Consider the following 114,170-nt stretch of genomic DNA (forward strand, 5'->3'; position numbering starts at 1 on the left):
TTGGAGATAGGAGACAAGAGTTCCCATGCAGGGTACAGCCTCTCTTCTACACCATCCTCCCTGGGTAAACTCTCTTCTGGTGGTTGCTGTATGGGACAGTCTCCCCTGAGTGTTTATCTGGACAGCTAGAGTCACGATGTGAGGTCAAGGGTTTCAAAAGGGCTCAAGCTACAGAGTTGTGAATAAGTGGGTGTGAGCTTTGAGAGCTGAGAAGAGGCTCATCAAACCAGATACATTTGTTTTAGTCATCAACACTAATAATGTGTCACGACAGCATAATGACAAAAAAGTACAAATTTGAAGCTTATAAGAATGTTTTCAATGCAATAGAGCACATTATGTACGAAAACCTACTTTGTGAATTCTAAAAAAAATGTTATTGCATCAATTACACTTATTGACCTAGACCTGTGAATGACTATTGAATTATTACTTCTTGATTTCCTTTTTTGTAACTCACCAATTGTGTGTACCCTCAAGTAAAGTGATGCACGATACTGATGTCACTTCACAATTCTGAAATGTCTGCTGTTTGCGCAGAGAGCTGAGAAGCTGGCTGGGACATTTGAGATACAGATCTGTTTTTGCCAAACATGGCTGGTGCTCTGTACATTAGCCACTGCACCAATCAGTTGTTTAAACTGCTTATGAAGATTTTTATTGGCTTCAGTGAGACAACCCATAACTAAACATAAGGTTGGCTTTTAGCAGTTTGTTGGCTTGCTTTAATGTTAAATAAACATTTTAAGGGAGCAACAGACACACATTAGAAAATATCCATCAATTGATTTTACATGACTGGGATTTAGATAAATGCTCTCATCAGACTGCAGTATTTGTTTATAGTGTAAATGGAGCTCTTATGTGTTGAAGCATCTTGTCATAGTCAAAGGCTGCAATCAGTCTCCAATTATCGCTCTTTACATCTCAATGAGGGAATCCAGCTGCACTGTGGGATGATGATACAGAAGGAGTATGTGAGGAGGAGGACGTAACATGAATGAAATTACAAGGGGGTTTCTAATCATCTGAACAAATGAAGCAAGGATTGCACGAAGTACCCACTCCATGTCTCCACCTGCTTCTGTCGTCCGTTTATTGGAAATATAGGACATTTTCATCACTGCCATGTCCCTTGTAGTGGTTAGGGTCCTTGAAAGTGAATATCATGAAAGGAAATCACAGAGCCCATTTCATGCGAGTTAGATTGAATTATCATAATTAAATTTGATAATTTAAGTCAGTTTTGCACCTCTAGTGTTTAAAAAACTAAAATGGACAATGACATGTATGGGTTTACTGAAAAGAAACACAAAAACAAACGTATCACAGTTTCAGATATGAAAAGAGTTACATATTACATAAACTAATATTTGGTCTGCTCAGAGGACTGCTGTGATTATTCTGCCCGTCCTCAATCACCATTAAACCATTATTTCAGTTTTTTATCTACACATTCTCCCTCTCTCTCTCTGGCTGTGTCTCTTGCTTTGTCTTTTTCATTTTCTCTTTTCGCCGCAGACAGTATTGAGCAGTCCACAGCATTTGGATGCAAGATGAACTTTGATAAGATTTAATGAGAACGCAGCATTGTACGGGCAAAGAATGGATCACGCTGCACTCAAGAGCCTCCTCACCAGGAAATGGACCGTAAAGAGCGTCAGACTCGCTCAGCGTTTGGAGGAGGAGGCGAAGAGAGTCAGATGAAGACAAAAGAAGAAGCCAATGAAGACAAAGGAAATAAATCACAAAAGAAAATGAGGAAAATAAATGAACAAATTATGTACACGGCACGGGGATGTAGGGTAAAGTATGTCATAATAAAATATAATTATTGTAATTTATGGAACATAACATTTCCTGTGCTTAGCAACTCTATGTCTTGCTATGTAGATCGGGCATGCCTTGAACCTTCTTTTTACTTCTCCTGCTGCTTTAAAAAAAAAAAATCAACTGAACTGAGGCTGAAAAACATGCAATAGAACTCATAGAATGAAAAGTATTTTCTCAGTTGTATAGTTTTACAAAAAATTTGGGTTGCGTTGGCGGTGGTTCCAGAGGTTGTTCAGTCTAGAACCATTGCCTTAAACAACCCTATCTTCAAAAAATCTAAACTATCCCTTTAACTAAAATCAATGAAGTTAATGAGAAGATGACAGAATTACAGATGCAGAATTACATCCCATTGTCTCCTGAAAAGTGTATGTGCTTATAAGTTTGGTCACGCTTTTCTTGTTTATGCTAACAAAATGGTTCTCTTTGCATCCTGTCTGCCTACAGCAACACCTCTGAATTTAATTCCTGCTGAAAGATTTTATGAGCAATATTTAAAGCTCCTAATTTGTGATTATAAAATCATAGCCGCTGAAACAGCTGGCTGTTTCAATACTTCAAATTATGTATATGAATTTGCTGAAAATCAAATTTTAAAAAAAAGTGTAAAATATTTTCAATTAGAATTCACAAAGACATTCTCTATTTCAAGCTTATAAACTAAAATGACTGTGCCCAGAAAAAATCCTACCATAATGGAGCTGTCTTTGCACATGTTTCATAAAGAATTTCCTCTATTTATTCCCTGAGTTACTTACCATGTTTTTTTCTACAGAGCACTAAGAAAGCATTTTTTACAAATAGGCACTTAGATGGCTCATCATTAGATTATTTAATTTATATGGGGTACTGCAATGCAGTTTTTGTACAAGGTGTGATAAGGTTACAAATTTCCCGTTATAACGTGGCAGTGTAGACAGTGCAAAACAGAAAAAGTGGATATTCGACTTTTTCTTCAAAACTTGCCTGTGGCCAAAACATTTGAACAACTCTCCTCCAGAAAAGCCCCTTTGGAGGAGGGCCTCTGGGAGATGACTGAGTTATTGCAAATTTTATTAGGCATTTTAAACTGATTTGCATTGCTAGTCTCTCATCGCTTATCTGATGTTATTTAGCATTTGGAGCTAAATTGTAAGAAACTGCAGCCAAACAAATTTCCTTACATATTTTGACTTATCTACAATAGGACCATTGGACTTTAATGTAGACAATTGTGTAACATAGTGGCAGGAGAATGTAAAGAGATGAGGACTGAAGAGCATCCAACAAAAGGAAATATCTTAGAGCATTATAGGAATGGCCCGAAGGCATTGTAGTATATACACATAAGACATGTACAGACTACATGTAAAGCAGCTGACGTGTTGAATGAAATGAGAAGGGCGTCCAACAGCAAAAGAGGAGAAAAATGAGTGTACAGAAACATCTTGAGAACACTGCTAATAAATGAATAAATAAAAAAGGGGAGAGAGGAGAGGGCTGCTCAAGGATGTCATATCTTAATTGAAAATGACAGCTTCAATTAAAAATGTAATCATTTTGTCCCTTTTCTAATTAAAAGCGAAACGACTGATAGTTTGAGTCATTAACTTCAAAGAGTGATGCAGCCTGACAGAGTGGGGGAAGTGTTTCATTTGCTGAGTGGAGAAGACGCAGGCAGATGAGAATAGGCACAGATCTCTTGGTCAGTGAAAGAGTTGTTAAATGATAATAACCAGGAAGCAGCAGGTTATTCAGCATTGTATTAAAGGTTGTTAAGCTTGACAAAAAGAAAAAAAAAACATTTTCAGCAGTAAGTGAAAGTAAGCAGCCTTATTTGATCATTAGGCTACGTCTATTCTGATCTAACCAAACCCACAGTGACACAAAATGTCCCCACTGCTTCGATGCTTATTACCCGAGTCAAACATTTTATTTTGACACAAGGCCATTTAAGTTCAAGCCCATAGTTTAAGTTGGTTACTATTTTATAATTGCTTAATACTTTCAAGACAGCATGTTATCCAACATGAAATACTTTAACCACAGCTCTTTTATAAGAGGAACATTTTGAGAAAGTCTTTTTTAGAAGTCCTGGAAAGCCTTGAGCATTATACAGTATACACAAAGAGGAAAATGCAACAATCCTTACAATCCCACAAATGACTGTTGGCAAGCAGTAAAAAGTAAAATAATGAAATTACTTTCATGAGGAAAATTTTCCTTGTCTGTAAAAAGCCCACAACTAGATGTGAGTAAGCTGGCTTTTTTTGCCTACAGGAGACAAATCCAAAAGTTTTAAATTCGTCAACTGACTCCTTTTTTGTCTCAGAAATATGTTATATCTGGCCTTGTCCTTCAAAGTTGGCTGTGGCTGTGACTAATGAAGTTACTGCAAGTAAGAAAAAATGCTTGGCTGACATTAGCTTACGTGACTTTTAAATGGTATGCTAGCACTAGAACACTTACAGGCTATACTTATGTTGGCTTCCATAAAAATCCTGTGCTATGAAGGATAAAAGTTGCTGTTTAATCCTTTTCATAAATGTTGTTAATAGAAATCTGACTCATCTAAATAATTACCTCAAATCTCTGTGCATTCTTTTGATGGGATGAGAGGAATGACTGAAGATGTCTCTTTCAGGTTAACAGACTTTATTAACCCGATGAATCAAGAATACAAGTTACAGAGTCTCTGGGTTCAACACTACGTGTCCCTGACGACAGACAGATACCTGATCAGTTCGTGAAGTCTGAGCCCCGACTATCTTTACCTGAACCCTTTTATTCACTAGATAGAGAATATCTAACCAAATTATGCATTTGAGAATGTGCGGTTTCCTTCCTCCAATTGGGCAGCTTTCCAAATTATGCACCTCCTGATGTTTGGTTCCGCTTCTCTCATTGGTGCATCATTCTCCCGAATCCTTTGTCCAATTTGTAGGGGAAGACACGTCCTACCTGTTTCTTATCACAACCTGACATCTAGTCTAGTAACTAATTCCTTTTAAGCAGAAAACCATTTAAGTAATTAACTATCAAGGCTCATTGAACCTATATAAAAGTGGGTAAGCGATTAACTGTTCAGTGCTTTAAACTAAACCTATGTTTGAATTGGTGAGTGATTGGCAGTGAAGGGCCACATCAAACACATGTTGGAATGTGCACTCACTCTTGCAAGCCCTCTTCACACAAAACACCTTTATATGCTGAAAAGTCTGACAATTTTATCAAGACACACAAACCTAGAATAAAACATGATAAAATAACTGAGATGATGTAAATGTAAACAAACATCATTCAAACTGTAGATATCAAACCATTCCTTTGGACTGGGTGATGAAACTTTATTGCAGTGAACACATTGATTGTAAGTAGAAAAAGGCCTAATATTCTATCAGCTACCAACCTGTTACTTGCTGATACATAGGCTACTGTTACCTTTCCTCGTCAGCTTCGTCGTCCCTAACCATAGTACAGGACAGCTGCTTGGCTCATTTTGGGCTGGTAACAAACAGTCTATTTATTCCAGCAACCCCTGAGAAGGGAAAGCTCCTTATTTGTTGTCTGAAAAGGAGCCTCCCATGATACAAAAATCTTAATTTTGCTTCATCAGAGGCTGCTTTGGTTAGCAAGGGTGACACTACATCACAAGTTCCTCATATTTTGGAACACTAAAGCTACAGACCTATTACTGATCATTGGGCAGGACCTGTCTCCCAGAATCAAAACTTAACATCCTCCATCTAGCATGGAAGCTATGCTTGACTGTCAGGCTTTATGGAGAAAGCTGATACTCCAGAATGGTTAAAAAGTATTTTTCAACTTCAAGCTTATATGGATGAAGTGGATTTTGAAGGTATTGTGCGTGAATGTTGAACCATTTTCTGCCAGGATTTTTCAAGATCCCATTTCCTTCTGGAAGACATCTCAGAATCAGTTGAGGAAACCATTAGACCATTAGCTTACAAAATGTTGCTATGAGGTGAAAGGGGAAAAAAGACTGACTGACCTTTTTCTAAGCAGCTTGTGCTGGAATCACTTTTTAATACAATAAAATAAAAACTACAGTGCATTATGTATGTTCTGAACCAAAGAGTAAACGGATTTCAGTTGGAAATTAAACCTGATGGACATGTAGCTAAAAAAGGGACACATGTCCTCACAAGATAAAAGAGGCCATTGAAATGCTTGATAATGTTGTTTGATATTGGCTGAAATGTTTCACAGAAAACTGTTACCAAGTTTGGCCAATCCAAATGCTTGGGTAAATGAAACGTCATTTGTGTTAGTATATGAGTACTTCTAGTCACTTTAATGACTTAAATTGTCTAGTTTATAGTTACTAGTTTGTATTCAATTTTTTTTTAAATTCCTTTCAGATAATCTAGCAGACTTCAATATTCGGACTTTCCCTCAAAATGATAATATACATATTAAATATTCAGCATTTCGAGTCAGGAGCTGTATCTTTAAAATAGTATATTGCATATGTATAATGACACTATTCTTTGCAAAATAAGTGCAACTTAATCAGTGCCAATTAATACATTTTGGCTAAGTATTTATATAGATGATGATTTGGCTGTGAAATTTTATTAAACTCTCTCTCTCTATCTATATATATATGAACAATTATTATTGAATATCTTTAATCATCCGACTCATTTTCTTGTTCTTTGTAGAGTTTGATTCTTTGAGGTATTCTTTTGTGTTTGCTTCGCTTCGGATTTCTGTTGGATGAAAAAGAAACGACTGGTTAGTTATTGGGTTTTTTCCGTCTCAGCTGGGCAGTCTGAGTGAACAAGGCTGTCCCTGACACGGAGAGATAGGGCTGTGGGGGATGATGAATGGGGCTGTTTGAGAATGCTACTCAGATCAGCCGCTCTCTCTATTGTGTCTGTCTCATTGCATGAAGCAGGGAAAGAGGTGTTAATACAAAGTTAACTGAGTTCTACACTCAATCTATCAGCATAATTGAATCTTTATAATTGCTGTTCAGAGGTTGGCCAATTATAAATTGGATTATCCTCTGAGGAACCTGCTCTGTACCTTGTCAAGTCGTCTTTGTTCGATACCACAGAAGTTTGAAAAGGACATACAGGTGGCCTAAGTGAGTTTTGTATCCTAATACTCGATAAAGACAGATACATGTCTAAAAGCCAGTTCAAACTGGACGAGGCACAGTTCACAACTTCAAATTTTATCTTTTCATTATTAAGCATTCTCCATTTTTAAGAAAAAGAATTGATAAAGAAATACATTGAACAGAAGTTTGCGCAAAATTAAAAACCACAGACAGTCTCCATTATTTAAAGAACGTTTATTAAATATGAGGCGTTTTTGACTGCATGGGAACCAAAAGCCAAGCATAGTGAATGAGGGGCTGTGTCGCTGGCCACAGGCCTCTTATCATCAGATATGCCAAATCACGCTGCTGCTAAAGTTACCTGATGCTCAAAAATGGTGGAAACTCTCACTGCCTGGGCACTCTTACACTGAAGGAGCACTAACTGATTTTCACCACTGATCACACATCCAAGTACCAACACACACACACACACACACACACACAAGCAAGGATGTACAAGCATCAAAACACATGCGGGAACACAAAACATGCACACACTGGATCAGATCTGGACTGTAGCCTGCTGTCCAATTGAGTTTGCAGGTCCAGTAGCAGAACATAATGAGGTTTTCACACTGAGACACTCCAGCCAGAGAGTGGTGGTTAAGGGCGGGTAAGGGGGAGTTAGTGGGTGTGACAGCGAGAGAGAAGTGGAAGGAAAGAGAAAAGGCACTCGATGATAATGTATGAGCTGTCTGCAGTGCTCTATGTTGGGGGAAAAGAGTGCAGTGTAGCATTAAAAAAGAAGATTATCATGTCAAGATACAGTAATACCTCGGTGAACACTGATTTTCATCGTTACTGGTGCTTTGCCCAACCTGTCTGGGTGTGAACACAAAGAAGGGATAACCAGGAGAGGAGGGATTTAGGGGAATGTAATTGCTTCACGTCATGTCATAATAATTGACACATTAACTCAAATCAAGAATCAACAGCTAAAGGTTCTCTTTGTGTTTCACAGTCATCTTTTATAATTTACATTCCCATAGTTATCAATAAAAAAGTTCAATAAACCTAGCAGTGTCTTCGGATTGATACTTAAGGCAACTAGCCTTCCCCAAAGTTCCATAATCTTGGAAGGATCGGTTCCTATTAAAAAGTTGAAACTGAAAATGAAAACTGCAATTTTATGTGTGCACACATTTTAGATAGATAGATAGATAGATAGATAGATAGATAGATAGATAGATAGATAGATAGATAGATAGATAGATAGATACTTTATTGATCCCGAGGGAAATTCCGAGGGAAATTCAGGTTGTCTGACTTTCGACTTTCGACTTCCGACTTTCGAAGATCCATCATGTAACCAATAAAAAAAGAGAACCTTTATATTACAATTCAGTTTCCATGTAGGAAACTGAAGTGTAAAATTGGAAGATCATACACCATACAACAAGTATTGTTTTAGTCATTACTTGCTGACTGCTGAACCTCAACATGGCTGCCTGCCTCCTCATGAGAGTTCATCATCAGCACATAGCCCATAGCCAACATACTCAGCTACAGTACGTGCTCAATTTGTCAGTTGGATAAGCACAGCTTGGGTACGTCAGCTAAAAACAAACCTTTCTGCAGACCTAAAGCAAAGTTATAAGTGAAATGCAGACTGTTTATAACAGGGACATTTCTTTACTAACCACATGTACAGTATATATAAAATCAGTAATTTGTTCCGAAGTAGCAAACAAGCAATGTTTTTGTGAACCTCTTGTCAACATGGATACCTTTCCTCAACCTTATTTGTTTTCATCCATGTCCAGTTTATTCAAACTTGCTAGAATATCCTTTGTGTGATTTTGCTCCGAATTAAGCTCTTCTACAGTATATCCTAACTCCAAGTGTCCTGGTTCCTTTTACCCACTCATTATTTCCCAGTTTCATAATGGCTATTCTTTTGTAGCCTGTACTTATTAGAATCATATCCTCTGCATGCTGGCAGTTGTCTTTCTTTTTCACCCACCTCTCTTAGCTTTTGCCCTCCTCCTCAGCCTTTCCTGTGTAGGTGAGCCAGTCAGTTGTTCTGCATCGGGCCAGATTCTGCTCCAGTACTTCTTGCTCTCTCTCTCTTTTCAATTTATTTGATAGCTGACTTTGACCCAGAATGCACCTTGTCCAGAATGTCACACACTACGGTCTACAGTTATTTATAGTAAGTAAACTTTTTTTGTTTCTATGTAAACAGAGAGAATTGTCTGTACATGTTCCTGATTTCCTCTGTGACTAACAAGCCTCCTGGAGCAGCTCTGGCAGTGCTGCAATTTTAGCACAGTGCAGAGATGCTCTCATGCAACAAAGAGTTGGATTTGTAATAATTATTTTGAGTGCCCCATTATGCACACATTAGAGAATGTAGCTAATGATTACAACTGAGAAAATAAGTAGATAAATGTTTACAGCCTACCTGCCTAGCTTACAGAACATTAGTTATATATAGATCCTGTCTGATAGGCATACATGGATCGCTGATGAGAATATCCAACGTGTCTTTCTGGTTGTTTCTGATGTTGTGGGAATAATTCAACAAATTATAACTCCAATCCTCCATCAACACATTTCGTACAGAATCCTGTGTGTTCAGGGGTACAATGAAAGGAGAGAAGCTAAATGAGATGGCTGGAGTTGGGTTTATTTAACTGTAAAGATTGAACTCTGACACTGATTGGTCTAATTCATGTTATGCATAAAAGCTGTTATTTAGAGTTGTCCATTAATCATTAGATATTAAGCTTTAGCTTTGTTCTTCTGTCCCCATAAGCTGAGGGACATGATGGAGCAAATAAGGCAGTGACAGTGATTATTGTTTGGTTATTGAGCCATTTCTTAGACGCAATACACTATTGGAGTTTGTCTTGTCAACTCTCAATATTGCCTCTTTATAGTTTGTAATTTTATTTACACTGAAGGGTCCAAGGATAATTAGCTTGTCCTCGATGGGGACTTTAGAAAAGAGGATGTTCAGGTTTGTATTGAAGGCCTACTTAATTGTATCCTGTGCATCAAGTGTTGGAGCAAATGCAATGATAATATAATCCTTTTGACTGCTAGCAAGCAGACATAAGGTTTAACTGCTGTAAATTGATGCCCACAGTGGGGCCATAGAGGTGACTAACAAGAGTGTTTTTTTATGACAAAGCCCAAACTATGGATCCTTGGCTAACCAGATTTCCCTTCCAGAAGAAGGTATATCCACCTTTTTTTCAGCATTATCATCATCTGGAGAAGATGATGCACCTGCAGCCACCACGTGGTGATTGACAGAGGATGGCCAGGTTCCAGTGTCATGAGCCCATGACAATTAGCGACCACTCATTGGAGCAGCCTTCAGCCACCTTGGCTTCTGTTGTGATTACGTTCATTCTCGGCCAGTTGCTGTTGAAGAGTTGGTTGGATCAGGTTCCTTGAGTGGTTTGGTTCCACTCAAACTTCTCAACCACAGCAAAGTGATAACGCAATGAAGAACAATGTTTTGGAGGAATCATAACAATATGCATACCTAGGTAATTTGTAATAATTATTTTGAGGTAATATATATGTATATATTGAATATATATATATATATATATATATATATATATATATATATATACATACATATACATATAAAACTCTAGCTGAGTTTAAATATTGAAACACCCATCTACATTACCACTCTTCTCACAAACTCAAGATCAATGGCTCAGGGCTAATTTGTCTTCTTGTCAAATGACTGAACACACAGTTATCCAAGGGTTAACAACTCAATAATGAAATTGTGCCTGTGTTAAGTGTAGTGTGAAAAGAGGTAATAATCATTTTAGAGCTGACTAAGATAAAAGTTGGCTAACAGCCAGTCTTGCTCTGTGTTGGTTGTTAAAGAAGCTAATTAAACTCACACGAAAGCCTCTTCTCAGGTGCCAGAAGAGATTGAACACCCTTCGGTGTATTCCCTCTTTACCTACAACATACATAAAACAAAGATAGACTCCATGCACAGTTTGTAAAAAATGTAAGGAAAGGATTTAGTTGGGTGAGTTTTCTAATAGGGGCATATATTATAATCAAGGTTTCAGTGATGGATGTCGTGCAATAATAAGGATCCTGCTGGGGATTATTAGAGGCTTCGATCTCTTTACATGCAGCCCATTATTGTCCCAGCTTAGCGAAGATATTGAGCCCTTGTTTGTCTGAGCATTTTTTTGTGATATTCTGCAACCTCAGGACAACTATGATTAACAGGATCGTCCAGTTAATGTTGAAAAACATTAGCTCTACCTTTTAAGAGGAAAAACAGATGTCAGGAACTCCCAGGACTGGGAGAAACTGATAACAGGATGTTGATTGACAATCTTTCCTACTTTCAGTCAAAGACCAAACCAAGTTATTTATGCTTTGAAAGCTCTCCACATTCCGAACTTTGGACAACGTCAACCAATCTTCAAAGAAGCAACCAGATACGCTTTGGTCCAACAGACTGACTGTCTCTGTCTTTCTTTATGACAGTTCGGAGTTCGAGAGTTCCACCTAAACCTGTTGATGTCTTCAGGACTTCCCGGAAAACAGAATAGTTAAACCATTATCTGTCTATATGATAAATGTGTATGGCTCTCATCGGGTCAAGATGACCATCTGGGAGTAATTAAGAAGAACCTACAGTCACTGTTCAAGACTTTGAGAAACACAATGTTGAAATCTCTATTAATGAAACGCAGATGTATCTTTTCATATAGATATTTCAAAATGTCACCTTGAAGGTATTAACATGATTCTTTCCAGATGTAAATCCGATGTTAAATAAAGGAATTACGCGTAATTAAATTTTAATAGGAATTGGACGTGGAACAACATTGCCATCAAGTGGACAAAAACCATTGTGGGATGTGTAAGCTGTGTAATGATGTAGTTGTACTCTCATAATTATAGGTTGTGTTACTTAGTTACAGAAGACGTTATTTAAAGACACTAAGTCTTCACATGTGATTAATCTGCGTTGTTAAAGGTTTTCTTATATAAATATTATTTTTCCAAACTTCAGGATGAAATGTCTCGACCGATGGTAACCACTCCTTTAAACCTGATATATTAACCTAAAATATATGATGTAACCTACATTGATGTGAATCTGAAAACAACTGATATCAAATTGAATGTATGGTAATTTATATATGTTTAGTCTTTTTCTTAAACTTAGTGAGGAATTTAAACTCTTTAAGTTAAGACAACACCTATACATTCAGGAGGAGGGCCTGAAACTCCCCCTTTTCTTGCCCTGATAAAAACCCTGAACAGAAGTGATACCAGGGTTGGTGCTGTGCTTTTGGCTTGCTTGCTTGCAGGCTTGTTGAGCTTTTTAGCTCTTAAAGGGGCTGACTCTGTTCCATCGAGTCTAGCCAGGCCCAGCAGTTAGATCCCCTGCTGCAATTTTTTCTGGAAGACGAACTCGTCTTGTCTTCATCTAATTTTTAACTTTTCCTACAAGGCAAAGTTCACTTTAATTTTTAAGATTTTCGCGGTAGGACCGATTCCTACTGAATTAATTTTAATTACAACTTTTTACGCATACATCTTTGGATTTTAATCTTTCTTGCACAAGCAAGGCCTTTCAAACTTTTCTTTTGGCTCATCACGTGTTTGGACATTTTCCAGATCTGGATTAAAATCGAGATGGCCATGAGATTAATCTAAGAAGGTAATTGAACTTCCAAAGACTATCAAAAGAACTTATTTTTGTTTTGGATTCACTTGGGAAGCTGAGACGACGCGAGCCAAATCACCATCCAGAATTCTCACTTTAAGCTTCAGACTCAACCTTCTATCCGGTTTACTACGGTGGCTGATGGATTTGCTGAAAACGGTTTATTGATCCAGCAAAGAGAATAAGAGTACCTGTGCAAGATCCCTGAAGGAGGTTGGGAAAGTCTTCAAAAGTAAGATTTGCTGAGAGTGTTGTGTTGAGAGAAATATTGGCCGTGTCTTCTTAAGTAATCCAAGTCCAAATTAAATCCCAGATTCTTTAATCCAGTTTATTCTTTATTTGTTTGCCGTCTAAAATACTTCAACCAATATTGCGTTGTATCTCGTTACTAAACAACGATACAACGATAATTTCACCATACGAGTCAAGTTATATATATAGTGTTCGAGGTATAACATTCCATGCTCACAATGTCATTATTGCATTTCTCTGCCGTAAAAATACATTATTTTTATTTTGTTTTATATTTGTTTTGTTTTATTTCATTATTATCATTTATTAAACTTAACTCTCTCTTGACAAGAAACTGCTCTAGAATTGACACTTATGATATGAGATTGATTTAATTAATAACTAATAACTACCGTAGTTAATTATTCATAATTAATATAGTTATTCCTGGAAAGCCAGGTGGTGCCCTATCAACGAGGAACGTATTAGACGTATGTTTAATACACTTATTAGACTTTTGCATATTTCTGGAGCATCCTATGTAAGGCTAGGAAATATTGTTTAATTCAATTAAATACCCAACATTTTCAAACTTAGAATTGTTTGTTTGTAAATCAAATGTGAAATTTTCAGACAGTAAATGTAGTACTTGGATTTATGTGTTAGAAAATCAATATGCAATAATGAAATACCGAACTATTTAACAACAACAACAAAGACTGGACAGTGTGTGTGACTCAATTCCACCCTTTTGTAATAAGGATAAATAATGACCAGAATGAATGTTCTGACCCAGTGAAACCCCTCATGAGTGTGTCCATGTACTATTTATTTATTTATTTTTTTTATGTTTGAGTCCAAAGTCTGTTGGTCGCAATTTTTTAAATGTTAAGCGAAGCAAGAGCACTGCTGTGCCTTCAGGTTCCTGCACTATGACATGCATATTTACACACAAACACATGTGCACACACACACATGCACACAAACATACACATTTGCATGCTCTCGCAGATTCCTCTTTGCCTTACTGGAATTTGTAAGCCTTGTGCTCCTGTTGCTGAGGGGAAACCAGCTGCACACTCATCTAATCCTCCTGCCTCCTCTCCTCCTAATGGAACAGACTGGTGCACCCCTATCCACCCCTGCCAAAGGAAAACATTTGGTACATCCCATCAATGCTTCTCTAGCTGTTTTGTTACTGACTCAGTAGTACCATCAGTAGTCAGTCTAATAGCAGCTTCAACGCATTTATAAACACACACACACACACACACACATACACACAGATAGTGAGGACGTAAAAGGAGATAGTTGCAAGAAGGAAGCATAGAGATTCTTGGTCAGTCTCTCTTCTTTTTGTCTCCTGTTTTTTTGCATTCCTGATATGACCCTGTTCAGCCCAAGATGTGAGTATACCGGGGATTGTTTTGTGTGTGTGTGCATGTGGAAGAGGATGCTTGCATGCAGACCTGGGATTCTGGAAGACAATATTTCCCCCTGTGCCTCTCTTTTTTCTCACATCCTCTGCCATTCTTTGGACAAGCTTTTATTAATAACAGAATCAGTCACTCTGCTTCACTGATTTAAAATCAGTCATTCCTTTGTAGTTAGTATCCAGTTTTTGTTGTCTGATTTTCTTTATACTTCCATATTGATCCAAATGATGTTATAGAAAACGATCATTGAGATGTGTGAGCTTAATATGTAAACCCTGTGATACAGGAGGTGTTTAGGGGAAGAATCCTGCACATAATCAAAGCTCAACCTGTCTTTTACACTGACAAGGTCAGCACTTGCTATCGAGTCATGATGACTTTAGTTGTAGCAATCTTTCTGAGCTTAATCAAGTATTTTGTTTTCTTTGAATTAAACTTTGGAATTGTAAGTTTATCTTTACAGAGAACACTTCCACACATGAAGGTGCAGCAATACCTCGTGAAAACTTTCACACCAGTTAAGAATCAGGAACTCTAAAAGTCAAAATGCTTCATCTCTGCTGGGGGAGTAATGAGTCAAATGACTTTAACTTAAAATAGCAAAAACAGCTATGCTTTCTGGTTTGTTTGTCACTTTAACTCAGGTGATAATAACCCTTATTGCACCTACTTTATTGTCTTTAGTCTGCTCATTTTCCATACTGATCGCTACCCTCCTCTTGTCGCTTCTGTGCTTTCTTTATCTGTTAGGGTTAAATATCGTTTTATGTTGACAGTAATGTTTATGGTTAATCTGCAGTGAGCTTCAGGGTTGCTTTAAGTCTGATCTAAGGTCAGTTGTAGTTCAGGATGAGAAGGAAATGCTGTGTGACAGAGTACAGAGCCTGTCAGTCACAAGCATGCCCGCTGCTCTTTGAAAAATATGAAAATATATGTAAACTACCTCCTCTTTACACACAGTTTGACTGATTGTGCCTGTATATAACACTATGTAGAATCATCAGTCAATCATTGTGTACTGTATAGTGCCAATTCATTACAACTGTTCTCTTGAGACGCTTAACAAAAGCAGTAAAGAAAGAAAAGAAATCCTAAGAAAATGCAGGATGCACACAATAAGTGTGTAATTCAACAGCTGTGCATTACAGAAAACAAATGATTAAAATAATTGGAAGTGCTTTTAAATGTTTTTAAATTTCTATCGTAAAAGCAGCAATAATGATTTCTTATGAAAATATATAGCTAATTTTATTAAAGTTGTTTATTTATGAAAGTTTTTTGTGATGTATCTTATCTTGTTTTACTGCAAAAAGCATTTATCTTCTGAACTTTATTCCAATCTTTAATAATCAAACGTGTGATCTTAAGGAATGACATAAACAGAATAAGTCAAAGACCGATAGCATTAACAGGGAATGTACTACACAGATGAGAAGAACTGCAATGTAACTTATTGACTCATAGAAAGGTATGAAGTCAGTTCTGAAATCTGCCAAAGCCAGCCAGAATGGAATCAATATTTCAGTCCCAGTTGTCTCAGTGTAAATGATTGTTTCACAGGCGTGCAGTTCAAACTTGCTTTGTTTCTTGTTTTGGCTTTTTGATTAGATGTGTGTGGAAAATTATGATTTGTCAACAGGATTACAGAAGATTGTGCGGAATTTTAGATTGAAATTTCCCCTAAAATATTTCAGTCTTCAGCTCAAACATTTGAGTTCTCTTTTTGAAATAAGCTCTCAGATTTTACTTTCATTGAAATATAAAGATAACTTACAAAAGACAAATTTCAGGAAGACAAAAAATGCTGCAATATTTTAATCTGATCATGATCTGATAATGATATTATCCCATCAGTGACCAGAGTCACATATTAATAGAACACAAACGAGCAAATTACATGTCCTTACACACATTTCAAGGCACATTGTGTTGGCCATTTTCCCAAAAAAAATAAAAAATGTAGGAATTCAGGGGAGGTGTCGTGGAAATTCTCCTTTGTGAGGTGGGCAGTTGCTAAGTCTCAGAAGAACTTCATACTTCGGCGTTTGAATCAGATCTCTTTAATAACACGCAACGTGGAGAGGAGGCCGCAGTCTGCAGCGTTCTCTCTCGAACCTTCACATTACAAATCCTTATATGCAATCCAGAGAGGAGGTTACCTTACAGTTAACAAATGGTGATCTTTACATTTCTTTGAAGTTACTGTATCCTGTCCTTCTGGAGACAGTGACTCTGTGATGATACTGAAATGACATCTGTATTTACATTTGTATGGTACTGTCTGAGAAGGAGGATGCCCTCCTGTAGCTCTGTTCTTTCAGACCATTTGGTGGCTCCTGGAAGTCTATGTAATTTATCACAGAGGAACAGAAGAAGTGACAATGTGTCTATCTGTGTTACACAGGTGATGAGGGGACTTCCTAAAAAAGGTTGTTCACAGAATTGTATGCTCTGCACATATTCTTCCAATTTGTGTGTTTTTGCTGAATTCATATGGCTTTTGTAGTCTTTCAGTCTTGAATTTTACAGTTGCAAAAATGTCATGTAGATAGTGAGCTCACAGAACAGGATCATACATAGCTGGTTTTAGAATTGAAGTAAACTGCAGCAGATGTGATTCTGATTGACAGATTAAAAAAGAGAGCCAGTCCAGAGTCTCTTTTGGAAGAAAAACTGATCCATAACATCATGGTTTAATGTTTTTTAAGAAGAAGCGTGATTAAGACAGCTCTCATTTTTACTCTGACGCCTTTTGATACAAAATGCTTTGACAGTCTGTGAAAAGAGGCTGAGCTTTATAACAGATATTTGATAAGCATGTGACCTTGACTTGTCCTTTCGATGCCCTCTGCTACTTTTTTACAAACCGTTTGCTTCATGTCTGTATGATGAGTCTGTCCTCTTTTAGCTGGAGTCTCTTAGACGTGTCCCTGATTGAGCAGTGTGTTGTGGGATTTGTCAAACCAAACGTCCATGGTAATTATAATCAACATACAAAGCTTTCAACTTTCAATATTATGAACAGTATTTGTTCTTGAGGTAGCAATAATAAAAAAATAAGAAAACATACCACCAGACTGGTAAATATAAACAACCTTTCAGAAATAGGGATTTTTTTTTTTTTTATTCCACACCATTTTACCTTACTAGAGATGATATAAAGATTGTATTCTTTGCTTTTCTGTTAGAGGGACTTTACTTTGTCTATCTATGCACTCTGTGAACTCTAAGCCTGAGCTTAGGTGTCATAGAAAAAGCTGTTGTTTTTGCAGATAAGAAACAAAAATATGTTAGAAAACAATAATTTATTTTTTTCTATAATGATGACTTGAAATGAGAGTTTCAAAAAAACTATCAAACATATGAATACTGAAAATCCTGGAGGTTAAATTACATGTTACAGATCTATCAAATATCTTTGTAATTACACCTAAATAAAGCCCCATCCCACAATATCAGTGTTTTCATCATCTGACAAAGAGCCAACGCAAAAAGTCCGCAATATGTGGCTTATGTCTGAAAAGATTTGATGGAAATGAAATACATGTAATCATCTGATTAGCCTAAAAATTAAATTAATAATTATCCAGCCAGACAGCCTGGCTGTTATGTTGTGCTTTAGTCCTCTTAACAATGGTCGTGGATTCCAATCTAACTTCAGCCCTTTGCTGCAGGTCATCCCCCATTTCCTCCATCCAATATTTCCAGGTCATTTCAGCTGTCCTGGCAAAAAAAGGACCAAAATAGCCAAAAATGATAGCTATAAAAAAATAACTGTATTCCAAAGATTTCACCACAATCTATAGATTGTTGTATTTTTTAAGGTAAGGTTATGTTTTTGTGTTGCATCAACATCAGAGAAGCTAATGGCTCGGAGGGTTGTGTTCCCCGATTAGCTGTCTGATTACCTCCTGAGGTTTTGTTCCTGCAAAGCGAGACAACTGTGCTCAGTGGCTTCCTCCGCTCTCTTCCTGTGTAATGGTTTCCTCATGCAGTCAATCATACAGCCGTCATGCTGTTCAGCAGACACATCATAAAACTCTGTTATGTTTCTTTCTGCCACACAATCACATCAGCCAGAAACGAATGACGAACTGTTTTTTGATTATTATATTTTTAAGATTTGTTCCTGAAACACGTCAGACTTTAATTGTCATTTCTTTTCATGTTAAAGTTGGAAGATGCTGTCAGATGAAAATAATACTCTGTGGAATTGAATGAAAAAAGGGTCCTATCAAGGTAGACACACTGCTGAAAAAGCCATAGCCATGGTAGACATCTGCTGGCAGAACAAAGAGGCGACCAGGAAATGGGTGCCGACAAAGGGGAGACCCCTGGATCTAATCACCCAGAAGTTGTTTGAGCGCGGGTACAGGTAGCAGAGGCAAGGACACATCAGACATGTTGCTCGCAGGATCTGGGGATCGAACCCTCAACCTTCTGATTGAGGGATGACGACTATACCAACTGAGCCACAGCCACCCACAGTGAAGAGAGTGAACAAAGATACAAGGAGTCATGGAAGGTCATAAACGAGATGAGGGCGAGAGAGGGACAGCTGGCAGGCTGCAGCCCAGAAGAGAGAGTGACCGCCTGGTTCGCCTACTTCCAGGATCTTCTTGGCACCCAACCAACAGTGGACAGAGCAGAGGAAGAGGTACCTGCAGTCATCACAAATCTTGGAATTGACGATGGCCCCTTTACAGCTTCTGAGTTTGCCGCTGTGAAGTCCACCCTGAGGAAAGGAAAAAGTGCTGGGCCGGATGGTATCCCCCCAGAGGTCCCTAAAAACTGCGACGTCGACAACATCGTACTGGAGATCTGCAACCAGGCTCTGATGGACAACATCAAGCCCGATATATGGCCCTTAGCAAACATCATTCCTAAATCTGGAGATCTGTCTAAGCCAGACAATTATTGTGGCATTAGCCTGACCTGTGTCATAGTGAAGATGTACAACAGCATGATACGAGACCAGATTAGGGACGCCATTGAGAGACAACCAAAATGGCTTCAGTAAGGGAAGGACCACCGTAGGCCAGATCCTGGCCTTAAGGACAATCATTGAGGAGGTGAAGAGGAACAACTTGACAGCAGTGCTATGTTTCATTGACTTCAAAAAGGCATTTGATTCAATAGACAGAGGCATAATGCTAAAAATCCTCAAGGCCTACGGGGTCCCCCCGAATTTACTTGGCCATGTACAAAGACACAAGAGCAAAGGTAACCCCAGATGGCATCAGCGAGGAATTCAACATCTTTGCAGGGGTGCAAAAGGGGGACACTCTATCCCCTTTCCTCTTTATCATTGCTCTGGACTCAGGAAAGCCATCAACGGGCAGGTGCAGGAGCTTGGCTTCACAATTACACCAAGGAAGTCTAGTAGAAACCCTGCTGTAGCCCTGGCAGACCTAGACTACGCAGATGACATCTGCCTGGTGTCTGACTGGGTGGAGCAAGCACAGGAGCTAGTGAACAGAGTGGAGGTGGAATGTGCTAAGGTTGGCCTCAGACTGAATGCAAAGAAGACTGAAGTTATGATCTATAACATCCACACAGCCCATCCGCCGATGACAACATCAGATGGCAACGCTCTGCGAGACGTCAATGACTTCAAATACTTTCCTGGGTTCCCGGATGAACTCCACAGAACAGAACGTTAAGGTCAGGAAGGCACTGGCATGGAGAGCCCTGAACGGTATGTCAAGAGTGTGGTGCTCAAATCTCCCCCGAAACATAAAGCTGAGCCTATTCCACGCCACTGTGGAGTCTGTCCTCCTGTATGGCTGCGAAAGCATGGAGAGCCTGACACCCACCCTGCAGAAGTCCCTGGATTGGTGCTACACCAGAATGCTAAGAGCTGTTTTGAATGTGGACCAGAACATCCACATTACCAACAAGGACCTGTACAGGCAACTGCCGAGGCTCAGCAAAAAGGTAGCAGCTCGGAGGATGAAGCTGGCCGGCCACTGCCACAGACATCGGAAGCTCCCGGCCAGCAGGCTGGTCTTGTGGGAACCAACGCGTGGGCATCGATCGCGAGGGCGTTCTGCATTAACGTATGTGGATGTCTTGAAGAAGGAAGAGGGAGCTGAAAGCTCTTCGAAGCTGGCCGGATGTATGGAGAACCGGAATGATTGAGACTCCAATGGAAGCTTGTCTCAGGACGACCAAGAGAGAGATTGAAGTGGTTTCATTTTGAGTTAAAACAACAAAGCATGCTCTGGGCTATAGGGCCTTATATTTTTCCTGATTTCATTTTACATAAAACATTTTTAAAAAATGTGAGTTTTTCATTTAATCAGTTTGCTGATCTTTCCTATTGGCAGTGTTGTCTTGAATGATGTTAGAGGCGTTAAAAATATCTGAACATGGAAATAGTCCTACATAGACTTAAGTAAAATAAAAATCAATCTCCTCGTTGATGGTCTAGTTTGCGTTAAGGAAACATACATCTTTTATTTCAGCCTGTTTCATAACCATGTAAAAACAGATCACAGACACTTTAAAATATGATGTATTCTAGAAAAATACACCGTTTTAGTTTCTGTGCATGCATGCATGAATAGCTTAGGCATGTAACAGTTAAAGCGTCAGCTGCAGGGGTCAGTTCCTGACCAGCAGAGACACTATTGGCTGCAAAGAAGCAATCAAACTGATCTCTGTTTGAGTCTAAACTGTCAGAAAATTATCTCTGCTGCAGGAGGTAAAAGCACATACACGTGTCTGAATTTCGTTTCACACATTCAGAGCTATACTAAATTAATTGTGGCTTCTAGCTATTTGACAGTCACGCTGTGCGGGTGTATGTGCAGCTGGCCCAGTCACACTCCATTCACCACCCATCTGTCCATGTCAGACCGGCCTCCTCTTCCCCTCTTCTCCTTTTTCACTCCTGCGCTTTTTCCTCTTTTTTACATTCACCTTTGGTAAATCGCTGCCAAGCTGTTGGCATATCCTGTAATCAAGTTGGCTAACGCTTAATTTTTCCTGATTTGAGTGTGGTTATAGGTGTTTTCTGAAAAGACACACAAAGAAACAGAGAGACAGGGTTTGGCTTTGAGAGATGTCTGATGTTTGAGACATGTCTAAGGCTGCGCCCGTTTCTTAATGTATGCTTGCAGATGTAAGCCAAAAATGGAGGCGTACAGTTACTGTCAATGGCAGAGGCAATCGGAGCAGAGCCATTTAAGATGCACTAGAAAAAAAACAGACAATGTCAGACTCAGCTGGCCCTTTAAGTCATTTTCCTGTCAAAGGATGTCAACAACTACAAGAGAAGGTTTAAACAAGACTTATTAAAACAGGTGACAAAACAGGTGAGAAAGGTAGTGCTGAATCTAGCCTTGTTGACTAAATGTGACCCATTAAATGTGCACACTTCATTGTGTAAGATTAAAAAAAGGTACACTTGAATAGCTAAGATGCTAAATGCAACATTGTGTTCATATAGAGTGCAATCTTTGGATTGTTTAGAAGTAGATCATCAAGGATATTAAACCAATTCATCCATACACAGTTTGCATGCAGAAATAAATGTAGAAAAGTTGAATAGCTTAAAAAAATATGTTCACTTAACATTTTGTTTATCTAAATGACCCAACTGTTTTCTTAAATAGTCAAAAGTACATTGTTACATGTGTCACATCTTCCTTCCTGTACATGTCCAATTTCTAAAAACATCCACCCTGTTGACAATTAAGAGCTCTTGCAACTACTGCCAACTTCAGGTGTAGCATTTCCTGATTAGCAACAACTAGGTGTTGAAAAGTTTGCTTAAGAGTTGGGCTGCAATTATGTGCACTATTTATAGAGATGAATCAAAACTGAATCTTATTTAGATGAAGGCGATTGGGTTCCAGTGGCATTACAACAGGTTGCATACTTCCGTCTTGCTCTCACATAGATTGTTTTCCTGCGCATACCCAACAGAGCTGAAAACCTGTAAACATATATTAACAAAGGTACCCTATAAATCTCTTCTTTTATCTATTTTAATTATTTTGCACTGTGTGATTCTCTTCTGCTATCCTACTTTGCTGCTGTAACACTGTAAATTTCTCCGCTTGCGAGATGAATAAAGGATTATCTTATCTTATCTTATCTTACATTGCGCTTTGCCTCTTCAGCATCCTGTAAGTTTGGAATCTAAAAGTTTGTATCTGGGCTGAAGTTTATTTTCTTCCAAATATCAAAAAAACGTGCAAGCTGCAGCTGATGTATAGCAATGCATGCTATTGTGACAGATTATAATCGGTTTAGCTTTAGAAATGGTCTTTCTGCTTTCAGGATGAGATCTATTGATTGAAGAAGCATTCACACACCTAGCTACAAGAATTGGAGTCAGCCATTAGAACAGTCGTTAAAAATTGGCAGGAGAAATGTTTTACTTTGATTTGGAGTTTGGGGACTCTTGCAGATGCAGCAGGAACACTGTAGTTGTAGTCTTTATAGTTTTATGTCCAAAAACATATAGTGAAACTTCAAATGATGAGTTAATATGCAGTTATTTGTGGCTACTTGTTTGTTCTTGGTCTGACAGATTCGTAGATTGTAGCTGCTGTGTTTGTTAGACATTAAAATGGTTTACATGGCCATTATATTTGAAATCATAGCTTTCAAACAATGCACAGCATGAGTTATGCTATACTTCGATGTTGTATATTCATGCGTTTTAAGAACACACATTGTGCACCGCATGTGTCCTGCAGTGGGATCTCTTAATTTATTTGTCACTTTTTATTTGAACAGACATCAGATCTTGATCTTGAACATCTTTCTTTTCTGTTTTGTTTATCTCTTTGCTCTGTTGTGCTGTGATTTTCTGAAATGTATCCATAAAAAGCTAACTGGCTGTTTTTCATGCAGACATGAGCATGAGTGGAGAGTTGAAGTCCAGCCGCTCCAGGGCAGCGAGCAAGAGGGCAAGCAACACCACTTATGGGTGAGTACAGAACACACAAACACACACGCGCGCGCACACACACACAAATAGACAAAAAATAAATAAGTATGCACTCTATTATACTTTGCTACAGCCCTTTATCTATAACTCAATAGCTACACCTCAGAGTTGCAATCAATGTAACATTATTGGCTTCATCGCATCTGTGTATGTAAGCTGTTATTGATTTTCGTAAGAAGTGCTGTCGGCATCTGTCAATGTTTTAATCAATCTGTTGATGTAGTGCACACATATGATTGGAGCTGACTACTGTTTTATTGCTAGCGGCTCAATAGAGGGCTGTGGATCTACACTTACATTAACCTAACATTAACTGTGTGCTTAGATAGCTGGTGAACGGAGAGGTAGAGGGTGAGGGGAAGGCAAGACAGGGTGTGGGCTTGTTTAAACTAATTCACTCTTACCTCCAAGACTCTGCTTTAAATACATCTCTTACCCTGGCTGCTGCTCTGTGGGCTTGAGGCTCTCTAATGAGCATAAACTATTGAAAGAACTTTGTGTGCATGCGTGTGAGCATGAGTGTGTGTGCATGGGTGTTTGCGTGTGTGCATATGTGTACTGAGTGTGAGTAGGTTGTCAATTCTTAGCTCTTTCCACAATGACTATGCTTTTGTATTTTTTACTAGCTCTGGAAGCTCATATTATTCTTTATACACAAAAAATAAATTATTCTTTAGTAGAAGGCTACTTATTCTCAAAGAGATGGAAGAATATTTTGGAAAAATATTGGTATTATTTATTTCAGGAAAGAAGCTGAAATTCAAACAAAATATAATAATGTTATTTCTGTGAAAGCACCTACTGTACAATACCTGTTTTACTTTTGCTGATAGTAGCAATAGTAGAATTACTTACATTAAAGTAGGTTAGACATGATAATTAAATATGTTAACACCAAAACACACAAAAGGTCATGAACAGAAACTATAACAGGAAATGTAGGTTAACAGGTAAAATAATATCATTGCTAACGTGTTTGTCCTAATTAAGCAAAGCTCATTATTTCTCTATATTCTCTGTAACTACAACTCCACATGTTTCAAGCTCCAGGATGTAAACAGAATTTTTTTTCCCATTCCTGCCAGCTTAATTTTCTGTCCATCTGTTATTTTCATCATATTCATGCAGTTGTGAGTGAAGGAAAACGTTTCAGTTTGTCCTTCAAAACAGTCGATCCAGCTCTCTACATGCTCCCTCCTCCACTCCCTCTGCTCCGACCATTTCTGGCTACACCTTAAACCCTCACACGTTGTTTATTTGTCCATTCCAAATGCTGCATGCTGTTGTTATTCAGCAGCATGCAGCCATGCATTAATGAGGTTAGTCATACAACACACACACATGCACACGCATAATGACTAACGACAAATGGAACACACCTGAGGTATCAGACCTGATATAGCTCGGGCCAACATGACTTTTCACAGAGATGACATTGGACAATTTGGCTCCCTGTGGCCATTTCAGGTTTGCGGACACATCCAGGAATTAAACTAAGCTGAAAACCTGTCCAGTCTGTTAACATTTAAAGAAATTTATTACACAGCCAACCTATACTGTATGTACAAATTACTTCAAGATTAGTGCAAAATGTAAACTGAGGCTGTTTAAAATATCACCCCCCCCCCCCACACACACACACACACACACACACAAAAAAAACCCACAAAACAATAGTGCTTAATACAACAGAAATGTATAGTTTCATATTCGAAATTCCTGTGGGAATAATGATTTGTAACAAGAACATAGCAATCCATCCATAAATCTTAAGCAATTTAAAAAACAACCTCATGTTTGCACTGGAAGGTAAACACCAAAGTTATATCATTCGTCCTCTGGATATGGATTTAAGGAATTGCATGGAGCCCAGAGTGAGACATGTTTATTTCAGTTTGTACAAAAGTGGACAAACATATAACCATCCCAAGAAGCACTTAGCAGGAAGGGCTAAAATCCTCAATGCATCTGACATGAACTGCCATAAAAAAAGTGATTGCAATGGTTTTTCAGCCTCTAAATGTTTGAGACTTCAGTGTTGGATATTGGATTCTGGACAAGCCAATCAGCATGACAGAAAGATTAACTATAACTACAATAACAGTAAATAGTGAGACTGAAACCAAACATCTCTCAGTCCAGACTCCAGTAATCCCACTCTGTGCTGTTGGCAGCAGTCTAAACTGTCTCCTCTCTTCCCACTGTTCCCACACAGCCAGCCAATAAACACTACAGTGTCCTAGATTTGTTTGCGAGCAAATTTTCCAACTAGCATGTAAGAACTAAAACATTGCACATGCGCAGTTTGGGTTTTCTGCAATTCTGAATCATTTCAACTGATCTAGCTAAAAATAAACCTTCCATTTCTACCTTCAATCAAACTCATTCAAGCGTTTTATTTACGTTTTTTTTTTTTTATTTATTGTCTAAGGAAAGCTGGCCTTATTTCAGTTGCAACTTATGTCTTTCCCCAGGTCCTTTGACTGACCCTTAAAACATGCTTTTTTTTGTTTGTTTTGTTTTGTTTGTATCATTTATGGTCTGTGCGTTTGTAACTGCAACAGGTTTTCCCAAATGTAGTTAGCCCCAGCTGTAAAAGGGGGACAGGTTGCAGAGAACAGCAGCATTTCACAGCCCAGATGCTGCAGCTGATGGAGCAGTGGCCTCTGTATGCTCCAATGCTCGACAACAAAAGCTCACTGTATTGTGTGGCATGTATTAGGAGGCTCAGGTGTCAGAAGAAGGACCCCAGAGGACTATACGTGTGTGAGATGAGTGTGCATGTGTGTATTTGTTGTGTGTATAAACGGTTGTTTAGCGATTATAGTTGGTTAAACAAGTCAAACGTCTTCATAATAATTATACATTCTTACTATTATTATTAAGTGGACAGTTTTGTATGGGCATGTCGGATGTAAAGAGGCTATAGTCCTTATTGCAGCAGCTGTGCACATCTGCCCCTCCCATACCAACATATCCAGTTTCACATCAGCAAAAGAATAACTTTGTTTGTATGTTATTAATTGCTTTCAATGTTGTATCACTTGACCCAGGACATTGAATTCATTCCAGAGACAATTTGCTTTAACATTAGCGACAGCTTTCAAACAACTGCAGCAAAATTTGATGCTGACATTTTGATTGTCTTGGCTAACGTCTCCCTTGTTCGTTGTCACTCTTAAAATGTAGCTTTTCGTGGAAGCCATTGTATCGTCATAAGCTAAAAGTATTTTGTTAACAGTTTTAATTTGGTTCCTCTCAGTGCATTGAGTTGTGTGCCCTCAGATACCCCATACTGCATGTGGGCAGTATTTTAATGCATTTCATGTGTCATACTTTGTTTGACAAATCCATTACAAAAGATACAGTAAGACTTCATCATAGTATTAACAAACGCTGAAGTTTCAGACTGAAAGAAAACAAAATCCTTTGCTTAATTGTCCGTTTCCTTCTTGAAGTTTTGACTACAGGGTTTTTCAGGGGTCTGAAAAAACAAGACTGTTTCCCAAAAAAAAAAACGTCAACATCTTCTTTAAATGTTTTTCATTCCTTTGGCTTTGTTTTTGGCTGCTCGGTCAAAGCTTTCATAAATGTCCAGCCTGTGTTCAGGTTGAAACAATGCACATTTCGTTGTCTGCTCTTTTTGCTTTCAAAGAAGTGGGGTGCAGGGGTCTGAATACGGAGTGGCACTGAGCAGCTGGAGTGTGGTATTTTGGTCTGGTTTATCCATGTGCTTCATTCCTTTTAATATTCTCTCCTCTGTTTGATTTAGGCTGGGAACGGTGCAGCAGCCCAATCTCTCATATAGGCTCAAAGAGGCAAATAGGGACAGGATAGATGTGTTGGTGTGCACTGTTCAGTTGCCAGAGCAGTTGGTGAATATGTCCAATCTGTTCTATGAGATCTGATATAAGATTTCTACAAAGATGGAAAGGAGGTTGACACTAAATGGGTCTCGTAAGTAGGCTGTGCAAAAAAAAAAAAACCTTTACAAAAACACTTTTCGTTGGTTATGGAAACTTTCAGCATGTAGTTCTGAGACCTGGGAATGTTTTAACACCACTAAAAGGAAATTTAATGAAATACAATGAATAATACGTTTGAAGTGTCAAGTTGTTAAAATCATAATCCAAACTGTGTGGTGCATCAAAAGGATTTAATTTCCCTTTTTCAATTTTGACTCATTCAAACACCAGCCACCATCGCTCAAACAGATATAGTGTTTTGTATTACTTCAAAAGGCTATGTGATGGGATCATAGTATCCTAGAGACTTTCCATTGGCATTGTTTCCATAGTGCTGGCATGTAATGTTAGCACATTCAGTGCCACCTCCATGTAATGGAGGTGGCACTGAATGAATGCGCATGAATGCGTTTGGAGGTTGGAGCCATTTACAACATTTTGCAAGGCCACATTCTCTCAGCTGCTACATATGTAACCAACCAGTATGAGGAAAAATATGATTGAAGTAAAGACAATGTGTAGTAAAACTGAGGTATTCTTTCAGGTTTTATAGAGGCAGTACAGTTGTAGTGTGACTGGATCTAATAAGCTTCAGTATGCTTTGGTTTTTACTGCCAGTGTTATTCCAGTCACATCATCCTCCATCTCATTTGTTCCCATGTAGCACTTGTCACTTACTTTGTCAGATTGTATATTTGTATCTAGCCTGAGGCTCCACTGGCTGACATCTGTAATACCACCACAAGCTGTGAAAAAAAGCAAAGGGCAAACAGCCAAGTAAGCAATGTTGAAGTTCACTCTATCCCATCTTATGAATGACCTCTTTCTGCTGGTCATATTTCCTCAACATCACTATTGTTGTCAAAACACAGCTGATTCCCAATGGTTCTGACAACCAGCCACAGCTTAACCTGGACACACAACATCCTGAACACGTCTTAAAAAAAGCCATAACGAACATCTTTCGAAGATAATTTTGAGTGATGCATATGATCGCAGTTCATGTGTTCATGATTTGAAGAGGTCAAAACACAGTTAAAAGTATGAAAAAGGTTTAAATATAAATTATGTTCTCCTGTGCACTACTTACTGACTTGGATAGAAGTCATAGTAGCACAATTTGTTTTGTTTTTTTATATAAAGAAAATCAGCTTATAAAAGAAAATAGGTCTAAATAATAACACAAAAACAAATCACTTACTGCAGCATACATTTGGTTTGGCTTTTTTTTTATTTGTGTTGCACAGAAAAGTACTCAACTCCATTTCACAGTGACAAATAGGGAGAGCCTGAGAGAGGTGAAATGAAGTGTGAAGAGAGTTTCAAGCCTGTTTGCAGTGTTTTCATTAGGAGAAGCAATACTGTTTAGCCCATGTCAGACACTGCTAACAGGCAAAGCATGAAACATTTTCACACTTGATGGATGTTGTAGACTCACATGTTTAAAAGTCTGACTTGTGTGTAATATTTTTGGCTGGATGAAAAAAAAAACTCTTGAAAATAGATCACCATCCGGTTAACACTAAGAATAATGGAGAACTCAAGACATTTTAAATTGATAAAGATTAGATCAATGAAACAGCCTTTTATTTAATAGAAAGAGCAAAACAGCCAGTTTAACTAGCACATGAAATACACAGTGGCTTACGAGCTAACCTCCCTCTGCAAAAAAAATTTGAGCAGCCAGTGAGCAAAGGGGAACTCCTATCTTTCCTTGATTGTGAAATTGTTTATAAAAAGTAAGGACATCAGCTTAATGACATTAGTAACAGGATGGCTCGCAGCTTCTCCTAACACCTGAGGAGGTTTTAAGAGCACATGAGTGACCCTGTTCTACACGGGGAACCAGTTCTACTTTGGTTTGTTTGTTTGTTTTAAAAAGAAACTGATCGATAGGGACAATTTTTGATTGTGATTAAAACCATGAAAACAAAAATAATTCTAATGAAAAAAACAAACAAACAAGTTGAACTAAATAGCGACTCTCAGCTCCGGCTTATACACTGTTTGTCTGAATTAGAAAGACACATTTTTTCAACATGAACCTTTTTGGAGTTTTATTTCTTTTAACCTTAACACATACAAAATGAAGCTTTCAGAACATGTGATTATATATTCCACTGTTTTGCTTGGACTGTCTAACCCTTTTGCTATTATTTGAAGCTCATACATCACTGTGAATAAGACCACCTGAACAGTGATAGCCAAGAGTGGTTAAAAACTGGGGTCATTCAATGTCATGACCAGTTGTGTTCTATGGTCTTATTAGTTAGAGGTGTATACTAGTGTAGTGTACTCCTACCACATGGAATATTCTTAACCTGGCATCTAAACACATTGTCCTTCGTGAGTCAGCAAGTGCCCGCCCTTTACACTTGATAACTGCCTCTGCCTTTTTCGTTTCTCTGTCCAGCCTCTCTCTGCATGGACGCACCAGTAATGTGCAGTCTGCAGTCCGTGCTGGCAGAGATGACGGGAGTTGTACTGTAGGTAAAGGTCAGTGCAGTCAGAGGTGGATGTACTGCTGTGGAAAAGGTCACTGTGTGCAGAGAAGGGAGGAGAGTACATCAGCTGGATATCAGGGCTGTCGCCAAGGCTTTAGAGACAGCAGCGAACAAGTGAAGATAGGAGGAGGTGCAGAGAGAGAGGAATGAAGGGAGGGTGATATGGTTTCTGTGTATCACTGTTCTCTGGAGAAAGGTCATGAGTCAGCTGTGGTGACACCAATAGCTCAGAGCATGAAGAACATTTTCTTGCCATTTCCGTGTTCATGTGGGGATATTGGGGATATTGGGTGGAGGTTTGCCTCAATATCTTACAGTAACTGTGTATTAGTGAGCCAGGTGAGTTACCTCTTGGGTCCTGCAGCCTTATCACACTGCAGGGGTTGGCCTCTCTGCTAATGAAGTCATCTCTATCCCTATTGCCGACCGCTTGCTGGGGGCTGAAAAGTAAGAGAGGCAGAGAGGGAGAAAAGGGAGGAAGAGTAAAGATTGATGCTCCCAGTTGAAAAAGGAAACGTTTGAAACAATTAAAAGAGAAGTGAGCAAAGAAAGAAAGAACAACAGTCAAGGAGAGTGAGGGGTGAAGAAAGAAGGGAAAGCAAGTGAGCACTGCACTGCGTGTCATTGGCCCCCTGGCGTGAACAATCCATCTCAAATTGATCTTGCAGCTTGGCCCAGCAGGGCATTCTGAATCAATCTCAAATTGATCTCTGTGCCAGAGGTCGGGAAAACTAGCAGTGGAGCTTATCAGAAATATAGTGGTGCTGGGAGGATCTGACAGGGAAACTTATCACACTGCACAACAGGAAATGGGCTCAGAGCCTCCGGGGCAGTGGGGAGGACGAGCCTGCTCCCTGTTCACACACACACAACAGGCAAAGCAGCACCCAGATTAAATGTCTTTGCGTGTACCCAACACAACTGTACGCTGACACATGCTCCCCAGTGTTCAACACGGTATGGTGAATGTGCATAGAAACAGACAAACACACACATGCACTGTCAAGACATCATTACACAGCCACAGGCTACCTAGAAAAATATAAAGTTTGTCAGAGCATAATTTGTCAATATATATTTTACGTCAGACAGGTGAGATTTGAGGCCTGGAGCTCCTAATGACTTACAACATGTTTAATGTGTCCTCAGCAAGGCTGCGTGAAAGGCTAGAGGAAGGACGATCAATACCCGCTTTCATTTAGACGTTCAGTCAGCTTAAGGGAGCAACCTGCCTTTCCAGGCTCAGTGATAAAAAAAAAAGAATCATAAAAACAATTGCTCAAAAGTGACTTTCACCTTACAGTATCTCAACAACTAGAAAATGAAGGTAGGAACCACAGACTATATTTGGTTTTAAAATGGCAGGGGCTGAAGATTTGCTTTCAACTTCTGTTGGCTCATCTGCAGCGGGTGTCCGGTTAGGAGCACGGGAGGCACCTGACGCTAGGTCCGTGTCTTCGGTTGACATCTTTGCAGAAGTACTAACTTAATCACCAAGTACATAATAGACAGGAGACATGTTTCTCTCTTAGCTGGAAGCCGCAATGCCCCGCTCTGGCATGAACTCAGAGAGCAGTGAGGCTTCGCCCTCCAGTGTGCCTAGAAACCTATGCACACTGAATGTGTTTCAATTAGGGATGTCCGATAATAGCGGAGGGCCGATATTATCGGCCGATATTGACTTAAAAATGTAATATTTGGAAATATCGGTATCGGATTTTTACAACCGATATTGGAACCGATATTTGAATTTCCGAGTCTGCATGAACGCAGCATGGGACGTTTATGGGCGCGCGCTTGATGACGTTAAACAACAACAAATACAACACGCTGGACTCATGGCTAACAAGTTAGCTCACCCAGTGAATGAGGTGTCCGTGGTTTGGAACTATTTCCAAGTGTCAACTACGGATAATAAATTTGCAATGACTGCAAAGCGTCGGTTATGCGAGGAGGAAACAAGGTGTCTTCCTTTAATACATCAATTTTAATAACCCATGTCAAGAAGAATCACGCAGAGTTGCTACATTTGCGCAGCAAAGTGATGAAAAGAAGCAACAGCCGAAAACCACACAGTTGTCGCTTAAAGAGTCAACTGAGAAAAAACAACAGCTCAAGCACCTACAAGCGAGACAGCGCAGGTGAGTAATTGATTAACTTAATCATCAAACTAAATTTAATCTGCTGTGTTGAGTGCGACACATTTTAAAATATACATTACATGCAATGAATACAATAACCATTTGGCTGTCAGTGCTTCAAAGAAAAATAAATAATTGAAATTCTATTAAAGAAATGGAGGAATTCTATTATATATTTATTCCCTGTCTTTTTTATTCTTTCTTTAGGTGCATGCATACCTAGGAGAAGCCATCCCCTCGAAAGGATGCCCTTTGGAGTACTGGAGGCATCAGGAGAGAGGATTTTGTTACTCTCAAAAGAGATTGAGCCCAGTATATTATTTGACAAGTTATGGCCAGTCATTCATTGACTATGTTTGTTTACAACTAATGGACTGAAGATATGCCTCTTCCTTTTTTTTATATTGTCTGTGGTGTTGTTTGAGGCTGTTTGTTGTTGAGGTTTCTCTCTAACACTAAATAAATATGGCACTTTTTTCCATAATTTAAGTTGTTCTCTTATTTTTGTCAGTGTGTACATTTGGAAAGCCATGTTTCATTCACATATACATCCAGTGGGGCATCACAATAAAATTAGGCATAATGTGTTAATTCCACAGGAGATATTTTATGTTGTTGTTACCTAACAGTTTTGATGTAAAAAGCCTGCATATATCGGTATCGGAAATTAAGAGTTGGACAATATCGGAATATCGGATATCGGTAGAAAAGCCAATATCGAGCATCCCTAGTTTCAATCAAATAATGATAAGTTCATGGAAAAAAAACAACAACTTTTGAAGACCTCAGTTTCCCCAGTTATGTTCGAAAAGTACTCTTTCACTTCTTTAAAGCCAGCAGCAACTTTTCAGCACACAACCACGGACTGGAACATACAGAAAACTAACTCTTACTTCATTTTGATGACAGAAAGAGCTGCAGAATGACACTGAGATAGTGTGAGGAGAGAAATACTGGCACTGAGAGAGTGCAATGAAAAGCAGGGAGGAGGGGAGGATGTGTGTCTTTGAGCGTGTCAGCGTTTGAGAGGGAGCAGGAGAGGTTTTTCTGTGGCCTGGTCTCTAAAAGCTCTCTGTCAGCACAGAGGGGTAATGGAGGTTAGCAGGGTGAATAGAGGGAGTGTAGATGAGTGTGCGAGTTTAGAGAAAATAGGAGTATGTGGGTACAAGTGGCTGCATGTCCCCAGAAGTACAGCATCAGTGACCCCAGGGACCGCACAGAGAAATAACCAAGCCATCATACCTGTATTTACAATCAGCTGAATGAGGTGAAGAGGTGAGATTAAGTAAGTGTTGGATTTATGTAATTGTGCAAGGAAACAGAGATGATGTGAGTGTTTTTTTCCTGCTCCTTCTCTTGTGTTCCTCTCATTTCTGCAGTAGTAAACAAAGAAATGGCCTGATTACAATTAACTTGCAAAAGGTTAGCACCCACGACTGCACTGCAGAGAAAATGCATATATGTGCCAGGATGCTGTTTGCACGTATTTGATCAGAAATCATGCACTGGCCCTTTCCATTAAAATGATCCTTTTTGCAAAAACTTCTGATTTCATGACAAATTTACTTTTGTGTGACTTGAAAAATAAAATCTTAGAAGACAAACTGGAAACAATATGTTGACATTTCTGTAATTACTCCAGAGCTGTCAAAGGCCCAATCTGGCACACACAGGCCCGCACTTTCTCCACCTGTGGAGCTGTTACACATGACAGGTGTGACTGTATGGATGAGCTGCTCCGCTGACTCACTCCGGGGAGGTAATATTGACAAATGGCAAACAAGCATCTGTTCAGACATGACTTTACAATTAACAAGTAAAAGGTGACTCCCTCCCTATCCAGCCCATCATCTGTGGAAAGGCAGCAGATAGCAGGGGCAAATGATTCAAAGTGCAGCTGAAAACTATTATTTGGGCATTTGCCCCTCGAAGTTTAGCTGTACGAACACACAATCTAAGAGTCATACGCTTGTCTCCCACCTTGAACACTTATTTTCTCTTCACCTCTGGTTCCCATTATTAATTGTTTTCTAACTTACAGAAGTGGGTGGCAGACATGCAGGGAACTTGTTGACCTAGCTTAGCTAATGTTTGCTGAGGATAAAGTTTTGTTCAGTGGGGATGGCAGACTACAGTCAGAGGTTGACTCTGTAAATGTCAGTCCTGTCGATCACAGTTTAACCACACAAAAATCTCTTGAGGGCATTTTTGAGTGGCAGAAAAGTATTTGTCTTCCATATTTCCAAAATGTTTCAAGCTTTTTTTGGATTTGGATTTTGACTTCAGCTGGATAACAAACTCTATACACAGCTACTTATACACACACGCACACACATGCACTCACACTTAGAGTGTTGGTGTCTTTGTGACAGTGTCTCGTCTTATATGGTCTCCTTTGGGTAGCAGGCAAATAAGCTAATTTTAGCTGCTTGTAACCATGCTGCGTTGCCCTTCATGCAGTTAAGCTAAAGTGACTTTTAGCTCTTAATTCTTTAGGAAATTCAGGACAACAGCAAAGTTCAGGACATAAAAAAGGTGCAGTGGCTAGGCAGAGCTGAAAATGCTGGAAGGATTAATTACTCAAAGCAGCCTTGGGTAACCTTTAAACGTTGCACTCGTTTTGATCGGGGGGTGTTAATCGCCCCTGTTAGAGGAAGTGTCTTGATATCTGTGCTCCTCACACTCTTTATGGATAATGGGCTGAGAGAAGGGGTCTTATAAAGAGCCCTAGATGTCACTTGTCAACTTAACGTTGTGCAATGCTGCTAATTAGCTCTAAATATCATGAGCTCTGAAATTTCCAATTACAGTACTGCTCTCAGCCAGACCTTGTGCTTTTGATGAATGACACAAAGTGAAAGCAGTCAGCTTTCCTGCAGAGAAACCACACATATACAAAACAATGCACACACTGCATCAGTAACAGGCTATGAAATGTTAACCAGTGCCTGTTTCACCTCTCAATCCTATGTAAACTCTCGAAACGAGTCTCAATACACATTTTTAAAGTTGGTAAAAATATATATAAAGAAATATCGGGCTAATTGGACTGCAGATGGTCTCAAGTCACGCCGGAGAATTGGACTCATCCCACTCCAAACACTCTGCCTCCAGCAGGATTAAGTCACATTCTCAACACTACTGAGGGGAGCATGTTTCTCCATCCAGCTAAAGCCACATTTATCTACAAATGTACACATTCATGGTGTGTAGACATTCCTTCACCCACATACATGCAAACATTCAAATAGTCTCTGAAACAGACAAACACACACACGCACACACATTTGTATTTTCAGCCTTGCTTTGTCTTTTTGTAGCAAACTGAGGCTGGCCAGCACCAAACCTCTCTGGATGATATAAAATGTTTTTACCTTGACAAAATAAAAAATAAAAAAGTGTGTACAGTATTCATGTATTCATTTCCTGAAAGAGAGCTGATGAGTAATTCATATAAAAGCAGTTTGAGTTTTTAATCACAGCAAAACATGTAACTGTCTGATTTGAAAGGCAGATTATGGTAATCTTGTATTGAAATAGTACAAAACCATTCACAGTGAGCTCCACCACCTTCCCTGCTGTACAGTATGTGCAACGCCATTGTGTTTGTTCTTATTTCTTTTATGTTTTTAGTGTTGCTGGAATTCCGTATTTGCTTCAGTTTGATCAAAGCGCAGCATTAATACTGTCATTAAGGTTTGATGGTAACTTTATCAAGCTTCCCCCATAGTTGATGATTAAACATTTGCACTTTATGTCTGAGAGATAAATGCAGGAGCAGTAAATCCAATATGAACCTTCAGTTTCAGTTTTATAAAGGCTTTTAGCAGCAGCTGAATAATCCACGTAGGGCTCTTCGTCTCTGAAACTATTTGGCCCTGTGATTATAACAAGGCAGTCTCAATGAGTTAGTTAGTTATTTAGTTAGTTAGTTAGTTAGTTAGTTAGTTGGTTAGTTGGTTAGTTAGTTAGTTAGTTAGTTTGTTTGTTTGTTTGTTTGTTTGTTTGTTTGTTTGTTTGTTAGTTTGTAAATTTATTGACTGTCTCCTGAGGGAAATTCTTTTCCACAGCTCCATACATTGTCATAGTACAGATTCGAAAACATATACATTCATCTAGCAGGGGGGCTTACACACAGTTGACAGTTATACATCATTTGGGGTACATGGGAGACATACTAGTCTATGGTTTCAGACATTTATCTGTGAGGTTTTGCTTTGTTAATTATTTGTATGGCGGAGGGGATTAGGCTTTATTGCACCTTATACTGTGATACCTCCTACCAGAGGGGAGGGAGTAAGAAGTAACGGTTGAATAGGTAGGTAATGTCCAGGAATACTGCATGTGCAATATCTTGTTGTTTAGTGTTATTGTGCTATTAATCCGGTTATTAAGGAGTGTGTGTGAGGGGATTGTTCGCTATAGCTTGTTTGAGGATTCTGTACTTGTTAGATTAAGATTCCCTTCAGAAACAACAGCTCCCAAAGTTCAACAGAGGTCACCTTTTTTCTACAATAAATGGACTCAGATTTGAGCCCATTTCAGGCTAAAAGTGAATATTTTGCTGTAGCTGTGGTGCCAATTTTAGATCACTAACGGCCTTAAAATCCTGACTTGGTTTATTGATATTGGTTTTTTTTTTAAAAAAGAACAGCAAGTTAAGAATTATTTGAAAGGTTGTCAACTGGAAACGTTTTATCACATCATCCAGTGATAAAAGACTAGACTCTTTTTAGTCCTGTTTCCACAACGATTTCAGCTGAACATCGTAACCTTTTGTTGACTGTTGGTTTACGAGACCAAGGCAAATTCATTAATTATTCAATTATTCAATCAGCTGAAAACAGAGAATTTTCACTTGGGTTTTTGTCAATAGATATGTTGTTGTATGTGGATAACAACAACTACAGAATGGCTGACTCCAGAGTTCTGTTTGTGCTGCTCAATATTGATATAATAACTTTTCTCAAGCAAACACAAACTTTTGTGAAAGAGCCTTTTTTGTAAGTTTACATCTCACCACTCTGTACAAATAAGAGCATGTGTATGTGTGTGGTTTTTCATTACAAAATCACAATGCCAACTAATGGCCTGGCATGCATTAGTATATTTAGCTGTTTTCGCGAATTCGTCTGCATAGCGGTTGCTATAAAAACGTCTGATTGGCCTTTTATTGATAACAAAGTTTGATGCAGCACTTAGCCTACCTTAAAAAAAAAAGAAAGAAAAACTCGAAATTTTAATTGAATTGCCAAATCTAGTTCAACTGGCGAACATTCTGTTGTTGTGTTCAGAAAGCATTTTTAAAAACATACTTACTCACTGACTCATTGGTATCTATTAGACATTTATCCCCTGTCCTTTAACAACATAAGTGTATGTTCTAATTACTGTTTGCTGGTAATGATACTAAAAAAAGGCTGATTCATGAGAGTTGCTCATAATTTCCAACACTAACTGTTCTGGCTGGTGGCCTAATCAAACATTAGGCACACCACATTATGCCTTGTCGCTGCCATGGCTGAGCCTACAAGCTCGCTGTATCAGAGAGGAATGTCCACACCCTGACAGCTGGAGGGGAATCTGACTCATTCCTCTTTCTGTCCCAGTCCTCCTTGTCTCTTTGACAAACGCAACACTTATCCTTTTTCACCCTCCCTGTCCTCTGTACATTATACACTCTTGTTTGAGAGCTTTGGCACGATGGCACTGGCTCCTCCTTCTCCTTCTCCTCCTGCAGTTTGAGTGTTAGTTTACTGAGGATGAGTGTGAGGGGACAAGGGGAATGCAGTCTGATGGACAAACCAAGGGTCAAAGACGAAAAATCTGTCTCCAATGGGAGACTTCTATATTGAGTCTCCTGTTCCCTGATGAGTGTCTGCTGTCTGATAAGTAGGCCTACTGCCTGTTATGCTCCAGCTCCAGTCCTGGCTCCTGTTCAGTGGCTTATTGATGCAGTGCTCCCCAGCTTCTCTCTATCAATGCAATGCACCTCTTCTCAGTGTGCCTGCAATCAAACCTAAAGGGCTGTGAGCCATTCACTGCTACTTAAACTAAAGCAAGAAGGGATGAGTGCAATTTGACACATAAGCCTTGTGAATGTAAATGTTTTGTGAACCTCTTCTCCTCAGACTGAGTAAACTGTTCTGGAGACGTAATTTAACATTGATGCATTCAGGATATAAATTTACGAGCTCCTTGAATTGCCATTACTCTGGTTCCTCTTAAGCTCCAGGCCTGCACTACATATATCACCTTCCTGCAGTACATACAATGTGATGGGGACCACTATTGGCCAGTCAGTAATGGATGTCCAGGAGCAGCATTACATGGAGATGCGTTATTGATCGGCTACTGTCCTGCACACATTATTGATGAAAGCAGCAGAGTGTGTGATCGCTGCATGTTTAAGTATGTTCTTAGGAAATAATAAAGATGCTCTAAGTCAACTGTTAATTCTCCCTCAATAAGCGCTACACAAGCTGACATGGGGATGTGGCAACATGGTTTGAAATGTGGAATAAGCGTATCAACAATAGTGGAGGTCATTTTTACTTTATCAAGTAATGATATATCAATAATCCTAATTATAAAAACCCTGTAAAACCTTCAATCAACGTTGCTTGTAATGCAACATTCCTATCTGAGTAAAAATTTACTAGAAAACCTATACGTCAAAAACATCTCGTTTTGTGGTTTTGACAATTTCTTAACACTGTCGTGGTGGAGCCATTTTTCATGACATGTGTATTGCGGACAGGAGAGCGAGATAAATGCTATGCTAGACACATCGTACATAGCAGTTAGCTTACACATACAATGTCAGTTTATAGATGCCTCTTTTGTTGTCAAAGTTCTTAATTTAATACTTAAATAATAGTTCTTTAGAGTAGTGCTGTGACACTAAAACTGGCCCAGAAACATTTATCTCCACATCCAAAAACAGGCAGCCTTGGTCAACACTTGACAATGGTGGTGATAGCAGAAAAACTGTGTTACATAAAAAACACCCTATGTTGCTTAGTTAAAAGGCTAATATGGGATTAGTTTTCCAACAGCTATAAAAATGAAAGTGAAGTTAGAGAGCCAAGAGAAATGCATGTCTGTATTCAATGGCAGAGGTAATTCAAGCACGACTCATGAATTTTGCAAAATGTAGAAAGACATGTGAGTAAAGCTGAGTAAATAACAGCGACAGTGATTAAATGAGAGTGAAAGAGGGAGTAGATTAGCTTGGTCTGTCCTCAGAGAGTGTCTAAGAGAGGACGAGCTGCCAGCACTCCCTTCATCTTCTCCTCCTCCCTCATCAAAGCCTCTCTGCACTCATCTTGATCACACTCGCCCCTTACATCCTTTCGTCTCTCCCTCTTCTCTATTCCCCTCTCTGTGTCTCCACTGATTGTCAATCTATGAACACAAATGTAGATTTCTACTTCATTTTTTTCTACTGGGCAAGGGAAGAAAATCCCCTGCACAGATTTAAGTATAATCTAATTTCTTCTTGACTGCATGCTGTCGTCAGTCTCTCTGTGTAAGCGTGGGTTGTATTCCAATGTGTTTATTTGTGATTAATCCGCTTTGTTGTGTTTTTCATCTGTGACTTTGGTTAGGGGATCATTTTCACAAATACAACCTGTTACAACTGCTGAGTTTTCAGAACCTAGTGAAGATACTTTACATTTTGTTTATTTTTGAGGCCCTGGAGCATGCAGACTGACCTCCATGATAATGCATATCAGCATTTTAAATGTCTTGAGAAAATGGAGAACATTGTTCCTATATGTCTTTCAGTAACAAATCAGCATAAAACTTTATGATTCATCTCATCCACAATTTGGGTAAAGTTTAGTTAGTATTAAACATTAATACAATGCAAATGATCATCATCAGCTTATTTTAAAATGACGATGATGTTAAGGTGTCTTTTTAATTTTTTATTTTCCAATCCCCTTTAAAAACATTATTTTAACGTCTGCATTTCAAACACAAAAGATGTGGAGCTTTTGGGTTCACCACTGAGTCTACAAAGGTAAACGGAACTCCGACAGAAAGAAATGTGCCTATAACCAACCACTATCTTTGAGATACCGTAAATTCCGTACTATTGAGCGCACCTGGATATAAGCCGCACCGGCTAAAAATAAGTAAATAAATGTATTTGTACATATATAAGCCGCACTTGATTATAAGCCGCAGGTGTCCACGCTATAACAAGAGCCATTTACACAGACGTAGGCTACCGGTAACATCCGCAAATACTGTAGCGTCCGTACGGACGTTAAAGGACGACGAGAGCGTTCAAATAATAACTTTTAATAACCCGATCACTGTCGGCCGTGACCACGCCGTTTACAGCAGAGAGCAAAACCATAACTTGCCGTAACAATCCAACTCTCTCCCCCAGCGTTCTCTCATACAGCTACTCAACACGTTCTCGCTGGTGCATTCACTGACTCTCCACATAATCGGAATTATGAACACATTATCAACTACTGACTTTACAACATGAACCGTTACAATACGAAGCCTAGCCGACGGTGTCTGTAACACGGCTGATGAAAAAGATGACCGTAATATATTTCACAAGAAAAAGTCCATCCATTCACTGCCTCAGAATGACTTCATTACTCACTTCCTCAGTCTCTGTTGTCGCTGTCAGTGTCATCTTAACGTGCAGCAGCTCTGTTAGCTTCTTTGACAGCCAGTTCGATCGCCTTTAACTTGAAAGCTGCATCATATGCATTTCTCCGTGTGTTTTCCATGATGAGGGTGCGTGCATGAAGCGCAAAATGACTGATATTAAGATCCGACGTGACGAAGTCAAATGTTTTTGCGGCAGAAGCTCATTGTCCCCCATAAAAAATCCATGCATTAGCCGCACCGGAGTAGAAGCCGCAGTGCTCGAAGTGTGAGAAAAAAGTAGCGGCTTATAGTCCGGAATTTACGGTACTTACTTGACAACAAGTCCCATTTTTTTGAGGGAAAATTATAAGCAAATCTACCCCACCAATATTTAGATATGCTACAATATAAAGGATGGTTTCTGTACTTGGAAAAAAAAGCCCAAACAATTCAGAAATGTGTACAGCTATTCATTGTACTGTACAACTTAAAAGGTAATTACCAGAGTTTTTTTTATTTTTTATTTCAATTCTAAACTCTGCTGGAAGATAATTGAGAGAGGCCAACATTGTAGCAATTTGCTCTCTGTGCTTTCTCTTTGTTAAAAGATGAGCTGCAGGGTTTTGAATCAGCCAAAGCCGAGCTGCAGCTCTCTGACTGAGGAAGGCACAAAGAGAATTACAGTAATCTAAGCAGGAAGACACAAACGCATGGATACATTTCTCAGCACTTGAAAGAAGAGAATATGACTAAACCAAGCATTATTTCTTTATGGGAAAAAGCATGATAGAGTAGTTAATAATGTGTTAATAAGCCTATGTGTGAAAAGAAATAGAGACTAGTTTAAGAAGATGTAAAACAGCAAAAGAGAGGGGCAGCATGCAATGTCTGAGGCTGATCTCACTTAGTAAGTTTACATGCACTGTTAAGTCGGGCTACGGTTACAGCTCGACTAGGCCTTTTGTTTTTGTTCCAGTATAGCACCATGTGATTTATTGGCAGATATACATCCTGGGCAGTTGGTGATATGTTTGCTTTCAGCTATTACTGTTGGATCTTCTTCGGGTTTACCTGTTACGGCGCAACAAACAATAACCTGGTATATCTCTTAAACAAAAGAAAAAAATGATAACTTTACAGCTCTGTACATGTCATGTGATCCCAATAGGGCTTATGTTGATTTTTGAAGACAAACAACAACATTCAAATACAGGTGCAGGAAATGTGGAGCATTCACAGTATGTCATGGCCAAATGGGGTCCAATCGAGGTCTTTACAAGCAAGACTGGTAATCAATTCCCATCCACATTCTCTGTGTGTTAGTTTGAGTTTGAGACGAGACGGACTTACATTTTACATGCATTTAAAGTCCAGTTTTAGTTGGACTGACACCAGACAACAACTTTTATTTTTTTGTGTTTTTCTATTGGCACAGTAAGGGGAAAAAATATATATATATTAAATAAATAACAAAAACACTTTGATTAAAAAATAAGAAAATTCAAACACATTTTTACAAAAAACAATCTCCAATATCTTTTATTACGTGATTTCAAAATGTTCACTTAAAACCTATTAAATTGTATTTTAAACCTGTATTTTCAGAATGGCTCAAGACAAACATGGAGCTATATATATATATTTTTTAATTATGGAGCAAATTTAAATCAATGACCAACACATTTTTGGAAGTGGAGGACAGAATAAGAAAGAGAGCTCAGGTTTTAAACTTAAGTGACTCAATCTAATCAATCTGTCAGGAATGCTTCACAGATTGTCATTGTTACACATTTGCACACATTGTTATGAGCCATTCATGAATAGGTAACTTAACAAATGTTTATTTATTTTGGGGCTTAGATAGGCAACTGGGGCTGATTGAACATTGACGTGTGACTTGAATCCAAACTGTCCATTTAAAGGACTATAGCCCCCTTACAGAGGCGTGACCTAGCCACCAAGGCCACCAGCACCCCCATGTGGTCACTGTTTTAAAGAAATTCACAGAAAATTATCGACATCAAATGTACCATAATTTTTTATTATTTTATGAGCTAACAAATCATTTAAACAGTCTAGTCTGATAACAATTCAAAGATCCATCACAGTGTTTTTGAATGTTGGGAAAGAAACATTGGACAAATGACGAAAGTGGTGATTAATTATCACCCTTGATGTCCACACAATCAAAAACACATGAATCCCTCAAAAAATGTCACTTTGAATCATTGTCAGTGAGATTTAAATTGTATACGTCAACTCTCTCAGCCAACTAAATCTCTAATAATCCATCAAAGACTGAGAGACCAACAGACAGAAACGCTCTCTCTCTCTCTCTCTCTCTCTCTCTCTCTCTCTCTCTCTCTCTCTCTCTGTCACACACACACACACACACACACACACACACACACACACACACACACACACACACACACACACACACACACACACACACACACACCTTTGAGCTCTTTCCATTGATTCTGTTTCTGTGACTCAAAGGGTGTGTGTTATACCCTGGTTGGTGAGTTTGCATGTTGAGGGACACCTACCTCACGAAAACACCATGTCTTTGTCTAATGCAAACACACACACACACGCACACACACACACACACACACACACACACACACACACACACACACACACCTACACACACACACACCAGCAGGCATGCTGAGGCTGAGATGATTTATAGTCGGCCATGTCTAATGGATTGCTTTGGCACTTGAGAAATTATGAAAAGAAATTAATTAGCCTTTAGTGACCCTGCTGTCCATCTGCGTCTCTGGCTTTCTCTTTTCACACACACATACACACAAAAATACGCACTATAACAAATATACACACACTATCACACGTTCAGTTTTAACACACACAGTGACCCAAGCACTCTGCTGCTCACTTTGGAGGTAATTATGCTGTAAATGGGCTGTGCTCACCTGTCACATATTTATCGCATTAAATCACAATCTTGCCATATCATTTCAGATATTACCGTGAACCTCCAATAAATAAAAAAAATTATTTTATGTATGTACATATTAGACTAATAAATAATAATGTGGCACATATGTTGTTTATGTGCTAAGATAGATAATTTAGCATCTGTTGCAATCTTTAGACAAACTGCATTCTCTACCAGCGTGAATACATAAGTTCTATTCTATATTTTTTTTTTAAATCAAAATTATTTTTTGCAGCTTCATTACCCTAATGCTTTTAATGTTATGCATACAATACCAATGATAACAAAAGTTCAGAAAGCTTTACCTATAGACAGATTAAAGATCATTATTTGTGAATTTAGATATTAAAAGGTAGGGCGGAAAAGGTGCAGCGAGACATGTAGACTGACAGTCAGGCCAAGAGAAGTTATTATAGCACCTTACAATGACAAACAGAAGTTTAATTTAATGACATGACATATAGTAGGTTAACCAGGAAAAAGGAACAGCAGCTTAGTTTCCCCTCAGTGAGAATTTGAAAAATAAATTATTTTCTGTCTCTCCCCTGGTTCAATTCACTCGCAGAACAGAAAGCAGAACAGCTGAGGGATTTTTTTCTGTCCTTCTGCCTCCAGTTTATCCTTTAAGGCTTCATGTTGTAGATAATTCAATGCTCTGCTCGTTTTGGTGTCTTCTATGTGTGGTAGGTTGAAAGGTGGTGAAGACTGAGTTCAACAGGAGTCCAATGAGGAAGACAAGAAACTGATGAGTTGCTAAGCCAACAGTTTATTCATGCAGCATGGAGAGAAGTTATCATGTGTGCATCGCAGGCACTCAGATACATTTCTTTGTATGGAGGTGTTTACCGAAATTGAACTGCATAAGTGTACTGTCTGCGAGGCTCTGAAACTAGTCATGAGACAGGTTTTGAAACATGCAGAATGCAGAACTACAAAGGTCACTTTTAGTAGCAGTCTATGGGTTCAATTAAATGTCAAATGTTTGATAATGAAGCACAATACCACATATGACTTCATATGTTACAACTGGTTTGCAGAAGAAGCCTAAACCACACCTGTCCTTCCTCAGTTTTCAGAAGAATAACAAAAGCATGTCTTTAATTTATACCTTCCCATTGGTGAGAGTCTTCTTCAGAGAGGAGCAGTTGTCATGAAGGATTTTGTGTTTTCCTCTCTCCTGAGCTCAGGAAAGCAGCTGTTAGGAGACTAAGACGGGGTCAGTGAGAGTATAACACAAAAAGATGTGAGATCTGACAACTCCAAAAATAAATTCCCATGAGATCAGATGTTTGTTTATCTATCAAATGCTTACATGTTTAGTCTGTGGAGAAGTCTTCCCTCGCTGTTTATCCTGACATGGCATGCCATAAACATCTCTCCTTGAGATAAGTTCCAGGAGTACAACCAGGAAAATCTCTACCTCCCTGAGTGACAGATAAGCAGATGGCAAGGACTACGAAATGGTGTCAGCTCCCCAAATTATGCTAAAGTCCTAAAATATCACATTTTGTAAAAGATTTTTTTTGTGACAGGCTGCACTGTGGTGTAATGGTTTGTCCTCCCACAGAAGGAAGCTTTTTGGTTCAAATGTTTGTCTGATGGGGGCTTCCTGTAGTTTGTATGCTCACCCCGTGAATGAGTGGGTTACCTTACTTCAGCTTCCTCCAACTCTCCAAAGACATGCTCATTATGTTAATTGGTGACTTAACATTGCCCGTAGGTGTAAATTTAAGCATGAATGTTAGACTCAATATGTTAGCCTTGTGAGACTTGCAACCTGTTCAGGAATTACTCCACCTCAGTGACATGAGAAAGGCTCCAGCTCACTGTGACCTGAACAGAATAAGAAATGTAGATGATGAATGGATGAATAATTGGGACTGTCTACTGACAATGTTTTGTTTCACTTACTGTAAAGTGGCTATAAAGAAAACCTTTTGATCAAAAATAGCTCTAAAGACTTCTACATTTGAAAGGACATATAGAGACCCTCAGAGATAATTCATAAGACTTTTCAGTTCCCCTCTTTGTCTTTGCTTTAAGTTAACTTTAGTTAACATTTTCCTTGTGAATTATGATTTCAATTTCAATTATTAGTTTTCAAGTCTTTTTCAATTCAGCATAATGTCTATTTAGTAAACAGACGTATGCGTATCAAACCTGTCTTGAAATTATGTTCAGATCTGTCACCCTGACAATCAACATGATGTCATCTTGTTAGTATGAAAACTAAAAGCATTGATGGGGGGTTCACAAAACAATCAAGGACGCCATGTACACTTTTCATACGGGTATTGTGTTGTTTTTTAATGTATTCTTTATGATAAGACTGGCCAGAATGTTGGAGTAAACAAGAGAAAATCATAACAATTACATTAGAGAATAAGCAAATATAGAAGGAATGAGTCAGTGAGAGAGACAAAGGGAGACAGGGGGAGGGTGAGCAACATGGAGGGATTATTTGCGACTCTGTGCAAGGATTAGACAGGAACGATGAGCTCTGACACACAGAATGTGATCTCGCTCTGGCTTAGTGTCACTTTTCTTTCCTCCACTTCTTGTGGCCTTTTCTGCAGGTACACACAAACTGCTGGTCCATATAAGTTCACTGCTGTCACATAACTAACCTGCCTCTAATTCTCAAACACAAACACACGCACACACGCCTCACAAAGTTTGCACATAGAGGTGTTCAGTGAGCAGCTGGAGTGGGGGACTATTTCTAAGTTTTTTCACCTTGGATGCTGCAGCATAACAAATCCATGTCTTTTCCTAGAGGTCATAATGCTCTTTCCAGATGAAGTTATTGTTCCATACAACATTGATGAGATACATACAGATTTACACAATGAATCACTAAATATACTTACTATTTGTTCAGTGAAATTACGTCATTTCATTTTGACAAATGCTTGACTCATCCCCTGCTCTGTCTTTCTATCTGCAGATCTGAGTTAGACCTGGAGTATGATAGCTACCATGAGGACTACTATGACAGGTACTGTCAGAAAGCTATGCATGGCAGCACACACACCATGTTGCTCGTCTGTGTCACAGGAGGTTAAAGGAAAATGGTTAAAGCAGATTCTCCCAAGAAGTCTTTGCACCCCATCACTGTCTGCCACACAGCTGTCACTCACCCTGTCTTTACTGACAATGTCGCCTGTTACTGCCTAACAGCCACACTCCCCCCCCCCCCCCCCCCCCCCCCCCCCCCCCACACACACACACACACACACACACACACACACACACAAACACACACACGGACACATAGATGCAATTGACTCAAATATATACTAAGAGTTTGTGTAGGTCATTCCAGATGTGTTTGTTCGCCACCTTGTTTGCCTCTATGGGGGTTTGTTCTCTGGTGGGCCCACTGCCCGGCAGAGATGTAGTTTTGCTTGTGTGAATTGTGTAATCTGAATTTTTGAGTTGACATTGTTTTTGATCAGCCTTGATCAATTCAATCCACTCAATCACAAAAGACCCTTTCCCCTGATCATACATAGTATATGTGTTTAACATGCATACAGTTAAAGTCAAATAAGTTACATTTAAAGGAAGAATTTGCAACTTTTTGATCCAGTAGATGTCGCCCTTGATCACTCCAGCAACACACCTCCTACCCTTCTCCACTCGCTTTTGCACAAAGGAGTAATGAATTACTGTCGAACGCAACATAATTAAGCACCATTATGCACAAGCGGAACTTATAGCTTCAACTTGCACATACATTGTGTTTTTGACAAACATCAAATAAGCAGTGAGTAGACTTTTTTCTCCAGTCCTATACTAAAACAGCTGTATACACAAGGCCCCTCCCATCCATATAAACATGCTATAAACACAGCTCTGACAACAGTGGTGGGACTTGTCAGTCGTTGTAGAAAGTCATGACTCAGAGAGACATTTGCAGAGGATATACTTAATATCTGCTGTATTAATGTGTAATATGTTGCACATTCTTCCTTTAAAGAGAGAACAGTTATTTTAGCTACTTGTTCTGCATCCTTACATAAAGGTTGCTGTGTATAAATGATCCAGTAATCCCTCTCTACAGGCTCAGTTGGTCAATAGTGCCTAGTGCTACCATGACCTAAGATATTAACATTAGCAAAAGAGGTTGCAATTTCAGTGATGATGCCAAAAAAAAACCGTCTAATACAACAGAAGTGCTCCTGAAAACCTTTCAATACACAAAATGAGCAATAAGATATCTACTAAATTAAATCAAATAATGATGTAGGCCAACTATATCATCAGAAACTAAAGAAACATACATTGTTTAATTGCTAGCTTCTTTGACAACAACTAAGCAGCGGGTATATCCTCCTTTGAATTTTTGATCCTGGTGTGGAATTTGTTTGACCACAGAAGGTTAGCAGCTTCAAGGCACCCCACAGCTGTTTTGGCTGCCTCCTTGATTTGCCAGATATGAGAGTTATCACAGCAAACCAACAGGAGCTACATTGATCGAAGCGGGCAAGCGAACTGGTTTGGATATAATACTGTACCCAACTTAAAAAGCCTGCATATTTGTCTAATAAGTTATACGTCCAGAAACGTGGTAAAACTATTAAAAATTAGAGTGGTTAGACTGCAGAAAGGTTTTAACACCGCTGCATAGCTGGCTAAGTATTGAAGCTTCAGTGTTGGCGGAATGGCAACCAGCTTGCACATCCAGATGAGTGGTCTGGGTAACGGCTCTCTCCAATGTTTTGAATTTGAACTGCAGTCCCCATTTTAAAGTGTACGTGTCAGAGTTACATTGCTCCTTAAATAGCAAACACATTGAAAATATGAGTCAACGTCAAAAACACATAAATTCTACAATCTTTGAAACAAACAAAAAATATCCATCAAAATGAAAGTCTGACTGTGGCTCTGTATTGCTGGTCCACAACTAAAATGCGCATGGACCTTCATATCCCCCGGGCCTCATCCATAAAGTCCTCACTCAGCACATCTGAATAACAGAATGCAGTCACGTAGTGCACACGTAGACACTCTCACACTCACACACACGCACACGCACACACACACACGCACACACACACACACACACACGCACACACATACTATACATACACGCAGAAATAACACCTCGTTTTACTGCATTTCTTGCAAATATTGATGCTCTGTTGCTCCCAAAATTAACTGTCATCTTTTCCCTGTCATTTTTTTTCTGTGATTTTCCCAGCTATGCATTTTTCTGTGTTTGCTCAGGGGGAAACACTCACCACTGAATTTCAATTTGTTTTTAACACAGTGCATGATCATTCCCCATGCTGGTGGCTAGCACTGCAAACAGCTCTATGATTTTTTGTGTGGGTATGTGTGCATAATTATACGCGTACCAGCATGTGTTTGCCTCTGGATGTGAATGTGTGGGGACAGTGTGTTTGGGTGTTTGTTTCTGTGTTTGTTGTTTGTGCACATCAATATGTGGGAGAGAGAGAAAGGACTTTTTTTCCAGCTGTCCCCTTTGCAAACCAAAAGGAAAAGTGTCTTCTAACACAAAGATAACAGCCTGAGCTGACAAAGCTGCCTTCCGTGTGGCGTCTAATCCGCAGAGACAAACACTCCCTCTCACATCCACTCACACACTTTTCTGTAATCCTCACTTGTCTGTGCGCTCCCATTGTCTGAGCTCCCATTCTCTGAGATGACACTTCAAAGCTGGTGTAACAACACATTGTATATCTGCCCCTGCAAACGGCTCTGAAGGACTTTAAACTCCCATAATTCTTTGGTGTCTGTGTCTCCACACATGGACACAATGCTCAAAGTGTCTAATCTCACACACTTATGGTAGCCTAATACACTTTTTTTCATCCTCATATGACAGAGGATGTTTGAGGCTAGGGAAAAATGTTATTCAGTATCAAAAAGAGCAAGCTCCCCAGAATAAAACAGGACAGAAGAGAAACACAGAGAGAAACTTTTCAGGTAGCGAGTCTACGTCTAACTGACTGGATAACATCCCAATCAGATAATCTACATTCCTGTCTGACTCCAAGTCCTTGCAACTGACAGCTTGTTTCCCTGCTTGTGATATACAGCAGACGAGTTTTTCAGGAACCAGACTGTTTTTATCCCAGGTATAAACAGATTGTGACTAACTCCAGTTTGGATGCATTTCTATCATAATGCTTGCATTATGACACTAACACACGAAAAAAAAAAATTCAGTTTTCTTTTTCTGTAGCTCTTGAAGACTCTTAAATAGGTGGAGTCTTTTTTTTTAACCCTCACTGTGCAATAACACACTTTCACTTGTATATGCAATAATCTCACCCAAAGTGCAATAATCGCAATAATAATAATCATTGTTTTGCCATACTTTGTACATTTTGCTTTTTCTATGCATATTTTGTGTATTTCTCTTTTTTCCAATGGAGTGTTCTATTAGTTATTTATTATTCTTTATATTGTTACTTTTTTGTTACCTGCTGCATTTTATTTTAGTCTTATATGCTGCTGGAAACCTACATTTCCGTGAGGGAGTAATCGCAAAGGGATCAATAAAGTCTAAGTCTAAGTCTAGTTAAAACTGTCTTTAAAGTCCTGAGTTCGATATGTAACAGTTCGCTGTGGCTTAGTGATAGATTAGGTTGTCTCTTAACTGGAAGGGTTGGGGGTTTGATCCCCAGCTCAGAAACATCTTTCAGTGTCCTTGGGAAAGACACTGAACCCCTTTGAGCTCATGCTGCTGCGAAAGTGGGGTGTAAATGTGTATGAATGAAACAAGTTAATAATGATGGAAACATAACATAGCAGCCTTCACCATCAGAGTGTAAATTTTTTTGTGAATGGGTATATTTGATTGCAGTTGTAAAAAGTGCTCAGAGTAGGAAGACAACTAGACTTAAGCTAGCAAGACTTGAGCTTGCTAAACAAGCTCAAGTCTTGAATCCAATCGTTCATTTGTTATTGTTATTTTATTTGTATTTTTTGGGGGGGTTTTCATATACCCATCCATCCATTTTCCACCGCTTATATATATATATGTATGTGTATATATATATATATATATATATATATATATATATATATGTGTGTGTGTATGTGTGTGTGTGTGTGTGTGTGTGTGTGTATGTGTGTGTGTGTGTATGTGTGTGTGTGTGTATATATATATAGTTATAACTTTTTTATTAATTAAAGATGATCGTGTTAACAGTCTTTCAACCATCGCTCATTCACTGATCTGATTATGGTGATACTGCTAAAAACAAATAAAATCATTAAGATTTGACTGATTCTTTGAAACATTGACCTTTAGGTGTCCGTCGAGTGTCTTTGCTTCCAGAAGCTTTTTCTTACCTGTGGTTGGTTGACCCTTAAGCTGTAATTCACTTGGTCATCAGCCTCACTATGTGTTGGGGTCATTTTGCTCTCTGCTTCCATCACAGCATCGCCTCTGTTTCTATTAAAACAAGCCCACATGCACAAACACTGAGTGTGGTTTCTGTAAGCACTATAGAGTTTGACTGTGATACACCCCCTGTCACCAGCAATACGAGCCTGGCGGGGAGCTATTGATTGGTCCTGACAGAACCAATTACATTCAGTGACAGATAGAGACATGAAGTTGTCCACAGGGAGGAAAAACACTAGAGAGTGTGAGCGAGAAGCAGAGATAAAAGACAAAGGAACATAGAAAATAAATATCCATATTTATCTAGTTATTCGAACAGATGCTTTTCCAACATTTCACTTTCTTTTTATATCTCTTTTTACAGCTTGTACAGCCTGTTTGAGCAAGGGCTCTCTTTCACATTTTTAGTCAATGTTAGTGTTGATGTACCTGACTTTAAGTCTTCCATACATAAAAACTTCTCTTGACTTTTTTTTTTTAAGAGAAATGCAGGTATTTTTATTGATTACTATTTATTAATTTGTGTATAAAGTCAAAGGTCCCCAATTTAAAGTGTTGTCTAAACACAGTCAGTAAAGTTTTATCTTCTTCATTTCTAGGGTGTATGACTACCAGCGTGTGCCGGCCTCCTTGTCTCCTCTCCCTCTGGGACCCAGTTTGGCCAAGAGATCCCGTTCCTCCTCCTACTCCACCGGGCACAGACGCAGCCGTGACAGAACCCACTCCAAAAGCTCACGAGCCCACTCAACTAGTTCATCCACAGCCAAGTGTGAGTAATATGTAAAGACTATGTCAAGAAAAGGTTACATACAAAGCTGCAGATTTACATAATTTGCCTTTGTGTTAAATGTTCAATCCTAAACAATTAAAAGCAAGTATCCTCACATCTTTAATGCCTCAGCCTTTATAGTCACACAAAATAGGCTGCATTTAATTAACTTAGTGTTTTAATAGACATTTTTAATATACATTTTTTAGTAAGCAATGGCCATTTGGACAGCTCTCCTTTTTTTTTTTCAAAATTTGAAATAGAAAAATATGAAACTCTTGTCAATACTGCATCTTAACTAGGCAGCTGCAGGCAATGTAACTTATTTTGTTCTTCTGTTAGCATAGCTTAGCACAAAAATTGGAAACAGGGGAAAACATGTTGTCAGGCTCTGATAAAAAATAAATAAGAGGAAAAATACATTTGTCAAAGATCATATTTACTCATAATAAGCTGTTTGTTAATTTTTTTAAATCAGAATGAAAACATGGCAATATTCTCCAACGCTAACATGTTTCTATCGAGTACTTTAAAACTGGGTGTGTAAGACGTCTTTACATTTTGACTGTCCCTACAGTGGGCATGGAGGAGTTGCAGGTGATTAAAAAGGAGCTGACTCTGATAAAGACACAGATCGATGGTCTGCTTGACAGTCTGGACAGGATGGACACACACCGGAATGACAACAAAGGTAAGACACTCATTCACATAGACAGTGGAGGCAGGTCAACGTGTAATCTATAAGCACATCAAAACAAGAGAAAGGCAGAATGTGACAATATGCCTCTTAATATTTTGGGTCTGTGCTGAGAAGGTGTGTGGGGGGGGATGATGTGCACAAGTACATTCACTGCTATTTCACCTGACAAATGAATTATCTCCCTCCAGTCAGGATGAAGATGTCGGTCTCTTGATGTATGACTCTGGGAAATTATGGAACATACTGCACAAACAGAGTAGTTAAATGACTAATGCATTTTCAAACAAAGGATACAAATTCAGGGACTGAAAGTAAAGCACCTTTTTTAGTTGAGGCACAAGCCGCTGCTGCCCTCATGTGGACATTTGAATCAATTGTCACTGAACCGAACAACAGGAGCCACAGAACAGAGAAAACGGGACAAAGAATTTTTATCCTGCCAAAGGTGACGGGGTTTACAGCAATTTTATTTAAACTGATTGTAAACTGAAGTGCCATCCGTTCTCCTCTGAGTCTTATACTGTATATAATAGAGAGTGTGTGTGTGTGTGTGTGTGTGTGTGTGTGTGTGTGTGTGTGTGTGTGTGTGTGTGTGTGAGAGAGAGAGAGAGAGAGAGAGAGAGAGAGAGAGAGAGAGAGAGGAAGTGAGAGAGTTTTTTGTAAAGAAGAAAACAGACAAGGGCTCAACCTTGAACTGACAATCTAAACATCATAACAAGAGTATAATTAAGAAAGTATTTAACTTGTGTAATAGAGTTTGAAAGCTGTATCAACACCTTGATACAGCTTGTGGCCTGTGTGTGCATCAGTGTGTGTTGTATAGTATCTACTTTGAATCACTTTCTGGCAATTAATAGCTCTTATCTTCATATTAATTTATTTACTACTGAACATGATTGACCAGTTCCACTATTCAGTCTGCTCCCTCGTTCTGTCATCTCTCTATCTCTTTTTTTGTCCGTCATCCTGTCACTTCCACTCTTTGTTTTCTCCTCGTCATCGAGTGCAAAGTCAGTCTTTCTAATTCTGTGTGTTGTAGGTTCTCCACTGAGAGAGGACAGTCAAGCTGGCTCAGGGTCCGCTCTGTCCGCCAGCAGCCCTGAGCACTCTCTCTCCTCCCTCTCCCCACCCAGCGCCCGCCATCGAATCCACAGAGAGCCTGATGATGACCACCACACGGTAAACACACCTCAAATGTGTCTTCATTTATTTTGGAATAACTAAAAAGTGCCACCACTCTTCTTGTGAAAACCTCACTGTGTGATCCTTGGCAGTTAAATTAAAAGACTAATCCATAGGAATGAACGGGTTATAAACTTGCCTTAGAAATGGAAAAAAAAAAAAAGATAATTCAATTAAGTTACAGTTACAAAATTATTATTTATTATTATAATGTAATCATTGTTGTACTTTTAGAGTAGCAAAAAACAAGGGAATCAGATGTTTCAAACTGGTAAAGAGAACTGGTGTAATACTGAGACACCACCGTAAAACTAATTTATGCTCATGCATTACATTTTACTGAGTCATTCTGAATGTGCACTTTAACAAAATCATTCTGTTTTCTCTTTCTTTCCTTTATCTTGTCTATCTGTCTGTCTGTCTGTCTGTCTGTCTGTCTGTCTGTCTGTCTGTCTGTCTGTCTGTCTGTCTGTCTGTCTGTCTGTCTGTCTGTCTGTCTGTCTGTCTGTCTGTCTGTCTGTCTGTCTGTCTGTCTACTTCAGATGAGCAACCACAGCTCAGACCCAGAGGAGGAAATATGAAGGAGGAAAATAAGAAGACATAGAAGACCTGGATTAAGTGCCAAACATGGAGGAAGAGAACAAAAACTATGAAGTCAACACACATATCAGAGGATCAGCTCCCCTCCAATAGAGTGTTCATTTCAGACAACACAAGGCATCTTATTGTTTCACAACAGCTTGTTTTCTGTGAACATAGTTTGAGGAACTACAAAAAACACTGACATTGGTGACTTTAACAAATGGAGTAGGCTACATGCACATAATTGCAAAAAATGTGTTATGTTAAATTGAGAGAGTGACAGATAGAGAGAGAGAGAGGGATCTTATCCTGAGATTAATTATACAGATTACTGAGAGGCATGGTGGTAAATTAAACTTACTTTTATTAATCCTGCCTAGCAGACCACCCTATTGTACTGTGTTAGCCGATTTGTACAGAAATTTCCAATATTAATACAAATATTTCATTATTAATCCAAATGAGACAATAGACTTCTCTGATTAAAACATTATGTAAGCAGTTTACCAGGTCAGCTTGTTCACATTACGTCTTTTTCTAAATATGGTGCAAAATTTCACAGACATCATAATTGTGCAGTCATTCTAGTCTCCAAATGAAACTGCATAGTTTCAGCTGAATCTCCAGAAACTGTTTTCATTAAAAGGGTGACTCTGTTCTTTTTAAATTATGTGTATTTCTTTTTTAATAAAGCCCAGAACTTATATAATGCAAACTGAATGAGGCAGATGCATAAAGTATGGGTGGTTTCAACAACTAAAGATTATTGTCATTTTTAGGATTAGGGCATCGATAGACTAGTGTGCACGTAAAGTTTCTCTGCAAATGCTGGACTATTTTGACCTGTTAAAGCAAATCTATGTGCACTCAGATTTAATCGCTGAAGAGAATACATCCCCCCACTCCCCCAGTTTGAAGTAATCAAAATGTAGCGATCAGAGTAAATCATAGTTATCACTGAGAGGCTGAAGAGATCATTCAATGTGATTGACATAAATGTAAATGATCTTGTTGCAGAAAAAAAGGTGTTTTCTCTATTTTAGATATTAGAGGAATGTTGCAAATGCTCTTCCACCATGTATTTGGCACTTTAAGACATGCAGACATGCAGGTCAGTGTGTAATATTGTGTATTATTGTAAACTTTTCTGTAATTGTTGAATTGTCTGATTTGAACCTTGCTTTAGGACTTAACATGTTTGTTTTTAAAGAAAAGCAGCAACGTATGAGGATAATTCCTATTGTGTTACATGTTTTTGTTTGCATTCTTAAAATGAGCCAAGTGGAATTACTCCATTTCACAGTAGTAAAGGTATTTTCATATTGAGTACAAACACAGTAAATGGTGGTGTGTTTTCTTTCATTTTTAAGTGGTAATGGAAATAATGTGAGGTCTATGGCATAATTTAAACAAACAAGTGGAGGTACTGTTTTAAAACTAGGGGGTGAGGTGCATTAATGTTACAATATTTGAAGGATACTAAAGAGATCTAAGGAACGCAGTAAGTGTTGGCAAACACTATAGGTCACCTTTGTATCAAACCAGCTTCTCTGAACAACCAGCACAGCTTCATCCGCTGATCTAAGATTGGCCAGGCACATACAGAGTTAAATGATCTGTAAAATATGTTGGGGCAAGATTGTAATGCTTTAAAAGTCAGTAAAACATCTTTAAATCATTTTGATAAAAAAAAAAGACGCAGCCAGTGTACGCTGAGATGAATAGGAGCCGTTCTAATATTTTGTTCCTAGCTGTTTGTTCCTGTGGCTTTCTGAACTAATTGGAGTTAGTGAAGGGAGCTCTGACTGATGCCAGTGAATAATGTAAAAGAAGAAAAGATAGCATTATAACTGTGTGCAAATCAGTTGAGAGGAAGGTTGTTATTTTGGAAATGTGTTTGAAATAAACAGGATTTGACCATATTGAGTACATGAGTATCAAAACAATATTCTGAATCAAAAGTGATTTTTTTTTTTTTTGCTCTCAGTGTGATGTTGCTGTTTAGGGACCAAGTGTGCTGTAAGGCTGGAGGCATGAACAAATATGACTTCAGATTATATTTGTCATCCAACATCTCATTACTGAGGTTTAAGAGTAAACTAAAGTAAAATAAAATTGTTTCATCATCTGGTTGAAGGGGAACATACATCTACAGTAAGTATGAATGATGGGAGATACTGTGGCTCTGAATGATCTGACTGTGGGGTCCCAGTTAAATGAAAAACAACAGCAAGCCTCATATAGAACTTTGGGGTACTTGAAAACTTCAAAATGTTCAATTGGACAGGCAGGACTGTGGGAATTGTAGCGTTTAAAGAAGGAGTAGTAATGTGGAGTAGTCAACAGTGTCAAAAGCAGCAGATCTAGAAGGACAAGAAGAGAACGTTCCCTTCTATCAACTATAAATGAAGTTGACTTCCACTTGGGCTGTTTCAGTATTGTGGCGATCTGGTCATATAATCAATTTATTAGGTTGAAATGACTTTCTTGTGTACATTTGACAGAAATGACAACTTAGAGGTTGGTGTAATTGTTTAGAGATGATAACTTGTTTGTTTTTTTAATTGCATGTTTAAAACAAACCAGCAGTTAGGCATATTTGTCAGAAAAAAAAAACACATCAGAAAGACACCATATCAAAAGAAACACTCTCCATTTTATTCCATTAATTTACTAATTGTCTTTGTACGGTCCACTTCGATCATGTGTTACCACAAAGTTCAAAGAGTGACAAAGAGTTCTTGCACAACCAGTCTTCTATTGACAAAGAGATAAGCCAGTGTGGGCTGAATTTTGCTCTGAACAGGACACTCTACAGACCTTCATGTGACAAAAAATCACATGCTGTAAAATAAGCCATATAAACCATAAAATCAAATTATTTGGTTAAAACTGCTGACCCACTTTGGATTCTATTTATAAGCGCACATGAGTGCCAACAGGCTCCAGCAACTCAAGGGTCATGTTTTGCCTGAAAATAAGGTAAGCTCAACTATTTATAAATATATATAAACTAATAGAAGGTTCAAAGAAACTTTTGATAGTTTGATAGTGTCTGCATGAACTCAGGCTTAATAAATTGTTTGTAAAGTTGAAGGAGGCTGCAAAATGAGCTATCAAAAGTCCAATGTGTGAAAGTATAGGAATTGATAATAATCAACGATGGAAACATAACTGTTCAATCTTATATCTTAATTAAAATACTGCACATTTGCAGTCAACATTTATTCAAGTTCAATTTGATTGTCTGAAGGATGTATATTTTAATAAATATTTTTCATAAATGTTTACAATCTGAGGTTAATATTCAACTATTTAATATATTTTGAATTCCGATGCATGAAACCTTACAAAAAAACTATAATTATCTATGATTATTCAGATCAAAGTTTAAATTTAACAAAGATAACTCCAACCACAATTATTAATGGATAAAGAAGGAAACGGGCATGTGATGACTGATCAATTTATTAGGTTGAAATGACTTTGATAAAACAGTTTTTATTTAAAGATGGGATGTTGAAGTTTCAAAGTTCCAAAAGCTCAAATGAAGCGGTGTGATATTAATGCCTCATGTCAAGAGGGGTTGCATAAATTCAAGTTTTTGCTGGCAGTCAAGTAATATGCATGAGAATTATCGTCATTTTCTGATGTGAATGCTTCAGAGTCAATAAATCTTTATTTTTATCTCTTAAAGTCTCACTCCCTTCTTTTGTAGGTTACAGCAATGAGCTCACCCAGTCCTCTGACCACCCATGTGCTCAACACTGCCATGGGTGTCCCTGGCTCCCAAATGGCCCTTAGTCTCTATCGACAAGACCCATCCACTAATGCCTGGAGTTTGATCACGTCTGGGTAAAAACCTGAGGATAATAGCCTTATGCAAAAACAACACACATTGGAGTCATAAATTATTATCATTAGGGTAATCTCAAAAAATGCAATCCTTATATTTTGTCTGAACAGAGTCACTAATGATGATGGCCGTTGTCCAGGACTCATCACAAAACAAATGTTTAAACCTGGGGTGTATAAAATGCATTTTGACACTGCTCAGTACTGGGAGAGCATGGGAGAGACCAGCTTCTATCCATATGTTGAGGTGAGGAAATTATTTGTATTGAGATGTCAACATTGTTACTCTACAGCTGCCTTTCCTGCTTTAGGATGTATTGTATTTTTGTAATCACATCACTGAATCATTAGCCATGCCACATATAAATTGTTATATGCTACTTGCAATTGTTGATCACATTATTGTTGTTGTTGTTTTCCAGATTGTGTTCACCATCATTGACCCTGGACAAAAGTACCATGTCCCTCTGCTGCTGAGTCGTTTCTCTTATAACACATACAGAGGGAGCTAGAGATGCTGGCTTTACTCCCCTGCTGAGGATACCTCCTTCTAACAAATAACTTGAATTATGTTTTCATCAGTATCCGATATTATTTGTAAATTCATAAACCTATTAAACTACGTGTTTTTATCAAATGTGTTGGTATTTTACAATGATGCATGTGAATACATATGCCTTTTGTTTATTCACAAACATCAACATTCTTTAAAAAGACTAGAAGTCAAATTCAGTATAACTTTCTACTATCAAAAACTGAATTACTGCATAACTAATTAGAAAAAAAATAATTAATTCCTCAATAGTGAAATCAACGTTTTTGTCCCGTGTGACTCTGTTCTCGATTGCTTTACCCTGTGTGTTAGATCGTCCGATTTTGATTAGCCACCCCTGAGCCACAGGGCCTTGTCTTTGATGCGAGTTTGGAGTGCATTATATTGGATCACATCGTTGTTTAGTCTTCAGAGTCACAAAATAGCTGTAAACCATGGCCGACGACGAATTAGAGGCTATAAGACAGCAGAGAATGGCGGAGCTTCAGGCAAAGCATGGGGTAAGGAAAAAACACGTGTCTTTTTTTTCAGACAGCTATTGCTGCTGGAGCTAAACTAGTCGCCACAACTCAACTGTGTCGACTGACACTTCAGAGGATGTGTAGCTCACTTGTGATAGCATGAGACGATATTAATGCAGTCAGCGAGACAAAATCACAGTAATAAAAGATCCGATCTCCTCAGTTTGACGGCGCACACCCCTCTGATAAGCAACCAATGCACGCTGAGGAAACTGAAACAAAGAGGGTTTAAACTGATGAGTCGAGTCTGGGTGGGGTAAATTTGATTGTCGGTTTGTTATGCACTAAGTGAGGTGACAGAATGGTTTATTTAAATGTTAACCACAGCATTGTATCAGATTTCAATCAAAGGCTTAATCTATCTGAACACAGTAATGTTTCAGCCCTGCACATACAGTTTAGACAACAAACCCAGGCTTTAGCAGAGCACGACAAATCACGATGTTAGTTTGAGAAGATATTAACTTATCATCATAGAAAATGTAGCCCTGGAATAGATAACAGACAAGCGCGAGGACATCAGAATGGAAAGCCATATGACTTTTTGAGATGACGTCACTGTCACCTTGCATATTACCACAGAGTACTAACGACTTTACATTTCACATTTTGAAATAGTCCAACCCACTGCATATGTTATTTTTCATTATTCATTAAACACTTTCCAAGAAGTAGTAATGAGGTTTAAATTGTTTTTATGAAATCAATCAAACAGAACTTAAATCAGGAAAATCATAGGTAAACACTTTTCAGCATTAAGCCTTCATGTCAGGTAATAAACAAACTCAGTATCAAGTTTTACTTCTTCTTCTTATTCAATCTTTCATGTCATTGTATTTTTACGTTCTTCCAGAATTCTTCAAATAATCAACAAGGAGAGGAGGCCAAACAAAGGTACAGTGTGTTTAATAATTCAACAGCCTACAAGTATAGTGATCTAATATATCAGTCATATTATATATCAAATTAGGACTGATTCAAGCTGCACAATATCTAGCATTGTAGGAAGAAACAGTTCATTCAAATACTGTATATTAAAGAGCTTCTGATCAACATAGTAATGATTATGGTTAGTGCTCCTGGGCTCATATTGTTTCTTTTCATTCACAGAGAAACGGAGATGAGGAATTCTATATTGGCACAAGTTCTTGACCAGTCTGCCCGTGCCAGATGTAAGATTGTTTACATATTCATATCTGTGTTCTGATGATTTTGAACATATATGTGGGTAACCTAAGTGTGTATCAACCCACACTATTTGAAATCAATCCACTTAGTCCTTTGTTTCTGATCTGCATAAATCTTACCACACTTAAAACATACAAAACATGTCATACTACTAAAATATGAGCACAATTAAATATTTTCCTTTTTATTAGTGAGCAACCTTGCTTTGGTGAAACCGGATAAGGCCAAAGCAGTTGAAAACTATCTCATTCAAATGGCTCGATTTGGAAAGTTAGGGGGAAAGGTAAGTGAATGACTCCTGATGCCTGCAGCACTGATGCTGTCAACCTTGCTTCCAGCTAAGTCATGAATGAATCTTCTCTTTTCTCAGATTTCCGAGACAGGTTTAATCGAGATTCTAGAAAAAGTCAGTCAGCAAACAGAGAAGAAGACAACGGTCAAAGTGAGATTATTGACATATCAAATCATTTTCATTCACATTCATTACATTGGTTCATCCAGTATTTTTGTCCTTTCTTATTTTAGTTCAACAGAAGGCGGGTGATGGACTCTGATGATGAGGATGATTAATACGTTTGAACATGAGGCCTGAGAAGAACCGGGACATTATTTACTGGGACTTTGAAGCACCTTAACTAACTGGATAATGAGATGCCACACTAGATTCTGTGTTTCTGGACACTGTATGCTAAGAAGGAAGACCAACAGAGTGGAGTAATCAATGTGGCACATTTATGGTGTTCTCTTAAGATATCTGTTGGTAAAGCTGTGCACGGCTTATGATTACCCCTGATGGCTCATGGTGCTGTTTGACTCCACCAATACTTCTCAATTGTTACTTGTTTTTTTATGTTTTACCATGACTTCTGCTCATCAAACTAAACAATTCAGATGGTATGCCGCTGTTGCGTTTATTTCGACTGTTCTGTAAATACATTAGACAGTTCTCTATTAGTGGAACGCTTCCCATTAGTACTGGAGTTTTCTTGGATATTTTCTTTTTGCTGACATTTCTTTATCTTGAAGGTTTACTTAAACAATTGGCAAAAGCCTTAAAGTTCATCTTCTGAACAATTTCTAAAATTTTCAGTTTTCATATCAATTTTTTCAAAATATTCCTGTTAATTTCCTTTTTTTCCTTTCAAAATGTGATTCAATTGGGTAAATAGATAGTTATCCTAATTGTGAGTACACTCAAGACATGAAGAGAACACTTGCAGCATTGTCCCAAATTTACTGATCTTAATGGCTCCTTAAACGGATTCAACTGCTTTTAAAATAAAAGGCAAAAAAATACTTTTTGTATTTTTCCTCTGGAAGAACCTCGCTGTCGTTTCAATAGCATTACTGCTTTGGGGATATTGTTATTTACATGAGTGCTTTTCCTATGTGGTCTGAATTTTAATGAAATAAGTAATAGTTATACTCTTTGATATTACTATTAATAAGAAGAAGCACCATGTTCATTTGTTCGATATTTATTACCCCAACAATCTAGACGATACCATTTGCGGCAATGACATCTTGACAGCGACGTCTCGTGCTCCTAACTAGCCTCATGCGTTCCACTCTTCCACAAGTGCTACACGCAGTTCTGCCAGGTCAAGTGGGGGTGACGTACAAGCATCCAGTCACTGCTTCAGCTGGTCCCAGATGTGCTCTATGGATTTCAGGTCAGGGGGCATTGCTGATCATATGAGGCATTTAAACTTCCTGAAGTTGAGCTGTGACAATTCTGGCACGATGTGGTGGAGCATTATCATCCATGAACAGAAAGATGGGGATCTGCTGGTTGAATTCGGGGATGATGATGGGTTCTATTGTGTCTCTGAGGTAAGAACTTGCAGTGACTGAGCCATCTACAATAAACAAATCAGTTTTGAGCTGACTGCTGATCCCTGCCCTGACTGTTGCACCTCCTCCAACAAAGTGAACCCTGGGGACCGTGTTGACCTCGGTCATGTTGAACACTGATGACCATAATTTCTGTGCAAGGTGACCCAACACTCATCAGTGAACAGGACAGTAGACCACTGCTGCATTGTCCAGGTCACATGGTCTTGTGGCCATTTCAAACCGTGTCTTGGTGTCAGTAGAGTCACCTGCAATGGTCATATGGCATTCAAGCCAAAGCGGTGGAGTCGGTTATGAATGGTTTGTCTGGAAACCCTAGCCTCCCTCACTTCTCATTTACTGCAGCTTTGTGGCAGTAGCATAACTGTCGGAGGGTATTGGTCATCATTGCGGTCCATCACACCTGGATCTTTCACCAACACTGCCAGTAGTTGTGTCTTGCTGCAAGTCTGCTCATGATGACACTTTGAGACACACCAAGTTCACGACCAACAGCTGACATCCTGCTACCAACCTGAAGGCGCGCTATGGCCAGGTGGCGCTGCTCGTCCGTAAAGTGACGTTGTGTGTTCATGGCTGCTTGAATGATGGACTGGGAATGACTTATTGGCAATACCAGCTTTTTATTCTCCCAGAATGTTGAAATTGATGCCACATTGAAAAGGGTTGTCTTCTTGTATTCTTGTATATTGGCCCCAATATGTAAGGTGTATTGTAAAACAAATACCTTATGTACGAAACCCACTGGGGACCTCACAATATCCCTAGTAGTGTGTTTTTTTAAATTTGTTTTTATTATTATTAACTGCCATTTACAATAACCTCCACCAACCCTACGCATTTGAGGGTTGGTCTCTGTCCTTGCCCCATTTCGCACGACTGTGGTCAGATGACTTCTCATTGGCTACTTCGACCGTTTCCTCATCACTGCTCGGCTCTGATTGGTGGGATGGCTCGGTCATGTGTTCTACACTCACCAATCGACAGAGTCCTCGAGGATATGCTAAAGCTAAACTGAATAATAGTAAACTGAACTCGAGAGGAGCCTTGTAAAGTGTTTTTCAGATTATTCAGGTATCAACACAAACATACAAATACAGCTATGCCTGGGGATAGTGTGGATAAGCCAAACATAGTGACATGCACCGCTCCTGTGAATATAGCTGTCATTAAATACTGTAAGTATGACCACGACTCGTGTAGATTTGAACTGTAGGTGTATAACGCTTAAAATAAGACTAATCCCTAATTGTGCATCTTTATCCTGTTTGGTGACTTGTGTTTTGTGTCCATCTGGGTTGTGACTGTGTCCAGCCAATGTGACGGTGTTACATTCATACAGTGTAAATATTAAGGTTACAATGGATGTAGGAGCTGAAGATTTAGATCACGTGTCTTAACTGAAAAAATAGAGAAATAAAGGGCCATGTGTTAGGGTCTGTCATTAACTCGCACTCATTCTTCTGCAAGTCTCCAGTTGAAATGGTCACTGTTTGTGTGACACTGTTTTACATGACCTTTAGTGCATTTGTTTCCAGCATGTCAAATATGAATTAATTGCACGACTCTGTATTATAAATGCTACCTTTGCAGGGGGGAAGAGAAATGAACAACTCATTCTACCCATAAACTCCTCTCTGAGTGTCACATTGCATCAAGACCAGGTAAAACATCATGTTCATCTCTTAAAATATCTTAATGCACCTTCAAACCATTGTATTACTGTCAGAGCTGCAACAGAAAACAACAGTTTCTCCTGCAATCATCTTAAAACAAAGTGTTGCTAAATCAGTTCTGCTGGTCACAGAAAGTTTTTGTCTCATTCTAGCAGAAACTAAAAAAAAAAAAAAAAGATTCAGGGCTAGTTTGAGTATAGGGTCAATGTTTGTTCTTGTACAATGTGAGGAAGCATTTCAAGAAAAAATAGATAGCGTCTGATTCTGAAAATGTTTTTATTAGTGGTTGAATAGTTCCTTGATAATGAGAACTATACGTAGTTACCCTGTGATGTGCATAAGTCTCGATGCTAAAATCTGTTTCTTAAATATCTGACCTCATTTCCTCCTTCTGTTCAGCTGAAAACTACCACAACAGTTGCCACCAGCAGGTCCTTTCAGGAAGATCGAATATGGCTCAATGGCAAAGAGGAGGACATAAACCATCCAAGGCTGCAGTCTTGTCTCAGAGAGAGTGAGTCCTGTCCTCCCCTCCCCCCCCAATAACACTATAATAAAAGGACCTAGCTGAAAGAAAAGAGTCAGCCAGGCCAGGGTGTAATTTTTCTGTTTCTCTCTAAATCTAGTTCGACGATTATCAAGGAAGAGACGTAATGATGGGGACCCCTCTTTGGATGCTTCTGGTTTATCTCACAAAGTCCACATTTGCTCTGTTAACAACTTCCCCACTGCTGCCGGACTTGCTTCCTCAGCAGCTGGATTTGCTTGTCTAGGTAAGAATGTGTATAAACTTTCCATGACAAAAACAATTTTTCTTTCAACACAATAAATAATTTAAGCTATATTACTTTTTTTTAATTGATGTAACTTTTTTGTTTTACGTTTCAATATCGCCATGCTGCAGTTTACACTCTTGCCCGAGTGTTTGGTGTAGAAGGGGAGCTGTCTGGGATTGCTAGGCAAGGTTCAGGCAGTGCATGTCGGAGTATCTATGGAGGGTTTGTCCAATGGCTCATGGGACAGAAAGAAGATGGCAAGGACAGTCTCGCCCAGCAGGTGGAGCCAGAGAGTCATTGGCCTGAGCTCAGGATACTTGTGCTTGTGGTAAGTGTGTTTTTGTGAATTTGAGAGAGAAAAAATGCCATATGGGTCCAGAAGAACAGGTAGCTTAAGATTTCTTGTCTTACATGTACAACAAACAACGTGACTGGTGTTCATAATGCACATTTTAAGGAGCAATATGTAAGATATCTGCCGAATTAAATCCATCCGAAAACGACCTTACTATGTCATTAGTCATTAAGGAAACATGCTATGCTGAAGTGCTGGCTGCTCTGACAACAACACAACCGCCACTATGTTCCCCCTTTCTACTTTTTGATTCAAGTGTGGAATGGTCAGTGTTTGTTTGGACCACTGAAGGTAGGCAGTTTCCAGGCACCCCTACACAGCAGTTTGGGACCCCCTTTGGTTTGCAAGATATGAGACCAGTTATCACGACTTACCAACACATGTTGTAATGCTGGAAGTGGGCAAGCAAATTTATAACTGATTCTACCCGACCTAGAAAGCTTCTGCATTTTTTTCTAACAAGCAAGTAAAAATGGTATAAATGCACATTTTCACAGGCCTGCGCTGAGAGGAAGCCAGTGGGCAGCACTTCTGGGATGCAAACAAGTGTACAAACAAGCTGTCTCTTGAAGGTATTTTATTTTACTTCAGATGTTTGCTATTCAGTTAAGTTACATTACAAACATGTTTAAACTGCTTTGAAAGTTGTGCCAAAGAAGGTCTACGTCAATTTTTTCTGTGTTTGTGGCCGTAGCACCGTGCTGAGTCTGTCGTCCCAGGCCGGATGGCAGAGATGATCGAAGCAGTGCGAAGAAAAGACTTTGCTGCGTTCGCTGAACTCACCATGAAGGACAGTAACCAGTTCCATGCCACCTGCCTCGACACCTATCCTCCCATCTTCTACCTCAACAGTGTGTCACAGCAGGTTATCAATGTGGTGCATCGGTATAACAGACACTACGGAGAGACACGGGTGAGCAACTTTACACTTCCACCTCTAGCTGCCTTTGTCTCATGTTTAAACCCAGTGTTCTATTTATTTCGACAGCTTTGTGTGAAAGCTGCTTTGAAATTGAAAACTTGTTACTGCATTAGCACACAACTCAAAACTACAACTCTGACTCAACAAGGCATAGGGAATAATGGATTGTGATCTCAGTTCTCTGAATGAAAAACCATCAATTAAATGGATCATGGTGTCTTGAAAGGGTATAAAATACTCAGAAATTAAACCACAAACACACTTAATAGCTGTTTTTTCATGTGTAAGTCTCTTAAAAATATGATAATCTACTCACTACAATATGTTTAACTATAGAAATGTATAATACTGATATGAGTCATTGTATCGTGCCTCAGTTTATGCAGCTGAAATTCTAAAATGGTGTAATACAGATGTGAAACTCGAAGGGGTTTTTTTTACACCAGGGAACAGAAAAGTCTCTCTACAGGACCGTCACAATCTGTTTGTGTACTTCTAGTTGGCATACACATTCGATGCAGGACCCAACGCTGTGATCTTCACGCTCCAGCAGCATGTTCCTGAGTTTGTTGAGGTGGTTCAACATTTCTTCCCTCCTGAGACCAACGGAGGACAGTGAGTCATTTATATTTAGATGAATACCGTAAATTCCGGACTATTGAGCGCACCTGGATATAAGCCGCACCAGCTAAAAATAGGTAAAAAAATGTATTTGTACATATATAAGCCGCACTTGATTATAAGCCGCAGGTGTCCACGTTATAACAAGAGCTATTTACACAGAAAGACATTTTTTTAACTTTTAATGAAATACGTACTACTGGTAACATCCGCAAATATGAAGCCTACTGTAAATCCTTTATCAAACAGTGTCTGTAACGCGGCTGATGAAAAAGATTACCGTAATATATTTCACAGGAAAAAGTCCATCCATTCACTGCCTCAGAATGACTTCATTACTCACTTCCTCAGTCTCTTTTTCGTTGTCGCTGTCAGTGTCAACTTTACGTGCAGCAGCTCTATTTCCTTCTTTGACAGCCAGTTCGATCGCCTTTAACTTGAAAGCTGCATCATATGTATTTCTCCATGTGTTTTCCATGATGAGGGTGCGTGCATAAAGCGCAAAATGACTGATATTAAGATCCGATGTGACGAAGTCAAATGTTTTTGCGGCACAAGTTCATTGTCCCGCAAGAAAAATCCATAAATAAGCCGCATCGTTTTAAAAGCCGCAGTGTTAAAAACCACGACAAAAAGTAGCGGCTTATAGTCCGAAATTTACGGTACTTTAGATCCCTAGATAAGCTGTTTTACTCTGTTGTAAAGGTGTATTTTTTCCGCCTCTGATATATGACTCATTGCTTGTTTCCTTCTCTGCAGCTTTATTAGGGGTCTTCCAGTTAAACAAGCTGCTATTTCTGAGGAGCTGAAGCAGGCTATTGGCCTTGAGCCCATGTCAAAGGGAATAAGCTACATTATTAGTACCAAGGTACACTTAAAGACATTGATGGATTCATATACTGTTGCTCAAAAAGTTATTGTAAATGTAGTGTTAGTTTACATCAGGCAGCAAAGTGAACTGATCTTGATTTCTGTTTAACTTCAGGTTACTTTAAAAGACTGCACAGCATACAGTTAATGGCTGTGATATCTCTATATCGGGAGATAGTGACACACATTTAGTAATCTTTCCACATTTCCTTTTAACCTTCTCCCTCTTACCCAACATTGTGTTGCACATGTGCAGTTGAAATTGTGTCACACACTTTGTGATATACAGTTTTTGCTTCCTTGTACTGATAGAAACACTAGTGAGTTAAATTGCTAAGATGTTATTAGAATAATAAATCTGAGAGTCTAAAAGGAATATGTTCGTTGGAATAACTATTATTTTCTTTTTCTCTGTTCAAGGCTGGACCAGGTCCTTGTGTGTTGATGGATCCCACTCAGCATCTACTTGGATCTGACGGGCTTCCTAAAGAAAATGTGTGATCTTAAACAGTGGACAAAATTGAATAGCATAATAATGAATACAGTCAGCAGGAATTACTTTTGTATTGATGATATGTAATGTGATATTTTTAAAAGTAACGTCAGACACTCATCATTTTGGATTTTTTCTGTCTTCTCTCATTTGCCTAATTTCCACTCCTGTGTTCTTGTTAACAATTCTCAGGAACTACAGGTAGATGTAAAGAGGGGTTTTTTTTAATCTCTAAACTAAATACTGTAAAACTATGCAGCTGATCTCTTCCTCTCAAATGACTATAAATATGTTTTCATATATTGGTCACTTTCATAACGTTTTCATTTGACATCATGCAGAAAATAATTTCAGACCTACGGTATGTCTGTTTCATAAATAAAAATATATTTTAGTCTATAAGAGTGTTTCACGTTTTGACTACTGTCATTTCCAGGTTCATGTTTGGTTTGCTTACTAGGTCAGGGTCCAGGGACAGGAACAAAGAAAGTACAAATACAATGTCAGTTCAATGTGACTTACACTGAAAGCATTAATCATCATTGTTATATTTTATATTAAAAAACAGATTAACATAATTAAGTCTAAGAAAAGACTTAAGAGTGAACTACAAAAATGCACTAAAGGGCTTCCTTTGTGTCTCGGCAGACATCTTTGAAGGTCTTTCTGTAAAGACTTTATACAGAACAGAATCACAATCATTCAGTTTAATTGGTTATAATTAGGCTTATTGCTACTCCGACAAAAATCTCTGTAAAACTTTCAGGTGAAGGTTCAAACAAAGGTCCAGTGTTTAAAAGTTTCACTCAAGTCAATATGAGGAGAAAGGAAAAGCAGAAAGACAAGCAAACATCGAAACTTAAAAATAACTTGGGAGCGCAGAAAGGACTGAAAGAACCTGTCTGTACTGGTTAGCCCCTCCCCTTTCGTGCTTTAAGCCACGCCCCTCAACGAGCACGTCCACATTCCTTCAGTAAATACTTCTGCTTCCTTGTAGAAACAATCACTGTGAGTCGCTCTGCACGAGAGTCATAGCTGTCTTTAGAGGGGCTGCTCAGGTGAACACGATGGGGAAAATAGAGTGGGCGATGTGGGCCAATGAACAAGCTCTGGCCTCTGGACTCAGTGAGTATAAAAAAAAATCTCCAAAGATAATTAAAATCTTATTCACAGATTTTAATTGTATAAAGTTTTAAATCTTTTTTTCAGAGGAGAACGTGTCTTGAATGTCTCTCGTCTGTTAATAAGTTATGTCTAATTATTTATATTAGTTTAGTAATTGTCCTTTTTATTTAATCACATCAGTAGACTATGTCAAATCATTTCTATAAACTCTATATTATGAACTGCTTTGATGAGAAATTCAACTTCTTCATAGTTAGATTAATGTACAATTCCTCATATAATGGTCTTTAACAGGAACCTTCCTTGTTAAGTGTTCATTTAATCTTTCTGTTTCCTCCTTTCAGTTTACCTCACAGGAGGCATTGTTGGGGTGGCTGGACAGTTTAGAGGTTGGCAGTTTGCTGCGTTTGCTGTGTATCCTTGAAGCTACTTTTCATAAACTTATTCAGTTACATTTGGTTAAATGTTCTGTGCAGAACAAAATGTAGCTTTTACCTTGTTGCAAAAAACACGCTGATTAAGAATCCACTTGATCCTTCAGGTAAAGATGTGATTGTAAACAGTGAAATACATGAATGAAAATGTTTAAGTTTGTACTTGCTTTTACTTTTTGGGTACAGTGGCAGAGTATGTGTTTGTTGATTATAAGAGTTTCTGTGTGTATAATGCAAGACCTACTGAGGCTCAATCCAGACTATAAAATAACTCAATTTAAAAAAAAAAAAAGATATTTTATATTCATGAATACATGTAAGAAGTAACAAAGAAAAGTAGATTCGACATTTAAGCTCACATTTCGTTCATATCTGCATTTATTCTCCTGTATATCAGACACAATGAGTGCGTCCATCATTTTCTTTCAACAATGAGCTTTGATGTGCTATCATAGTGAACCAGTGAACCAAGTAATTTGAATCAGCCTTGACAGATAACCAGGGCTGCTGGAGTGTTTGTTTGTCTACTTGAATATCCAAGAAGCAAAAGAGCCAAGGGCACAAGTGTAGAGAGAACGTAAGTACTGCAGGTTTTACACCACTTCATGCTTTTTCATTGTCGGTTTGAGCTTTAATGGACAAAACGGTAGGTGTTTGCTCAGTCTAGTGTCTTTTTGTCCTTCAGGGGCCAGTACTGCTTCTCTGTGGTTGTCAAATCATTCGGGCCGCTTACGAGGAACTACTATGTCAGAGCCTTTATACATGCTGCGTGAGTATTTGTTTTTCAGCCACTTAACTTTGCTAGACAGCATTATTATCTTATTCCCTGTACATCATTCTGAGACTGATTTTGTTTTTTCTTCTCAATCCCTGTCTGTCTGTCTGTCTGTCTGTCTGTCTCTCTTTCTGTCTATCTTTGTAGCCTTTGTGTACCTGGGGGTTTTATGCTTGCCACGGTCCTTGGATGTGTCTGCCTCGGCATCTCCAGCATCATCTACTTTGTGGTAAGTTGTAAACGTTAACAATAACTTCAAGTAAATCAGGTTATTGACGGTGGAAATTGGTAGGTTTATCAAATGAAGCAGGAAGTGGCTTGTTGGTGGAAACGAGGAAATGGCAACAAGGAAGAGATTGTTTCATTAGCTATGTTAAGACATAACACCATGGTTGTGAAATCCAAGAAGTCAGGGGTGTGTCCAAATTCTTTAACGGAACTAGATGTGTCAAGAAAAGTTATAAATCCTTCCAGGCTGCATAGTTAATCAAAATTAAAATATGCATGTGTACAGGTGTACAGGACGAGGACCACGATTACCTCTCATCCTTTTATCATTGTAGGGATTAAAACAATATAGGTTTCAGGGAACTTGATGTTGCACTACATTACTGGTTATCATTCTTTGTTGTATGTTTTTGTTTATAGGCAGCTATCCGAGGTGAACACTGGGAGCCCATTCTTCCAAAAAAAGAAACTCCAAAGCCAGGTTTCGCAAAAAGCATCAATAAACCTCCTCAGAATCCTCCACCGAGACCTCCTCCAGAGATGCGCAGGAAACGAGTAGACGACCTGGAGGGAGCGGCTTATGACAACGCCATCGATGTTACTGCTGATGAATAACCAGTTCAGTGTTCCGTCCCCTGCCTGCCTCATTTTAGTCAAATGTTTGCCCTTGAAACCAGTCCCAGTAGGCTTTAACCAGACTCTTTTACTCTGAACAAATGAAGAGTTTTCTGAAGATGAGTGAAGCTCTACTGTCTTAGAAATGCATACTTATATATTTTTGTAACAGTGAGAGGTCAGAGAAGGATTGGTAAAGTGAATGTATTACTGATAACAAAAAAACATGCCTCTGGAGATAAACAGATGTTATAAAAGTGGTTTTCTGCACCAATCACCATGTTTGTTAGCTCAATATGTATGAATTGTATTTAGTTGGCACATAGGTTATTACCTACTGTATGTATGTTCTCGTACTGTTATTACTACTTGTGTTTCTTAAAGTCAACTAATCACAGTACTGTACATCTATATTGGATTAAATTGACTTTTTGGCTGTACATGGCTGTTTGTAGCCATTTCCCTCTTGTCCTTTAATGTCTTGTAAATAAACCCCTTTCACACTCAAATGTCTTATTCAAGAAGCTTCCCCAGGAAGTTTATTTTCAGTAATGAAATTTGTAACTTCCTCCTTTTGCAAACACAGGCATTTCAGTACACTAGAATTTCCCTCATTTATCTGAATATTCTTCTCAAATGTTTTGCCACACTGTCTTCCATTGTTTGTTTGAGATGTGATATTAGTACATCTGCCATTACTAATGGTTGTCAGACAAGTTACACAGGTTAGTGACAGTTCTTTTCTATTGTGAGATTTTGCTTTTTTGCTTTGCACAGATCTGTCAAGCAGCTGAGGTGTGTGTGAACCACCAAAAAACAATTGCACTTCCTCATTTTAGTTGGTGTGGCAGGTGTGAACCCCAATGGAATGCAGGTCTACTTTAAAGTCTTGTTTTTAATGTCCTGTAAATTGCTGTTGTATTTTCACTCACTAAAAGAACTTGTTTAATTCTTTATAGATTTTATTTCTTAGTTTATACTTTGAGGAATTTAAGATAAGGATTTGTAAAAGATTTCAAGTCTTGTTAGGTAGATTCATTTAGCCATGTTAATGCTGCCACCCCCTGCTGCTAGAGAGACGTTACAAAATATATTTCGAGCTGTGTGTGGTGCAAGAGATTCTCAGGCAAATTCATACAGCTCATTAAATGCACTCAGGCGGATTTCAAAAGTTAAGAATATTTCAACTACAAGACTGCACTCCACCTGAGTTTAGAACATCTGGAAGGGAAGGACACACGTGCGGATGTTGTTCCTGCACTTCAGCTCGGCGTTCAACACAATCATCCCACAGCAAACTGGCCCCTCTTGGATTAGGCACCCCCCTACTTAACTGGCTGCTTGACTTCCTCACAGACAGACCCCAGTCTGTGAGAGTGGGCGACAACACCTCCAGTGCCATCTCCCTGAGCACCGGCTCCCCTCAGGGCTGCGTCCTGAGTCCGCTGGCCGTGCCAGGTCCACTACTGACCACATCGTGAAGTTTGCGGACGACACAACAGTAGTGGGCCTCATCCGTGACAACAACGACATGGACTACAGAGAGGAGGTGAATCATCTGGTGGACTGATGCAGAACCAACAACCTGGTCCTGAACATCGACAAGACCATGGAGATCATCGTCGACTTCAGGAGGCACCAGTCCAGTCCTTACACACCGGAGCTCTTGTAAAAAGAGCAGCGAATGCACTTTTTGCGCCGGATGAAAAGAGCACAGCTCCCTCCCCCCATGCTCACCACCTTCTACAGAGGCACTATAGAGAGCCTCCTGACCAACTGCTTCTATGTCTAAACCAGCTTGCAGTGCCTCAGACTGGAAGTCTCTGCAGAGAGTGGTGAGGACAGCGGAAAAGATCATCAGGACTCCTCTTCCTCCTATCCGGGAGATTGCAAAAAGTCGCTGTCTGACCAGGGCAAATCAGTAGAGACTCCTCCCACCCCCACCAAGGACTGTTTTCACTGCTAGACTCTGGAAAGAGGTTCCGCAGCCTCCGTAGCAGAACCTCCAGGTTCTGTAACAGCTTCCCTCAGGCCATAAGACTCTTGAACACTACAAAATAATCCCCTCATCCCCCCTCCAAACCCAGAAACCGGATTACCTCTCATTCCCCGTCAACCCCCAAAACTGGTTTACCTCTCTGGAAAGACAATTAAACTGACAAATAAACGTGCAATATATTTATCTGTACAGTAATCTTACAACAGCTCTTGTTTTTTATGTTATATTTACATCTGCACCTTCTTTAGAAATGCAAACATTCTGCACCTTATTTTGTATATTATACAACACTCTTTATGGAAATGCTCTCTTTTATCCTGCACTACATCGAGCTAATGCAACGAAATTTCATTCTTATCTGTTCGCAAAGTTCAAATCTGAATGACAATAAAGGAAGTCTAAGTCTAAGTCTACATTTCCATGGACCTAAAATATACACGAAAAAACATCTAATCAATGCATATTATTAACTTGTCAAAGAACAAGGATGAATTCTGTAATTGAATAAGGCATCTGTCAATGTGGGTTCCAAAAGTGCAAAAACAAAGTTCTACCTTGGGTAGATCAGTGTTTAAGTGTGTACATTTCAAAAAATATTGATGAAAACTTTTTTTCAATTGTAATTAATATCTGTGAACATCCTGTCGCATTTGGTGACAATCTGATTTTGACTTCTAAAGATACATGTGATAGTGCAGGAGCTGTCCCTTTTTCAGTTTTAATTTTTTTTGGTAAGATGCATAAACCATCCAAAAAAGTAATTTTGTACTAAAATATTTGTGTACAAACATCCGTTTCATAAATTAGAAATGGTTGTGCTTGTGTTCTACCTCAACGAGGGGTATTTGGAAAACTAAACCCTTTTTGGGGTGTTTGTTCCTTAACTACTCCTTAGGGTTAGTCTCCAGCTGAAGGAGCTCCTTCGGGCCCTCACAGTGTCATGTAGGTTGTCAGATCTAATTAGATAGATAGATAGATAGATAGATAGATAGATAGATAGATAGATAGATAGATAGATAGATATAGATACTTAATTGATCCCGAGGGAAATTCAAGTTTGGCCTATATTAACGATTTTTATGTTGGGAAGGATTAAAGAAAAAACCAATTACACCTAGACCTTGCTTAGTAACAGTTTAACTAAATCAATATTGACAATAGACGACAATAATAGAAAAATTAATTATAATGCATTTTTTCGTCTGACCTATAGAGGGCAGTAGTATACGGAGAAGCATCAAAACATTTAATAGAAGAAGATCTGGCAACCAATAGTGTTGCCCGTCATTTCTCTGTCCTGCTGTGTCTGTCAGCTAACTAAAAAAAGAGTTTAATTATCTGGCTGTAAGGTCTGTGTATTCAGTGAAAAGTGGACCATGTCTACTCGGGCCTTACGGAGGTTGAGGGGGAAACAGCGGGGTCAGGAGGAGCTGACTCTGGGTGACAGCCTGGACGAGCAGCCTTCTGCGGGGGAAGAGGAGCAGCTGGACTCGGCTAATGTTTCTCCTCCGTCCGACAGAAAAAACAACAGCAGAAAGGCAAAGAAAAACAAGGCTCAGAAAAACTTCAGCAACATATATGAACTGGTATGGCTGCGGTTTGATACACCAACATCATGTGACTTTAAAGATAAAGTTGATCTGTTGATATACTTTGCTAACATGCTAGTAATGTAACGTTAGCTAATGTCTCATTAAACTTTACCTTTATACTCAGGTACAATGTTATGTTGAGGTGAGCTAACAAGCACTCCTTTGTCATGACTGCATGACTTTATAGTTTTGTTTGTACAACATTTTTCAGCTTCTTTGGCTTTTATTCAAGGTTTGTCTGACACGTTTGCAGGAAGAGTAGGTGTAACATGTCATTAACATAATCATTAAGCTCATTGTGTTGGCTTTGTTCATGCACACATTTTGTCCATGAGCTGTGCTTGAGATGGGATTTTTTTTAGATCTAATTTTATCATCTTGCATCCCAACATGTCCCCGACTTGGACAAAGTTTGTTGTTATAGTTTGTAGCTATAAGGCTTTAATTCACTTTTAGCGTTGCTTTGTCCAGTTCACTTTCTTTGTATTTTTTCTTTTTGCTAGATTTGTGATGCAGACAACGAGGTGGAGAAAATCTCACCTGATGAAGAGAAACCAGATGGAAATCAATCCAAGGATGCAGAAAAGAATGAAAACAGTGAAAGAGAAAAAGCAGAAGCTAATTCACAGGTAAAACAAAACAATGTAAAATGATAACATTGCCTTTCTGTTATTTAAAAAATATATATACAGTATGTATGTGTGTGTGTGTGTGTGTGTATATATATATATACAGGTAAAAGCCAGTAAATTAGAATATTTTGAAAAACTTGATTTATTTCAGTAATTGCATTCAAAAGGTGTAACTTGTACATTATATTTATTCATTGCACACAGACTGATGCATTCAAATGTTTATTTCATTTAATTTTGATGATTTGAAGTGGCAACAAATGAAAATCCAAAATTCCGTGTGTCACAAAATTAGAATATTGTGTTAGGGTTACATTTTGAAGATACCTGGTGCCACAAACTAATCAGCTGATTAACTCAAAACACCTGCAAAGGGCTTTAAATGGTCTCTCAGTCCAGTTCTGAAGCCTACACAAACATGGGGAAGACTTCAGATTTGACAGCTGTCCAAAAGGCGACCATCGACACATTGCACAAGGAGGGAAAGACACAAAACGTTATTGCTGAAGAGGCTGGCTGTTCTCAGAGCTCTGTGTCCAAACACATTAATGGAGAGGCAAAGGGAAGGAAAAACCGTGGTCAGAAAAAGTGTACAAGCAATAGGGATCACCGCGCCCTGGTCAAGATTGTGAAAAAAAACCCATTCAAAAATGTGGGGGAGATTCACAAGGAGTGGACAGCTGCTGGAGTCAGTGCTTCAAGATCCACCACCAAGAGACGCTTGAAAGACATGGGTTTCAACTGCCGCATACCTCGTGTCAAGCCACTGTTGACCAAGAAACAGCGCGAAAAGCGTCTCACCTGGGCTAAGGAAAAAAAGAGCTGGACTGCTGCTGAGTGGTCCAAAGTCATGTTTTCTGACGAAAGCAAATTTTGCATTTCCTTTGGAAATCGAGGTCCCAGAGTCTGGAGGAGGACAGGAGAGGCACAGGATCCACGTTGCCTGAAGTCTAGTGTAAAGTTTCCACCATCAGTGATGGTTTGGGGTGCCATGTCATCTGCTGGTATCGGTCCACTCTGTTTCCTGAGATCCAGGGTCAACGCAGCCGTATACCAGCAAGTTTTAGAGCACTTCATGCTTCCTGCTGCTGACCTGCTCTATGGAGATGGAGATTTCAAGTTCCAACAGGACTTGGCGCCTGCACACACCGCAAAATCTACCCGTGCCTGGTTTACGGACCATGGTATTTCTGTTCTAAATTGGCCAGCCAACTCCCCTGACCTTAGCCCCATAGAAAATCTGTGGGGTATTGTGAAAAGGAAGATGCAGAATGCCAGACCCAAAAACGCAGAAGAGTTGAAGGCCACTATCAGAGCAACCTGGGCTCTCATAACACCTGAGCAGTGCCAGAAACTCATGGACTCCATGCCACGCCGCATTAACACAGTAATTGAGGCAAACGGAGCTCCAACCAAGTATTGAGTATTGTACATGCTCACATTTTTCATTTTCATACTTTTCAGTTGGCCAACATTTCTAAAAATCCCTTTTTTGTATCAGCCTTAAGTAATATTCTAATTTTGTGACACACAGAATTTTGGATTTTCATTTGTTGCCACTTCAAATCATCAAAATTAAATGAAATAAACATTTGAATGCATCAGTCTGTGTGCAATGAATAAATATAATGTACAAGTTACACCTTTTGAATGCAATTACTGAAATAAATCAAGTTTTTCAAAATATTCTAATTTACTGGCTTTTACCTGTATATTCAGCCAGGTAATTAACACATTTAGATCTCTTTTACGAGAGTGACCTGACCAAGAGGCAGCAGCACACGTGTTGGGTTTCTGGCTATCTCTAGTGTCTACTGAAGACATTACGGAACAGACTGTGGATCAAATTGCGATTTATTTTGGCCTGAAGTCAGCTAAGAAAACAACTGAGACGTTAATTATTGCTAACTGGCAAATGTATTCATTGAACACAGTGGCTTATATGCCATTAGAAAGGTACATCCAATAAATTCTTTTCTACTGTGGGTACATCTGTATAAGGCATGAAGAACAACCTTGACTCCTCAATAACAAGCATTCATCCTTTGCGAAATCTCTCATTATAACAAACAATTCAAATATAACTCTGCTTCTCTGAGATTCTACCAAAATATAGTCACAGTTTACTCAACCCCAGAAAAGGTTATGGTATACAGATTTCAATGATATATTCACAGAGTTTACCAAACTGATCAAATTAATGGAAATACATACTCATAACACGTCATGATGAATATTACAAGATAACGAAAAAGATGACAAACAATTTGTTACGCGCTCACCACTCACCGCTAACAGGCTACCTCAAGCCTAACCCAGTGAGCCCGTAACCTCGTGTTGTGTGTTGTGTCTGCGTGAGGGTGTTCCTAAAAGTTCCCTCGTGTGTGCAACTTGGTCCTGTCTGGAAAGAGGGGGGGTGCATGTGGCTGACTCACCGATCTGTTGACCACCTCTCGCAATCTGGTGGTGTTTCGCTCCGCCAGCTCACGCTTTCTTCCTGGATGTCCGCTTAGTATAGTGCTCAAAACAAAAGTCCCCCGTGGTGTCAATATTAAGAAAACAAAACAATTGTTCATCAGGTCAACGTGCTCTCCTTTCAGGCGTCTTGCGTCTCGGCGTCCTTTTCGTGAAAACTCCTTCCCCCAGGCACCTCTGCAGGTGCTCCTTATCAAGGGTTTTTGAGCCGCCACCACACCTCCCCTCCAGGTGTGATATGAGTCCTGACCCTACCTTTCCACCTACAAAACACACCCACTGCCAAAGACCCCCGGAAGAGACTGCCCTCAAGCATAATCATAACACAATTACTTAAAAGAAAAGCTCAACTATAATGTGCTGATTGATTTAAGTGCAGAATCTTGATCACAGATGTATCTTCTGTTTTACAGTCTTTGTCAGGAGAGCGAGTCAAGAAAAAGAAGAAAAAGAAGAAGACAAAAGTGACATCAGATGGTGGACAGGTACATTTTCTGAGACTTGATTCTTTGTGTTATCTGGCGAGACATTTGTAAGACTTAAACTTAATGAATGAAAACCTAAACTCTTTCACCAGATAATTAACAGGTTATGAAAGAATGAGTGTTATACTTTTATTACATGTTATGAGAATCCTTTCACTGCTAATGATTACACTTTTAAAAAGTTTTTTACAATGAATATTGTCTAAGTGGCTTCTGATTTTATTTTATTTTTTCTTAAATTCCAGGAGGCCGGCCCAGGTGACGACATTGATTTACTGCTGCAGAACCTGGAGCAGTCTAATGGTTTCAGTTTGCAAAAGGAGGACTGTGGAGGCTCTGAGAGAAGATCTGTGCTACACGTGGAGCACAGGTAAGAAGACCAACTTCCCTCATGTAGAAAAATCAATGGATTAATATCTGATCTCATTATTGGCTCGTTATTATTTTTAACCACAAAGACCTGACTTGCAGTAGTGATAAATAAGCAGCTTTTAATGAGTGTGATAAATGAGAGGCGTCACTTACTGTAGTTTAATTTTCCCCTTGTTCCTTTTGGCACCACATGGTGGCATGCAAGTTGTCGAATGCTGGAGTGAATCAACATTTCTTTAGATGAGTTGAAGCATACTGTTGCAAATTAGTGTACTAAACAAGTGATGTAAGTGCATGCTATTTCAGTTTGCTGTCATAAGTCATTTATTGATTTCAAAGCTGAATTTCATGTTTCGCTCTTCTTTTTAGGGTGGACATAAATAGAAGTTGACAGAAGTTACAGTTATAAATTGCAAACCCAAAACATCCTCCACAGAGACAGGGTTTTTTTTATCATCAAGGTTTTTACCATAAAGGTCAGCAAACAGGAAACACCTCAGATTACTAAGAATCTGGTTTGATTAAATCACAGGGAGAAATGATGGTGTTGAATGTCCTACCTTCTGTTTGTCGGACTTAAGTTCATTATGATAGTGCCTGAACTACAGTCCAGTTAGGTCATCTGCGTTGATTTCCTAAGCTGAGTCACATTGTCAAACATGCCTGTAAGATGTTAAGAAGATGTTTGTTTTTCTGTGTCAAATGGTTAGAAATCTCAACTCAGAGACGGAGCTGAAAAGATATTTTGGGGCTCGAGCTGTTCAAGGGGATCAAAGGTAAAGGAAAAGGAAAAATCATAGTGGATTTGTTTCTTTGAATTTGACACCTCTGTCATACACGGTCAATTGTTGTGATCCTTTTCTTCCCTAACAGACCTCGACAGAGAAACAGACAGTTTCACCGTAGCACCTGGATGACCGGTCCCAAAGACAGCTGGCCTCGCTTTAGCCGCCCAGGTAAGCTTTAACTTACAGCGATGTGGATATAAGTTTGTGCATGTTTCAATCAAATGGATCCGGCTTTTCCCTGTTTTGTTTTTTTTCATACACTTTTTTTCTACAACCAACGAGTTAATCCTGTTTCTTCTTTATTTGTTGTTTCAAAAGGAAAATACTGAGAGGTTGTGGTGACACAATGGCACAATTTGATATTACAGACCTCACACACTCAAGCTCACACATGACACGTTTTAAAATGCTATGAGCAGTCAGACTGATCCTTTGTAGAGGTCAGACCAATGATGGTTTAGTTGCGTGAATCTTCACACGTTTCTGTGGGTCACTGCATGTAAGACCTCAAATAACAGTGTTACGTCAACACTAAATGGTTTCTAGAGATTCTGCCTTTAACCACATTCAATACTGGCGCCGGGGACCCTCTCCTAAAATGTTCAGCAATATTTATTACATACCTTGGAATTCATCAACTTCATTCAACTTTATATGATTTATTCAAGCTCAAAGCTACACCCCACCTTCTGCAAAAAAAAAAGAAGGAAAAAAAAGACACCCTGGAAAGATAGAACATATTATCATTATCCTTAATAGGCCGAATGCCCACCAGGAAAATAAACATCCTCCCTGAAGTTAACTACCTCTTTGCTGTGACACCTCCTACCCCGACCCCGAGCTGGTTCTTCTCTCTCATTGGTACAGTCATTCATTTTTATTGGAAAAGAAAAAACCCAGAATCGAAATGTCTATCATCCAAAAACCCAAATATGGTGGATTGGGAGCCCCATTTTTTTTACTACTACTTTCTATCACACCAAATACTATACATCAGACACTGGACATGAAAAAAGAAGAACCCTACCCTGGTTTGACATTGAAAATAGTTTAGCTGGAAAATTATAAATACGCACTCTCCCATTTGTCGACAAATCTGTTAAAACTCAAAGCTGCTATAAACACCACAACACAATCAACACAACTCTTTCAGCATGGTGGAAGACACATGACATTTTTAAATATAGTTTATCACCATCCATCCACAGCCCACTCTGGCATAACCCCATGTTCTTAATCAACAATAAAACCTTCATCCTCTCAAACTGGAATGGGAGGAGGAGTAAACCAGCCTGGGGCAGCTACTCAATGACAGCTTGCTCCTGATCTTCAACAAAAACCACAACACACTAGACCACTGCTACTTTCAGTGTATCCAATGAAAAGAAGTCATCAGGAAACAACTCAGCCTTTAACAACCACAGCCCCCATCTCTATCTAAAACTACAACTGCTTAAACCTCAAAAAACCCTATCCCAGATACACTCTTAACATTTAAGGACAGAGTACAGACATCAACAATCTCCCAACAAATGTCAGCTGGCAATACATATGCAATAACATATTCTCTATGATCTGTAATTCAAAAACCCAAGTCATTCAGTATAAGGTTCTCCATAGAACACACTACACCACTCACAAACTCTACTGTTTGAGCTTCAGCCAAAATAACACCTGTCCACACTGTCCCACCACAACTGATGACTGCTCCCACCCTCCTCTGGACCTGCACACACATTCAAACCTTCTGGTCGGAGGTCATGAGCAAGCTGTCCGAGATCCTCAGCATCCCCCAATGCCCCTATATTTCTCTACGAGGGGACATTTCATCTCTATTACTCTCAAAACACCTCAAACCCTTCCTCTTAATATCACTAACCTTTGCCAAAAAAAAAAAGTCATACTGCTAAACTGGAAAGACTGAACCAAAATCTCCACAGTCCACTGGCTCGACCTACTCACAGCATCTTTAAAAAAAATAGCATGGCTTCCTTTGAAAACATCTGGTCCTCCTTTTTGCAATACCTTGAACTCTGATTCCTCTTTACTTCCACAAACCGTTCTTATTGTACGCCTCATATCACTTCATTAAGTTGTTTTCTCATGATCATTTTTTCAATTTAGCGATGTATATTATCTTTGTCTCTTACGGCTGTTTTTTTTTTTATATCTCCATTTTTTTATTTATATTTTTATAAGACATTGTTTCTTTTATTGTTGTTACAAAAAAAACAGCAAACCATGATGTGTAGTAGCTCAATCAACATGACCCTGTCACTTTTTTCTGGACTTTATCATATTTGTCTGTCTTGCTCTTGCCCTGTCTCTCCGATCACAAAACTCCTGTTGACTTGACAAATGTCTTCATTTTTTACAGATAGGCATGCGTCATGTCTTCACTCTTTGTAAAACTGAAAAAAAAAAACAAGACTAAAAGGTTTCTGACATGTTGTTTTGAAAGCTTCTTTGTCATGTAGAAGACTACAGCTTCTGTCTGAGTCTGTCACATGAAACACGTAAAACATTTAAAGAAAGCCCTAACTGTTTTGTGATTTACAAAGAAACATGGAAGTTACAACCGGAACACAAAGTTTAATGATTTTAACCTTTCATGAATATCAAACTTGTTTACATCCTGATACTAATTCAGGCTGGTCTCCATCTTTAGTGCACTCATCTTTTAAATCATCCCCGCGGGTATTTTTTCAATATGTTTTAACCTTGTTTCACTGTCTTTTTTTGTGTGACTCTGCTTGGTGTCTCCTCAGGAATTTCAATGACCTTACTGCAATCACAGGACGGCATTCAGTACTTCGCCTTTGAGCACAGTCGAGATTACCAACAAGTACAGTTCAAGTTCCTGGATGCAGTCGAGTCCATGGATCCCAACAACATTGTGGTAAATTAGAAAAAAAGTTTATCTGTGATGTGCAATTTGATTTCAGTCATGGAGTTCTTTCATTCCTTCTTAGGAAACCTTGGCATTGACATGGCCTGGAATGTGTTAATGAATCAATAATATGGGATTGCATGAATAACACATTTCATGGAAAGGGGTTTTTATTTTGTTTCTATTTTTTTAAACTGTTGACTTGGCCTGAAATAGTTCTCTTAAATCATCGAATCAGCAGAGATATTCTCAGTTTGTTGTATATCTAACAGTAGAGCTAGTGTAAGGGGTTTAACTAAATGTCCCTAACGCTGAATCAATAAAACAGACTGGATGATAGAAGATGGCATAACCCACGGGGATCTGACATACACACTGAGACTTAATGCAGGTTGTAAGACAGACAAGTTTAATGATCTCAGTGCATCTGTTAAATATCGTTCACAGCATGCGTCATAAATTCCTTCCAGCTTCAGATTCCTTTATACATGGTGTGGAGAATCATATTACCTTTACTCTAAGAATGTCAAGCATCTATTTAGAACAATGTCTTATTACACTGCCGATCGAGTCAGTACATTTTGCTTCAGAGACATAACATACGATATACATTTCTTCAAGTGTGGCCATAGCTACTCAGAATAGATTGTAGTCTGCTGATATCAAGATCACATAAATATACTGATCATCCTGCAGTCGCAGTTACACTTGACTCTATAGAAAGAACATGAAGAATGGCATCTGGTGATCTGATCTAAGCAGTGATCATAGACTGCTCGATTCCTTCCTTTTCATTGGATAACCAAAAAATGATGGGGGGGAAAGTTTTTCATGGAGAAAAAATAAACCATTTAAATCATTCCTTGTTTTCTCAAATATTTTTTTTTGGTCAAAAAAAGCAAAAAAGACTAAGACAAATTTTGTCACGGGGACAATAAAATGTATCGTATCTTGAAATATTTTCAAGTATGTTTTATTTCTTTAAAACAAAAAGTTTTGCGATCTGTATTTTCTTTCCCTGGATTCTACCTGTATTTTTTTTTTTACATTCAGTAAATGTGGAAACATATTTTTGCTGTTGAAAAAAAATGCTTCAAAGGAGCTTTTCTCAACATTACTTTTTCATTCTCTAGTATAAACAGATTTAGATTAGCAGATTTTATTTTTGCACTCACATTTCAGTCACAGAGGCTGAAGTGCAAAACTACCCATGGTGCTTAAAAGAAAAATACTAAAGCAAACACTAAAGTAACACTAAAGCAAAAATAATCTAGATTAGACTTAATCACAGGCACTTTTTTCTCATTTGCCTCTCATCCTTAGTGACCATGAGCTCAGTCAGTTGTTAAGTCCACCTTGTTCTTTTGAAAACGGTTCACCTCTTCTCTTTTCCTCTCCAGTCTCTGCTGCAGCTGAACCCGTACCACATCGACTCCCTGCTGCAGCTCTCGGATGTGTGCCGCATTCAGGAGGATCAGGAGATGGCCAGGGATCTCATCGGTAAGCATCATGAGTTCCCTTCCAGAACAACATTAACCAACAACAACATTGATTTTTATTTTATTTTTTTGACTTCAGAGACACAAACTCTTTTAGCAATGTTAACGGAAGTTTCCAAGCCCATGTCTATTTCAGGGGTCTGTGTTGTTTCATGTCCAGGTCTGCTTTTCTTTAAGGACAAACAGATGAGGCATAAACTGTCTTTTTATATATATATACCGTAAATTCCGGACTATTGAGCGCACCTGGATATAAGCCGCACCGGCTAAAAATAGGTAAAAAAATGTATTTGTACATATATAAGCCGCACTTGATTATAAGCCGCAGGTGTCCACGTTATAACAAGAGCTATTTACACAGAAAGACGTGACACAAAGACATTTTTTTAACTTTTAATGAAATACGTACTACTGGTAACATCCGCAAATATGAAGCCTACTGTAAATCCTTTATCAAACAGTGTCTGTAACGCGGCTGATGAAAAAGATTACCGTAATATATTTCACAGGAAAAAGTCCATCCATTCACTGCCTCAGAATGACTTCATTACTCACTTCCTCAGTCTCTTTTTCGTTGTCGCTGTCAGTGTCAACTTTACGTGCAGCAGCGTTATTTCCTTCTTTGATCGCCTTTAACTTGAAAGCTGCATCATATGTATTTCTCCGTGTGTTTTCCATGATGAGGGTGCGTGCATAAAGCGCAAAATGACTGATATTAAGATTGTGACGAAGTCAAATGTTTTTGCGGCACAAGTTCATTGTCCCGCAAGAAAAATCCATAAATAAGCCGCATCGTTTTAAAAGCCGCAGTGTTAAAAACCACGACAAAAAGTAGCGGCTTATAGTCCGAAATTTACGGTGTATATATATATATATATATATATATATTTTTTTTTTATATATTTATATACACACACACATACACACACACACACACACACACACACACACACACACACACACACACACACACACACACACACACACACACACACACGCATACCTCCCTTTATTTGTTCCTAACAAAGAATCAACTTGGATTTCTTTTCTAAATGCGTTTTGAGATCTTGTTTCTTGATTCTCATAAGTGTTGATTATTGAATCACTCACAACAGAGTGAGCATGATTTGGTACATTATCCCACTATGGTAATATGGTGACTGTCAGCAGCTGTAGAGCAGATTCGGTTGGTTATAATAAGCAGATGTTACCATGGCAGCTGTGAAGCCAAAACATACTAACAAGCATTTGTAGCGTTTGTAGGTTCATTGGTGTTTTCATGAAATAATTAGTAAATAGTCCTAATTTGTCTTCAGTCTCATTTTGTAATATAATGTACATGTATCGTATCGGGAGAGTGAATCGTTACATCACTACTTGTTATGTTAACTTAGTTATCAAACTGGACAGCTATGCTCGTGCTTAGTGAGATATCCTGAATTATAAATCAACAAGAAAGCCGTTGTCACAAAATTGAACTTCATGCCCCATGCAAGGCTCTATTAATGTTTCCTAACCCCAGGCTTTGCCCTTGTGTGGATGGTCAAACAGTAAGAGTAGAAAACCAAAAAGATCATTAAACAAAAAGAGATTTGTCTTATTCCTGGTTTGATAACATGCCATTGTATGAAATTTGACATGATACAAAGAGTCAGTTGTTCTTTTTTTTTTTTTTTTTTTTTTTTTTTTTTTCCGGGTCTTCCTGATGTGAAGGTCTTGTAGGTGAGGGGGTGGATCTGTGAGAGGGGAGATATGTAACACAGATGCAACATCCTTTTGCTCTGTTTAGTTCTGCTTTTTTGCCTTTAGTAAGAGACACAGGACAGTGGACAGAGTCAGGAATCGGGAAAGAGAGAGAGTGAGGAATGACAAGCGGGAAAGGAGCCACAGGTCAGATTTAAACTCGGACCACCTGGTTGAAGTGCTGCAGCCTCTGTTCATCGGATACATGAACTAAACACTAGGCTATTGGCACACCAGTACTGCACCTGTTTTCGTTCTTTTCTTCTTTTTTTTTTGTGTCTAATGTAGTTTGCTCCTGCTTCATTTAAATGTTCAGGTGATTTCTTTCTTATGGATAAAACAAATATAGTAACTATTATACTGATTGATGATGATGTTCTTCTTTTTGTAGAGAGAGCCTTGTACAGCTTTGAGTGTGCATTTCATCCTCTGTTCAATCTGACCTCGGGTATGAGTAGACTGGATTATCTGAGACCAGAGAACAGGTGGGTAGTTCTTTACTCCTCCATCATTTACTCTTTTTTTTTTTTTTTTTAAAGATGTCTGTGCAATCCTAGAGAATAGTTTGTTTTATTATTATTATCTCAAATGTGTCAAATAGCAACTCAATAATACAGTCTTCTCTGTTGCAGGGCTTTTTATCTGGCTCTATACAAACACATGATGTTCCTTGAGAAGAGAGGATGTCCGCGGACAGCTTTAGAATTCTGCAAACTGATCCTGAGGTAAAAGGGAGAAGCTTTTCTTTACAGTGGATTCATTTTATGGCATGGAATTACAACACAAAGCACACCCAATCTGACAATATAACTTTACAAGAAAGGGAAAAACAATAATAACCTGCCTTCTTTCTTTTTCCAAGTGTTTTTTCTGACTTCTGAAACTCACTGTGAATAATAAGTATTGCTCATCTGAGTCACGACATGTAGAGCGTCACAGTACAGTCACGTTGATAAAAGCATTTATACTTTTAAAAATAATAATCTGAAACACCCATCGATAAAAAGAGCTTGTTATTGAAAATTTTTTATTTTATTCACTGGACATATTATCATCTGGCATGGGTTTCTACGAGAATTCTCCTATGGGATTTTTGCATTGGATTTTGGATCATTGTAGAAAATAAGCTCTGTGTCAAACACACGTTTCTGATGCGTAGCTGAGAGAAGTAAAAAGCTAACTTTTTGCTTCAAGCGAACTACACCACGGTCACCACAGCGTTTATTTTGACGTCGCGACATTTATGCTACATCGATCTAATCAGCGATTTTGACAAGCTAGCGAAACCATAGCTTAATAAGTTGTTTATGAACCTGATATTTGCCAAAGCACTGAAACATACAACTAGAGGCTGTAAGACAGACTAGAGAGAGAGTTCCTGGTGTGATGACGTTTGTAGTCTCAGTTAGCTACTTTGTTAGCAACTTCCGTTTTGAAGTACGCAAAAACCCTTAAAATTCACAACTGTTGGTCTTAGCTAACGTAGTTTATCTCTTCTAACAAAACATCAACATCTCTTAAGCTTGTGTTAACCACAGACCTTATTTCAGGCATCTAACCACAAACCCATTCAAAATCCCCATTGACTTTTAGAGTAAGGACCCCACAGTGCAGAAATGCTAACTCACTTCTGGGTTTTAGGACTCATTCCTGTGGCGCCCTATGCTATACTCTTACTGTTGTACTGCAAAGTCAAACTAGCTGATGGTGAATTTGATAGATATTTGCAAATGAAAAATATGTCACAGAAAACAGTACACTGCTGGTAAATTCTCAGACTATTTTGGTGATTTTTAATTAATCTGAGTTCCTATAAATTATTTTCTTAACATGTTTTTTATTTAATAACAAGAGACGTAGCACAGCAAAAGACAATCTTTACAATAAATGTTTGCAGAGGAAGAAGAAAGTATGGGGGTCATTTTGACCGTCTGTTCTAACTGCTGTGTGTTTAGTTTCCTTCTAAAAACACAAACATTTCATAAGATCACATGCCTTTGTGCTAAACAAGAAGAACTGCTATTTCCATGAGTCAATCAGCATTGACTACAGTCACCAGACTCATATTTTGTGTTTTATGAGATAAATGTGACAACGCATACTTAGCAAAGATTTAATCATGGCAGTACAGCTCAACATGTACCGATTGTCCAAATTCCTGATTATATGAGAATGAAGTCATAAAAATATGTTAACCCATAACATAAACTCACGTGAGATACTTTTCCTCTTTCAAGATGATGAAAACATTTAGACAATATAGTTCAGTGTTTGAACCTGAAATATAGAATAAAACCCCCGTAACTATACGGATCCAGAACACTTACATAAGGCTTATTAACAACGTACAGGCTTGTTCTGATGCTCAGTCTGCTGTATTTTCACAGCTTGCTCTTGTAATGGTCCAATCTTATTTAAGACTCTTATCCAACTTGGGCTTCCTGACCTCATGACTGTTGTGTTCTGGTCCTTTTGTTAGGCAGCCTGTCGGAATAAAAGCTGAAGGCTGCCGTTTTCCAACCAGCAGTGATTAAATCACTGTTACCTTTAAATAAAAAAAAAGCTTGATACAACAATTTGAAAAGAAAAAAAAAACAGAATTTAAATAAAAACCTCCAACATAATTGTATTTAAGCTCTCAATCCTCCCTTGCAGAGGGAAAAGAATGATGATATGTAGCCGACCATCCCTCTTGCTCGGATCATATTAAATGCATGGTGGCTTTGAGAGGAACCAGATACATTCATAAAGAGCGTAAGTAACTTATCACGTCAAATGTTGAGGCCAGCAGACCAAAAACCATGAGCAAAGCCTCCGTATGGTTCCCTTAAGTTACTCAGCTGCCAAAGCTTCAAAGTTCATTCTGAGAGTGAACACCTGGGTAGTGATGTTTTTAATGTCTGGTTTTTAACATCATTTTTATATACACCAATGTAGAGAAATTATATGAAATCAATTTCAGTTTATAATTGAATGTGCTTAAGGTTTGCTTTAATATTTTTGATTTACTTGAAGCATCTTTAGCTTTCAACAGTGTTTTGAAGTAAAATCTCAGCTGAACAAACCTTGCCTTGTTTGAAGATAGTTCCCCATCGGTTAAGTTTTTCTGGCTCATGCAGGCCTCTGAAGGTCGGGGTGAGACATCTTGTTCAGATATTTGGTTTGTCGGTTTGGACTAAGTCCTTGCTCTAATCATTTACTTGTGGTCTTGTGTGCCTCTCCTCAATTAGCTTGGACCCAGACTCTGACCCACTTTGCATGCTCCTGCTCATTGATTTCCTGACGCTGCGCTCCAGGGAGTACCAGTCCCTCCTTCAGTTATATCAGGACTGGGAGGTAAAGTTTGCTATCACATGCAGATGTTTGCATAAAAATATCAGCAAAAAGTTCTGCCTTCATTCTGATGAAGAAAGGGTTTCTTTTTGCATTTCAGGTTCATAGAAATCTCTCTCAGCTACCAAACTTTGCATTCTCCACCGCACTTTGTCATTTCCACCTCAGTCAACAGGACGATTTGGAACCTGAAGAGAGTGTTAAACAAAGACTCAGGGCTGATGTGATGCTACAGAACGCTCTCATTATGTTCCCTGGAGGTGAGATCACACACAGGATGCCTCCTAAGTGATTTTTTTGTTTGTGGCATGACTGTAAGATTTCCTCAAAACCTTATGTTATGGTGGGGGTTTGTTTCTGTGTTAAATGAACAGACTGTGGATCTCAGATTTATTTAGCTCGGTCAAACAACAAGATCTCACAATCGTTGGCCCATACTCGACCAGGGTCTCACTGTCACTGGCAAATTATTCATCTAAACTGTGTCCCTTACATACTGCTATAAAGTTCATCCAACAGATTCTGTACTATTTGTTTACTTCTGTATAAGGCTAGAATGAAGATATCACCTTGACTCAAAAATGTCAGACATACATTTCTTCAGTCTCAGAGTTACATTTCCTTTTCAGCTCACGACAGACAGTTGCTCTAATACCAATATAGGCAACTCTGCTGCTGTGAGATATTTTTCCTAGCTATGGTTACAGTTGCTCAAACCTTTAATCAGTTACTCTTAGATGGTACACAAATTAAAATGATCCATCCACAAAGTTTACAAAGTGAACAAATTCATGAAAATGATTACCAACGTCTTACAAATGTCATTCACATCAGTAAAATTTTCATCAGTTACTTTTTCTATATATTTCCTGCAGTGTTGATGCCTCTACTCGATCTTTGTACTGTGCAGCCAGACGCCACAGTCACCTCACATGCCTACTTTGGCCCAAAGAGTCAGATTGGGTAATGTGTGCGCCTTCTGTTCTCTAACCTGCTGATAATCCACCGATTAATAGTACAAAGACAATTGCCCTATTATATATATTTAGCATAGTGAATAATTGATAAACATGTTTTTAATCCAGAAAGACGAATAATAAGCAGTTTTATTTGAAATATTTTTATTGCCTGTTTTTACCCTCATTTTGTATCCATTGTTATCTTTTTCTTCACCTCTTCTCCCCTTACTTTGAAACGTTACACTCATCTCCCTTACTCCTCTTCACGTTTCCAGGCAGCCTGCCGCGCTAGCTGAGCTCACAGCGCTGTATGTGGGGAGGACGTGCAGCCTGTGGAGGGAGGCTGCAGTGATGCTGTGGCTGGAGGAGTCTGTGAAAGAGGTGTTGCATCGAGTTGATGCTAAAGACCCACTGGTGGAAGAAAGCCTAAACAAGTATGGTTTTACTATGCGTTTGTGCTGCCACAAGTCCTCTGTCCTGCACAGTAATACTCATTGCATTAGTGTTCCTTCATCTCTCTGTTTTCAGAAGAAAGCAGAGGTACCAGAGTGCTCCGAGGAACATCCATCGCCATGTTCTCCTCTCCGAGATCAAAGAAGCCACCTCAAGTCTGCCTCTTGTGAGGAACGATCCTGAACACAAACTCTGCCTTTTTACAAGTCATGACCCCAGATCAGCCTAAAATATGTGATTGGAAAAAGTACTTCGGGGCCAGACTCAGTTTTAACTGCTCATGAAAAGACTAATTCAGATTTGACTTGAATGTGACCACCTAAATAGATCCTCTGTCATGCAAAAAAAGAGCCGCTGCAGACTTACTGTTGTGGCAGTCACATTGACAGGGATGACTAAATTAGAAGATTTTAAATACCCAAGCTAAATTTAAAATGTGTTATTGTGTCATTTTTTCCCACACTGTTTTATTCATTAAGGCATTCCATTGGGCAGTCACGTTATTACAAAGTTGCCGACCTCTGGCGTCCTTGAGATGAGTCACTGATCCTGCTTGTTTGTTTGATACTTTCAGGAAGTGACCAGTCAGCCTGTGATGGGCTTTGACCCTCTGCCTCCCCTGGACTCAGTGATTTCATACACCCCACCAGAGAGGTGAAGTCCTTTTTAAATAGTCAAAACACAATGCTTTCATTGGGGTTTACAAACCAACAGCTTTGTATCATCAATTTGCCGTTTCACCCTAATAGAGTTACTTTGTGTCTGTGTGTTTTTGTGTCTGCATTTAGGCAGCACGTTGGTGCATCGAATGAGAGCACATTGTCACTGTTCTTTCGGTCTTTACTGCCAAACTTCAACCTTCAGGTGAGTTGCATCAAAGACGAGTTAGAAGAAAGTTAATTATCTAAAAACTAAATGAATGTGTTCATATAATGCTATGCATGTCTTAAAGTTTAGTTAATGTGGATATCTCTCTAATTTTCATTTTATTTGAAAAACCTATGCAAGGAATCCAAATCACACTTTCTGTGAGTTCACTCAAAAGGATAAGGATACGGGATTGGTGACAAGTTTAAGATTGTACATGTCATGGTACCCTAATGAACTTATTTGATCATAAAGTGAAAGATAACATTCTTGTACTCTGAACAATTTGGCCCCTCCTCAACCTGACGAGCAAAGAGCGGTGTTGTCATTAATAAATTGATGCTGTATGAAAAATGTAAACACTCTCTGGGAATAATAGTTTGAATGTGGGGAAATCATGTGATTTACTCTTGTGACTCTTGTTCAGAGATTACTTCTTTTGAAGTGAGTTTATGAATCATTTCTTTGAGCCGACCAGCGGTTGCTCGATCTGATAAAGTCATAAATTATCTTCTCGATTTCCTTTTCTAATTGGGTTCCCTCACCAAAAATGCTGAAGAAACGCAAAGCTAATTTGGTTTAAGATGGGTTAAAGCAGGGTCAACAATGACTGAAATAATGGATGCAAAATCTTCTGATTCTTCGATTTGAAGTCAAGGACCACAAAAAATCCACTCGAGGGCCACAAATGGCCCCCGGGCCGCACTTTGGACACCCCTGGTATAGAACATCTCTGCTGAACTGCATCAGCGGACTTAACCAAACATGCTCTACTGACAGACTGTATTGCATAGAGTCCCACAGGTTTTTTCTGAACTAGGAAAATCTTACTGTAAGTGTGGAATAATTTACACTCTTTCAAGATTGACACTCACGTTTGTCTTAGAAAAATTAAGACAATGATCTCAAACCACTACATTGTGCAATTGTTTCTACTGAGAATCATCCTGTCGATTTTACTTTATTTGTGCTGTTTTTTTGTATCTCGACATCAATGTAGATGAGGGAAACCTTAACGATTTTCGAGGCTTAAAGAAAGGTTTAAAATAATACGGGTTAAAGACCTTATGAAACATCTTTACCACATCCTTCATTGATGGAATATTTCCTCTAAAGACTCTTAGTTTCCCTAAAGGGATGACAACTCCAAAATATCAAAGAAGGCATATGACTTTGTCACAGTTAATCACTTCTCACCATGCCCCTGTTTTATTGAGCAGCAAAACAATAAAGACATTCATGAGGTTTGTGAGAATGACTTTTCTATCGCTGTCCTGAGACTGAATTCCAATGTTTGCTTCATTTCCATAGCAAAGTTATAAAGACAAGGTTTGAATATAAGCTTGTATCTTATTTGTATGTATTTTTTTTTTCTGCTTTGGGGCTTTAAGCCCCGTTTCCACACCGTGGTCTGAAACAGTACAGTTTGATACGGTTTGGTTTGGTAAAGCCAAACCACCCGTGCCCTATTTGGTAGGCGGCGTGCTGATAGCCGCGCCATCTATTTAATCGCGTTTCATGATAGCATCTAATCGCTAACAGCTAACCCACTAATAAATTCAACGAAGGAGAAAAACGTGGCACAGTAAACAAAACCAACAATGGAAGACATCAAGCAATTCATCTACTTTGTCACACGTGTCGCTTTATTACAAAACACAATTAAGCTTTGTTTCAGAGAAGGCTGTGTGCTGTGAGGAGAAATACAGTCGAACAAACAATCGACAGTGTATTTAAACACGGCACTGTCACACAGGAAGTGACAATTCTTTCGATCAATGCAGTGTTTAGCTCCACCTTTTAGGGTCAGATCGATATACTTGGTACCCCAACAGAAGGGTCCCAATAAGTATGAGGGTACAGATCGGTTATTTGGGGATCTTTCCCAGCTTTGTTCTACGGAAACGCCGCAAAATGTGTGCCGAACCAAGACAAACCATATTGAACCGCTTGGTGGAAACAGGGCTTAAGACTTGGCTGTAATGAAGTTGAATTGCCTATCTTATCTGAGAAAGTTCTGTTTTTTTAAAGATTTATTTTTGGGCATTTTTAGCCTTTATTATAGAGGGAGGACAGTGGATAGGGTCGGACTCTAGAGAGAGATTGGGGATAGACATGCGGGAGGGGAGCCACAGGCTGGACGCAAACCCGGGCCACCCACGCGAGCACTATAGCCTCAATACATGGGGATGCGCGCACTGCCGCTGCCTCCTCAAGTTCTGTTTTTTTTTTTTTTTTAATAGAACTGATTGCCTGATACGATCAACAAGAGCGGCATGAGAGTATCAAATGTGCCACTCAAGTTCAATAGAATTAGGACAGCACACTTTCCTAAATTAACTGTGAGGAGGAGATCATTGTGGACTACAAGTAAGGCATACTCAGTACTGTGAGCTACCCTTAAACTTGAAATGTATGCAGTTTTTTATTATGAGGAGATCCTCGAAGTATTCCTTCCACCACTCGACTACAACCCCATTTGTCTGTAAGGCAAATGTTTGTGTCGAACACAATCGAGTATTTTGGAAAGGAAGTTTTGAAATGGGTTGGTAATTACAAAGCTATACAGGGTCCAGACTGTACTGCAATACAGCATGTTTAAAGCAGGGTGAGAAAATGAACCTCTCTATGGCTAAATGCAATAGAGAGGTTAACAATTAAAAGAATAAGACAGTTTATGATCTAAAAATACAAAAACACAACAAAAAAAAAAGATAGATAATTTAATGCAGATGTTCCTAATGCATGTACAAGTAGCCATAGAGGTCCTGTCAAACGAAGGGGTTTACAGCATGCTGACAACAGTAGCCTTTGTTTAAATGTTTTCAAGAAAAAAATGTACAACTACAGTAAACAGTTTCAGTTTACAGTTTCCCTTTGCATAATGCTAAACTAGGGTTGGTCAGGAAACACATCAGAGTAAAGCTCTTTCACAGGGCTGAAAGTACCTTAGAGAATCAGTTCGAGTAAGACACGGAATTGGCGTCACACGTCTTCTGCTAACAAAAACCTGCATTTTACTTATTAATGAAACGGCAAGGATACTGTAGGTAGAGACCACAGCAGAACAGGCTCCTGTGTCATTTTGAGGTAATGACAATCTGTTTTATGTTACAATCTGTTGTAGAGACATGCTTCTCACAAGCAGGACCTGGGGACAGATGTTAGAGTACGGCAGCAGCCCCTTAATTTTCGAAAAAAAAATATTAATTGAAATCAAATTGGCATGATAACTTTCATGAGGAAACCAAGATTGAGAAAATGTATCTGATGTAAATCAGTCAATAATTATTTCTGTAGCGCTTATTCAGAACAAATGTTACCTGGAGAAACTTTATAAAAGAACTTATAGGATAACATGTAGGCAGGATTTCTCCTTTTTATTTCTCATGTTCCAGTTGTCCACACTTCCTTGCCGTTGAGGTGAGGTCAGATTGTGATTGAGAGGCAAAACGGTCCAATGATAGAGGCAGGGCCCCGAGGACCTTGGGTGGTAGTAGTGCCAGATTACCTCGTTAAAGGTTGGGGGAGCTATGTCTACTTGGCTTCTCTACGTAGAAGCCAGGAGCCTGGCTTCTACGTCACTTTGATGATATAGTTTGACCCATCTGTTAACAAAGAAGGGGTGGGGGCACCTGTAGCACAGTGGCAGCGCTCGCCTCACCATGTATAGTCCTCACGCGGACGGCCCGGGCTCGACTCCAGCCTGAGGCCCCATCCCGCATGTCCCCCTCTCTCCCGATTTCCGATTCTATCCACTTTCTCTCTCTCTCTCAAATAAAGGCAGAAAAGCCCAAAAAAAATTAAAAAGGGGGGCAGGATTTATTACCTATTGTGCCATGCACCTGATCAGCAGTTGGAGCTCTAAATATTTTTTGCTTGTCTTGAAGCTGGGTATTCTGCCCTCATTTTGAAGAAATCTGCCTGTTTATGCCTGATAACACGACATATCTGACTTAGAACTTTTATTAGGAACCAAAGCACTGACCAGTGCGAAGGACCCTATTGTTTTTCGAAAAATTATTTTTCTTCTCCTTTTTTTTTTCTTCCGCATATTTCACACCATTTTTCACTGCCTGAACGTGAATGAAAACTCATCAAAATCTCCAGTGTCATCGAGTCTGGCAAAAAATTTGATATTTTTACGATTTCGTCAAAAAAATGCACAAAATGACTCAGTGGCGCCACCTTCAAATTTTCAAAAGGGCCTCCTCATTGAGCTTTTTTCGTCGTACGTGCATGAAAATTTTTATGCACATTAAGCATGCGAGGTCTCACATAAAATCCACTTACACCCATAGTCAAAACCAAACAGGAAGTCGCCCATATTTTTTTTGAGTGCTTCAAATTCGCGTTTCACAGGTTAGCTATTTGAATGAACTCCTACAAAAGTGTTTATCCGATTGACACAAAGTCATAGCCATAACCAAACAGGAAGTCCGCCATCTTTTTTTGAATGTAAGAGAAATGGCCGAAATTCCTTTTTCACAGGTTATCTATTTGAACGAACTCCTCCAAAAGCCTTTATCCGAACATTGTAAACTCTGTGTCAGTGTGTTCTAGACATGTTGAAGATCTCTCGTTGTACTACTAAATTTTAAAAATGGCCTCCCCATAGGGGTTTCTTTGTCCTACATGCATGAGATTTTTTATGCTCATTGGGCATGTCAGGAGCTACATAAAATCCTCTTACACCCATCGTCATAACCAAACGAGAAGTCTGCCATATTTTTTGAATGTAAGAAAAATGGCTGAAATTCACGTTTCACAGGTTACCTATTTGAACGAACTCCTACAAAAGCGTTTATCCGATCATCATAAACTCAGTGTCAGTGTGTTCTACACATGTTGAAGATCTCTCGTTGTGCTCCGCACGTTATTTTGTTAAAGGGCGTGGCCACAGCCTACCATCAAACTTTGATGTCTCAGCGCACCCCATCTTTAACCTTTGATGACTGTAAGGCCTGCTGCTTGGCCACGTGTCGTGGCTGCACTCCCGCGGTCGCATTCTCACGGCCGCGACACGCGCCGACATGCGTGGGGTGCTTTGGTCCCTTCATCACCGCTTGCGGTTTTAATTTATTTATTTATTTATTTTTTAATTCTGCTGCCCAGCTTTTTTAAAATTTGTTTTGCCTTTATTTTCAGTCTGACAGAATATCCAAACCAGCCTCAGCGTGACAAAGTGCCTGCAGATGCAGAAGAGGGCAGAAGCAAACTGCAAACAGAATAACATATTCTACTAATGCATATGGTGAAAAGATACAAGTCCACTGCTACCTGAATATGCATATGTTAGTACACCCCCTAGAGGACATATCGTGGATCAAATACTATTTTATTAACAGATGGGGCCCAAGGCATGTTTCCATCAGAGCAATCCATCAATCCTTGTTTTCTAAACGACTCGTAAAGTAGAAGAGATTCAATTTGGATAAAAGCAAAAAAGTTAAACTTAGAGAAGATGTACAGCCATGTTCTTCTTTAACTGCTGAGATGGTTCCATATCTCAAATCCAGATGGTGCCTTTATATAACCTTGATTGTTTTGGGGTTTTTTCCAACTCACAAACGCTACAGCTGCATTGTACATTTTCAAAACAACTGAACAATTAAAACATATAAACAAATGCCTGTAATGTTAGCTCTAATGCTAACATAATTAGTACTTCAACAATATTTTTTGGAGTAACTGAATTCATTTTTTTTTTTTTGTCTCTCTCAGGGTGGACTGAGGCAGGAGGATGACATGGAAGTGGCTCGAGCTGGCCAGGAGCTGAACCAGGAGGTGGATCGTCTAATGGTGGCAATGAGGGAAATGCTGGCAAACATCCGGTTTCAGGAGCCACCGAGAGAAGACAATCCCTACAGAGATGAGGAAGAGTGGGACTAAGAGAGAGAGAAAAAGGTGGCATTTTATGTGTGATGATGATGAAGAGGAATCCATTAGACAAAGACACTTAATAAAATAAAGAACAATTGAAATAATAGATGTTTGTTATGATTAAAAAAGACATGCAATGGGACAATTAAACTGTGTGTGTAAGTAAAGGAAAGAGCTTAGAATCAGTGTAAACTGTTGTAACGTATCAGAAAACTGATAGTGAGCTTCATGACTCTAAAGGAGACAGTTTTCATGGTAATGCTCTGTTGAGCTGCTACACATAATAAATAAGTGGTCCTCTTTCCCCTCAGCTTCCAGAGAATTCTTCATGCTCACAACCCGTCAACGTTGTTATGATACAAGAACAACTACAACAGTTCTTAGGTTGAGTTCATTATGTCGGTCTTATTCCATTCAGTCCTGAAACTTTTCACTTGAATGATGTGCAGGCCCACAGCTCAACTAATGGGTTTATAGATTACTTAATACTGCATAAATTGTAATTCAAATACAGAGGACAAAAGTGAATTAGTTATTTTGCATACAAGCTGCATTTCATATAGATAATTCAGTTACTGGTTTGATTATGAGCAATTCAAGAATATCTATAGAATCTGTTTTTAAAAAATGGAGTAGTGACCTTTTACTTTTGGGCCTTCTGTTGGAATTAATTTATTGGAAAGAAACAAACATGAAGTTAATGTTTGACCTTCTACAGAGATACTGCTGAACCAGTAAGGTGTCATTACATTGATTGTGTAAAAAGGCACCGTGATCACCTTGTACAGAGATTACTGTAATGTACAAACAAATCTTTAAATAAAGACATCAAGTAAAGTCCAGTCTTTTCTCCCGCTTACAGCCGCAGTTCTCCAGGGAAACAGTTATAATACTGAGTCTGCATTTCAATCTTATCTGGGTATTTATCTGATATTTGTCACATTAAAAAGCTGAAAATTGGACAAGCCGAACCACATTTTCTTAAGCTTTAAGCCTGTTTGCTTCTCTTATGTAAATCTAATCACTACTTCAGGATGTCTGCTGTCTTGTATCTGCACTTTAATGCCCCCTCTAGCCTAAATGTTTCCAGTGGCCTGCTGCTTTCCATCAAGTCAAATTCAGTTCAAGAGTATGGCAGAAATGTTATCAATTTTTACTAAATTGATTTTGAAATCTCCTTTGCTCTCAGTCTGGAGCTTGTGACCTCACTCAGGATGGCTAATGCGCTGTCAATAACTCTACTTTTGGTAACAGATAATATCTATATTTTCTGACCAACGCTTTTCCTGATATTTGTTTTCCCTTTTTTTTTTTTTACTTTTTATTGTTTTTAGTTCAAATTAAGATGGCCGACTTTCATTTAAAGTAAATTCTAAAGTGCTTTTTTATCAAAAGGGACAAACTGGAGACACTGAACAAATGTTGTCCATATACTACAGCTGGGTCTAAGGGACCTCATGATAAGACAGTGTGACTTTGCCCGACAGTCAATTGATGAATATGTTCACCGGGAGCTATAGTTATGGATGAGAGTTGCTCATGTGACCCCTGAGCAGTATAGAAAGGCTTTCATATCAGGCCTCAGAGGAAGCTGGGTCTGTGAATCATAAGCTGCAGTGTCTGTTGCGTTTCTAATGATGCCACAACACCGAACAATAAGACTTTTCTGCGAAATTCATGAAATTCTAACAGATATTAAATAACTTGAAAAAAAAAAGGGAATATTCCCAGCAAACGATTTTGCAAAGTTTTGCTTGAGAGATGAAGACCTCTTTTTACATTTAAAAAGAAAAGACTTGGAAAACTTAAAACGTCAAGGCAACGTGTTGCAATAGCTTTTTGAGTTTTCTCAACTTTTAACTGAGTTGTTGACAAAACTCAAATTATCAAGCTAGGACACAAGTTCTGCCAACTTGGATTTCTTGTTCACCTATCTTGTTAGTCCTACAATTCCTCATTCAGTGGGATCAAACTTTGTCTTAGCACTACTCAATATTTTTTGTGAATCCAACAATGAGAATCTTGCTTCAATGCCATGAATTTCCACTCTCAACAAATGTTAATATTGTTGTTTAATGTAATATTCTTAATGAAGTCAGACACAATTGTTTTACCTTAACAATACTTGTTTTATTCCTTATGTTTTAGCAGTCAATGCACACACTGAGGTCTGGTCTCAAGTACAATCAAACGAGCTGTCATGTTACAAAACTGTTGACATTGAAGAAAATTGTCTCGTAGTGATTTTTTCAGGACATTAAAAAACCTGCGGGGCATTAACCAATTTAGCACACTAAAAAGTAAAATCAGAGAACAGTGTCCAAAAATACTTTTAATAAAAACATAAAAGACAAAAGCCTTTTTAACTGTCACCTTAAAGATCCAAAAATGTTTATCATATTTAACTCACATGCTTGAAATAGCTGCATGTACATATACTGAAGTTTTCACTGACCATTGAACTCGGTTGGGCCTAAACCACACAACTTCCACAAGCAAATTCAAATGTGCAATGTGCAAGTATTTACAATACATTTAAAACAAGCACTGACAATGACCTTGAAACGTGAATAATACCTAGTGAACTGGCAGCCATTAAGTAAGTTGTGTTTCTCCGTGGGGGCTTCCCGATAAATATGGACAGGGATAGTTTTGTTTTCAGAGACTGTGTGCTGCGAGCGCACAGATCCAAAATCGAAAAAATGGTCTGAATATCCGATGCCTTGAGGAAAAAGACAAGATCTATTAGTATAGAACATTTTCTGACCACAAGCTTCCTTCTCAGCCAGGTACAGTTTCAGTAGGCAAAAAAACATGTCACAGGACGCTCTGAAGGTCTCCAAGAGATCGTTGCTGTTGATCCGATGAAATTTATGAGAAATCTGAACAAAACAAGTGGGTTTTATTTTTTTCTAAACAGATCATTCTTTTTCAAAGTAAGAATTCCCAGAGTAATGCTTTCTTCATCTCACGTGTTCTCGTTGTGCTTTGACCTACATCTTCCATCATTACAGTAGCTTTGTCTCCAGGTTTCTTCTCTCTCTCTCTCTCTCTCTCTCTCTCTCTCTCTCTCTCTCTCTCTCTCTCTCTCTCTCTCTCTCTCTCTCTCTCTCTCTCTCTCTCTCTCTCTCTCTCTCTCTCTCTCTCTCTCTCTCTCTCTCTCTCTCTCTCTCTCTCTCGTGTCTTTTCCTCCCTCTCTTTTTCCGTCTGTGACCATCACTTTTTGTCTGTGTCTCTCGTCTGTTCCTCTCTCCTCCTGTCTCTATCAGTGTCTGTGTCCATCTGTCTGTCTGTGTCGGTCGTTTTTTTGTTTCCATCTGTGTCTCTCTCTCCTCTGGTATGTGTCTCAGTGTAACTCTTTTATTTTTCAGGATGAGTGGACTGCCATCTTCATCTTCCCTTTTCTTTTTGCTGTTTACATTTACCTCATTACAACCCACCTCTCACAACTTTGACCTGTAGTTTCCAAGCTTTTAACAGATACTTGTTTTCTGTCCTTCGTAGCCTGTGATGATACCTGGTTGAAAACCAGTCAAGAAGCAACTGATTCAATTTCATCTTTCTCAAGGTAACCTTTTGTATCAAAAGTTGCCTGTGCAGTTCAATCCAATATTTCAATGTTAATGTCTCTTGTAACATCAAGGCCCTTTTTTGACTTCTTATCAGTCTTATTGGTCTTGTGCAATTTTAGTTCATTATCTTTGAACTTAGGGATAGGAAATGGAGAGGGCCACTCGTTGACATGCCCCAAATTGCTTTGAATAGAGTCTGTAAAGATCGAGCTGAAAATGGCAGTGAACACTCATATCTGTTGAGAGCAAATTAGTGGAACAGTCAAGGGAAGATCAATCACAGTCCCAAATGATATGAATGACTGCGCGCTCAGCTGCTATTTCCGACATTGCAGTCAAGTTGCACAGTGCATTTCCAAAATCGGGATCCTCAAACTGGAGTGAGAAATCTCCTTGAGTCTGAAGTCTCTCTTCAATCACATCACAGATTCAGGAACTTGAGAAAGCTGTAGTCAACAGGCTTCTTTAGGGGAGACAATCAAGCGGAGTCACAAAGTCTGAAAAGGGGAATGGTGAAATAGGTAAACATGTTCATGTGATGCAATATGACACTTTTTGCATCACATGAAGAAAACTTTCAAGCAAAGAAAAACACATTTTTCTCGTCTCAGGGCAAAATGAGGGTTGGATTCATGACCATTCAACACTACTACCATGTTTCTAATGATATACAGCTTCATGTAAATGGGTGAAGTATCCCTTTAAATCTTCATAACCATATTGTTTGACATCCACACTTTTACCCAAGAGAGCTGGCTAAATTAAAATGAGTCTTGATCAGAGAAGAAGCAAATATACTGCAGTTATCTGGTAAAGTTTTGTAGAGGGGCCCAGATTACACACTTCAAAATCCTCAATATAACTAATACTAATATTTTGCCATCTTAAAAAGAGTTACAATTTCCAAATGTTTCTTCATCAAATACAATTCAGTCCAAAAAAAATCTGCTCACCCAAAGTCTCAGGTACTTTAGAGATAGACATACGCAAATGCATCTTTATGGGCAGTGTCCTAAAGATATTCTGTAGGTTCTAAATTGTTCTTTGAACAATAAATTTCTTCTCTGATCAGTAGACAGTGAACCTTTTTCAGATGTCGTTTAAAGGAGTGGATTTTTTGAACAATACTATTTGATATTTCTTGCAAAACAGTATCACTTATTACAATGTTATGCTTTGTAAAGATCTCTTTAACACTATTGAGAGTCTCAATGCTAGAAAAAGACAGCAGGTTATGCAATTTCCCCACAGTATTTCATATTGTATCTCGAGAAATATGTTTGAATTGACAGAAAGAGAGAAGCCAACTTCTGCTGAAGTCTCTCACTATTCACATCTTCGACTAGCTCATCAGCCTCATCTGCCTCAACTTTACGATGATGTCCCTGCTTTAAAGTCAGATTGTTAATCATAATTTACCTTGTGTTCACTATTTGCTCTTAAGGTTCGAAAATCCTCAAGTATGTAACTTTTATGAATATCATTACATTATCAATGGCAAACAACAAGAACATTACAGTCCTAATTCAAAATTCCAACAATGTTTCACAGACTATTTTGGTGATGTGGCCTAAATGTCTGATTATGCAGAAAGTTTCCCAGAAAGATTGTGGTAAAAGTTATTTTAAACTCTTTATATTTTGACATCACAGGAATGATTAATTTACTAAAATAGTTTCAAATGTTTTTAGTGTTCTTTGTATTTTCTATTTTTTTAAGTTTTTCATCAGCAAAATGTATTTGTATTGCATAAAATTACAATATTTTTTATAATCTTATCTATGGCCTTGTCAAAAAATGGCTAAAGATTTTGACAATCCTATTCTAAAATGTTCTTTATTTGCACACAGTTTAAAGTACATTGATGAATGTGAATAACAAACCTGTTCTTTACTCTACTCTGAAACTTAAAATAAAAATATATCACATTTATATTTAAAGACACATCAATAAATCTGTATTACCAAGGTTCATTTTTAACCTCAAGTTATACACACAACATAAGTACCACTGAACTTCTCAACATTATTCCAGTAACCATCACCATATGAGATACGTTAATTACATTTATTTTAGACATCTGGTTTACTGACAGCCATCAAACAAGTAATGCTAAAAGCTGTATCTAAGTAACTTTCCTCCTAAATCACAATTCATTAACATTAAACAATGACACAAACAGTAAGTCTGATTACATTGGACAACCTTTAATAACGCATATTCGATATTTCGTCTTATATATTGTAATTAATTATTTTATTTAGCTCTCTCAGACTCGCTTGAGCCAAACATGCACACAAGCATGCAAAATGTGAGTCTGCCCGATGGTTCTGTTGTGTGGGGGTGTGTGAGAGTCTGGGACTACTGTATCTTCCGTTTTGGACCAAATACAAGACACTCACCGTTCATTGAGTCTTTCTGCACCGTGCATCTGTGTGGCGGTGTGTGTGAGAGTCTGGAAACTATCTCCCGTTTTCGGACTGAACATAGCATGATAAATATATCAACATAAATACACTGAAAAAAATGATTTTTTTGGCCTTGTAAATATCACCTCTACTTCATAATTAAATTCTACATGAGTTTCCTGTTTCCTTGATTTTACTTAGAAAAACATCATATTTTTCAGATATGATACTTGACATTTCGATGTATTTCTTTAACTTCATTTAACAAGGTAAACATGAATGACATTATGAAGTAATAATTATTCAATTTATTAATTAAATGGTCAACTTGCTAAAAGCAGGTAACTTTTACTTGACAAATCTGGCAACCTCATTCAAACCTGGCGAGTGACGTCAGCAAAAAACGCGCTACAACTGGAAACGGACAGGACGTGAACCGGCAGAGCGGAGGCAGTCAGCTAATTCTTGTAAGTATTAAATGCGCTTTTATGTGCTTTCTTGACTGTTAAAATTAAATGTAACTTAATTCAGAGCGAAGTTATTACAAATGGAGAACATACGTAGTTCTCCGTTCTCTAGTTATCCGTCAGTTTATTTCCTTGCTAGCTAGCTAACACGTAACGTGCAAGAGTGCAGATAGAAATAGATATGAAGCCCAGTTTAAACTGTAACGTAGCCTTCTCAGCAGTATACCGGTATAGCTAAAGTACTTGTGCAAACACAATTTGTGTTGCGGAGCTTCTCATTCATTGCGGTGCATAACCATCAGCCCCGTGCAGTGTAGCATGCTGCGGTCAGTCTGCTGAGGGCTGTTTATCTGCGCCGCGTTGGGTGTCTGTCCAAGTTGTGAATGACAAGTCACCACGAGTGGGAAACTGATATTTTGCGTGTTGTATTGACCAAAAAAACGTATAGAAAGCCTCGACTGGACAGAAGTAAATATTAAGAGTGAACAGTGTGGAGCAGCTGTTATGGGAGGAACTTATTTAAACAGTAGGTCGTCTCAAGGGGACACCGATTGTGGGGAAGGGTCTATGTGGTCGATTAAGTAATTATATTCGTGTTACATATACAAACTGAATTTTAAATGACAACATATATTGACTATCTCTATTAATGAAATCTCAAACTACGTTTTCACTTTTGTTACTTACCAGTAAGGTGAACCTTGGTGTGATATAAAGCTAATTTCTAGGTAAGGTAAAGTAAAGTAAAAATATTTGTTGATGTATTCCTCATTATTATATTGATGTGTTTAAAATCTTAAGTGGCCACTATCCACTATAGACCTGCAGACTAACATTATTTCAACAAAAGACAGTGATTCGAAGTTTATTTGGTGTCATGTTTGTGAAATTTCAGTGTGTGATTTGTATTTCTACTTTGATTTGTCCCTCAGCTCTAAGCAACAAGTCTGCAGTTGGTTGAAACCGTTGAAACAGTGCCCGCTCAAGCAACAGCTTTACCACAAGAAAATGATTTGGCCTTACAGGTAAGAAAGCAAAATATCTGCTGATTCTGCTACACTGTGGCAGGAAGACCTCTGGTTACCTTGAAGCACCACATTTGCTTCCCTTTTTAGTATATTGGCCATTACCAAAGGCAAATGCAGGTTTTGAATCATGTACTTTTCTTTTAAGATTAAGGAGGATTTCAAAAGAATTACAGCAGTTCACCTGGAGAGAACGTTTCGGTGTGGACTACCACACCCCAAAACTGCAGGAGATATTTGCCAGAAAAGGTGGAGTTTGTGGGACTAAAATAAGACCCCTGCTGGATTCACTTAGCCAGGTAAAGAGTTAAATGAATACAATTGGTGTGATTCAGGATGTCATTATATTATATACTGTTTGATGCAGCTCTCACCAACAATAACACAACACTTGTGCATTAATGAGTTCATATTGTAGTCCCTACAAAAGTATCGTCTGTCTGTTACAGCAACACGTTGAAGTCAAACGGGAGACCATAATCCACTGCCTGATGATATTCCTGGGGGAGTCGTCAGAGGAACTCATCAAGGACTACATGGTAAATCTGATACCCAAAAATCAATAACATAACAATAACATTTAAGCTTTTTTCACACTCTTTGAATGGTATTAAATTGATTTACAAACATGCAATTGTCTAATTAAAACTTCTAAACAGATTGAACTGTCAGCCAATAAACTTTGGGTAATCAGGAGATTATTGTTATCAACTGGTACTAAATTTCTATCTGTCACTATTGTCTCAAATTTAAAATTATGTTAAAGTGATTAACATCATTTCATCTGAAATTATCATTTCAGGTGTAATTCAAATTACAAACATTTCTTCTTTTAATTAATCCAACAAATTACCTGTTCAAAACTCAGTGATTTTCATAACAAATTGAGTCATACTGTGCACCTGAACATGGATTTCTCATATATTTTGCAGGATGTCAGCAGCGATGCAGTCAAAGAGGACCAGACTGAGCAAGTTCTGACAATTTGTGTCTGACTAACATGAAGGCCCATCCAGTCCTGATGTGTCCATTGTTGTTGAAGGAACTGAGGTACTTTACAATTGTTGAAGTGTTGACGAGGCGTGCCTCTTTCTCATGGGAATCATCTACACAATTAACTTGAATTACCCACCAAAGGTGAAGCAAACTGTCACCCAAAGTCCTTTCACTGCGAAACAAACTTGGAACGTGAATGCAGGTTGGACACTGTATTTTAAAAGAAGTTGTATACGCATTTGGTCACTTCAAGGCCAAAACTACTGCGAATTGTACTGTCTTAAGAAATCTATTTTTTGGTTTCTTCTTTCAGTGTTGTGGATTTTTTTCCCCAAAAGTTTTTTTGAAATTACACATTTGGATGTTGTATTGGCATTTATTTTGAGATGTACTGAGCCAATTTTTCTAATTGTTTGTGATGTCTTCAGTGGTCTCTATATAGAGTTAATAGATCAAAGGAATCAGCAAAGTATGATCCTTGAACCTACCTTGTAAACACATAAAAGAAAAATAAAGGTGTTGTTGTTTAAACAGAGCTGCTTCCGTTTGTGTAAAGATTTCTTCCAATGAACAGAACCTATGTAGGGAATATTTGCCATAGGAATTGAATGTTAACAAATGTTGTGTAAATGTTACTTTTATATAGCCTGTAAAAAATGGGAAAAACAATTTTAAAAGATACCCTGAAAATTAAATAAAATTCAATGAAAAAATTGGTTATTACCAGTAAAGTTACTGACTTATTCTTGTAGAAATGACTCATATTTGTAAGTAAAGTTTACTTGAAAATCACCCTTGTAAAATTTACTCAGGATTTCTGCGTGGAAAAACTTACCTAGGTTTTTCTAAGTAAATAGCACTCCATTTTTTTTTCAGTGTACATTTCAGTCAAAGTCAAATATACTAAACTGAAATGGAGTCCACAATCTTTGTTTATATTTGCCACTTTCTGTAAGGTAATCACTTTAACTTGAGTTAGAATTACATTACTACAGGTTAGGACTTTGTATAACACTGTCTCTATTGCTTAATAACAATAACAATGTGGACAATCTGGTTATTGACTGACAGTATGAGTAGGCTATAAAACTGTCAGTCTTTTTGACATAGAAAACCCAAACTAAACTACACCTTTGAATCGAGTTTTAAATCTGTGTCCAAAAACAAGCAAAAACCTGATGACGGTGTAAATACATTTAAAATGTGAAAATATCCTGAGATACCCTGAAAGACTAAAAATACTAAATAATAGAACCATACCTGCAACAAAAAAAAGGATTAATAGTCGAGGAGATGCAACTTTAAGTCCACAATTTTTAAAGGTGCTTTTTTTAAATGTAATACCATGAATAAAACTTTCTGCGTGTCTTCATCTCAGTGCTTGTTTGCATTTTTTTTTTCAAACAGCAAATGCCGAATAGATCAAATTAAAGTCCGAACAACGCAGAAGATAAACATGTCATCACGCTTCTTCCTCTCATTTTTTTCAAAGACACTGCAAACATTTTAGCAGTCCAGCTAACGATCGTTGGAGAGGAGGAGTCGCCTGAAGTCCTCCAGCATCACTTTGAGAAAATTTCAAGCAAGACAGCCTCTTGATGCCTAAGACACTTTCTTCACTGTCATCGTGCTGGTTACAGCAGTCTGACCTAATGCAAGGAGTTGTGCGGACGATTTGAGGTTTTTTGCCATGAGAATGAAAAACATGTCTTGTAGCCGCAATGTTGTGATGGAAAGAAGCTTTTTGTGGATCTCAGTGGAGAATAAGTCGCAACCATAGGACAGAAAACGAGTTGAGGCAAAGGGACGCACTTTTCATAGGAGGAACGCGCCAACTCTCTGGTCTACTGCTGTGCGTAAATGTAACTGTTCCACAACTTGACAAGGAATATATATATTTTTTTTTATTTTTTATTTTTTTTTGCAGAAACAATAGCACCTTTTTAATGTAACTTTTCTACAAAAAATAACCTTGGATTATTTGTTTTGCATTACAACTGAACAACTTGCAGGCTTTCTTCCATCCTGCTGTGTGACTGGAACAGCTGACGATCCCTCAAAGCTACCTTGAAAACTGAGAAGAGTTCCTTATCACTTCGACATTGCATTTTACTTAAATCATTTAGGACGGCATAACAACATAATCTCCGAACAGAAGACAGACATGGAGATGGCCAACAGTTCACGTCACAACCCTTCCATCCTACATGTGGAGTTCAGCCCGCTCAGTGACTATATGGAGGAGAACGACACCAACTCCACCATCGGGGAGCGAAACTCTTTCAGCTGCGTGCAGGTCCGGATCCCTCAGGAACTCTTCCTTGCGCTGGGGCTTATCAGCCTTGTGGAGAACATCCTCGTGGTTCTGGCCATCTATAAGAATCGAAACCTGCACTCGCCTATGTATTACTTCATCTGCTGTCTGGCGGTGTCTGACATGCTGGTGAGTGTGAGCAATGTGGTCGAGACGGTTTGCATGCTATTCCACGAACATGGCCTGCTGGACGTGCAGCCTGGTATGCTGCGTCACCTGGACAACATCATCGACGTGATGATATGCAGCTCCGTGGTGTCCTCGCTCTCCTTTCTGTGCACCATAGCCGCGGATCGATACATTACCATCTTTTACGCGCTGCGCTACCACAGCATCATGACAACGCAGCGCGCAGTCGCCATCATCGTGGTGGTGTGGCTGGCCAGCATCACCTCGAGCATCCTCTTTATCGTGTACCACACCGATAATGCCGTCATCGTGTGCCTCGTTACCTTCTTCTGCCTCACGCTGGTGTTTAACGCCGTGCTCTACCTGCACATGTTCCTCCTGGCGCACCTGCACTCGAGGCGCATCGTGGCTTTTAACAAAAGCAGGCGCCAATCCACGAGCATGAAAGGCGCGATCACTCTGACCATACTGCTCGGAGTCTTCATTTTGTGTTGGGGCCCCTTCTTCCTCCACCTCATCCTCATCCTCACCTGTCCCACCAGCCCCTTTTGCAACTGCTTCTTCAAAAACTTTAACCTTTTTCTCATTCTCATCATCTGTAACTCACTCATCGATCCGCTTATCTACGCGTACCGGAGCCAAGAGCTGCGTAAAACTCTACAGGAGCTGGTGCTGTGCTCATGGTGCCTTGGAGTTTGACACGGTCACTTCAGGAGGGAAAGTCAGGCCTTAAACAATGTGGACTACCTCTACTTTAAAGAGGTCGTCGTATACCTTGACTTTATACACGCTTGAGCGGACGAACAGGGCCTTTCGTGTACACGATCATTGACTCTCTATTTACACTTTCTGACATTATATCGTATATGAAACGATATTTCAACGCATAATTTTGTTTGCTGGTTATTTCTTGCATCAAATGCACAATTAAATAGGCTTTTGGACATTATGATTTTATTACCTGAAAGACATCGTTTCCTGAGAGTCAGTATACAGGAGCATATTATTTTTATCACACAAATAGGCCTGTGATTTCTTTTAAGTGCCCCTTTTGGTTTGTTGAAATGTGTCAACTCTAATCTCAATAAACACTGGAAACAAAATTGAAAATTAGTAGGCCAATTGTAAGACTATTTTAATTTGTCCACATGAATGCAAACTTAATATGATGATCCTGCATGTTGTTATGTGGCCTAATGTATGTTCTGTGTCCCATCAATCATAGTATCTATTCTATAAAGGCCTGTATGGGTTATTTATAGTTGGAAAATAACATGAACAGAAAGTCTTTACAGAAAGTAATGGACAAATCTACTGACGATAAGTGTACACTAGATATTATTGCTTGTGGCTTATTATGAATACTTGTTGATTTTCCTAATTATGAAATTAGGCTATAGTCAATTTTGTGTGAATATGTCCCTAATAATGTCTGGATTTACAGCTCGCTCGGGATCAGGCCTGATGCTCTGGGCATCACAGGCTTCATGAAAGTGGGCATATAGTAAGAAAAATGTGTAGTTCTGTTTATAATGTCCAGACTGCAAATGATCTGTGAAAGATTTAGACCCTGAATCTAGTTTTATAGGTCAAGTAAGTCACTATGTGTTAAACCCCCCCAGGTAATTCTTGTTAGTCTACCATTAAAAAATGAGGTCAGAGTTCTCATGATCAGTCTTGATGTCAAACAAGACAAATGAATCAGACAATACTGGAGGTGGAAATGCACTTGTAAATGTTGTTAATAATGTATAAGCCTTACCATATATTGTACTGGTGTATACTACTTGAAATATGCTTGCCAGAGTACTTGCTGCTGAGTTTTCATGTGATTCCTGATGTTATCAGTGAATTCAATCCTTGAAGCTATCCAGTGTTTTCCAAATTACTTGTTAATTACTATCTTAACTTTAGCTGTTTTTTTTCTTCTTGAAACCATGATACACAAGGTTGTGAATGTACAGGAAAGTGATTTTCTTTTCTTACATGTTCAGTTAAAGCAGTGGCACTGGCATAGATGCTGAGTGAATTGTAGTGAATTTAATACATTAATGCTATACTGGTAACTTCATAACTGCACTATGCATCCAATATTAATTTGAAAGTAATTCAAACAGGACTGCTGTACAATTATTTGATAGAACTTGCCTGTCATCCCAGGTATTATTAATATGTGATCTGTTGTCTCAAATAAAGAGGACAACAAGAGAGATTTTAAACTGAAGGAAATAATTTGATAACCTCTCCAATATGTCTTCTATATCTTCCTTGTGTTGCATGCTGCACAAATGTTTTGTTAAAAGGTTATCTCAGGTAGTTCATGACTAATTTTTATAACTCAAGGCTTTATTTGCCCACAAACAATTCAGAGAATGCATGTCTATTTAAAACGGTGATATGGCAAGGTGCCAAAGACAATATAGATAGATACAGATTATCAAAATCTTTCCTCACGCGAAGAAAACCGAGATTGAAAAGAGATCAATGGTGTCCTTCAACTTTAATACATGAAACATGAACAATTTTTTTTTTGCTTCATAGAAAAAAAGTGTGATACAACATCTGTCCTCATCACACAGAGGAACTATTGAGATGAAACACAACAGAGACATGTTTGAAATGTTCTGTTTTTAAACTCGTGATCAAGTTCAGTTGCTCACTGCAAATAACATAATTGAAATGAAGGGGAATTTCCTACTCCATCCTGTCCTCAAGAAAAAAGACAAACAAATCCGAATTAGTTCAAGTCAGTCCAGTGATTAACTAGTGTTTGTGGGTCATTCATGTCTGATATATCCATTTATCCATCCTTTTTCAGAAATAATTTTCTATTATCTTTGGTTCTAAATCTGATCTTTATTTTCTTTAATATTGTTTTACATGTTGCTTTTGTTGTTTCAGATGATTATGGGAGGTATAAAAAGTATAAAAGTATAAAATAAATAAATGAATGCAGAAATATTCTGTACAAGTCAACATGGACCTCCTTGTTCAACGTGACTCTGGCTCTAATCAGGGTTTCCGCCTTTTGCTTTGTTAAATGTTCCACAGTGTTGTGCAAATGGTGGAGTAATGTGTAATGTGTAAGTCTTTGTAAATAATATTAACTTTTGTTGTGATTTGGCATGAGACAATTACAGATCAATGAATTGATTGATTACAATCGATCGACGCTCTGTAGGCCTACAAGAAAGTTGCGTGGTTTTAATGGGGATAGAACACAGGTATACTGAGACAAAAAAGTGTGATGCAGGGAAATAAAAGGGGAAATCACTGCATGGAATTATGTTTTATCTTAACAAAGAACCTTTAATTAAACTCTCTACTAAAAAATACCTGCAATACTGTGCATGACATAGAACTAACCATTAGATCATATGACACCTTTGATTGTCAGGTTGAGGTTCAAGAGAGGGACACCAACCAATACATCTTCCAAGGTGTGTGTGTGTGTGTGTGTGTGTGTGTGTGTGTGTGTGTGTGTGTGTGTGTGTGTGTGTGTGTGTGTGTGTGTGTGTGTGTGTGTGTGTGTTTGTGTTTGTGTTTGTGTGTGTGTGTGTGTGTGTGTGTGTGTGTGTGTGAGTGTGAAGTAGTTTTAAACAAGAGGGAGTGCCAAACCAACAGAAATTGAAAAGCACCTGATTCATCGAGAACTTTTTTTATTTATGTGCATCAGTATCCCTTCATAGGGTTATCAAAGATTAGTCACAATGACAACTGAAAATGTGGTTATAGAAAAGGATAGAACAGAATTGAATTGTATCGAATTGAATTACCTCCTGATGCCACTGCTCAAAGAGTATCCCAGGATATGAAAGCAAAGGGGGAAACACCATATTAGAAACATAAATACCACTCAGTCACGCTGTGTAAATCTACAATAATAAAGTCAATGGTTTTCTATAACAGGATCTCCAAATGATGTTTTTTTTATGTCTTATCAATAAATGTGAGAATAACAAAGAGAAGAGAAAAAGATTGAGAGAAAAAGAAAAGGAGATATGGGAATATACATTGCTTCTTGTTAGTGTATTGATTAATGTGCTGCTATATGGGAAGTAAGCAGACGTGTATTGATCTAGAAACTAAATATAGCTCTTAAATATTTATATTTTGCTTTCAAAACAACATATAGCATCTTTCCAATACCATCTCCTATCTGCTAATCTCCCTGACCTGCCTTTTACTCCTTTTTACTTTCTCTTCTAATCCATTTATCCCTCTCACCCTCTCTCTTTCTCTCTCTTTATATGCGTAAAATTACTGCACATTACATGCACATACACAAACACATACACACACTTTCACACACAAGTACTTACTTGCAAATATATGCACCAACACATGTGACATGATGTTTATTTATTAAGTTATACAAAGGGCTTTCTTTTTCCTTTGCTCACTACTTTTACAGGTGGGTAGAGTGAGATAGCCATGTGGTAGGTTAAATCTGTGTGTGTGTGTGTGTGTGTGTGTGTGTGTGTGTGTGTGTGTGTTAGGAACGTAGAAAAAATTACAGTCCGTGCACTATCGGTGCAGACACTGTTGTCAGGGCTAAGGCTGCTTTTTGTTAATGAATTACTAAAAGGAAGCAGACAGAAAACTTGACTGCAGGAACCGCTGATTAGCCCAAAGGCTCAAAAAGTGTGACAGTGTTATTTTCAGGGAGCAGCATGTTTACAGTCATTGACATGGTCATGACTTCCTTCTTTATTTCTGCACAAAGCATCTCTGTTCACAGCAAAGACCAGCTGCTTCAAAACAACACATACACTCAAGTTAGAATGATTCAAATACAAATGACTAAAACCAGGACTCTGGCCCTCAGGGATAGACATAAATAACATGTTAAAAGATACTTTGATGAAAATATCATTGAAAGTCAATGGATATTAATATGCCCTTCCATATAATTAAAAACACTGACAACTGAAGCTATATGAAATAAATAACTTGAATGAAAGACATCCATAGTGGAACTGGTTATTCCTAAGATGCAGTTTCAGTAAAGGTAGCAATCTTTCAGGAGAAAAATATCAGAGTTCAACTTATTTAAAAGTTTGCCCTGGGGGACACTGACATAGCTTGACTTAACAACGTCCCATTGATGTTTACATTTATTGATCTGGTTGAAAGAGAGATGTGTTTCACTACACAATGGATGTATTATAGCAAAAGAGATTCTCCTTAACCCATATGATCACAACTTCCAAGAATAGCAAACATTATCAATGATAATCTTTGTGTGTATGTTATTTTAAGGTTGTTTGGGCAGGCCATCCTCGTCAACAGTCCTGAGGAACCGAAGAGAGCTCAGGAGCTCCCAGAAAAAGGTGAGGTTAGTAACTTGAATATAGTGACAGGCAGTAATAAGATATGAAAGCTGAGAGAGAGTGAAAGAGAGAGATAAGAGTTCAAGGTGCCAGTTCCCCCGGTAGTCTAGGCCTATAGCAGCATAACTATGAGCTGGTCTATACTTAAGCCACCCCTAACTATAAAATTTATCGAAAAGAAAAGTTTTAAGTCTATTCCTGAGAGTACATAGTGTGTCTGCCTCCTGGACCCCGACTGGTAGACGATTCCAGAGGAGTGGTGCCTTATAACTGAAGGCTCTACCTCCCATAGTACATTTAGAGACTATAGGCACCACGAGCAGGCCTGCATTCTGGGAGCGTAATGTTCTCGATGGGTAGTATGGTACAATTAATTCTTTAAGATAGGATGGTGCCTGACCGTTTAGAGTTTTGTAGGTCAGAAGAAGGATTTTAAATTGTATTCTACATTTTATAGGGAGCCAATGGAGAGAAGCCAATACAGTAGCAATGTGGTCCCTTTTCCTAGTTCTAGTCAGAACACAAGCTGCAGCGTTTTGGACTAGCTGAAGGGTCTTTAGAGATTTACCATCGCACCCTGATAAAAGAGAAGTAATCCAACCTTGAGGTAACAAATGCATGAACTAGTTTTTCAGCATCATTTTGCGACAAGATCTGCCTGATCTTAGAGACATTACGAAGGTGAAAATAAGCTGTTCTTGAAATTTGTTTAATGTGGGAATCAAAGGACATATCCTGATCAAAGAGAACTCCTAAATTCATCACTCCCAAACAGAAAATTCCTCACAATTTTCCTGCAAAATGGGACTCCCTTATAGAAAGGTTCCCTATTGCCATTGCAAAAATGTTTAGACTTTGAGGCAATGCTGTGCTTTAAAGTTTGTCAGCAGTTTGGACCCCATTTGTCCTGGGGCCCCAAGCGATTGCCTGCCTTCTCTATTGAAAAGCAACAACTCTGTGTAAACAGTGAGATACAATAGACAAAATCACAAATGAAATTCATTTTAACCAGAAATATTGTTTGCTATA

The 114,170-nt window shown here is 38.6% G+C and overlaps 7 protein-coding genes across 7 annotated transcripts; all 7 read left to right on the plus strand.

The window, feature by feature from the left end:
- The first annotated feature begins 14,031 nt into the window (after window positions 1-14,031).
- LOC306821655 (heterogeneous nuclear ribonucleoprotein C-like 3) lies at window positions 14,032-55,361 on the plus strand. The gene is made up of 7 exons (XM_079340199.1): window positions 14,032-14,254; window positions 23,153-23,228; window positions 46,397-46,447; window positions 51,433-51,602; window positions 52,180-52,293; window positions 53,342-53,481; window positions 54,027-55,361. The coding sequence occupies exons 1-7, from the start codon at window positions 14,233-14,235 to the stop codon at window positions 54,063-54,065; spliced, it is 612 nt and encodes a 203-aa protein (XP_079196325.1). The 5' UTR covers window positions 14,032-14,232; the 3' UTR covers window positions 54,066-55,361.
- A 1,312-nt stretch (window positions 55,362-56,673) lies between these two features.
- On the plus strand, window positions 56,674-58,558 carry LOC306821651 (5-hydroxyisourate hydrolase-like). Its single transcript, XM_079340195.1, has 4 exons — window positions 56,674-57,048; window positions 57,785-57,921; window positions 58,033-58,168; window positions 58,344-58,558. Exons 1-4 carry the CDS (start codon window positions 56,995-56,997, stop codon window positions 58,431-58,433), a joined length of 417 nt encoding a protein of 138 aa, XP_079196321.1. The 5' UTR covers window positions 56,674-56,994; the 3' UTR covers window positions 58,434-58,558.
- Window positions 58,559-58,765: 207 nt separating this feature from the next.
- Window positions 58,766-61,155, plus strand: pdcd5 (programmed cell death 5). The gene is made up of 6 exons (XM_079340196.1): window positions 58,766-58,974; window positions 59,849-59,889; window positions 60,106-60,167; window positions 60,375-60,466; window positions 60,554-60,625; window positions 60,709-61,155. Exons 1-6 carry the CDS (start codon window positions 58,909-58,911, stop codon window positions 60,751-60,753), a joined length of 378 nt encoding a protein of 125 aa, XP_079196322.1. The 5' UTR covers window positions 58,766-58,908; the 3' UTR covers window positions 60,754-61,155.
- Window positions 61,156-61,498: 343 nt separating this feature from the next.
- On the plus strand, window positions 61,499-68,152 carry mvda (mevalonate (diphospho) decarboxylase a). The gene is made up of 10 exons (XM_079340193.1): window positions 61,499-63,215; window positions 63,631-63,701; window positions 64,113-64,227; window positions 64,340-64,486; window positions 64,618-64,817; window positions 65,342-65,416; window positions 65,539-65,757; window positions 66,266-66,381; window positions 67,147-67,255; window positions 67,678-68,152. The coding sequence occupies exons 1-10, from the start codon at window positions 63,140-63,142 to the stop codon at window positions 67,756-67,758; spliced, it is 1,209 nt and encodes a 402-aa protein (XP_079196319.1). The 5' UTR covers window positions 61,499-63,139; the 3' UTR covers window positions 67,759-68,152.
- A 547-nt stretch (window positions 68,153-68,699) lies between these two features.
- On the plus strand, window positions 68,700-71,436 carry cyba (cytochrome b-245, alpha polypeptide). Its single transcript, XM_079340194.1, has 6 exons — window positions 68,700-68,875; window positions 69,220-69,289; window positions 69,812-69,886; window positions 69,995-70,078; window positions 70,232-70,313; window positions 70,733-71,436. Exons 1-6 carry the CDS (start codon window positions 68,818-68,820, stop codon window positions 70,925-70,927), a joined length of 564 nt encoding a protein of 187 aa, XP_079196320.1. The 5' UTR covers window positions 68,700-68,817; the 3' UTR covers window positions 70,928-71,436.
- Window positions 71,437-74,168: 2,732 nt separating this feature from the next.
- On the plus strand, window positions 74,169-97,734 carry tcf25 (TCF25 ribosome quality control complex subunit). The gene is made up of 18 exons (XM_079338960.1): window positions 74,169-74,512; window positions 75,022-75,147; window positions 78,039-78,110; window positions 78,356-78,480; window positions 79,193-79,258; window positions 79,356-79,438; window positions 82,039-82,169; window positions 83,561-83,660; window positions 85,794-85,887; window positions 86,035-86,127; window positions 88,633-88,738; window positions 88,836-88,995; window positions 89,611-89,698; window positions 89,970-90,128; window positions 90,223-90,313; window positions 90,722-90,801; window positions 90,936-91,011; window positions 96,739-97,734. Exons 1-18 carry the CDS (start codon window positions 74,303-74,305, stop codon window positions 96,904-96,906), a joined length of 2,028 nt encoding a protein of 675 aa, XP_079195086.1. The 5' UTR covers window positions 74,169-74,302; the 3' UTR covers window positions 96,907-97,734.
- A 9,611-nt stretch (window positions 97,735-107,345) lies between these two features.
- mc1r (melanocortin 1 receptor) lies at window positions 107,346-108,601 on the plus strand. The gene has a single exon (XM_079338688.1). It carries the CDS (start codon window positions 107,530-107,532, stop codon window positions 108,505-108,507), a length of 978 nt encoding a protein of 325 aa, XP_079194814.1. The 5' UTR covers window positions 107,346-107,529; the 3' UTR covers window positions 108,508-108,601.
- Window positions 108,602-114,170: the final 5,569 nt, after the last annotated feature.

The sequence above is a fragment of the Symphodus melops genome (assembly GCF_947650265.1).
Source record: "Symphodus melops genome assembly, chromosome: 3".
Lineage (NCBI taxonomy): Eukaryota > Metazoa > Chordata > Actinopteri > Labriformes > Labridae > Symphodus > Symphodus melops.

Excerpts from the sequence above, each read along its gene's own strand:
- LOC306821655 (XM_079340199.1), top strand. The coding sequence starts at position 14,233 with ATGACCCTGTTCAGCCCAAGAT. Across the intron at positions 14,255-23,152 it reads GACCCTGTTCAGCCCAAGAT|ACATGAGCATGAGTGGAGAG; the intron begins GTGAGTATACCG and ends TTTTTCATGCAG. Across the intron at positions 23,229-46,396 it reads GCAAGCAACACCACTTATGG|ATCTGAGTTAGACCTGGAGT; the intron begins GTGAGTACAGAA and ends TTCTATCTGCAG.
- LOC306821651 (XM_079340195.1), top strand. The coding sequence starts at position 56,995 with ATGAGTGCCAACAGGCTCCAGCAACTCAAGGGTCATGTTTTGCCTGAA. Across the intron at positions 57,049-57,784 it reads ATGTTTTGCCTGAAAATAAG|GTTACAGCAATGAGCTCACC; the intron begins GTAAGCTCAACT and ends CTTCTTTTGTAG. Across the intron at positions 58,169-58,343 it reads GCTTCTATCCATATGTTGAG|ATTGTGTTCACCATCATTGA; the intron begins GTGAGGAAATTA and ends GTTGTTTTCCAG.
- pdcd5 (XM_079340196.1), top strand. The coding sequence starts at position 58,909 with ATGGCCGACGACGAATTAGAGGCTATAAGACAGCAGAGAATGGCGGAG. Across the intron at positions 58,975-59,848 it reads AGCTTCAGGCAAAGCATGGG|AATTCTTCAAATAATCAACA; the intron begins GTAAGGAAAAAA and ends ACGTTCTTCCAG. Across the intron at positions 60,467-60,553 it reads TTGGAAAGTTAGGGGGAAAG|ATTTCCGAGACAGGTTTAAT; the intron begins GTAAGTGAATGA and ends CTCTTTTCTCAG.
- mvda (XM_079340193.1), top strand. The coding sequence starts at position 63,140 with ATGCCTGGGGATAGTGTGGATAAGCCAAACATAGTGACATGCACCGCT. Across the intron at positions 64,487-64,617 it reads AGCTGGATTTGCTTGTCTAG|TTTACACTCTTGCCCGAGTG; the intron begins GTAAGAATGTGT and ends GCCATGCTGCAG. Across the intron at positions 65,417-65,538 it reads AAACAAGCTGTCTCTTGAAG|CACCGTGCTGAGTCTGTCGT; the intron begins GTATTTTATTTT and ends TTGTGGCCGTAG.
- cyba (XM_079340194.1), top strand. The coding sequence starts at position 68,818 with ATGGGGAAAATAGAGTGGGCGATGTGGGCCAATGAACAAGCTCTGGCC. Across the intron at positions 69,290-69,811 it reads CAGTTTGCTGCGTTTGCTGT|GGCTGCTGGAGTGTTTGTTT; the intron begins GTATCCTTGAAG and ends ACAGATAACCAG. Across the intron at positions 70,079-70,231 it reads AGAGCCTTTATACATGCTGC|CCTTTGTGTACCTGGGGGTT; the intron begins GTGAGTATTTGT and ends CTATCTTTGTAG.
- tcf25 (XM_079338960.1), top strand. The coding sequence starts at position 74,303 with ATGTCTACTCGGGCCTTACGGAGGTTGAGGGGGAAACAGCGGGGTCAG. Across the intron at positions 82,170-83,560 it reads TGGATCCCAACAACATTGTG|TCTCTGCTGCAGCTGAACCC; the intron begins GTAAATTAGAAA and ends TTTCCTCTCCAG. Across the intron at positions 90,314-90,721 it reads CCACCTCAAGTCTGCCTCTT|GAAGTGACCAGTCAGCCTGT; the intron begins GTGAGGAACGAT and ends TGATACTTTCAG.
- mc1r (XM_079338688.1), top strand. The coding sequence starts at position 107,530 with ATGGAGATGGCCAACAGTTCACGTCACAACCCTTCCATCCTACATGTG.